The sequence below is a fragment of the Neovison vison genome, chromosome 4, assembly GCF_020171115.1.
Source record: "Neovison vison isolate M4711 chromosome 4, ASM_NN_V1, whole genome shotgun sequence".
Lineage (NCBI taxonomy): Eukaryota > Metazoa > Chordata > Mammalia > Carnivora > Mustelidae > Neogale > Neogale vison.
In genome coordinates, this window is record NC_058094.1 from 209,955,188 (window position 1) to 210,099,366 (window position 144,179).

Consider the following 144,179-nt stretch of genomic DNA (forward strand, 5'->3'; position numbering starts at 1 on the left):
ACTTCTGTGGCTCTAAATAAGATAAGACTGTGTTCTGTTTTGATGCATACCCCTACCACCCCACCATTTAATTTTTGAAAAATTACATCCTTGCCCCTATCTGCCTTGCTATTTTGATGGGTCAGTCCCAAACATAAAATGCCCTACTTTGAGGCTTTCCAAAGCTACAAAGGAGTGCATTCTGGTACAAAGCAGGCTGTTAATGAGTTTTTATGAGTGAACCCGCATTCTTTCCTGGCCTTGATTTGGATATAAATTATAAGGCTTCGTAGGCAAACAATAATGTAGTTTCTAGCCAGCCAGGTTTCTTCTTAAGGTGAAAACAAATTATAAAAGGCATAAACCTTGGTTCATAGATTAAGTATATACATAGACCCATGTATTTTATGAAACACAGGAGCCCAGAGGTGACTCTGCTATGCCATACCAATTTTTTTTATAAATAAAAAAAGAAAATTCACATTATTTACTATAGGTCTGCAGAAATCATCATACACATACACTTGCATGATTAAAGCCAAGATTATAAAGCAAAGTATTGAATGCTGCTTATGCTTGTATTTCTTGATCAAACTCATCAAAATTTACTATTTCTAAGAGGAAAAACAAGCTTATATAATGGTACTCATTACCATATCTAATTTCCAGTTATGAGAAGCAAAGGGAATGAGTTTTGAGGGGAAAAAAGAAAGGGACAGAGGTGCCTGGGTAGCTCAGTCATTAAGCATCTGCCTTCAGCTCAGGTCATGATCCCGGGGTCCTGGGATCCCGCATTGGGCTCCCTGCTCTGCGGAAGGCCTGCTTTTCCCTCTCCCACTCCCTCTCGCTGTCTTCTCTATCAAACAAATAAAATCTTTTTTAAAAAAGAGGGGGGACAAAATATAAATGTAAATAACACAGTTTGGGTTTACAAAGTGGTTTTCCATGTATCTCATTTGAAAAGAAAGGAGATGTGTTAGCTAGACAGGTGAGGAACCAAGGGGGTGTGTGTCTGTGACTGTGTGAGTGTGAGTGCACAGGTGAGTGTGAATGTATGTGGGTGGGTGTGAATGTGTGTGCATGAGTGTGAATGTGAGCGTCAGTGCACGTGTGAAAGACACAGGAGAGAGAGAGAGAGGGAGAGATCTAGAATAACTGGAAGAAACAGAGACCTTTAGGAATGTTCAAAAAACATGTAATTTGGTGTCTCCTTAAAAAGCACCAATATTATTTAGATACTGTCCTAGGTTGGTACAGAGTATAAGCTACGGAACAGTAGTTCTGAGTGCTGATGACAGGGGTGTACAGAATGTGATTTAGAGGTCTCTGGGGAGGGTGATTTACTGGTAGACCCCTGCCGTAGCTAACTGTAGGCCAGGCTGACACATTCATCCGGACACCCAGAGAAAACACCCTCCAACAGGCCCAGGAGGGCTCATTCATCAGAAATTCAGAGTACCCCCCGCAGGTCAGGGCTCCCTCCCTGGCCCACAGCAAAGGCTGGTGGTGATCACAGGAACAGAGTGGTCTGCATTAAGGACCTACTGTGTGTCAGGCAGTGCACTTGGAAGATGCTGAAATGTGGTGGTGAAGCCAATGAAGAAGAAGTTCCTGCCCTCAGGGAGCTTACACTTTAGCTGGGAAGCATGGCAAGTCCCAGTGAGGGACAGCAGGGACACTGACGGTGCTGGCTGGTGTCATTAAGACAGAGTATAAATCTTGCTCTGCTGCTGACCATGGAGACATTCTTGAACTCCATAATCATGGCTTTCTTTAAATGTGAAATGGGATGATCATGTTAGAAAGACCACGTGAGGTATGTCTGTCTGTCAAGCACTTGGGAGTTCTGGTGCACACGGAGCCCAGCAAGTGGCGGTTACACAACAAAGGACACACACAGAAGCTTGCTCTCTTTCCCCAGAACACTCCCCAAACTGTTGGACAAGGAGCTAAACCACATCATCCCTTCACCAAAGTTCTGTACGATTTTGGCAAATCAGATGGCCACCAGCGCTACTGGGCTAGACAGGCAAGTCTAGTTGCTAAAATAGACCCCAGCAAGAGGCCCAAAGTGCTGCTGTAATGGGTATGTTTTCGGTTTCTTCAGAAGGTAGCAAGCAGGTATTATCAGATGGCCTCTTGTAACTTCAATAACTTATAAGCATTTTCTCTTTTAAAACAAACCTAGGACTCTTCTTTCAATAAAGATACTTTAACAAAATTAAAAAAATAATAATAATAAAACAAACCCCCTAAGCCTGGGTGGCTCAGTCCTTTAAGCATCTGTCTGCTTTCGGCTCAGATCATGATCTCGGAGGTCCTGGGATCGAGCCCAGTGCTCAGCGGGGAGCCTGCTTCTCCCTCTGCCTCTGCTGCTCCCCATGCCTGTGCGCACATACGTGCTCCTCTCTCTTAAATACATAAAATATTTTTAAAAAACAAAGACAACAAACCCTATAAAAAGTACCACCACCACAGTGAATGTTCTGGATGATGACGCCACAAGGAAAGATGAACACCTCCACTCCGGACACCCATGCTGGGAAGCCGCAGAGGGGAACGGCTGGAGGAGTACTGCCTGGCCCCCCAGCGCCCCCTATCCTTCACTGCTGTACAGCAACGACCATGCTGCTCCCTGGGATGCAGCGCTTTAAATCTGTCACACGGGGTTTCTAGCTCACTGGGCAGTCGTACGGATTAAAACCACAAACATCTGCAGAGCAATCAGGTGAATACCCAACATACAGAAAACAGGACATAAATGTTAGCGACCATTACTCATGGCAAATCCAGTAATGTTATTATCTTGCTAATAAAAACACAGGAGCCAAGCATCAAGACAACAACTGAACCACGGCAGAGGACACCGAGTTCTTTCTTTGGTTCTCCCGCCAAGTTGATGCATCGCAGAGTGTACGCCCCATCCCTTCTGCAATCCACTTCCCTCACCTACACAAGTTACATACAAACAGAAACACAAATATGTCTATGCGCGTGAATGTCTATGCGCACACACCCCTGTGGAGAGACCTGGCGCCGTCTTGTTAAAATCCACCGCGGCTGAGCCACTGACACGTCGGTACTCTCCCATTAGGATGCTCAGGGTTCTTCAGAGAAACAGGAACAAACAAGGTGTGTGTGTGTTTTGTGTGTGTGTGTGTGTGTGAGAGAGAGAGAGAGAGAGAGAGAGAGAGAGAGAGAGACTGTCTCTGTGCAAGTATGGCAGAGAGAAAGATGGAGAATGATGGAGAGATTTTTCTTAAGGAACTAACTGGCTCAGGCGGTTACAGGGGTTGGCAAATCTGAAATCCGCAGTCAGGCTGGTGATCCAGGGAAGCGCTGGGTGGCAGTCCGAACTGGAAGGTCATCGGGAGACAGAATTCCTTGTTCAGGGGTGGTAGGAGGACCCATCTTTTTCTCTTAAGGCTGTCAACTGCATGAGGGTAATTATGGAGGGTAATTCGCTTTACTCAGATCTACTTTAAGTGTTTAACCTCATCTAAAAATACCTCCACTGTGACATCTACCTCAGTGTTTCACCAAGTATCTGGGTACCATGACCCAGCTAAGCCGACACATAAAATTAACCATCACGCTCCCCTTGCGAGAGAGGTGACATTTGGATGGTTCTCCACCACAGGAAAAGACCCTAGAATGCATAAACATTTCACTCTCTGCAATCAGATTAAACGCAAGATATTCGGGGCGTCTGGGTGGCTCAGTGGGTTAAAGCCTCTGCCTTCGGCTCAGGTCATGATCCCAGGGTCCTGGGTTCAAGCCCCACATCCGGCTCTCTGCTCAGCAGGGAGCCTGCTTCCTCCTCTCTCTCTGCCTGCCTCTCTGCCTGCTTGTGATCTCTATCTGTCAAATGAATAAATAAAATCTTTAAAAAAACAAAAAAAGGCAGGATATTCACACGAGGCACCCACTTCTCTCGGGGTGAAATCGAAACCTGAACACCACCTGTGAGGCAGATGCAGAAGACGACGGCGCAGGGACAGCAGGACAAGGAGGGGAATGAAGGCGCTCCAGTCCACAGAAGCGACGGGCCTCTTGAAGGAGGGCTGCGAACTCCGTGCCGGGCAGAGCCAGGCGTGTAACACAGAGGACTGACACAGACAGTGTCAGGGGTGCCTGGAGGGCACAGGACATCCACGAGCGCTGTCCCCTGCTGCTGGCCGAGGAAGCCTCCACGTCCACCATCCTTGTCCACCACCCTTTCTGGACCGGCCCCAAGAGGCAGCATGGCTCAGGGGCAGGGCCGCCGACCTCCACTGAGACAAGAGGGGTCCCCAGCTCCCGCCCGACAACCGGTCAGCAGCCCAACCTGGAGTGAGTTCCCGACAACAACGCCCGAAGCCTCTGTCTCCCTGGCGGTGCAGAGTGATGGGGAATACTCAGAGAATCTAACGCTTCTTAAAGCAGGATAGCATGGGTACGTTATATACTACATGTAATAAAGATAGTCTGTTATTTTAACGTAGATCTTAGTTTCTTTCTTGGTTTTGAGGTACCCTCATTCGTTTATCACTTACTGTGCCCAAGGCACTGCTTTACAACTCACGGGGCCCTCCCAACGACGCTGTGAGGCAGGCCCTCGTTTTACAGATGAAGCACAGAAAGGGTAAATAGTCTGACCGGCAACAGGACACACCATGGAGAATTCTAGAAGACTGCCAAGAAATACAAAAGAGCAAGATTCATTATTAGATGCCACTGCCGATTCACTCCTCAAGCTAACATAAGCCTCTCTTCTTCCAACTAAACATGCGTTGCAAGTGGGGGTTATACCTGCTGCTGTCCCTTGAGTCCCACACACCCCCTAGCTTCCTGCCTGCCCTTCACCCCCGCTGCTCTCTCACAGGTGCTGAGGGCTTGGGGGCTCAGCGGGTGCGGGTCCCTCCCGGTCCTTTCCTCCCGAGCCTTGTGTCAGTGGGGCCCTGCCGCACACCTCCATCCTCAGCACGGACCGGACCTTCCTAGGTCTTCTAGGACTCAACTTTTTGAAACCGCCTCCCTGACCTCCTCCCACCCCTAAACAACTCTCAGAGGTCACCCTGGGTCCTACTCACTTGGTCTTGGTGCCCCTGCTTTTCTTCACTTGCTAACGCTGTCACACAGTCCACGGAAATCCCATTTTCAGGGCACACCTCAGTGCCCAGCCTCTGCGCCCTCCTCAACAGGTGGGGCCTGACCTCCGCACGGACCCTCTCTGCTCCAAGTCCGGCCAACAACCTTGTGACCCCCCCCTCCACGTGAAAACCCCCTCATCTCCCACAGCAGCCTCCACCCTCCGCTTCACCCACCTGCTCTCACGACCTTGTTTGTTCTCTGATCACCCCCTGAACTGCTTCGCTTGTGCAGTAAGAAATCTGGACATCCAGCTCTCAGTTACCGTGGTCGCCCATTACTCGGGATACTCAGGATAACCAAACCTAACAATTCCAAACCCCAAGTCTGACCCTCCCACCGTGTCCTCTCGTTAAGTAGCAGCAACAGGTCAGCTGTCCGTCAGAAACCCTCACGTTGGGGCGCCTGGGTGGCTCAGTCAGCGAAGTGTCCGACTCTTGATTTCGGCTCAGGTCCTGATCTAATGGGTCATGCGAGCCCACGTCGGGCTCCCCTGTCAGCAGGCGACGGTTTGAGATCCTCTCCCTCTATGCCTCCCCCAACTTGGCGCACTCTCACTCTCTAATAAATAAACAGACCTTTAAAAAAACAAACCTGTATGTTGACTTTTATGCCTCTCCCTCATCTTCCAAATCCCCAAATCCCAGCACATCTCCCACCCTTAACTATCACTCAGCCTCTCTACACCGACTGCCGCCATTTCTCACCCAGACTCTTCTCCCCAACGGTTTCTTAACCTGTTTCCCTGCTTCCAGTACTTCCTTCCCTACAATCTCTTCTCCAGCAAACAAAACCGTCATCTCTTTATTTATTTACTTATTTACTTGTTTATTTTTATTTTACATAATCTCTACCCCCAACGTGGGGCACAAACTCACCACCCCAAAATCAAGAGTTATATGCTTTTCTGACTGAGCCAGCCCGATACCCCAACATGGTCTTTCTAAATAGGAGTTCTAACCATGTCACCCCAGGGCTAAAAATTAACCAACAGTTCCCCACTCTCCTCAGACAGTAACAGGTTGGGGACCAGGGTGCTTGGGTGGCTCAGTAGGTTAAGTATCTTGATTTTGGCTCAGGTCACAATCTCAGGGTCATGGGATCAAGCCCCATGTCAGGCTCTGCACTCAGTGTGGAGTCTGCTTGAGATGCTCTCCCTTTGCCCCTCCCCTCCTTAAAATAAACAAGTAATATCTTAAAAGAGAAAGGAAGGAAGGAAGGAACTGGATTCGTTAGCACAGTTTCTGGGGCATTTCCCGATCTAGTGACTGCTGCCTCTCTAGCCTTACCTGATGCACTCTTACCTCTTTCCAGTCACATATGTCCATTCTTCAGATGTGCTGTGATTCTCTCTTACCTCCGGGTCTGGTACATTCTATTTCCACTACCTCGAATACACCTTTTTTTTGCTTTATCCTGGCACTCATCCCTGGGTGTCATGTTAAGTACTACAACCTCTTCAGAGGCCTTCTGTGTCCCCAGACTCGGTTATGTCCCCTGGGTGGTTTTTCTATAGCAAATGTGCCCCTCCCCCACGTGGCACTCAACCCCCAGGGTGCCGTCTCCGTCCCTGGCCTGCAGCTCTGTGAATCAAGACTGAGGCTCGCTCCCTCCCCGCCGTACTCCTCTGCCACGGAGCGCTGGTCCGAAGGACACTCAACAAGTATTTACTGAATAAACAAACACACGGTTGATTCTTAAACTCTGCTCCTCCTGACTTGGTCCCCGAGATTCAGTGCCGCGTCTCCAGTCACCAGACATCTCACCTGCGCTTCAGCTGCGTGTGTACAAAGTGACAGAGAGAGATCACCTTCTCTCTCGTCTGCTGTCTCCCAAACCGAGTTGAGCGGAGAGAACATGAGCGTGGAAGTCAGGGACGCCTGCAATGCCCTGCTCTATACCCTGCAGCTGTACAACTTTGGACAAATCGTTGTCCGAGCCCTGGGTTTCTCCTCTCTGCAACAAAGACAGCAATGCCAATGGTTCAGCGCGAGGACACCACTGAATGAGAGAACGCAGGTGAAATGCCTGGCAAAGGGCAGAGACGTCATAAATGGCCCCTGTGTTCCAAAATATGAAATCGGGGGCACCTCGTGGCTCAGTTGTTCAGCGTCTGCCTTCGGCTCAGGTAATGATCCCAGGGTCCCTGCTCAGCAGGAGGCTTGCTTCTCCCTCGCTCACTCCCTGTTTGTATTCCCTCTCTCGCTGTCTCTTTCAAATAAATAAATTAAAAAAATCTTTTTTTTTTTTTTTTTTTTTAATTAAAATGTGTTTTGCTTCCATCTTTCCTCCCCACCAGCCGACTGTGGTTATCTGGGCAGTTCTTAAATCTAGTTTTCTCCATTCCAATTGTCCCCCGTCACCTGGGCCCTCTTCCCCTCCTTCCTGGACTGTCTCACCAGCTCGCGAGGCTTCACGCTCTGATTCTCTCACTGGCCGACTGCCCCACGCGCACGGACACCCGATGCGGCTTCCTCCAGGAAGAGTTCCCACTGTCACTCTCATGACCAGAACGCTGCCACTGCTCCCTGGTGGCTTAGGATTGAGTTTAAATCATTTAGTCGTCTGACATGCATGGCCTTCCCGGATCTGGCCTCAACAGACCTTGGCTGCCTTATCTTCTCATTAGTCACTTTTGCACACATGGTTGCCTGGCAACAACAAATCAGTTACTGCCCACTCTGTCCACTGGAATTTCACATCCCTCTCTCTGCCTCTGCTCAGCTTCCCTTGGATGTAGACACTCTCTCTCCAAGTCCTCAAGTCCAATGCTACCCTTCTGTCAACGTCCAGCTCAAATGCTCCTTAACCTGTAAAAGCATTTCTTGGTCGTCCTGGTCACAACAAAGCTTTCTTTTCTACAAATGTGTGGTGTATTTGGTTCGCTCTTTCTGTATCAGCACATTTATCTCTCTTCTTCTACATTCATTCTGTCCCCTGTGCACGGAACCTTTGTAGAAGCTCTTCGAGGGCAGCCTCTGGCCATCCCCACGTGGCCAGGTGCAGAAAAGCACCCAGGAAACGGGGTCTGGATGTACAACCCCTCAGAGTGAGCACAGCTGGGGAGCACCAGCATCTGTGGTCTACAGCCCATCAGCCCCCTTGATCAGCTCCCAGAACCGTGCCTGGCACGGTTTGGAGTGACACTCCAGAGCGGACTGTTAAATGAACTGATCCACAGGGAGATTGACGATTGTCTACAGGAGAGGAATACTGTCCCCACGGCATACAACATGAGAGAAGACGTGAAGCCTTTTCTCTCCCACCATGCTTAGAAATGCCAGCAAGCTTCATGCCCCCCCCGCGAGCTATACAGCCAATTCTCAGCAGTAACTATGACGTGTCACACTTTGATACATGAGTATTTCAGAAGTACCGACTTTTAACATGTAAATAAGAACCATTCTTCAAAATAGTCTCCTTTGGAGAAAAAAGTTATTCTAACAATGTCAAAAAGTTTTTTTAGGGGACACCTGGGTGGCTCAGTGGGTTAAGCCTCTGCCTTCGGCTCAGGTCATGATCTCAGGGTCCTGGGATCGAGCTCTGCATCAGGCTTTCTGCTCAGCAGGGAGCCTGCTCCCTCCTCTCTCTCTGCCTGCCTCTCTGCCTACTTGTGCTCACTCTCTCTCTGTCCAAAAAAAAAAAAAAGTTTTTTAGACCCTCCCCTTTTATGTAGGTACAACTTTTTTGAGGGGTGAGGGGCAGAGAGAGAGAACCTGAAACAGGCTCCATGCCCAGCTAGGAGCCCAAAGCGGGGCTTGAACTCATGGCCCTGACCACGATCTGAGCTGAAATCAAGGGTCAGATACTTAAGTGACTGAGCCACCCAGGTACCCCAGACGTCTCTTTTTTCTTAACCAAAAGAAACTGTGGCTATATGGGTGCCTGGGTGGCTCGGTCAGTTAAGTGTCCAACTCTCGACTCTGGGCTCAGGTCATGATCTCAGCGTCATGAGACTGAACCCTATGCTGGGCTCCACGCTGGGTTCTGAGTTGCCTCACACTGTTGCCCCCTCCCTCTCTCTCCCCCCTGCTCCTCCCCCTGCTCACGCTTTCTCTCTCTCAAATAAATAAATAAACAAAATCTTAAAAAAAAAAAAAAGATATCTATTACAGAAGGAACACCTTTTCTCATAAGGCTTTCAACTGGCTGAGAATTTATTTCAGAAATAAATTCCAATCTCCTCCTCCTCAAAATAGAAAAGGTTTTTTTTCAGGGCTTTCATTTTCAGAATTCTATTATGTAAGCCCCTTTATAAGTCATATGTACAATAATTTTCATTTTTCCATCACATTTTATTGTAAACCGCCCCCCACCCCCGGCCCTGGGCCCTAGCAACACTGTGTGGGTCTCTGCTGGGGTACCTGTCTGGATGTACTGTTACCTCTGTACAGGTCATTGATCCTGGCCACTGTGTCCTCCTGGAGGGCCTGGCCCCCGGCATGCTCACTTTGGAATCTGCAGTCCTTCGTACTGGAAGATAACAGGTGCCTCACTAAAGGTTTACATGAATCAATGACTCAGGTCAGTTATTTTTTTTTTTTTTTTAAAGATTTTATTTATTTATTTATTTATTTGATAGAGACAGATCACAAGGAGGCACAGAGGCAGGCAGAGAGAGAGAGGAGGAAGCAGGCTCCCTGCTGAGCAGAGAGTCCGATGCGGGACTCGATCCCAGGACCCTGAGATCATGACCTGAGCCGAAGGCAGCGGCTTAACCCACTGAGCCACCCAGGCGCCCATCAGGTCAGTTATTTGATTGTAAGTCTGTTCATCAGACCTAATTACTGGCTCCTTCCTATCCTCAGAGGACAGAGAATTTCTACCCCAGGGGGTAATAAATTAAAAAACAACAACAACAACAACAGAACAAAGGATGGAAGGCTCTTAAGGCAATAGCAAACAAAAACTTGTAAGTGTGTCTTTGGCAAAGACGGCACTGCCGCGCTAGCAGCCTAAATCCTTCCCAGCTGACGGGATACTTAAAGAAGGCAAAAGTCAATGGCATGTTCGTGTGTCCTTTGCTATGTGCCTTAAAATTTTAATCACATTACTTCAGAGTCACACTTTATAGATGTGTTCCATTCAATTCGTTTATTTAGTTCCCCTGAAATAAGTAAAAGACAGGTAGAACCAAGTAAGTTTTAAATCCTATCTTAGAAACGACAGTTACCGAAGCACCTTGCTGAGTATCTAAAATTGTTACATGAAGACGACGAAAAGACCTGCCTGTTCAGCACGGCACACCCTTTAGTGACTGGGAAACGGTCTACTTTTCATTATCCTCCAATCACCCAGACTGACATCAGTGTCTCCAGAACCTACACACTGCTCTCCCTGGACTCCACAACATAAGCACATCCACAAGAAAGCTCACTCAAGTTGATGGCAATGGGGCAGGGGAACTTCAAATAAAATTACAGACACGACTCTCTCATTTGGGCTTTCCAAACACTGAGGGCTTAACAGACATCACATTTCCTTGTCACAGAAGGTACTAACACCCAGAATATTCTGGAAAGTCCAAATCTACTGCCTGGGGAGTACTGCTTAGGTACATAAAAACTGAAAATGGAAACAACCAAAGATGTTAGGACTTTTTAGTTATAATAAAGCTTTTTTTTTTTAAAAGATTTTATTTATTTTGACAGAGATCACAAGTAGCTAGAGAGGCAGGTGGGGCGGGGGGAGGTGCAAGGGGGAAGCAGGCTCCCCATTGAGCAGAGAACCCGATATGGGGCTCAATCCCAGGACCCTGGGATCATGACCTGAGCCAAAAGCAGAGGCTTTAACCCACTGAGCCACCAGGTACCCCTATAATAAAGCTTTTATCAAAGACAAAACATTATTTCATAGTCTCTTAAATATTTCTCAAAGCAGCATATATTCCTTCTCTTTAAAGAGGTGGAAACTGAGGCAAGAAAGCTCAATCAGTTAGAGCACTTCACATTTCAAAAGCAATGAAAAGCCATGACCCCAAATTAAATTCTCCAATAAGCTAGTCTTATGATAAAGGGGCTAAAAGGCTTATTGCCTAATGAAAGGATAAACAATGTGAGCTGTTTCAGTGACCGGTCCAGTAAGCCTTGGTGAGCACTGAGTAATACAGGCATGGGTGAGTACCCTTGCCCACGGTTTCCCCTGCGATGACATGTGTGTATCACAGTTAACAGGTAGTCTTGATTTTGGTAAGAACAGCATTTCTGGACGTCCCCACTGGCTAGCTACATGCTGCCATCTTCTGATTATGCCCAGTGGAGTGTAAAAATTTTTTCATGAAAAAGTTAAATCAATACAACTAAAAATCCCTACTTTTCCTGTCAGTAGTGTCTTCAGGAACAAGAGGAGTAAAGACACCAACACAGAGATTACCAACACTCTCAGACATAATCCGAGCAGAATTCTAAATGGATAAGCACATGTTATAAACTTTTTTTTTTTTTTTTTTCCTGCAAGTGCCTTGCATGCTTATGTTACTATTCATTCTCAGATAGATCATCAATGACCTTCTGGGTCACTGACTAGGGAGAAAGCTGACTATGAAAAAGAGTGGGAGAAAAAATACGGGGGGGGGGGTGCTTCCTTCCACTCCAGGCCCCCTACTGCCTTGAATGAAAGAAGACAGATGGCAGCCACCTTCCCCTTTAATTAGGAGGGGCAGCTCAGAAGGGGACAGCCCTGTTCACTTGGCACCATCTTTTAACAAACCGTTTCGATGGTAATGCTCTGCTCATTCACCCTTGTTTCAAACGTTCTCTATCTTTAATTTACAAACCAAATCTCAGTAAATTTAATTGTGATTAAACTATAGCTCTGAGCACCGTTACATAAAGAAGATATTTAAAGAAGTTTGCTGAATTAATAATTCGTAGACATTCATTTAAGGAGCCTGGAATGTTTTAAATGAGAAACAGATACCCCAAGCCCTACCACCACCACTCCGAGTTAAAAATATGAGCTTCCCAGGGCAGAGAAGCCCAATTTAAATTCACAGTATTCCAGTATTCACAGCAGATTTAGAAATTTCTGTTTCCGGTGCCACACCACAGTTCCACTGCCTCCTTCTACCTTCTAGGTGTGACTGTTCGAGTTGAGAAAAGTCAAGAGAACTCTACGGTAAAAACAGTCCATTTCATGAGGAAGGATAACCTAGTTACAAATCGTAAACTACTCTGCATTTCCATTCGTGGGGCAGTTTCAAAACCACAGAAGTTGGGATTAAAACAGCACTGAGTCATGCAACCGCTCCGAAGCTAGGATCAGGTAAAACGCAAACAAACAAAAATGGAAGACGGGGGTCAAGTGTCAGAATTAGGCTTGCTGTCCTGAAGTCCTCTGCAGAGGTGATGATGCCTCTGAATTATTTTCTGAAAGCTCCACATTTTCTATAAATCTGTAAGTCTAAAGCCCCAGATTGTCTATAAATTCCATGACCCTTTCTAACATGAAGAAAAACTTCAGCTTCTGTTGACAGGTTTAGGTCTTTGTACATTGTTATCCCATTCTTATGAGAAGTCTGGTTTTTTGTTTTGTCTTGTTTTTCCAACATCATCAATAATTTATATTCCTCAGCCCCTTTCCATTTCTTGACAGGTTTTTAAATTCCAGCCTCTTGTCCAGGCACCATTCCCACCCAGTGCCTGTAGTTCCCACGGGGGGGACTCTCTGTTTTCACACACGTCTCAGACACACACCCCTTCTGCTTCCCAACACAAATAAGGACAGTGAGCTGGGGCTATTTTGCTAGATGTGCTCCTGGCTGCACCACGGAAAAAGCTTTGCCTGTGTCGTTGTCATTTAATTAGTGGCAAAGTTCTCAGACTGTTTAAAAAAAAAAAAAAGACCTTTTTGTTTTCTGATAATAAATTTCAATCTCTTGCTATCTCTAACAAGCAAGCCGGCAGGGCGCTAGATACAGGAAGAAGGACAGAAAAGATAAAAGAAGCAATTAGCTATTTAACAAACTTCATATCCTACTTCCCAATGAAGGGGGAAAACACCCTGGCGTTTGCCAGATACGGAGTGTCTAATATAATGTTAGCAAGAGAAAACATGTAGGAGCGATTGGCTAACAAAGAAACAAACAAAACTTACTTTGTTTTCCAGCACAGCACAGTGAGCAGGTCCGGAATGAGATGAGGGCAATTCCTTCCTCGAGGCCCCTGCTTTCACTTTGAAAGCTGTGTTTATGCTCACGTCCAGATTTGCTGTGGCACTCCGCGATGCCTGCACTTCACAGGACGCCCCAAGTTCACAAGTTCATCTCCAAAGCCCCGAGGACCAGGAGTCCCCGGGACAGATGGCAGCGACCTCTGGGCACCACGTGGCATCACAGTCGTTATTAGCACACACTCGCCCGGGACGCCCACTTGTTACCTCAGGAACCAGGCCACCAGCAGATAACTGCTCAGATGCATGTCCGGAGTCGCCAGCCTCTAGCAACGCTCAGGTTCGAGGCTGGAAAAGGCGCTGAGATGCGAACCACGAGGTCAGCAGGATTCTGCGCCATTAACTTTCTGGTACTTAACATGCCTGTCTGAAGAAGAGGGAAAGGTACACAGTTACGAGGAATATTTTACTAGTGACTGTGATTGGCAGTTACTGCGCACTGGGTCATCTCTTGCTCCCTGAAACTGCCTTTAAAAATCCCTCCAACAGGATTATGTTCATTTCCTCTGTGAAAACTACAGAAAGAAAACCAATAGAAAATAAAAACGGGGAAAGTATAATTCTGCTTAAAAATGTGACCCTTACTTAATCTCATCTGCTTAATTTTTTAAAGCCCCAGAAGTAAAACAAACAGAAAGCATATAAATTCGGTTTTGAAAAATTACCTCATCCACGTACTGTCCTGTTCGTAAAAACAAACCTCCTTCCAGCAAAATGGGACACTTTGACCTTGTTTACTGCAGTGTTTTGAAACCACCCGACACGTAACTCCTGACATCACCGGACACGCATTAGCACCTTTACTGCTGCTGGCTGCACATCGGCTACCCCGATGGTCTTCTACCGCCCCTGGTTGAACAGATCTTCCCCAGAACAGTCAGGATACTGGCCTTAGCCTTAAACCCCCGAACTCACGTGAGATCTTTTGCAAGTGTCCTTCCCTGGTCACTTTTATAAGCCTACAAAAGCATCGGACTACCTGATACCTTTGAAAGTTCCAGCATCCAGGACCTAGCACGGATCATTCTTTTTCTGACCCTCTGCCTACCCAAGAGAAGAGCTTCCTTTCTCACCAATCACCATATTGGCAAGAATTTCTGCCCCACGGCTTTATGAAGAGAAGATCCTGACCTACTTTCTCCCCAGAGAAGATTCCCACAAACTTTCCTAAAGGATAATTTATTTTACTATATTTTAGAGCTTCAAAGAGTATTGCATTTTAAATTTTGGCAGTCATATTATCCCATTTCTTAGAAAAAAAATTACGGAATATGCTTTTGGTGTTTTATCTGAGTGTTGCATTTCTAAAGAAGTAATTTTCTCCTGTAAGTCTGACACATTCCCTTCCATGTTCCTCAACTCTTGTTCTAGGTACATCCAGATCAAACCAAAGGATAGTTGTAATCCCTGGAGCAAGTCACCATTAAATTTTGGGGGACCATCTCCCACAATCCACCTCTTTAAATAAAATGAAATTCTGGTCCTACAAGGGCAGTGCAATTTGACAGAAAAGTAACCAAACCCCCAAGTTCAACCTATCTGAAAGCAATCGATTGCAGTCTTGCTCACTTTTCCTGAAACAACTTAACAAAACACCAAGTCCTCAAACGGTAGTCCCCAAACAATAAGGAACATGAAAGATACATATTTGAGCAATTATGGCCCTTGTGTGTCAGAGAAAAGCAGGAAAGAAAAACATCCAGAGTTAATGAAATTAATTAACTCTAGCGAAAGGACTACTTAAAAGCCCCTCCAAATGTCATGCTGTTACTATGACCACTTCAAAACTGCTTTGAGAAAACATGAAGGATTTTAAGATCCATGATAAAACAAGTGTCATCCGGCCTGCGAGAAATTACTTTCATTTAAGCAGGCAGCAGGAAGGCTAAATGGCCATTTAGAATTCTGATATCGGATCATTTGTTACCTTCTGACAGATGCTGCACTCTTCATTCACATCATGAAAAGAGTAGTAAGCACATGAACATCTCTTTCTCTCAGTCATCGGAACCATTTTGATTTCAGTCCGGCAACTCTACCACTCCCACGGTCTATCTAGTTGCTACATTATTTTTATAATGAAAGCAAAGTCTGATTCCATCTGAAAGGGAGGGGACAAAAAAAAAAAATCCCTAACCGTCTCTTGTTTCCAAGTACAAATAGGCAGGCACACACTCATTCTGTTTTTTTTCAAATGTCAGTAATGAAACAGAAAAAGAAAACAGCATTTTTCCCCCTTAAAATTCCTGCTTTTAGGTATTTAGACTGATTTACGTTTTACGTAATCTTGATGGCTCAATCAGGAAGTAAAAATTTTAAGTGCGTGTGTTACAGACGGGAGGAATCATGTGACCCACAGCCAAGAAAATTACGCAGTAGACAGCATACTAAGAAAAATCAGCTTCTAAGAGGGTTTTAAAAAGACTGTCTTTAGGATTCATTGAGTCATGAATATATAATGGATTTGAGAAATAATAATTTGTTTGGAAGCCTTGGAAATAAGCCCTCAGGACATTTAAAAAAAATATTATGAGATCAAAGCAGTCCGGAGTTAAGAAATGAAAGTTTAATTAATAAAGGAACAGTTTCTGTGAAGATCATATCCACCCAAGGTTTATTTTAAAGGCAATTTTTCAGTGTTATTTGAAGATCATTCATACCTAATTGGAATCAAACAAAACATCAATTGCAGCTCCGTATAAACACTTAAGCTTTATTTAATGTAGGGTACTGTGCGTTCCTGGAGCACAAGGAGAAAACTGCCTAGATTATCCAGCTCCCCCCAAGTTGTGTAGGTTTCAAGTGGTCACTGTATTTTATTACAGCAAATACACTCTCAAGAGGAAAATGTCAACACAGTGACATTTTCATCTGCGGATTCTAAACTCGTAAAAGATCATCATTAAATAGGATCTGAACTATCCTTATGTGTTAAATAAATTATGCCACAGACATCAGACCATGTTCACCTGCTCTGGAAATCAAAAAGTGGGAGATGAATGTTACAACATTCATGACTGTAATGGACTGACCGATAGAGGACTTAACGATTATACAAAAATTACTTAAGACCTATTCTTTGCGCTTCTTCTCTAAAATAAGAGTAGAAAATTCTCTAAAATAGAGTAGCTTTGAAATAACTTTCAAATACAGTTATTTGAAATTGGCGTGGTTTGGCCTGTGGTTGTCTGTTTCTCAATGCAATTTCCGTTACTGATACATTAACAAATAATTTATTAATATCCATAATAAATGACACGGTTGAGAGTACAAACTTGTACCTCCTAGACATTACTTGTATCACTTTAATGCTTCACAATTTTCAAAATGCTTTTTACACTTCTATTTCAGCTTTTTAGAAAAATGTATACCACAGCTCTGGGCAAGTGACGGACAAGATCTGGGTACTTTTGATCACTAGCTCATCTCTCTTTAATTCGTAAACATAAGTGATAGCTAGGTAAAAGAAGAAATTATTAGGAAAAACAAAAGTCTTCCAGAAGGGAAGCTTGAGGCAGATGAAGACAGTTAGGAAAAGTAAGAAGCACAAATTCTCCAAGGTTGGGTGTTAAATGACACGGGGATCACCTTACTGAACCGGCTGTCATACTGGCTGGCTGAATAAAGGAAAGATGAACTAGTTACCAAGAAATATCCCCCAATAGACTGACAGCATCGACTAGCTCTGTCACCTGCCTAGACCATAGCTTATGGAGAATAAACCTCAGGGAATATATATCTCACCTCCCTAATTCCCAATAAATGAAGAAATCAGAGGAAGTTGAGAGACTTTCTTACGTGGCACAGACTGGCCGCTGAAACTAGACCTAAGATTTCTGATTTTCCTAGGCTAGGGTTCTTTTTCACTGTGTGCTGCCTTCCACCTATAACGGGAGGCTCAAGTAAGTCTCCAATGAGCACAGACCTGGTTGCTTATCTTAGTGGTAGAGAAATGAAGTAGGGTCAAGACTTAGAGTGCCTCACTCTGGACCTCTCGGTGTATAACTCACAGGCCCCCAACCCTTGTCACTGCCGCCATCTCCGTCTTCCACCAGCCTGTGCTGAGCATTGTCCTTCCTGAGCTGGAAGGAGACCGGGTAAAGTCTGGGCTGAGGGGTAAAGCTTGGAAAGATGGTACCAGCCCCTCTTCCTGCAACCTCCCTTCCACACACATATCACAGTCTCCTCCTCTTTTTTTCCAGTGGGAAAATCAAGAACTAAAATAAGAAAAAGCACTCGTTTGGGTTCACGTCTCAGTTTCACTGGGATTTTGGACACACATGAATGAGAGAATATTCTAGAAAAACTAAAATTAGCTCCTACTTTATAACCTTCACCAAAATTAATTCTGTGAAGATTGAAAGAGTTAAATGTAAACAGGGGTGGGGGGGTGGAGAAGGAAACACTTCTGAATTAGAGATAGGAAAGGAATTAATTTAAAAAAGTAATACAAGGCTACAAAACTGGAATCAAGTGGACTACGTTCTCCTGTACATGTCCTGTATGTCCAAAAGCAGCTGAAGTAAAAGGTAAAGAAAAGAAGGAAATACCTGCAACAGGGTAGTAAACTTTGTATCATTTATCAATGCACAAGGTACAAGATATTAACACTAAGACTAGGCACTCCAAAGTATACAAGGCCAATTAATAAGAAAAAGTGTTGGATTTCACTAGCAAAAACCAAGATTTATTTTTTTTTTTTCAGCCACCAAATTCACAAAGATGGACAACAAAAAGAGTAAGCCAGCAGACTGAGATGAGCCCATCAGTTCAGGAAACCAAATCTTTTTATAAGCCTTAAAACTGTTCTGACTCATTAACAGTTCTATAAATACCACCTCAAGAAACAATCACAGATACACAGAAAGGTAACTGGACAAGGACATACTCACAGTGACCTAAAATTGCTACTAGGTATCTAAAAGTGGAGGGGAGCATAAGACTAAGTGTTTAATGGAGAATACTTCATAACAAGATACAGTGTTAGGTGAAAATGTGGGCTGTAAAGTTAACGTGTGGGTACGGTATAGGTGCTGGTGAGTAAGAAAGGAAAGGGGAGGGGGAGGGATGCACAGAAATGGAGAGTACAAAAGCTCATCTCAGAAAGATACTGGAAAAGAGTAATTTAAAAAGCTGAAGAAGGGGGCGCCTGGGTGGCTCAGTGGGTTAAAGATTCTGCCTTCGGCTCAGGTCATGCATGATTCCAGGATCCTGGGACTGAACCCCACTGTCAGGCTCCCTGCTCAGTGGGGAATCTGCTTCTCCTTCTCCCTCTGCCTCTCTCCTCACTTGCACTATCACGCTCTCAAATAAATAAATAAAATCTAAAAAAAAAAAAAAAAAAAAGAAGAAAAGAAAAGAAAAAGAGGAAAGAAAGAAACCTTGTTTTTATAACTGGGAAAAAGTTACTTAAACTAATAAACAGCCTATAAATATTTTTCAACCATATAAAATAATTAAAATATTTGCAAAGACCTTTTAACAAGAGAATGGTTATACTTTATTTTTTCTAAAGATTTATTTATTTATTTGAGAGCAAGAAAGCATGTGCATGTGCTGGGGAGGGGGGCAGACAGACAGGGAGAGAGGATATCAAGCAGACTCCATGCTGAGTACTGAGCCAATTCCAAGAGCCAAAAGCAAGAGTCAGACATTTACCCAACTGAGCCATCCAGGTGCCCAGAGAATGCTTATACTTTGTTAAGTGCAAAAAAGAAATACAAAACAATATGATCTTAAATATGCAAAAACTCACATTTTAAAAAAACAAGAAGAATATGCAACAAGATGATAAAAAGGACTGCCTTCAATAGTGCTACCAATGTGATATTCTCTCCATACTTTACATGTTTTCTACCATTATCATATAATGTTTCCATGACCATAAATATATCATAATTATAGGACTGATAGATCAAGAAGATGCTACTGTTAAAATTTAAATTTCAAAAATACAAAAGATCTGTAGTCACCAAAATCTGTCCTGTTACCTAAGGGATTTTCATCTTTTTCAAGTTAAGAACCAGTGGTACACCCTTCAGAAAACAGGCACTGTTGAGTGGGTACGAGGTGGAAACAAATCCTGCTTCGTAGCTGCCAAGCTGTTTTCTCCATGTAATAGCTCTGTGAGGGTCATACCAAAGCCTGAAGATCTCAGCAGCAAGACATTATTAGGAAAACAATGAACAAGGTTGATGGGAGAGGGCCAGTAAATGGCCAAAAGAGGAAGGCAGGAAAACAATAGAAACATCAAAACAGAAGGTTTAAAAAATCATTAGGTCCAAAATAATTCAAAGGGTCTTGAAGAGATACATGTATATCTATGTTCACAGCAACATTATTCACATTTAAAAGGTGGAAACAACCCCAGTGACCACTAATGAATGAATGGATAAACTAAACATGGCATATAAAATACAAAGGAATATTATTCAGCCCCCAAAAGTACAGAAATTCTGACACATGTCAACAAGGTCCAACCGTGAGGCCATTCTGCTAAGTGATACAAATCAGTCACAAAAAGACAAATACTGTATGAATCCAGTCACATGAGGTACTAGAGTGGTTAATCCCTAGAGGCAGGGCTGGGAAGAGGGGAAAGGAGGAGCTGGTGTTTAATGCATACGGCGTTTCAGTCGTGCAAGATCAGAGGGCTCTGGAGATGGACAGTGGTGACAGCTGTTCTACAGTGTGCATGTACTCAACGCCACCGACCTGTACACTTCTGAATGGTGAAGACTGTAAATTTTACATTGTCTTCTATACACACACACACACACACACTTGAAAGGAAGAAAGAAATCTCTAGAATGAGAAGTCCTGAAGAGGGCTTCTGATCTGGCATGTCAACAGTGCAGGTATCAAAGTAAAACAGATCTTATTTCTGATATCGGATTCTTTTAAGCATAATTACAGAAGTCAGCTCAGCAACACAGAAGATCAAAACTGAAAATAAGAAGGGACATCGTGTGTAACTTGAAGAGAACATACCAGACCTCTCTGTGGTTTTTGGGGACCCTCTCATTACAGCCAGCTTGAAAAACTCCCCACAACTAGGAAAGAACCTGCCAGCCCAAGCAATACAATGACGTCGCCTCCTCAGCTAACAGGAAAGAACACAGCTGGGAGGGAAACTCTGAGTGTCCTAGAAATGTACTCCGCCCTTACTGCAAACCTGCTATCACAGAACTGAAGACTGGGCGGAGTGGGGGGTTGGACAAAGGCCCTCAGGTAAAGCTGCTCCAGAGACAAAGACACCCAGAGAGCGTGGCCAGGCTCACTCAGTAACCCTGGATTTCAAGACAAACCCTCGAGCACAGTTACAGTTTGTTTGTTATGTCTTTTTTTTTTTTTTTTAAGATCTATTTCTTCATTTGAGAGAGAGAGAGAGACAGAGAGAGGAGCAGAGCGAGAAAGAGAGAGAATCCCAAGCAGACTCCACGTGGTGTGTGGAGCCTGACCCAGGGCTTGATCTCACGACCCTGAGGATCACGACCTGAGCTGAAGCCAACTGTCGGGACACTCAACTGACTGCACCACCCAGGCAGCGCTGCTGTCCTATTTTTCTAAAGGGTACCTTGTTACAGATAAGAAGAATAACATAACTGGAAGGAGCTTTCTGTATGTCTTTTTTTTTTTTTTTAAAGATTTTATTTATTTATTTGACAGAGAGAAATCACAAGTAGACGGAGAGGCAGGCAGAGAGAGAGAGAGGGAAGCAGGCTCCCCGCTGAGCAGAGAGCCCGATGCGGGACTCGATCCCAGGACCCTGAGATCATGACCTGAGCCGAAGGCAGCGGCTTAACCCACTGAGCCACCCAGGTGCCCTCTGTATGTCATTTTATTAAATCTGTTCAAAAAACAGAGTACAATACACACTGTGTACTATGTACAAGGCACTGAGCTCGGTGCTGGATGAGGAGCAGGATGGGCTCACCCTTCCCCCACCAGACTAGCAATTCTGATTTAAGGAGGCACAAGGTGCTACCGGTCCACACAGAGGGGCTCCGATCTGGTCCACAGGAATGGAACTCTGTAAGAGGTGACACTTCAACAGACGTTATCCTGTCACTGTAGCAAGCTGGACTGATTACTACGGGTCAGACAGTTTGAGGCACTTTCCATGAACAAATTAACTTTCACCGCAGTCTTACAGGGCAGGATTTTAAAGACGAGAAAACCGAGTCACGGATCAGTCACACAGCTCGCAGGGGGCCGGACCTGACTGTGCCCTTACTCAGAATCTGCTGTGAGGGAACCCAACCTAAGACGAGACAGTGATGCAACTCAGAGCAGAACATTCGGCAAAGAGGGGAGCTGCTCTGAGAAAGAGAAGAAGGGCACACAGAAGAGGAGAGCCCCAGGGGGGAGAGGCTGTGGCTGGGAAGCCCAGACAGGCGAGTGGGGGAAGAGCAGTAGCAAACCCGTCAGGAACTCCCGAGGGCGGAGGGGCCGTAGTCCAGCAGGGACGTTCATGAAGTTCTGCTGCGTGGAGTGGGATGTACTCTCGTCTCCATCTCCACCTGAATTCTAGTGCTCCGACGACTTCTTTACGCATGGGGTGAGAACAGAAACCCCACAGAGGCCCCAGAGGGATTACAGAAATGGGTCAGAGTTCAGGCAGAGAAGGGACACAACACGGATGCTTTTTAGAAGCGTCACTCTGAGTGCTGTCAGGGAGAGGCCCACATGCAGAGCAGACCGGGGCAGACCAGGGACAGCAGGGAGAGGGGTGCTAAGGCAGGAGCTGTGGGAGCAGGTGATGGAAACTGGCAGGGACACACACTGGAAACAAGGTGGAGTGGAGAAGGTGACTGGATGTGGTTTCTTTGTGGACCGGGGAGGGGAGGAGAGAGAAGGGTCAGTAAGTTATAGGTTTCAAGCCTGGGAAATCTGGGTCGGTTTGGAATCTACTGGATATGAGGTGCTGGCAACACAGCACCGTGGAGGGGCGCCTGGGGGGCTCAGTTGGTGAAGCGTCTGCCTTCGGTTCAGGTCATGATCCCAGGGTCCTGGGATGGACCCCTGCCCTCCCTGCTCAGCAGGGGAGCCTGCCTCTCCCTCTTCCACTGCCGCTGCCCTCCCCACATCCTGCTCACTTTGTCTCTCTCAAATAAATAAATAAAATCTTTATTAAAAAAAATCAACGTGGAAATGTCCGACGGACATCTGAATACAAAGCACGAAGCAGGAAGAACCTGCAAAGGGCAGGGGCAGGGCAGGGTCCAGGAGGCCAGAGGAGAGGACAGCAAACGCTGTCACTGCTGTGAGGTCAGGCACGGAAGCTGAGAGTCCAGACATACCTGATCCGCGGGGCAACAGCAGGACAGGAGGCAACCACTGGCTTTGGCCAGAGAGTACCAGTTTGGTCACAGGTCCAAACGCCAGACTGGAGTAGGGAGGAGGGGGCAGGAATGAGGAAGTGGAGGCAACCGACATGGGCCATTCTTCCAAGAAGGCTGGCCCTGGCACAAGTGAATGCAGAGTGGACCGAAAGGCAAGCGAACACTGAAAGTCTGTGTCGTATGTGTGTACACGTGTGTGTTTCATCTGTGAGACGTGCATAGGTTTAAATGCTCATCAGACGTGAACGGCAGGTATCAAGTCAGAGAGAATGTCTCTGAGAAGGTGCGGGCAGCCAGGGTTGGTATCCAGAGTGGGCATGAGGAAGGACCCCACTTCCACTGCGACAGGAGGCAAGCGGAACAAGGCAGGCGCAGATGGGAGTGTACGGACAGGGCAAGAACCCAAGGGAGCTCGCCTCCGGCTTCTCTCTTCTGTGACGCAGGAGGGGTTGCAGCTACAGGGCAGAGGAAGCGGGGTGAAGGAGTAAACAAGTATCGTGCGCAGGGGCTGGCAGGGAGGACAAGTGACCTTGTAGAATGTGCCCTCCCGCAGGTCGAATCATGAGAGCCACAGGCTCTGAGCACAGGTACTCAATGCACCTGTGGCATTTACCAAACACCAAGAACGTAAACAAAAACTCAAAACTTTGAGCAGACCTCATGAGAAGTCTCGCCTTCAATACCGTACGATCAGCTAAGTCAGCTGTAATAACATCAGTTCTCCTCAGGCCCGACCGCGTACCCACGACAAAGACAAATACTTCATAAAGACGAAGATGGAGGGGCGCCTGGGTGGCTCAGTGGGTTAAAGCCTCTGCCTTCAGCTCAGGTCATGATTCCAGGGTCCTGGGATCGAGGCCCGCATCGGGATCTCTGTTCAGCGGGGAGCCTGCTTCCTTCTCTCTCTCTCTCTGACTGTCTCTCTGCCTACTTGTGATCTCTCTCTCAGTCAAATAAATAAAAAAAAATAATAATAAAAAAAAAAGACGAAGATGGCCAACCCATGACAACGTGTGGGAAGCTCCCAGCTCGTGCTAGGGGTAAACCTGGTCTGTATGAGTAACCAAAACATCGTATTTCACTGGGAATGACATCATCAACGGTGCGTTAGCAACTTCTGCGTTTGGCCTGAGCTGGATTTTGCTTGTGGGTTGGTGCACAGGGGATTGCAGTTAGGGTCAGACACTTCCCTCCCTCCAAAGTCCTGTGGGAGAGATGAGTGGGCAAAAAGGCCTGTCATGGCCACTTCTCCCAGACTTGCCTCTAGTTCCGGCTCTGGCCAGGAAATCGCTAGAGAAAGCAAAACAGGGGCCAGGAGCTGAGCACAACTGTGCAAGTCCAAACACAGACTACAGAAGGTGGTAGGTATTTCAGGTGAGTGGATTTTTTTTTTTTTTTTACTTGAGTAACTGAGCAAAGCAGGAGAGGAAGACATGAGCTTAAAAGAATATCTTTCCTTGTAAAATCTTTTTACAGAGACAGAAGTAGTTCTGGAAATTAGCATGAAGTGCCTCTTGTTATTTTCAGGCAAATATCTCCCAAGGAGCTCAAAATAAAATCCTTTAGTTCTACACCCTTTTGGGGGAGAATGGGAATTAACAGTAAAATCTGACCAATTCAACCAACTGGGAAGTCTCCTGTGAACAGTGAGGTGCTTGAATCACAGGCAGAGTGTAATATAGTTTTGCTTTCTGGTTTTCCTTTCTAAAAGAATTTCCTGTTTGCGTATGTTTGTATATAATGTTACTACTGGCCAAAAGTTACATAGTGCTCACTGTGACCCAGCTCTAAATCTTCAGACACTCTTATTCTCTGGGTTTTAGGGCAAAGCACAGCGGCATATATCATTAGTCTGTCAGGGACGAGGAGAGCTGGTGTCCCAAACCAGACGGGCCAGCATCAGAGCTGTGCTCAACCACTGAACTACACTGCCACACCACGAAAACATGAAGTTAAAATTCTAAAATTCAGGGTATCAAAAAGAGATGATCACCATTTACTCTATCTTCCTAACAGAATAACTTTGGTATGTTTCCTACTCTAGTCATCCTCTGGTTTTCAGATTAAGGAATCTTTAAAAAGAAAGTTGTTTTTTTACTGAAGTCAAGTAAAAATACTATGCAAAACTGTGTCCCAAAACCTTTCTAAGTAGAGATTCCACTGATAGGCAAGATTTGTTTCAAGTCAGCAAATCTATAATTTTTCATACAAGTTATTATAACAGATTTTTTTTCACAAGCTTCTTTACGTTATGAACAATTTCCATCTTAAGAGTAATATTTTTGGGGGGTACCTGGGTGGCTCAGTTAACCATCTGCCTTCAGCTCAGGTCATGATTCCAGAGTCCTGGATTGAGACCCACACTGGGTTCCCTGCTCAGTGGAGAGTCTGCTTTTCCCTCTCCATCTGCCCCTCCCCCTGCTTCTGCTCTTTCTCTCTAATAAAATATTTTTTTAAAAAGACTAATATTTTTAAAAAAATATTTTTATTTGACAGAGAGACAGAGATAAAGAGAGGGAGAGCACTAGCAGGAGGAGCATTAGAGGGAGAGGGAAAAGCAGGCTCTCCACTGAGCAGGGAGCCTGACACAGGGTTCAATCCCAGAACTCTGAGATCATGACCCAAGCCGATGGCACAGGTAACCAACTGTGCCACCCAGGTGCCCAAAGAGTAATATTTTTTAGTCTGAACCACACTTAATTACAATGAGTTCCAAATCAGTCATGTTGAATCCATGCATATCAAGATTGCTTTTTTTTTTTTTTTAGATTGTATTTACCTGCAAGAGAGAGAATGAGAGAGAGAGAGAGAGCATGAGAGGGGGAAGGGTCAGAGGGAGAAGCAGACTCCCTGCTCAGCAGCAAGCCTGAAGCAGGACTTAATCCCAGGACTCCTGAGCCAACGGCAGTCGCTTAACCAACAGAGTCACCCAGGTGCCCAATATATCCAGTTTTCAAATAAGAAAAATTACTGTTTAGATCTCTGTGAAGATGGCCACAGGCTGAGGCTGGATCTCACAGATTTAACAGTATTATTTCTTCGCACATAAGAGATTATACTTAATGTGGGAACGCTGGAACTTCTGGAAGCCTCAGGTGGGTTAGCAAGCATCTGTCAGTGACTTTTGACACAAGTGTTCCATTATATAGAAGTCTAAGACTGCCAGCCACTTGAGGCTTATTAAAGTTGACCAATGTGAACTCATTTCCTAGACTTAAGTGCATGCCACATGTGGTCTATACAAACATTCTTCAGTTTCCTCTGAAATAGCCCAAAACATATATGGGGAACTAATTTCAACAAAAGTGCCAAAACAATTCAATGAGGAAAGGAAAGTCTTTTTGGCAAATCACACTGCAACAATGGGGGAAACATGCAAAAAAACAAAACAAAACAAAACAAAACAAAAAGCACCTTTCACCTCTACTTTATCTCATACACAAATATTAATTTGTAATGGTTCATAGACCAAAGCACAAAGTTTAAAATAAAAGATCTCTAAAAGAAAACACAGAAGGATATCTTCACAACCTTGGGAAAGCAGATTACTTCAAACACAGTAAGTACTGATAATATAGAGGGTTACTTTGTTAATTGACTAGATTTAAAATCATCTGCTCATCAGCGGCACTGGGTAGGTTCAGTGGTTAAGCATCTGACTCTTGATTTTGGCTCAGGTCAGGATCTCAGGGTCCTGGGATTAAGCCCTGCATTGAGCTCCCCACTCTCCCTCTGCCTCTGCCCCTCCCCTGCTCACTTTCTCTCTTAAATAGATGTCTTAAAAAAAAAAAAACTGCCCATCAAAAGACATTTTTTAAGAAAATGAAAAATAAATCACAGACTAGAATATATGTGCACCACAATTTTCTGAGGTATGTATACCTATATAATACAAGTACAGATTTTCTATATATATAAAATGTTACTTAGGAATCAGTAACAGTAAGAGAAACAATGCAATATAAAAATGACCCCCTCAAAAATTAAAAATGGGTAAAATGTGAAACAGATGCTCCAAAAATGAAGATCTACAAATGCCCAATAAAAACATATTAGTCATCAAAGAAATATAAATTAAACATCACAATGCAAAACCACTTCATATTCCCAAGAAAGGCTAAAATCAGAAAAACCAACAATACAGAAAAGCTGAGAAGGAATTGGAGCACCTGGAATGCTCATCCACTGCTGGCTAGGGCGTAAAATGGTGTAATTACTTTGGAAAACTGCTTAGAAGTTTCTCATGAAGATAAATACAGACGTCTGGCATGGCCCAGCAATTAAGCCTAAATCTCAAATGAGATGTGAGTGAGCGAGAAGGTGCTCACAGCGGCTTAACACCTACAACAGCCAAAAAAAGATGAAGGCAACCCAAAACTCTGTTGAGAGGAAAATGGGAGTGCCAAGAGGAAATTGGGTCTATTCATGTAAACAGAATGCCACCCAGCAATAAAGGAAGAATGAACACCTGATACACAACACAGAACTGGGGTGAGAGGCCGGAGGGGAAAGAGTACATGCTCTATGATCCCATCTACATGATGGTCAAGAGCAGGGAAAAACAATTCTATAGGGACAGAAATCAGAAAGCATTTGCCAATGGGGTTGGTGAGTGCCTGGATGTCAAGGGTGGGGGGGGCATGGGAGAACTTGGATGGTAGAAATGCTCGTTTTGTTAATTGTGGTTTGGTTACTTGAGTATATTTGACACTGATGTGTTTCACATGTGAAATTTTCATCTATTAAAAAGGATAGCTGGGGGCACCTGTGTGGTACAGTCGGTTAAGCATCCAACTGTTGATTTCAGCTCAGGTCATGATCTTGAGGTCATGAAACTGTGCCCCACATTTGGGGCACATTGGAGCATGGAGCCTCCTTAAGATTCATTCATTCTCTCTCTCTCTCCTCCTTCCTCTGTCCTACCACCACTCCCTCTCTCACTCAAAAAAAAAAAAAAAAAAAAATGGCGGGGGGCGTGGAGGTAGGCCTTCTTATGTCTTCTTATCCCCAAGACCTCCTGAAAAATATGATTTGATTTGCACCCCTTGGCCCCACCAAAGGGAAACTCTATCTGAACTACTTTCAGTAACAGACAACCAGTTTGACAACCATCATGGCGGTCTTATTTCTTTGACCACCTATACAAGATACTGTCTCCAAAGGAAAAGAAGGAACTTGCTGGGTTTCCTCTCCTCTAACAGTAACAGTCAGTTAATCAATAGTCCAGGTTCCAGAACCAGTGTAAGACTGTTCTAAAAGCTCATTCTAAAAGCTCACAGAATGTTCTTTTTAGGCTCATTATTTTTCAGTATACAGCTGATAACCTGCATTCAACACATTCCTCACCTCCATCAGGTTATGGGGGATGGATGGAAGAAAGTAAACTTGGGAAGAAAAGTACCTAGAAGAGGCTGATGATACTTGTTCTAGCCCATACCAGAAATAAAATTATCAGCATGTCCTGCCGGCCTGAGAGCTCAGGACATTTCAGCATTCTCCATATCCGCTTCTAGGGGCATGGCCTCCGAGGGCGTGCCTGTTGGAACCCCAACTGTCCAAAGGCTCTAAGCTGGTAAACAATGTAAAGGATACAGAATTTAGATACCAGAGGACATTTACAACCTTCAGTTGCCTCTATGCCCCTACACACAAAAAATAATACCCAATTGTCTTACTCTGCAAATTCTAGAGACGGATTTGGGGCTCCTGGTACTATGCCACAGATCAGAAAGGCCTGAGAAGATTCTTCTGGGATCCCTAACTATGGAGGACCTCTGGGGAAGATCTCCAGGAATTTTTCTAAGAAAATGACTACTTTTTTCCCAAGTGAAATGACGGAATGATAACACTGGAAACATCAATTCAGAGTTTCTTCTAAGACAAGAAAGGATACCACTTGTGTCAGGGAAGTTGAAAGACTAATTAGCTAACATCTAATTTTTCCCATCTATATCTACTATGCATTTTCAGGAACTACACAACAAGTACAAGAAAGGAATCAGTAAGAATTTGGAGTTTTTTCACAAAGGGAATAAGAAGGAAGAATAGGAGATGCTTCTTACAAGAAAGGGGAGAATTAAGTGTGGGGATCCATCCCTTAAGGAATATGAGTTCTAGAAATGAAGGAATAGGAGATTCTCTCCGGAACTCTAATGCCAAAGGGCAGAGAAGAAATTTAAAAGTAAGCATACCTATATTTATACTTGTCTTAAGATCAGAAACAACTACCACTACTTGTATAGATTTTTTTTTTAATGACCAAGTTGGACATTTTACAAGATGCATCTTTTCTTCTAGCAGCAAAGCCAGAAGACCGTGAGAGGGCTCCGTGATTAATGGTGATTGCCTCCACAGCGGGAAAGCATTATCTGTACAATAACATCAGCTCACTGTTCCTTCTGGGCCAAGTTCTTCAGAGGATTAGCCTCCCCAAACCCCAATACCCATGCAGTTCTTGTGCCCCCAACACAGCTTTTCCCAGGCTGATACAATTCTTCAGATATGCTTCTGACAAATCCACAAATGCCAGAACTTCCCATTTATTAGAAACGGAATGTGTGGGTCTGCCCCCAAATCTGTAAGTTGAAATACTGATCTGATAGTATGAGGCGGTGGGGCCTCTGGGAGGTGATTAGGCCGGGAGGGCAGAGCCCTGAGGAATGGGGTGGGTGACTGTGCTCATGAAGGAAACTCCAGAGCTCCCTCGACCCTTCCACATGTGAGGACACAGCAAGAGCAAGGCTCTCTATGAACCAGCCTCCAGAGCTATAAAAGAAGGAATACATTTCTGTTGTCTATAAAGCCACCCATTACATGGTACTTTGTTACAGTAACCTAAACTAAGATGCCATTTCAAAATGGTGGTGTTCACAGCACATGAAAGATCCCACTGCTGTTACTTAAAAAAAAAAAAAAAAAAAAAAAGCACATACTCCCACAACAATAAAAACACTATCAGGCCTCAGAGAGTTCAACAGATGTCTTGGAAACCAGAAGTACTGACTGACAAAGTACTGACAAAGCTGAGGAGAGGCAGCTTATAGCCCCGAAACTTCTCTGAGAGTGTTGCTGCTGAGCGGAGGGATAACTGACTTCCCCACTGAAACCCCAAAGAGGCTCTAGACTCAGAAAAGCAAATACAGTGTGGGACAGAAATGACAAGAACGGCAGAAAAGGAAAAGATTAACTAAGAAGTCCAGTATCAACAATCGTTCCTTCCATGAGTCAACTCCTGTCTTTATCAGAAACAACAAAATTTGCCCCCACGCAAAAACTAAAAAAATCACCAATGAATTCTCTGAAGAAACTAAACAAAATGTTGGGTGAGGACTAAACAGTTAGTGTGGTTCTGAGAACCCCAAAGTCAAGCCCTCTGCACCCAGATACTTGGTGGCTCCCCCGTGGGAGGTGTCCTCCCACGAGGCCATGCCTCCCGTGGCAAGGCGCACCCACACGCACAGAGCCCAGTGAGCCTTCATGTTACCTCAGCTTGACACGCAGGAGAGGCAAGGACAGAACTACAGCTAAAGCGGCATGGAAGTGGAAAACTACGATAAACAACAGAAGGACCCTGGAAAAAACACAAAATTCCAGGGAGCAAAGATACTTTAGAAAAAACTAAAAAAAAAAAAAAAAAAAACAAGTTTTGTTAGTGTCCCTATTTAAGAAGCAATCATTTAGGAAGCAATAATTACATCCATAAAACAAGAAAAACACCACCACAAAATACAAGAAACAACCATCCAAGAGAAAGATCGATCAAATTAAAATTCCGGCCCCGCAAAGCCAGAGTGAACGCCACGGGCACGTGCCTGGGTACCATAACCTCACAGTCGTGACTCCAAGGATTTAATTCTACCACACTGACAACGCCTTGCCTAAGATGGGCGGTACTCACGGCATAGTCAGAAGTTCGCACTGCAGACGGGGAACATGTCCATGGTAAGGAGACAGGGAAACCGAGACCCACTGTTCAAGAACACCGGAGTCTGTTTTTCTTTCCTCTGCTAGGCTGCAGGATGACCCACCAGCTTCTCTCAGTACCCGTCTGTCCTTTCCTACAGAAAGAAGGAAACCAAAGGTTGTGTTCTTATAGTGCCATAATGAAGACTCCCAGAAAGTATTACGAAGGAAGAACTAGCTTCGTATAAAGACTTCAAGATACTAAAACATATTCACGGGTAACATGTGCGATTTTTTTCTGTGGAACTTCACAGAGAAGATAAACGCTTCTCCCATCTGGGTGACTCGCATACTGTCCTTCCTGAAAGTAGAGAGAGGGAATGGGATATTCCCAAAGCCCTGTTTTTAGAACCAAAAATTCTGTAATGCCCTGTTTACTATTCTGAAATAAAATTCATTGGTAAATAGTAACTATTTATTTTATTTTTTATTTTATTATTTATTTATTTTCGTTATTTATTTATTTATTTATTTTATTATTTGAAAATAATATACATATTTTTAATAATGTATTAATTTTTTAGCGTACATATTATTTTAAGAACATCAATATAATACTCTAAACGTAACATAAAGGAGAAAGTAAAAGAAATCCAATTTATAATAAAATACTGCATATTCAATACATAAACAATTTTTTAGGTTCGATGAACTGTGTAATGAAATAGATGCTTTTTAACTTGCTTATAAGGAATAAGCTTGGAGTGCTCGCTTCGGCAGCACATATACTAAAAAAAAAAAATAAAAAAAGGAATAAGCTTGGATTATGAGAAGCCAAATCAGAAGTCTTCCATCTTAAAAGTACTGGAAAACAAAACAGGAGCAGTATGGGTGGACAACAGGATGAAAAGGAGTATATTTTGTGTATATTAAAAGTATGCAAAAGTTTCTTGTGTTCTTATTTAAATGGAGATAGGTCTAGGCTCAAGTAATTATGATATGATTTTTATATCCAAGATGGCAGCTGAAAGTCATGTGAGATGCAGGACAATTCTTTCTGTCTCTTCCACCATGAACATCTTAATTCTCTTCCACCCATTTAAAAAAAGCCTTCACTGTGGAACCAAACAGCATCTCATTCCTACTAAGTCCTCTAGGAGGCGGTACTGTTCCCATGAGAATCCCTGGCTAGATGAGCTATGGGAGACTGCTTCTAGCTTTTATGTTCCATCACTAAGACTCTAGTCCTGAAGGACAAATCAGCAGTATACTTTAGAAATGTATTAATTTACTATGGAAAATGACTGAAAAAATTAATTTAGGTTAGGCGTATGCCATTAACTGGAGCCACAGTCATTATTATTTCCTCTTCCTAAATTCAAGATAATTGCTTACTCCATATAGACTACGGAGTGACAAACTCTCTCTCTGCCATTTATTTACACAGCACAAAGTGATCCGGATTTTAGAATTTTTAACATTCAAATCTGGTTAATTAATAATAAAAAGGGAGTTTTTCATAGAACTCTACAACTCTCATTTCCTCAAACAAGAATTAATGCATTCTTTCACATGTGGTCATTACAGGAAGGCGGGGGGGGGGGGAGCCATTTACTGTAAATGCTTTTCTGATGCAATTCTACCACCTCTTTCAAAGAGAGAATTCATCCAAGAAGCCTTAGTCACTTTTTCAAGAGAAATGCCACTGCACTGAATGTACACAGACTAAACCACATGCCCGAGCAAAGAAGCGGAGCAGATCCCACCACCAGAAAACATGGAGAGAGGAGAGGTGGGGCGGGGGGTGGGGGGAGCAGCGGGGGAAGGGAATCTCATGTCAGAACAGATTAAGGAGTACGTCTCAAAATCTGGCTTTTAGTACAGGGAAAAGTCTGACACACATATAACATCACTGTTTCACAAATCAAATGCAAGCATCGATATCCCCCCTGCCCAACTTTTAAAGCTACTTCCTAAAAATATAAGACTTCAGCTCTAAACCAGGAAGCTATGTGTAATTAGTATCTTAGCAACTATAGTTATTTCATTTTCAAAAAATTTCATGCACGGAGAGAAAAATGGAATCCTCACTTTAATATCTGAAAATGAAACTACATTTTGAAGAAGGTCGATTTCATATTAAAAGGATGATATACAGAGGGGGATAAACTTAAGACAAGTAAGTTCTGAACTCTTCTCAAAGACAGGACTAATTCTTCTAAAATCTCATATCCACCCAAAGAAAAGAAAGGAAGGATTTCTCCAATTTATCCTTACCTGAATCACCATTAATTCTTCTAAGAGCCAGATGCACCGACTTGTTTCTATAGCAGAGTCAATGCTAAGCCCAAAACCAAGCAATCGCCCAAAACGCAAAGCATTTGCTGCTGGAGCCTGAAAATCCCCTTGATGAATGAAACTGCCCCCGTAATATCCACATTCTGAGCTGGCTATTGGCTACGAGAAGGCAGCACGTGTGGAAGTCTGATTTGCCCGCTCCCGGGCATGCCTCGCTTATACCCCATCTCAGAAAGACTACAAGACACACAGCTCCTGAGTGAGTCAAAACTAGAAAGGGTTCGTTTCTCAGTAGCATTCTCTCTAACGCTACGGAAACCACGGGGAGAACAAACCACAGTGAGACTCTCCTTCGCTAGGCAATGCCAACGAAAGAAAGAATTATTATGTCAACACTGGCAATGTACAAATGAATCTCAACCCACTGCCAAGTTTTTCCTGTTATATGACCGCCTGTGAGTTATACATAGGTATAGGCTTGGTGCACATTATTTTTAAGTCAAGAATTCTGAGCCATGGTTTGGAAGCTCAAAACAACCAAGAAGTAATGAAAATTCTCAAAAGAAATGTAATCTTTGGGCTACACTAATAATGATCAAGAAATTAAAACCAAGAATAACACAGCAATGGTGTAAACTGATCTTTTTAGAATTAGGGGTTTTCTTTTCTTTTTTTTTGTTACAAAAAATATTCTACTTATTTGACAGAGAGAGAGAGAGAGCACAAGCAGGCAGAGCAGCAGGCAGAGAGAGAGGGAGAAGTAGGCTCCCAGCTGAGCAAGGAGCCTGATGTGGGACTCGATCCCAGGACCCTGGAAGGTTATTTCTTGTATTTTGTGGTGACCTGAGCCGAAGCTGAGACCATGCTCAGTGGGAAGTTTGCTTGGAACTACCTCTCACCTTCTACCCCTCTCCACACCCCCCCCCCTAATGAATAAATCAATCTTTAAAAAAAAATAAAAAAGAACCTCTGGGGTAGAGCTCAGTTATCCCCATGTTAACTAGACTCATCTTATATACTTTGAAGTTTGAGGACTATTCTTCCTGTCAATGCAACTGAACAGCTGATTATAGCTGCTGTCACTTTCCTTTCTCATTCAGTTATTTTGTCTTCGATTACTGTTGAAATCAGAAGCAATAAGAACTATTTGTGGCTTTAACTCCCCGGGGGCAGGGGGTGAGCAGAGCTGGTCTGGGTTCACCTGACCTTCCCTTCCCCCCACCGCCTCTCTATCCCTCCAGACTCGAGCTGCAGAACGTGAAAAATGCAGTACTCGAGGTTGAGATGAACATTACATTAAAAGATGCTACCACTGGAAAATAAGCAAAATTTACAACTGCTAACAGCAAGGGGAAGAAAATGAAGGAGAGCGGACACTCAGATTACTGACTGATGACCACGTTCCAGGTATCAGGTCAAGAACTTTCTATCAGTTTGTTGCCTCAGAAGTCCCACCAAAAAATACCTTCTTCAGAAGTGTACAAAGACACAAGTTCAGGAGTCTACACCTAATAGCAGGGACAGGGCAGCAATGCATTCCCTAAGCTGGCCTTAACACTGGCCTCCTGTGCCCACCTCCACCTCCATCATCCCCTGCACATAAAGGATTTTTTTTCTTTTTACAACTGATTGATTGGATGGACTGATTGATTTGTGTGTGAGCGAGCGAGTACTCTCTGGCATGTGGGTGTGAGAGGCAGAGGACAGGAACTCAAGCAGACTCCTCACTGAGCACTGGGAGCCCGACATGGGACTCAATCCCACAACGTGAGATCATGACCTGAAATCAACCAACTGGCTCAACCAACTGAGCCACCCAGACGCCCCACATAAAAGATTTTTTAAAAAGGAAACTGAGAAATGTATCTGAAATGATGCCATACTCCCATAGCTCTTGTCTGCCGTACCTTCTTTATCCAACTGAACACTGTGGTACCTTTCAGAATATTTACAATAGTTTCCAATCAGAGAACAATCCCCTGTTCTCTACTTTGACCAAATTTACTTCAGTCTGAAGTGCTGATGGGGTCGCCCCATCATTATAACATGAGCAGTAGAATCAGTGTTTTTTTGAGTATCATCAGCAAGTATGAATACTATGTTTCACTTTAACACAAAGGATTTTACCTTCTTCCTCCAATACACACGAAGTTTCTAAGGCAATTTTCTGGATACGGGGAGGACCCCAACCAGCACATTTAGAAATAAGTTCTCCAGTGCTCCCCTCTGTGTTTCAGGACGACTAGGCACTCGGACATCTGACAGTAAGGAAACCCACTGTATACCTTCAACTTTTTACCATGAGCTGCTGCAGAGTGTATCTGGTGTTCCGACTATTTTGTCTAACAGGAAAATTTGGATCTGTCAGGACAGCAGTTCTCACAACTACACGTTAGCATGGAACCAATCTGAACCCCAAATGAAATCATAGGAGAAAGTCCAATACGGAAACCGGATGGAAGTGCAGCAACGTGTTGTGGCAGACTAGAGGAGGGACAGTCCCCCTCTGGGGGTTTATCTGGGCTGACTTACTCATCATCCCCCAAGGTGGATACTGAGCCAACACCGCCAAGCCCCAAGGGCTCTATTGTTTTTAAAAGATTCTTTGTTTATTTATTTGGTGGGGGGAGGGAGAGAAAGCAGGGGGAGAAGAAGAGGGAGAGGGACAAGCAGACTCCCCACCAAGCACAGAGTGTGATGTGGGGCCTGATCCTTGACCCTGAGATCATGACTTGCGCCGAAACCAAGAGTCAGACCCTCAACCAACTGAGACACCCAGGTGCCACCCAAGGGCTCTATTTTATCCCTTCTCATACCCTGGTGACTTTTTAAAACTTGTGTTTTATTTTATACCGTGTATGCCTTTGCATCTCAAAGTTGGGAATATATTAAGAAATTTTCAAATGTTAAATCATATTTCAAGTGTGCTTACACTACATTCAACTTGGGAATCCTATTTCGTATTTGGCTAATGTGGACCCTAACCCAAAAAAGCATGGTTTCTATTTGTATCTCTTTGGCAACAATATCCTTAGCATATTTGCAAGTTCAACTTTTTTTTTTCTTTCTTTCTTTCTTTCTTTTTTTTTTTTTGAGAGGGAGGGTGGTGGAGGGACAAAGGAAGAGAGAGAGAGAGAATCAAGCAGGCTCCACGCCCAGCACAAAGCCTGACATGAGGGCTGATCCCTCCACCTGGAAATCATGACCTGAGTCAAAATCAAGAGTCATCTACCGAGAAGCCCCCCAGGTCATGGTATAAACACAAAATTTTGTCAGGATAATGCATTTTAAATGAAGAAGAACATCACTGGAACTCCTGGATGCCCTGCTGTGATTCTACTTTTCACCGGTGGCTGTTAGCTTGCTACAGATGGTACAGTAAGTTTCAGACTATACATGAAAATACAGACAAACAAACAAAAATTACCTTGAGATTTAATATGAGGAATGAATTTGAAGTGTTGCCAGGTTATCGTTATTTTACTTTATTTTTTTAAAGATTTTACTTATTTATTTGACAGAGATCACAAGTAGACAGAGAGGCAGGCAGAGAGAGAGAGAGAGAGGAGGAAGCAGGCTCCCTGCTGAGCAGAGAGCCCGATGCGGGGCTCGATCCCAGGACCTGGGATCATGACCCAAGCCGAAGGCAGAGGCTTTAACCCACTGAGTCACCCCGGCGCCCCAATCGTTATTTTAAAAAATGGAATACTAGATCAGCACACAGAACAAAGACTGAAATGCCTTCATGAAGAATGAATACCTCTAATATCCTGCTCACAGAACATGTAACAGCCTTTTCTTCCCAAGTATTTTCTGACTGGCTTTTCCCCAGTTTTATTTATTCCAGTTTTATTAAAATAAATGCTATTTATTTTAAAAGGTTAACATGTCTCCTCCGGGAAAGACATATATATATAACATTTCCAGTGTTCTTGCAAGACAATGGTCAGAGTGGAGGGGCTGTCCTGAGTCACTTGGGACCACCAACTTGAATCAGGGAAAGGCCTCGATGTTCTGTCCCTCAGAATAAACATAGTGTTTAAAAGTAGCAAAATCTATGTCCAAGACAGTGTCATAAACATTCACATCCATAGACGGGATAACAGTGACTTGTCGTTTCACAATTCATGATTAACTATATTTCTCATTTCAAAGTACTGTGAATTCTCTCATGATTTTCATTTTAACTTATTATTAAAAATAATTATGGGAGCACTCTAGTAGTACGTGGATAATTTTAAAGCAGTGAACCTCATTCCAAGAACCAAAAGCATGGTTAAGAGAAATAAGTGGTTATGTTCCCCAAATGTATCTGTGTTGGTGCTTAAGACTGGAGCTACCTTTCCCTTAGGAATGATGCTGCCAGTGACAGTAGCCAGATCAAGCCACAGAAACAGATTTCACTTATAATGTACCTGTAATACGATATTCCTGAAAGAAATGTATATTTTAACTGTACTGCAATATCAATAATTATATAAGGAATAAACTAATAGAACTAAGAATTATTTTTATTTTTCTGTGTGCAAATGTGTAAGAAAATTTAATCAGAAGAGGATGGCCTTCCCTAAGACACTCATGATTACTTAAAAGTTGATGACACTGGGGTGCCTGGGTGGCTCAGTGGGTTGAAGCCTCTGCCTTTGGCTCAGGTCGTGATCCCGGGATCCTGGGATCGAGCCCCACATCAGGCTCTCTGCTCAGTGGAGAGCCTACTTCCCTTCCTCTCTCTCTGCCTGCCTCTCTGCCTGCTTGTGATCTCTGTCTGTCAAGTAAATAAATAAAATCTTAAAAAAAAAAAAAAACTTGATGACACTGGTTATTATGCCTTATTTTACTTCCAATATACTACATTCTTTGATAATGATAATATCCTTACCCTTGGGCTTAAAGCTGTGACTGGCATCCCTGGCGGGGGAGCTCTCCAAGACGGAAGAAGGAAAAAAGCTTAGAAAAAGAGAGATTTACTTGAAATATAGAAAAAAATGTGGCAATATGTTGGGTGAAATTCACGAAGACTAAAACCTGAAGAAGGGGTTGGACAAAGAAGAGGATTGAAGAGAATTCCACCAGGTGAATGGTGAAGTGTGGGATTAGACCTCTTAGCTGAGCCGGACAGCCTGGCTGTTTTACGGAGTGGGGGAGTCTGGGAGGCCAACCAGAGGCGATGTGCGACCGGTCATGGGAGTAACCAGAATGTGCGCGAAGCGAGTGTTTATAACGTGGGAAGGCTTTGTGTGGTGAACCTGGTAAGAATTCGGTTGTCAGTCTTTCAAAAGAAGCAATTGATCTGGCCTGGCTGGTGACTCAGTGGATGAGAACAGAGTTGAGGCTCAGCAGGGGGCAGCGAGTGGTATGTGCTTAGCTTCATGGTCACGGGGCATGAATAGCTCTAAGCAGGAGGCTCCCACGCTGGCCAAAAGGAACAGACCGAGCCTATAGACAGCACAGTGTAACAACTCTCTAGCTGTTACGGCAACTCTGTTCTAACAATCGAATCATTTTTTGGTGGTAAACTGGGGACTCCTTATTTAATTGGGAAGGGATGGGATGGAATAGAAGTTAGGGATCACAATCTGAAAAACGGGTTCCTATTATCATACCTAACCTCATGCTGTTTCCTGAAAGTGATCACTGGACCCTACCTTATAGTGGTAGGAGCTCCACGCGGTTTTTCTTAAGTAAGGTCTATACCCAAAGCAGGCCTCAAAGTCACGACCGAGATCAAGAGTTGCACACTCCATAGACTGAACCAGCCAAGAGCCTGAGCTACGTGCATTTTTAACGTCACAAACGTGCTAAAAGTAAATCTGAAATACAGTATTTAAAGGCCTTATATTAATTTAATTTATTTATTTGACAGACCGAGATCACAAGTAGGCAGAGCAGCAGGCAGAGAGAGAGGGGGAACTAGGCTCCCCACTGAGCAGAGAGCCCAATGTGGGGCTCGATCCCAGGACCCTGAGATCATGACCTGGGCCGAAGGCAGAGGCTTAATTCACTGAGCCACCCAGGCGCCCCACTTAAAGGCCTTATAGATCACAACACAAACTAAATAGACGGACTGCACTTCTGAATGGAGTGTGAGCATGAGTGTGACTGTGCGTTTCTAAAGCTGTGGAACTCCCTTTCTATTAACGGGCGCCTATGGAAAGAAAAGGAGAATATTGGTTATAGTCAAAGGTATCCCCTCCCATCTGGTTCTGGACAAAAGTCAAACCCGTCTTAACGTGGTGTTTTTCAAACTGTAGGGTGGGTTGTAAAATAAATATGATGCATTACAAGCAGCATTTTTACAAAAACAAAACAACAGAATAAAATAGAAGAGTTTCTCATGCTCAGTGTAACTATTAGTTTATAAAATAGTTGTTCCTTTAATGGTGTGTGTGTTATGTGTACTTTTCCATGCTATAAAACATAATCGTTTCTGGGAGTCCCAAGAAAGAAAATGGTTTATTAGGAAAGAAGATTAAAGATCATGTTTGAAACGAGGGGGAAGGGTTTGTGTGTGGATTTAACTGAACCGGCGCCGTGCCTAGGTGGCCTCATCTCGGAAACTGACCCACAAACCAAGATGTATTTTCATTACTAACTGACAACGGTAAAGATACCACGCAAGTCATTATTCACTCATTCACCAGTTTCGTGTGTATTCTCCCTAGTCAGAGGTTATGGGGGGAGGATAAAATTACTAAAAAAAAATTAAATAGGCTCGTATAATATAGTAATTGCTAAGACATGCTGAGTGCTGAGTGACCGTGTTCTCACTGACTCATTTGCATGTCATTAACTCCCAAGAACCCCACAAAGGTAAATACTAATACCTATCTACATTTTACCGAGAACCAGAGAAATTCAATCAGTGGCCTCTGAAGCAGTCACCTCTGAACCCAGGAAGTCTGGGTCCAGAAATGTCACCCTTAATTGCTGTAGAGCATCTTTAGCAGTTCAGTCCATGATCATCCCTGACTGAGAGGAGGGCTGTGGCGCAGGGCTGGAGCAGGAAAGAAGTACACCCCAGGGGCTGGAGCAGGAAAGAAGTACACCCCAGAGGCTGGAGCAGGAAAGAAGTACACCCCAGGGGCTGGAGCAGGAAAGAAGTACACCCCAGGGGCACACTCCTGCTGCTAACGCTCTCTGGCCTCGGCTCTGCCATCCTCCTCCCTTCTCCCGCGGTTAAAGCCCTTTGCGCGGATGCCACACACAGTTAGCCTCCTTTACACTCTGATACCCTGATGCATTCTGAACACGCTTCCCAGCACATTAGTTCAAACTCCATCTCTTCTTCTCCTCCCTCGAAAACATGCAGAAGGAGAACTGAGCACGTCCCTACTTTTCGGTAATGAATCGAACTCTTATTCATTTAAAGTTAAAAAGAATTCGTTCTCTGGTCCTTAAACGTTCCTAGTAGCCAGTCATTTCCAACACACCTTTGTGTCCTGCCTCCTCAAACCAGTGACCAGGCAGCCCTCGTGTTCACTGTTGGTCGGGCACTTCTTTCTCTCTATCACTTGTGTTGCTCTCATCGGTTTCAAACAAGATCCAAAGATATCGCAGATACGATATACACTGTGAAAGGTGCACCTTTGTGTTTCAGGAAAAATATGAAAGAATCGTGTACCAAAGCTTTCTCTTTTTTGTCCAATCTACCCACCCTTGCCTTCAAGATATATAGTAAGCCCTACACACCGAGCATAGACAGGCAGTAAGGGAGGTAAAAATCAACACGATTCTTGGTAGCATAGTTACCTTTCCTAGCTACTAGGTCCACACATAAGAAACTAACACAGTGTTGTATAAGTGCCAAGCAAACACTATGTGCTTCTCCATGCTGAAAGGAGAAGGAAGTACTATTGCTCTTCTTATACCATCTAAATTAAAATGGCCAGTGCAAGAGAATCCTGGGACCAAAGGGAAACCATGTTGAGATCTTGGTCTGACCCCCCCACCTTGGCCACGTAATTTGAAACTCTTCCTCCTAAGAGCACCGTGTGGCCAAACCCAACTCCCTTTCAAGTTTAAAACTGTAAAGAATTAACGCCTATTGATGCACTGTATGTGGAGAATTAAATGATGAGAATAATTCAGGATTCTTTCAAAATGTAATGCAATACTCATATAATTAAGACAAAATCTGAGGCTTACGCATATTGTGACAATGCTTTCCCAGCCTTGGCTTGAATATACATTTTCCAAGAAACCTATTTAAAGTAAGGCAGTGGTAGGGGCACCTGGCTGTCAGAAGAGCATGCGACTCGCTCTTTGAGCCCCATACTGGGTGCAGAGACTGCTCAGAAAGTGAAAAAGTAAATTTAAAAAAAAAAAATAAGGCAATGGTTTAACACTTTCAAAAAATACATATCATATAGAGTTCCGTCAAAATAAAATTTTAACTGAGTAATGACTGTGTACGTGCCAGGGTCAATGTCATAACCCAAGTCAGAAATATGATTTTACTATTTACCACTACAATAATTTTTAGGTTATTTTTAAGTATATTTAAAGTTACTTCTCTGCTAGGTCAGATTATCCTGTTTATTTCTAACACATAGTCATCAGGTCTAAAAGCAATACTTCTCACAGGGGCTACAATCCTTTTTTTTATAGTTTAAAAAAAAAGGTGATTCAAGCATATACCAATTTAGTGGATCAGTTTCTAAGAAAGATGAGGACCAAGGATAAAATATGACACTTTTTACTAGTCGTACTACATAGTGGGACTTTTCTGGGGTGACAGCATTCATTTTCCTGCCCATTTACCCGGGTTCACTGCTTGGGACCAAGGGCATTCCGGTCGAAGCCAGCCATCCAGATGAGCATAGTGCCTGGCCATGGGAATCAGATTCTCTTAACGTGGGAAGCTGAATGATTTCTGGGGAAGGGGGAAGGGAGCCAATGTAAAACTGCAGCCTCCAAAACTGAGACTGCATCTATACCTGCAGAAAATAATATGGGTAGTAACCTCCTGCACGGACCTGTTCTTAGAAACTTTGCTAAAACCAAGGGAAGCAAGGGCAAAAATTAACTACTGGGGGGGGGGGGCGCCTGGGTGGCTCAGTGGGTTAAGCTTCTGCCTTTGGCTCGGGTCATGATCCCAGGGTCCTGGGATCGAGCCCCGTATCGGGCTCTCTGCTCAGCGGGGAGCCTGCTTCCTCCTCTCTCTCTGCCTGCTTGTGATCTCTCTCTCTCTCTCTGTGTCAAATAAATAAATAAAAATTTTAAAAAAATTAAAATAAAATTAACTACTGGGACTCACCAAGATCAAAAGCTTTTGCACAGCAAAGGAAACCGTCAACAAAACCAAAAGAAAAGTGACAGAATGGGAGAAGATATTTGCAAATGCATATTAGATAAAGGGTTAGTGTCCAAAATCTATAAAGAGCTTATGAAACTCAACACCCAAAAAACAAATAATCCAATCAAGAAATAGGCAGAAGACATGAACAGACATTTCAATAGGCAGAAGACATGAACAGACATTTTGGCAAAGAAAACATCCAGATGGCCAACAAACACACGAAAATGTGCTCCACATCACTCGGCATCAGGGAAATACAAATCAAAACCACAATGAGATACCACCCCCACACCAGTCAGAATGGCTAAAATTAACAAGTCAGGAAACGACAGATGCTGGTGAGGATGTGGAGAAAGGGGAACCCTTCTACACTGCTGGTGGGAATGCAAGCTGGTGCAACCACTCTGGAAAACAGCATGGAGGTTCCTCAAAAAAATAGAGCTATCCTACAACCCAGCAATTGCACTACTGGGTATTTACCCTAAGGATACAAATGTAGTGATCCAAAGGGCCACATGTACCTGAATGTTTATAGCAGAAATATCCACGATAGCCAAACTATGTTAAGAGCCTAGATGTCCATCAACAGATGAATGGATAAAGAAGATGTGGAATATATATACAATGGAATACTATGCAGCCATCAAAAAAGAAATCTTGCCATTTGCAACGACGAGGATGGAACTAAAGGGTATTATGCTAAGCAAAATAAGTCAATCAGAGAAAGACAATTATCGTACGATCTCTCTGATATGAGGAATCTGAGAGATAGATTGGGGATTGTGGGGAGTAGAGAGGGGAAAAAAAAGAAACAAGAAGAGATCAGAAGGGAGAAAAACCGTAAGAGACTCTTAATCTCACGAAAAAAACTGAGGGTTGCTGGGGGGTGGGGAGGGAAGGACAGGGTGGCTGGACATTGGGGAGGATATGTGCTATGGTGAATGCTGTGAAGTGTGTAAGCCTGATGATTCACATACCTGTACCCCTGGGTCAAATAATACATTATATGTTAATAAATAAATAATAGTAAAAATAATAACCATATGCACAGGAACATTTTGTTTGCTGAGGGGAGCTACCCCATGCCTGAGAATGCACGAATTAAAGGTGTTGTTCTCTAGGTTGTGAAGGGGTGCACACAGAAACACCTGGAACTTCCCAGGGAGCCGCTGTTAGGAAAGGAAGCCGGTCCAGGTGGAAAAGTTATCACACACAGGCTTCGTGCTCATGGAGGCACAGACAGGGTCTTTCTTCCTTTCCCACCTGTGCACACATAAGGCTGCCCCCCCAGTCTAGCAGAGGGGAGAAACAGAGCACCAGGTACAGGACTAGGCTGTGATCTCTGGGACACTTATGCTGAGACACGTGCTTTCCAAGGAGTGTGTTAAAAAACAAAAGACAAAGAAGACTGAGGTTTAATACCTATTTTTGAAAATTATTCAAGTGAAAGCAACCCTATGACCAGTTATGTGTGTGTGTGTGTATCCATCCATCCCAGTACCCTTTATATATATATATATCCACCCCAGTACCCTTTATTTTGCCATATTATTTGTCAATTATACCTTAATAAAAGTAAAAAAAAAATCCCATTAAAACTTCTGGTGGAGTAAGTACTATCTCCATGTCAGGATCAGTTCTGCCTCTTAATAGCTCTGTGGCCTTGTGTAAGCCACAGGGAACTCACTTTCCTTATCTGTAAATGGAAAAGGTTAAGGTAAATGTCCTCTAAACTACCTTTCACTTACAAATTCACAAGCTTAAATTTATTTTCCAACTTATTTTCCCCTTCCAAGATCTCTGATCTTAATCCTACACTAATTTTGCCTTAAAAGGAAAAAAAAAAATGGGAATAGGTGGGGAGGGGAGCCGGGAAGGCTTGTCAAGACAGATTCTCTCATTAACTTCCTGCTTTGCCCTGGACATTCACAGTTTTAAGAATAAGCAAGAAACAGGGGTGCCTGGGTGGATCAGTGGGTTAAAACCTCTACCTTCGGCTTGGGTCGTGATCCCAGGGTCCTGGGATCGAGCCTCACATTGGGGGGGGGTGTCTCTGCTCAGCAGGGAGCCTGCTTCCCCCCCTCTCTCTGCCTGCCTCTCTGCCTACTTATGATCTCTATCAAATAAATAAATTAAAAACTTTAAAAACTTTAAAAAATTTTAAAAATTTAAAAAAAGAATAAGCAAGAAACATAATGAACTCCCCATGCATTAATTCTAAACACTTGGCAATATCTGCAACATATTTTAAATTATAGAGATATTCCTCTTTTCATAATTACATACTCGGCCACTTCTAAATCCAACGACAGCTCTTTGTGCGCCAGAAAACAAAGAACCCTAAAGCAAAAACTAAACAAGAAAATAAGTTATGATTAACTATGGTATTGCTTCTTCCCCAATAAGGTGGTCAATGAAAAACTGGGTGCAGATATGTATTTATTTGCCCTTCAATGAGAGGTGCTGGATTTACCTTCTTCCAATTATTGGTGTAGACACACCCCAAATCCTAAAATCCTCTGGAATCTGTCTGCCTTAAATTTCCTACTGCACTAGCAAGATATACCACGTCATCAGGATACTTGGGAAATATATTCAGATATTCACACTGAGAGAGTGGTGCAGGGGAGGGAGAATCTCAAGCAGACTCCCTGGGGAGCAGGGAGCCTGATGTGGGGGGCTCTGGCTCACGACCCTGAGACCAGGACCCACGCTGAAACCAAGAGTGGGAGGCTCAACCGACCGAGCCACCCAGGAGCCCCGGAGTTACACTTTCTAATTCTATTAAATCCCCTTTTCTTTCAGTAAGTGGTATTTTCCTTTCTGGCTATCCCAGCTCATCAACAACATAAAACAAAAAGCTTTTTCTGAAGCTTCATGTAAGCAACATCATTCCGAGCCAACTAGCATTCAGGGACTGGCGAGGGCTCATTCCCGACGGCGGTTAGGGAACTGCGGTCTTTCACACACGAGCCTCCCTGAGCTTCCTTAGAACATGCACATTCTGCAGAACGGAGAGGATGGGGTGGGGGGGGTTGTCGCTGGGTGATGGGCATTAAGGAAGGCACATGACGGAATGAGCACCGGGGGTTACACAAGACTGATGAGTCACGGACCTTCACCTCTGAAACTAATAATACATTATGTATATAACATAGAAATTAACTGAATTTAAAGAAAAAAGAAGAAGACTGGGATGACAGTACTATTTATCTACCCTCACGTTCCACACCCAATGCCTGGCACACAGGGAACACTGAATGCTAGAAACGTTGTTGTTTTCTTTGTCATATAAACAGTTCCCAAAAATACAGACTAGACTGAAACAAATCCATCCCTGACTGGAATAAGCACAGGAAAAGAATGTCCTGAGAGGGCCACCGAGTAGCTCCAAAGGTGGCAACGACAGGGGCAAGTAGGTACCATGCACTTACAGGAGGCCACGCAGTTCATGTCCCCTGTTTCAGGACACGGCCACAGAACTGGACCGAAGCCCTGAACTTCAAACCTCGCAAACCCATACCACCCTCTGTTCCCTCTCTTACTGTTCACGTCTTCTGTTTCTTCTATTCGTGCTTTTGGAAGAAGTGCCTGGCTACCAGACGTGACTTCTCGCACTCTTCCTGATCATTCTAGGTGCCCTGATAAAATGAGTAATGGTTTCTATTTTCACTTCAGGTTCCCCTCTCCGAATAGGAATAAAGGAAGATGGCCAGAAAAACTGGGTGCATAGGAAATTTTTTTTTAAAATTTGTGCTATTCTTCTGGCTTGGGGTTTTAAACTCAAGAGTATTTTATGTTCCCAAACACTGTTTCTGTATTTGCCATAATTTGTGCCCTGAACCATTAATAACATTCTTTTCGGCCATTCCCTGCAGCCAGTACGATCTTGCTCAGAACAGTCCATCTTCTACAATGGAGGGGAGAAGAGAACAGAGTGGGCGGACCGGGCTTTAGCTCCCTCTCGGCACACGCTCACAGCTCTTGTTTAAAAGGGACGGATGTACACATTTTGGTGTTTTTTACCAGCTTCCAGGCATGCACGGTGTACTAGAAGTAGAGACGGAGAGAAAACTAGAGTACGTTGCTCTCCTTTATTATCTACAACCTTAGAAAGACTCCTCAAAAATAGGTGGATCTTAGATTTGCTTAAAAGAACCACACTAGGGGCGTCTGGGTGGCTCGGTTGGTTAAGTCTCTGCCTTCAGCTCAGGTCATGATCTCAGGGTCCTGAGATCAAGTCCTGCATCGGGCTCTCTGCTCAGCAGGGAGCCTGTTTCCCCTTCTCTCTGCCTGCCTCTCTGCCTACTTGTGATCTCTGTCTGTCAAATAAATAAATAAATAAAATCTTTAAAAAAAATAAATAAAAGAACCACACTTTGTGGGGTGCCTGGGTGGCTCATAGGTTAAGCGTCCAACTCCTGATTTTGGCTCAGGTCATGATCTCAGTATCGTGATCTCATTATCATGAGATCAAGCCCCACATCAAGCCCCACGTCCAGCCCAGAGAGCTCTGCACTGGGTGTGGAGACTGCTGAAGATTCACTCTCTCCCTCACCCCCTGCCCAGCTCGTGTGCACACTTTCCCTCTCTCTCTAAAAAAATTAAAAAGTAAAAAAGTGAAGAACCACTTTGCACATTAAAATCTTTATGATTTCTTTATAAATAAACTTGCCTCTGATATCAACAATAAAAATTTTGCTAAAATAAGCATTGCACAGAAGTCACTATGATATTCCAATTTGGACTTCAAAATAAAGCAGCAACAGATTTTAGATTCCTGTTTTTTCCAGCACTAGATTTATAACTACAACCAAATGTATTGCCCATTTAACAAACCAAGCTGCAAACCTAAACCATTTAAAACTTAAGTTCTTAACTATCCTGGAAGAGTGCATTATCATTTCCAAAAGTTTTAAATGGATGTTGGCTTACTGGGAGTTTTACTAAACTATCAATTTGTGGTCCCGTTAGGAACCCATGAAGGGAAGGAATCTAGTTCTACCATGAAGTCCTTTTCCCCATGAGGCATCAGCTTCTGACTGGGTGATGGGCTATTAATACTTTTCAGTTCATTAGACGTGGAGCTGGAGAGTCTAAGAATGCTGACGGGGGCTAGGGGAGTGACTTCGGTGCGTTCCAACATACCTGTGCACAGGTATGCATGGCTTACCTGTGCATCAGGAAAGCTTAAGGTCCTAAAAATGACAACTTGATAGACTTCAGAATGGAAAAATGCTGCAACTCTACATCTGAGCCAGCAGGTGTCTCTCTGCAGCCCATGACACCAACCAAAAAGAACAGGACACAGAAGACCCCCGCCCCACTATAATTCTGTGATCCTGCGAACCACAGAAGAGCATGAACTGTGAGAGGAGACTGCCAGAAAAGGCAGGTTTCTGAGAAACTCGATATGGGGATCTAAGCAGATACAGGAGTGTTACCTTTTGAAAATTACATTTACTAGGCAGGATCTAATAGCATTGAGCGATCTGTTTCAGTCAAAACGGTAAAATGATTCTCGGCTCTTGGTCAGGAGAGGAAGGTCCAAGTTCAAACAAAGAGCACTGAGAAGTGAATGGTACGTGAAAAACAGAAACACAGGCTTAGTTACAAAAGGAAGCAGAGGGGCGCGCCTGGGAGGCTCAGCGGGTTGAGCGCCCGACTTGAATTTTGGTTCAGGTCACAATCTCGCGGTCCTGGGATCGCTGACCCTGACCTGGAGTCGGGCTCAGCACTGACTCTGAGTTTATTCCCCGCTACACTCACACACTCTCTCTTGCTCTAAAAATAAATTATGAATTTAATAATTTTTTTAAAAGAACAAAAATTATTTAATAATTTTTTAAAAAAAGAACAAAAGTAAGGAGAGAGTTTTGCATATAAGAACTAAAATAAGGCAAGTCTGAGGGAGTATTTAGGGATAACGGAGACCTATGCAAGTTACTACAGAACATGGAAAAGGAGAAACACGTGCCTGTGCCGCTGGTCAAAGTACCCCTTACCAGTAGTATATGGAACCTATTCTGTAAGTAATCAGGAGCAGCAGAGACGAAAGCAGCAAGAAAAAAGAGAAAAAAGGAAATTGTATCACAGCTCCCAACAGTACAGGTATTATTTTGGGAAACCACAGATCCGCAGATACAAATGTGTGTGCTGGGTCCTCACGTGACACCCAACTCCTTCCTGGGGGTTCCAGCACAGAGGTCTGGGAGCCACGACCTATGGAGTGCAGCACCAGTGCCCACCTCTCTCAAGGTGACAATGCCATCTGTAACACCTCCAAACAGAAAAGCAACTTCCAGGGGCACCTGGGTGGCAGAGTTGGCTAAGCACCTGACTCTCAATTTCCGGCCAGGTCATGATCTCGGGCTCAGGTCAGACACTGAGCCCCACGTCGGGCTCCGCCTCAGCTCAGAGTCTACTTAAGATTCTCCCTCGCTCTGCCCCTCCCCACCTCATAAATAAATCAATCTTAAAAAAAAAAAAAAAAAAAAAAAAAACCAAAACCTCCCAAAGGTAATATCCCAAAATCCCAGAAGGGAAATGTGACAAAACATAAATGACAGAGTACTGCAAGTCAACTACGTAAGTTGGGGGGGAGGGGGTGCAGTGTGAACGCCATTTAGAGAAACATCCAACTTGACCTAATCAGACTGGGGGCCCCGCTCCCGACGTGTCCTCTGGGTCCCGAACCAAGCTGACATGTTAAGGGAGCGGAGCCGGGAGGAGACAGAAGAGCTGAACTGAGAGGGAAGGTGAGATACAGATCAGGAAACCCAAGCCTCCCCAGAACAAGGCAGAAAGGCAGAAATTGTGCGGCTCCAGAAAGCTGGACACAGGGGAGGTCAAAGGTGAGAGATGAACTTTGCAATCTCATTCCCCAAATGACAAGGAGCTGTTTCTTTTAAGAATTTTTTTAAAAGCTTGTTTTGCTTGAAACAGAAATGGAGCTGACACTGAAAGGGTCACCATCAAAATCAAAGATGAACAGGTGCTCAAACACTCTGGGTGCTGCTCCAAGATGAAGACAGCAAGTTTCTCAGGCCAGCGTTCACAGGTCCCAGCGTTCACAGGTCCCACAGAATTTACCAGTGATGGAAAAAAGAAGAAAACAATCTGCCAGTGATGTTCCCAACGGCTTCAAGAGCAGAGGGTTTGTTTTTGTGGGGGTACTTTCTGGTTGGATGCCTAGTCTGTTTGGGGCTCAGGCACATTTAAAAGAACTTCCCAAGAGCAAACACATGTTTCACAATGTGCCAGGTACTCTTGTAAGGACTTCACAAATACGACGGGTGGCTGAATACACAACCCCTGCTCATTTCAGTTACGTACCTGCTCAGTGGCTCACTCTGTTCCATGGGAACGTGCCGCTGTTTCTTCCACTTTTCTCCTGAGAAAAATGAGGAAAACACAGTGAGAAGTCATATAAGCACACGTGTGTTGCATATCATTGTCTGACATCTTTCAAACTCAGGAGCACCCAAAGGGCTTCCTGACACCTTAGTCAATTACTTCAGCTGCGTAGTTTCAGGAGTCCCCAGGTAGAACCATTAAGACGGTATCACGGTACATTTAGATAATAGATTTGGAAAACAGATAAGGTTTATGGTTTCAAAGAAAATCAACAAGCCGTATTAAAAAGTTAGATGCAGGGGCACCTGGGTGGCTCAGTGGGTTAAGCCTCTGCCTTCGGCTTAGGTCATGATCTCAGGGTCCCGGGATCGAGCCCCACATCGGGCTTTCTGCTCTGCAGGGAGCCTGCTTCCTCCTCTCTCTCTCTCTACCTGCCTCTCTGCCTACTTGCGATCTCTGTTGTCAGATAAATAAATAAAATCTTAAAAAAAAAAAAAAAAAGATGCGTTGGGAAACAATTTAGAACAAGGTTCTCCTTGACTCTGAATCCTTCTACATATATTATGCCTTTTCAAACTACATTCCCTCTCAAGTTCTTTTTTTCAGGTGGGCAGTACCTTTCTGTGGGCAGGGTGGGGTGGGTGGATAATTGCAGTTCTAAGGGCAGAAATGACCAGTGATATAGCGATCAGAAATTTACTTTTTTTTTTTTTTATTTTACTTATTTACTTGACACAGAGAGAATGCACAAGCAGGGGCAGCAGCGGCAGACTGAGCCAAAGACTGTGCCCCATATCACAGATTTACTTAATTGTTTTAAAAATGACAATGGGAAAGCAATCATCAAAAAAGAGGGTACAGCCTAGGGAAGGTGGCTACTCAGAGCACTGTCACCAGATGACACTGGCCTCTGGGAATTCAGAACTGTCTTTCTAATCTCTTGCATCCAAAAGTCTATCTCACTAAATTTCCAGAAATGTAATCCAGTACTGATTCAAGCTAACAAAGCTCATAAAAGACTGATGTATAAGGCTATAATACCTTTATATTCACATACAATGAAGACCGTCATTACCAGTCTGGACACTTGCTCCATCCAGCTTGACCAATATATTTACATTTCTCTAGTCAACAGGTATTTCCTGAAATCCCAGGTCCAGGCAACTTCTAGGCAGGTGAAAGGTCAAGCCAAATCAACTGAAGCTTGTTCAGCAAACATATCAGAGCAATCATAACCTCGAAGCTAATGGCCTCCAAAACTCTCCCCTCCAGATAAGTGTTCTCCTATCTCCTGTACCACATCACCCTAGTCCAGGCTCCGTCAACCGTCTCCTGGACAAACTCAAGATACTCCCAGCTTCCACACTTTCCCTTCCAGACCATTAACCACAGTGTGTCCCACGTATACATCCAAAGATAGAAAACAGCTCGTGGCCCAGCCTGACTCAAACCCCTTCAGTGCTGTACCCTGGGCTCATGATTAAGGCCCAAAAAGCTTCCCGGAAGGCCTCCCTCTGGCCCCGCGCACCTGCCCAGCTTCCTTCAGCACCACTCGCCTTGCCACCTTCATTCACTGTAGCCACACTGGTACTTTCACTCTCTTAAATGTGCACAATCCCTCGGCACCTCAGAGATTTTGCATACCTCATTTCCTCTGCCGGCAAATTAATACACAATATTCTGCCCCTTCCCCCCTCAAAGCACACACTTGCCTAGTAACTGGCAGATCCTACTTTGAATGACCTGACCTCAAGACTGGGACAAATTCTTCTACTTTTTTAAGGTTTTATTATTTATTTGACAGAGATCACAGGTAGGCAGAGAGGCAGGCAGAGAGGCAGGCAGAGAGGGAGAGGGAAGTAGGCTCCCTGTTGAGCTGGGACTCGATCCCAGGACCCTGAGATCATGACCCCAGCTGAAGGCAGAGGCTTAACCCACTGAGCCACCCAGGTGCTCCCAAATTCTTCTATTTAAAGCTCCCACTCCATCTTGATCTCCTTAGTAGCACTTACCGATAACAGCTTATAATTTCACATGTATGTGATTATTTATGCGTATTTCTCCCATTAGAGTAGTAAGAAGCCCCATGCAGGTGGATGCTGGGCTCAGTTGACGAGCACATTCCACAAGAGTGGACACGCAAGAGAGATTTTATCAAAGACAAGAAGAATGGCTTTGGGCTGTAAGAACCTGCTGCATCCATCACCGAAACAGGAACCATTCTGCCAGGTAGACCATATGGCTTCCCCGACTGGCCCCACCCTCCCCAGCGCGTCCTCCCACCCCTGCAACAGCAGTAATCACATGGGCACTGTCTACACTCACTTCGGTAACACTACTGCTACCTTGAATTCCATGGCCACAATAAATCTTGCGATACTAAAAGACAACTAGCACAAAGTTCGAGATACATTTGGGTAGCAACTCCGCACAGAGGACCTGTGGCAGTGGGTTACTAAGAAACGCTATAAACAAAAGTGAAAACATAAACTGTGGCTAAAGGAAGCCCTCGATGAGACAACATCGGCAAACAAAATGTACAGGCACACACGCGTGCACACGAACACCCAAAGCGCAGCCCTTGGAGGAGGGGGGCACCAAGGCTGAGTGTGCGTGGGATCCTGCCACGAGGGCTGGTAGCAAGAAAGTGTGAAGACTCCCGAAGAAGGCCCCAGATAACTTTTCTTCTCTTCCTCCCCGGGCCCTGGCGCACAGGGGACCTGCTGTGTACCGTGTGAGTCTCCCATTTGCCTTACAAATCAACAATTAGCCGGCATTTCCTAACATACTACATACAATGCTTTCAATGGCTCACAGCTGGGCTTAATATTTTAAAGATGTTCTCCTAACATTTCAGTCCTCTTATGTGATGTGAATGAGAACAGTACTGGTGGGAAGAAGTCCCACAATGCCCTTGGATCTAAATTCACGTCTAGTCATGGCGCTGGAAAGGGGGGACTTCACTCAGTCATTTCACAAACACGATGCTCCTCGAATAAGCCAGGCACTGTTCTAGGTGCTGTGAACACAAGACGAACAAGACAAAATCCATTCTTCTCAAGGAAGTAATATTCTAGGAGGAACCAAACAATGAACACATACTAAGTAAAACATAAAATATGTCCAGTGGGGAAGGGTGGGAAGGGGAGGTTAAATTTTAAATAGGGGAGTCAAGGAATGAACGAAGTCCTAAAGAAAGTTTGGGAAGCAGTTATATAGATAAATTGAGAGACAATTTATCTATATAACAGAGAAATCAGCAAGTACAAAGGCCCTGAGGCAGAAGTGTGGCCGGTGTGAACTGGGATATGCAACAGAGATGGTAACAGGATAGGGGGTCAGAGAGGTAAGCAATGGGACTCTTAAGGCCCTATAGGCCTTGGACTTTTATTCTGAGAGCCCTAGAACACAACTGAGATGTCTGGGGCAGAGGCGAATATGATCTGGATATGTGGTGAAGACAGAATGAAGAGAAAGCAAGAGGGAGACAGCAAGACCAGTTAGTGGGCTCCTGAAATAATCCAGGCAAGAGTGCAGCCAGCCTCTAATCTAGAACAGAGCAGCTTCTAAAAAAAATCTGATGGATTCTCCAGGGTCCTTGAAGGAAATGCCCTGGGATTTAACTTTAACTCCTGCAAGGACTGATTCTAGTCTTAATCCTTTTCTCACAAAGAGGGTTTTTTGGTTTTAATTCTTCCTTTCATAAAAGGAAACTCAGTGGATGTTTATCTATATACAATTAACATACGATAATCTCAGACAGTGGGGAAGAAAACCAAATGCAAAAAAAGAATCTTTGCATCACTTGATGAAAGAACACCAAACAGACATACATTTAAAAACCAGACTTGGGTCAGTATGATCTAATCCTGACATTTGTCAGCTGTACCAGTCTGAGTTCAAACCAGAAAAAAAAAAAATGCTTGGCACATCACTGAGGAAACCACACTTTTTTTTTTTTTTTTGCAGACTTTTTCCCCAACAAACCCATGATGATAACGTGATGTAAAGTAAAAAGTGGACATGATGAATTCCTAAAATTTTTTTTGAAAATTTTAAGTAAGTACTCTTTTTATTCTCTCCTCTTTGGTTAAGGGTACCGTGGGGTAGGAGGGAGCAAGGCCCAGCTGTTTCCATGGAAACCATTCTGCCCCGGGGCAGAGAAGCAGCGCTAAGCTGGAAGTCAGCAAGCCAGGGGCCCGGGCCAGCGCCTGTGCAGTAAACAAACCCCTGCAAATCCCTAAACAGGGCGCCGAGGTTTGGTCAAACGCTGTCAGCGGGCCTGGTCTCTAGCTGCAAACAAAATTAAACTGACTGCCAGCATTTAACACCTGCAGCTCATATGCCTCATCTGTTCAGCTTTTCTCCAAGTGTGCAGGTGAATCTCTCACCGCCAATCCACTACTGTCAGGGCCCCTCTAAAGCAGCCCCCCTCCGCCGGTGGGGCACACACGGATTGCCTGGGGTTCTGTTCACTTGCAGATTCAGTCTTGCTACCTCAGGGTGGGGGCTGGAGATGCTGCATGTGCTTCTAGTAGGCTCTCCGGTGGTGATGCCCCTGCGGCTGGTCTGTGGACCACAGGCTGAAATTGCAGCGGTCCAGTCTTTACCGTCCTGTCTCCATCCCCACTGCCTTCTATTTCCTTTGTAAGTACCAGTGACAGAGCCTGAGACACATGGCCATTTACGACTCTGCCCTTCATCATGGGGGATAATGAAATCTCAGCAACAAGCAGCCTTCCCGAGGCATCATTTGGTAACGGATCTGATCGGAAACTCCCGTCTGACCAACCGTGTAAGGTTCTCTTTCTCTTCTACCTCCCCTTCACTCATCCCCTTTCCACGCGGAGAAAGGGTCCCCACAAAGGACCACGGCTGTAGGTAGGCTACAGGCTTCGGTGTGAGGTGAGGGTGTGAAAGAACCGAAATTGCTCAACATTTTCTAACACATCCGTTTTCAGTGAAGAAACTAATCCACAGACAATTGTGGCATTGGCTGAGAATGCACGGAATTCTCCTCACGAGAGGCGGGGAGGAGCGGGTGGCCTGGGCTGCTTCAGGTACCAGCAATACTGGTTTCTAGAACAAGCCCTAGAGGGCGCTTCCACAGGACCTGATCCCTCCACAGCAGGTGGAGGGGTCTCCTGGGGTGTACACAGGGGTAACACACACGGCCGGATTGCTCCTTCGGAAGATAACTGATATTTCCTAATCACAGATAATTCATGTGAAAGTATAACCCGAGCCAGAGCACGCCCCTCTCAGCCCTGAGACCTGAGCTAATATTTGAGTGCGTCCTCTGATTTTTATTACCCTTTCACAGGTATGTATTTCTTTATTAGTCTGTTTCTAAATCAGAAGATCATAGTGGTGAGACTGTTTAAAAAAAAAAAAAAAGACACTTTCTGTAGGGTAAGGATCCCCTGTACATATGTGAAAAAGGCCTACTTGTTTCTCTGAAACCTGAAGATGACCAAAAGGAGACAAGGCTGTGGGAAAAAGGAGACCACAGGGACCAGGGATAAAGAGGAGAGGGGGCCCCACAGCCCCGAGTGCACCCCCCTCCACCGTCAGGGATCCTGTAAAAAGCCCCGGGGGAAGGAACCGGGCAGAAAGGGGTCACCGGACAGGAGGGTACAGGGACAGTGACCACCCGGAGATCTATCCCATCAGTCCAGAAGATGGCAGTCACCGGTCTGCAGACTCTGAAAGGATGCACTGGAATTGTCGTTGCTTATATTAAGGAAACAAACTAGTCCCCAAAATCTCTTAGAAGGGATAAATGAAGGTATACACAGCGTGGAGCAAGATTTAAAGCAGCAAAATATCACTTACATACAAAGGCGTGTGGCAAAGAGCAGACAGGCTCATTCCACGCTGCTGCTGCGGCTTAAACCCAACGTGAGAGAGAAAAAGAGATCAGACTTGGCACAATATAAGGCAGAACTTCCTAACACAACACACTTCTCGGCCACGTTTCTGTTTTGGCCAAGTAGTGAGCTCCTGTCGAGAGGGAGACAGCCTCATCCTGCCACCCAGCCGCTCCCCACCTTTGTAGACCACGACGGAGCCAGGCGGCAGGTGCTCCCCAAACCCAGCTTCAGGATTTGAGGCCTCACAAGGGCTGTGCCTAGAATGGCTCCTGGTTTCTGGGCCACCCGGACTGGAAACCTCGGCTGCCACGTAGCCTCCGTGAGTCCTGCGCTGCCTCTCTTCTAAGGGCAGATGCACAGCCTGCCCATGTCCAGGGAACTTCCTGCAAACGCACTCTGCTGTGCACGCCCAGACCAGGCGGCCTCTGCGGGCAGCATCCCAGGGACTTACCTGTGTACCTGCAGCGCCGACCACAGTGGCCACACCCGGTGTGCAGGAGAAAACTGGAGGAAGGCAGAGGACAGGGGAGGAGGTGAAGAGAAGCCACTGCCCAAATTATTTTCTGTTAGGTTTATCATAGAAGGACTTCTCATAGTGAGAGGAAAGGCAGTCTGCATGAACCTATTCTATGGAGAAAGGCGTGAATTACTGTGTCATTCCTAAGGCATATCATTTTATGTATTTTTTAAAAAGATTTAATTTATTTATTTGAAAGAGAGAGAGGGAGGGAGGGAGAGCAAGAGGGAAAACCAGGCTCCCCACTGAGCAGAATGTCCAACACACGGCTTGATCCCAGGATCCGAAGATCATGACCCGAGCCAAAGGCAGACGCTTAACCGACCAACTACGCCACCCAGGTGCCCCTACGTTTTAATCTAATTATTCTTTAATCTAGTAATTGTCTGGAAATAGTCTTCAAAATTTGTGTTTGCTTATGTAGGTAAGTGCACATATGTACTTGTTATTCAATAATACAAATAATTTCCTTACAAGTTGGCACATAAAAAAAGAATCTTTCATAGTTACTCAGAAACCCACAAAAAAAGGTCCAGGGTATTTCCCTAAAGTTTGGAATAAATCTATCATTAAAGCAGGTACAGAGGCCAGGACTGGCAAAACACCTCGGCAATACTTTATAGGTGTTTCTGTTAAGATTCTGCATACCAGAAAGCAGATGATGTCTTCAAACTTTCCCTAATTCATGCAAGCCTTTACCTTAATTACCAATAAATACAAAAAAGGAATTTCTTCCCCCCCTCTTTTTTTTAAAGATTTACTTACTCACCTAAGAGAGAGAGCAAGAGAGCACACAGGCATACGCAGGAAGTTAGAGAGAGAATCCCTAGCAGGCTCCACATCCAGCATGAAGCCTGATACAAGGCTCAATCCCATGACCCTGAGATCATGACTAGAACCAAAACCGAGAGTCAGACACCCAACCAAGCCACCCAGGCACCCCACAGACAAAGGAAATTTCACTGCACCTCTTGTTCTCGTTTTCTTAGGAATCTTCACCCAAGGGACGCCTGGGTGGCTTGGCTGGTTAAGCCTCTGCCTTTGGCTCAGGTCATGATCCCAGGATCCTGGAACCAAGCCCCGCATCGAGCTCCTTGTTCAGTGGGGGAGCCTGCTTCCTCTGCCTGCTGCTCCCCCCGCTTATGCACTTTCTCTCTCTCTGACAAATAAATAAAACATTAAAAAAAAAAAAAAAAGAATCTTCACCCAAGTTAACTGACTTCTTACCCTACCACTGGCAATACTCAAAAACACGACAAGTCCATGCTCTGTGGCCATGCTCTGTGGCCATTCTGACTGGGACTTCTCAGCGGAGTGACAGACAGGTGAATAAATCTGGGAACTAAGGAAGGGTTGCTAATAACAATTATTACCATCCGGAAAGATTTCCATAACCTGCACCACACCTTTCTCAAAAGAAGACATGACAACAGGTAAACGCACACCTGAGACCAGAAAACTGTCCCACAAAGCCTGGCTCTGCATCAACACGGCCCCCGGGTCGAGTGTCCTCTCCCTCCTCTTCCTCCCTCACAGAGAGCCACAAACACATCCCCACAAACACATCCCCCCCTCACCTCCCCGGCATCCGGCTGCCTTCAGTCCCACTGTGCTTCCTGTGGTGCCGCCCTGGGTGGGGAGAGGATGGTTTTCAGACTCCGCAGGTGCCACACGGGCAACCCAGGCGGCTCTGGGACCAAGGCCTGACCAACTGGCCGCAGCCTCCTCCCTGGGGGTGGGGGGCCGCCCTGTGTCCTATACTACGGAGAGAAGCACCGTGGACCTTCTCCGTAACGAGAACCTTAGAAGCTGGTGAAGGTCTTTAGTTCAACTCATGAGGCTGAAAAAAAGAGTTCTGAGATACAGATTTCAGAGGCATTCGCCCAAGTTTTCTGGCCTGACATGGAGTCACATGATAGGATCAAGTTCTTCCGCCGGTTCTTTTTTTTTTTTTACGGAATGTCCTAGATTTTGAAGTGGAAAAGGGCAGGGTGGCGCGGCAAGCGGGCCAAATGCTGATTTCATCATATCGGCTCTCCAGTGGCAGTGAGAGGCGGCTGGTGCCAGGTGACGGGGGACGCGGGTCTGTCCCCAGGCCAGGGTGTCCGTGCAGAGCCCCGGGGACCGCAGCGCCTGACCAGCACACGGGCTGAGCGATAGGATGTCTGGTGGTTACTCTTGATCTGGGGCCGTTCGCAGATAGGGTGTCATTTTCAAAATAAGACTGTTTTACTTTTAATGTTGCCAGTTCTGCCTTATAACTTGAGCAAACGAGAGGGGAAATAAGCAGCAGCATCGCACACGGCTTTCTGCGGCCTCGGCCGTTCCTCGGCCAGCCACGGCGGAGGAGGGCGCTTCTCCTTTGGTGGGCTCATCAGGAGTCTGGCTACAGGGCAAAGCCCCCCAAGCGCCAGTCCTCCGTGTGGAAGTCCGGTTAGGTAACTAGAAAGAACTGACCCAGGACCTACCTAACCCTACAAGAGGCCTGCATTCCATAAGCCGAGACAGAAACAGGGGAAAAGGAAGGACTCATTCCTGAGAGTTCTCCAAGTCCCGCATGGTTTCTCTCGCAGGTGCTGCTGGGCACAGTGTGACTATTCTGGTCAAGTCACTTTCTGAGCTCAGCTCTGCCCCGGGAGACTTCCCCGAGCCTAAGAAGCCCTCCTTCCACGCATCCCGGACTGCCTCCCACAGGAGAGGGCCTGATGCACGCCTGTTCTCATACTCAGGAACTCAGAGCAGACCTGCTCTACTAACAGCACTTCACCAGGACAAGGGATGAAGTGCCACGTAGAAGGAAAAGAAAATCCAAACAAGACAGGAACCAGTAACTGAAGGTCACACAGACCCCATGTCACAGGCACTGGCCTCGCCCACGTCCCCAGGATGCAGACAGCAGGCGCCCGAAGGTAGAAGCACCCGCAATAGGTCCCCGTGCATAGAGGGGGTCTCTATCCCTGCCTACAAGAACCAACAGAACATTCCAGGGCACTTCCAGGAGGGCCCTGCTGCAGACCCTGAAACTGGGGCACCACACAGGGAGCCTACAGTTCATCAGCAAGACGTTGTACACTGTGTCCCTGGGCTTGGGAGAAATGAGCTCCAGTGTGATACCAGAGGACGACTATGAAGCCAAACTTGAGAAAACACACCAACGGGGCTGGGGGTGGGGCGGGTGCTCCACTAGAGTTGGGAAAGAGAAGAACATGAAAGACGAAAATGTTTGTTTCTCTGTTTCTCCCCACGGAGAATGGAAAGCAGTGACCAGGAAGCACTGGTAAGGCCGAGGGAGGGGGATGACCCCAGTCTCAAGTAGGAACAGAGAGTTCACATAAGCCTGGGTGTGTACTTGCTTCCACGCCCGCCCACCCACGGTTCCTGGGGCAAACAAATTCTTGGCTGAGCAGGTATGTGTGGGAGGCCTGATTTATTTTCCAACCAGTAGAGCTTTGCCCAGAATTACTTAATCAGAAAATTTCAAGGTCATACATTCAAATATGATGCTATATGGCCTTACAAAAGAAGGAACTCGGGGGTTTGTGGAGCAGGAGGGTGGGAATGTGAATATGGGGAAGGAGGGCGCACTCTTCTCGTTCTGATTTAGCTTCTTAACCACTCTTCCTTCATAGCTACTCTGTATTCTCAGAAAATAGAAAAACTGGAAAAATGCAGAGCTGAAAGAAGTAACAGCTGATCTGCACCTAATGCTTCCTCTGTGGCAGGCCCAATTCTAAATGTTCTGTATGCATTCACTTATTTGACTTTTGGCAATCCTTTGAAGTGAGTACTAGTTATCATTAAATTCTGTATTTACAGATGCATACAGAGGTTAAATGACTTGCCCAAGGACCGACAGTCACCAATAGTCACGCTGGGCACTGGGGTGCTCTGTACGATACCCCCCCCCCCGCACCGTGTTCTGTTCTTCTGGCCCTCAAAAAGGCAAAATTATATCAAGAACTCTTTCCGTTATGGTATATCTAATTAACCACCCCCTTCCTGTAGAGTTTTCTTTAAGCGACTTTCCTGAGAGGAACATTAGAGTATTATCAGAGCCAGTCCCCACCTTCAAGTACAGTTAGGACAATAGTAACCCTGCTTGCTTAGAAAGCCATATAAGCTGGAAAAGTCCCAAGGCTCGAACCACAGTTCCCTTTACACACTGCCTGATTAGAAAGTAGTTCTAGGCGAAGCTTTGATCCTTGTTAAAATGTGAAAGTTCTGGGATGTGCACACTTTAGGCTGTTACCAGTTTGTGGGAAAAGTTGCACTGTTATCTTTTTAAGTGTAGTTCAACGATAAGAAGGAAGGTGGTTTCCAGGCATCCAAGTCCCCGCACCAGGGCTGACTGGTTCAAATGCTGGGAGCCTAGAACTCTCCAGGACCTGCACTTTGTAAAGGTGCTGGATAGCACCAGTGGGGGTGAATGAACGGATGCATGAATGGCTGTCACTGGTTCAGAGGCCAGGTGTCTGGCAAATGTGTGGGGCGGGCCAGCCCAAGTTGAGCAGAGTTATCACTGGGAAGGTGTAAAAGGGAATGAGTGAATCACTGACTGTAACCACTTTCAAGGAAACCTCAGGCATGTTTAAATCTACAAAAATAGTTCTTTTTTGAGATTATGAATGGTTTACACTTTTAAATGCACACAGAGCTCATTTACTAGTGAAGAAGGCTGTTTAAGACAATAATGGTACCTACACTATTTTTTTTACACTATTTTTGCATAAAGTTATCCTCTCCGAAAAAGGTGAAGTGCCCTAGAATATCATTTCTCCTCCCTAATGTTCTCATATCCGAGTCCTAAACATTCTCAAAGGCCTCCTCAAATGTCTTCTCTTCCAGGAAGCCTTCCCTAATTTTCTGGCCAGAAGAGGTTCCTTCCCCACGTGTGCACGACAGTACTTTGTTCTTTGTGTACGCAAACTCGCCTTCTCAACTGGAGTATTTTTTCTCATCGGTGACGACCTAGTTGTCCCCAACTTTCTCTGTCTTCCGCAGGAAACCGTTTTTCCTAGCATAAATCAGTATGAGACGAACGTTTCTAAAAAGGGCATTTCTGTGGAAGTGCTTCGCGGATACCACCATCTGTGTCTCCTGTTTGAACGGATTTTAGGTATTTCTAAAAAGCTGTAGTTGTTTTCAATGACATGGTAACAGTTAAATGACACGGTAACCTTTCATGTATGGCAGGTCACACCTAATGGCCCCCGTGTGGGGGACCACATGGCCCCCACAGTAGGCTCCTGGGCCGCCCATCCGGGCACACATGGACTTCTTGAAGTGTGACATGAATATGGGAAGTCTCAGTCCTGCCTTGGTCTCCTGTGGTCTCCCGTGCACTCGGCCAGGGAACACGCCAGTAAAACCACACCCAGTGCAGGCCTCCGTTGCATGCCGGGCGGGGCTCAGGGGCGTCCTCATGGCCTTGCTTTCACCGCAGTCAAAAAGTCCTTTGTGATAATATCCTACTTGAGAGAGGGTAAATATTTATTCTCAGAATTAGAGGTTTCCTGTATGACTTCTGATTTATGATAAGGAATGTACGCAATTGTTTCCATAGGTTTCGGTACAGGGTCAGGGCTCTGAGACAAATATTCCCTACCTCAGGCTGGTGCAAGTGAAAAGCATCCTGGGATTTCCAAGGCAAGTTATTTAAAAACAAAACACACACATACACACAAACCCTGTTAAAATTTATGAGCAATTACCTGGTAAGAGCAGATTTCTTAAATATTATGCGTTTAAAGCAAAGGGTACAATTTTATTAAACACAGAAGCTGATGTGAATACAGCTATTACCAGTTACTATCAACACCGGATTTAAAGGTTTCTTTTTTTCTTTCTTTTTTTTTTCATTAAGAGCCTCACTCTTCTGACTCTTTAAGTAAAAAATTATACATGCAGGGGCACCTGGGTGACTCAGTTGGTTAAGTGACCTGCCTTCAGCTTGGGTCATGATTCTCAAGTCCCAAGATCGAGTCCCACATACGGATCCCTGCTCTGCAGGGTGCCTGCTTCTCCTTCTGAACCTCTCCCTTCTAAGGCTTGCTCTCACACTCTTTCTCTCTCAAATAAAACAAAATCTTTAAAAAAAATTATATATGTAGACTTCAAAAAATTTATACTAGTGCTGTATCACTTTATCTGTTTTACATGGTAGAGTTTCATATAAAATTTTATTTGAACAGGGGATTCCCTGCCCCCACCAAAATCTGGAAACTTCTGTCAAATGTGTTTCTCCAACAGCAGTCCATGGAATGGCTATGGTGGACCTGGATAAGCTTTTTTAACATACGGATTCCTGGGCCCTTTTCTCAATAATTCTAATAGATAGAGAACAGACATGAAAATTCTGGTCTAAGGGGGAAGAAAAAAAAAAGAAGAAGAAGAGGAAGCTGCTGATCTAATCAACGTATCACCATCTTCATAGAATTCTCAGTCAAATGCCTTAGTAAAATTAAGACAAAACATGTCAACAACATACCCTTTATATGTGGACTCCTTCAAAACAGGAAATAAAGTCAGTATAGTATTTGTCCTTTTGTGAAGTGCTAGACCTACTAATACCACATGATTTTCTAAAGGTTGAGAAATCATCTCTTTGACTCTGTTTCACTGGGGAACGGAAAGTCAAAGCATCTGGTGAAGCTTCTGGATTCTCTTGCTTTATTTAAAATTTGGACAAAGGTGGTTTTCCTTCTCTACTGGACCCCTTTCGAGTCTGCTGTGATTCTTCAAAGGTAGTCAACACTGGGGCCTTTCGAGTTTCTCTGCCATCCTCCAGCAAACTAGAGGCTGAGAGCTACTGATTTCCACAAGGAGTCACTGGATGTCTCCCCCCTTGAGCTAAACTTCCCAGGGGACCGCTGCAGCTCTTTACAGGGTCAAAGTTGTTCCTTTTGCTGACAAACACGGGCAGTAAGACAGCGGTGATGCACCGTCACAGACTTTCAGGTGCAACTACCCTGCACCGGCGTTTTCAGAGAAGGGAAACACATTTAGCAAAGATACATTGCAACCTCAAAGGGTCACGGGCAATGGGAGAACCCAACCCAGCAAGCATGTTTCCAGGGTTCAGTAACCAAACATCTCTGTTCCCCAAGAGCTTCTCCCATGCACGGGCTGCAGGCACTTGGTTAAAACCAACCCCCCAACCGGAGGCCACAATCTCCTTACATGTAAACGTGGGAAGAACAGCACCCAGAATTGTTATGTAAAGTTAATAATAAGTAAACATTAGTTAATAATAAAGATACTTAATGGTCTTCTAGGATAGCATCTGGCTCCATGTCAACACACAATCATGCCAGCAGTAGCTGAAAACAGGTCTGGGGGCTGTTTTGGAGGGAAGATGGTGTTTTAGAATAAACCTATGGAAACAATTTAGAGTAAAAAGAGAAGCCTCTAGGTGGGTGAACTGACCTAAGGGCTCTGAATTTTAAAGGTGGAGGCCAAAGGAATTCGAGCACTAAAATCCCCCCAAAGTGATGGGGATGAAGGCTGGGGGCTTGTGGGACTGCAAAAGTGAGTTATTCAACCCGCAGAACTGATTCTCCCCAAACTGGGAGGGGAAAAGATTAGGGTCCCATGAAGAGCAAAACCCTGACCCATCTACACATCTGCTGGAAGTAAGACCTCAGATAAAGATGTGGTCACAGTTCTTATGGAGACTGTAGTAAACACAAGGTTTGGGGTGTTCTGCAAAGACCCCTTTAGTGGGCTGGCTGGGGGGAAGCAAAGCTACTAGCGAGCCCCCCTTCTGAGTGATGTCAGGGGTCCCCAGAAGGTGCACGAACCGTGGCAACCAGGAACAGATGAGGACCAGAAGTCCTGCTCTCCTTCTAGGAAGTAAGGGATCCCAACAGCAGCCGAGACTGGGTTTCCCACACACCCCAAGAAGTGGGAACCTTCACCAAACATAATTAATTCCATGTAGAAAAATGTCTTAGATCAGACTAGTAACAGTGGAGCTAGGACGCAAACCCAAGATCGCCTGACTCCAAAGCCCTCACTCCTGTTACCCACACTGCCTTTGTTCAAAGCAGGAGTTCCACTGGTAGTATGTTCCAAGGTGAAGGTTAGTACATAATTTTCCAATTTAAAAATTTTTTTAACTGGAAAATAATTTTTTTGGTAGGACTATTTGGATGGACTAGATCTATGAGGCCGCACTGCTTCCCTCTGTAAAGAGGAAGGTCAGAAGAAAGAACGTCCTGTGAAAACTGCTCAAAAAGAGCTTTGGCATCTCCAAAGAGATCTTTAAGCCCAGTGTAAGAAACAGAGTTCTAGAGAAATGAAGGCACCACAGTAAGGGACCACAGCCATACCTCTAGGTTCCCTGGTTCAGAGGAAGTCTTGGGAGTGTTGGTAAATAACACTTTAATTCCATTTCTACCAGCTAGTACCTGACAAAAGCTGGCAAACCAGACTGTTTGGCCTTCTATCTGCATTGGCATTGAAGAAGAATCTGATACAAGCACAAGTCTTGTTGATAGCCAGATATGAGAGTTTTGATAAGAAATCCCTGAGGGACTCATCAATTCAACTTAAACCAAAGAATTTTCTGTTTTCCAGTTACAGCCATTAACTAAGACCAGATTTATATAATGACTTAGTGCCATATGCCACAGGAAATAAAACTGAGCCTTAAACAACCTGGGGGTTAAACACCTCCCCCACCTCAAACAGTAGAAAATCCATACAGAACAGTATATAAGTTCTGACTCTACCAAAACTTAACTACTAAAATAGCCTACTGCCAATCACAAGCCTTCCTGATAGCATAACACGTATCAATTAACACATATTTTGTAGCTTGTATTTATCACATACTATATTCTTACCATAAAATGAGGTACAGAAAAGAAAATGTTATTAGGAAAGTCATAAAGGAGAGTGGGCACCTGGGTGGCTCAGTCGGAAAAGCGTGAGACTCCTGATCTTAGGACGGGAGTTCGAACCCCACATTGGGTGGAAAGGTTACTTACAAATAAAATCTTTTTTTAAAAACAGAAAGAAAATCATTAAGAATGAGGAAATATATTTACATGACTGCACTGTATTTGCTGGAGAAAAAAAAAAAATCCACCATAAGTGGACCTGCAAAGTTCAAACCCATGTTGTTCCAGGGCCAATACTAGTTTTAAATTTTTTAGTTTAGTTTTTTTTTTTTTTTAAGAATTTGTATTTATTTATTTGACAGAGAGGGAGAGAACATACAAGCAGGTGGTGTAGCAGTAGGTGGAGAGAGAGGGAGACGCAGATGTCCTACTGAGCAAGGAGCCAGATGTGGGGCTTGAGCCCAGGATCCTGGGATCGTGATCTGAGCCAAAGGCAGAGGCTTAACTAACTGGGCCACCCAGGTGCCCCTGTAGTTTTCAATTAATACCTGTTTCCCCATTGTGAGAAACATGACTTGAGCCTGTAAGAGGCGAAAAGGACTTCTGTTTGTCCTGCCAGAGGTCAATGTCACACACGTGTGTGTGGGAATGAAGTGGGTTTAGCTTGGAGCCTTGGCCAGGAGAGGAACCTCAGAAGGGTTAGGTCCACAAACGCCAGCACTCTTGAATCACTTGGAAGCTCATCAGACATGAATACCCAGAGCTACCGAATCAGAATCTGCATTTTGTTACGCTCCCCAAGACTCGCATGCACATGGGAGCTTGAGAAGTGCTACACATAAATAAGTACTTCATTTTCAGAAATGCTGTCATTTGGTACCATCAGCTTTCTGTTCTGGATCTGTCACCAAATTTTCTCCTCATCTGCCAGGTCTTTCTCATGAATTAAAAATGTTCCTCAGAGGGGCACCTGGTGGCACAGTCAGTTGAGCGTCAAATTCTTGGTTTCAGCTTAGGTTGTGATCTCAGGGTCACGAAGTCAAAACCCGCATTGGCCCCCTTGCTCCGTGCGGGGTCTGCTTGAGATTCTCTCTCCCTCTGCCCCTCCCACTCATGCGCTCTCTCTCTCTAAACTAAATGAAGACATCTTTCTAAAAAATTATTTTAAAAATGTTCCTCAGATGTTCCAAAGGAAGAGAAAGGCTATTACTCTCCTTGAAAAAAATGGCCTGACATTCATCGTATCTTTCAGATGGACTCCAGACAGCCATGTCACATCGTTTTCCTTGATATATTTTAATACCATAGATGCTTTGTTTTTAATTTTTGATAGGATTGTCCTGAAATGACAGCAACACCTAGAACTTAAAAAAAAAACAAACCTGTAAACGTAAAAAAAAAAATTTAAGACTTCCTCTTTCCCTCTTACTTCTGTTACCAAGTAATGGTGTATTATAATGAATTCTTAAAATATATTAATGGGGAGTTTTAGAGGAAAACAATTTGCAAAAGAGAAACATTTATAACAAAGTCTCATCCTCTACTGAACTTCCTCAGCCTCTTCCAATTGATTCGTTTCTTAGTTTAGATTTCTAAATCTGAGCTTCCTCAGAGCAAAGGGCAAACTTCATTCTCACTGCTGTCACATACCCAGAGTGCCTATAAATAAAGGGGAAGGACACTTACGGTTCACCATTTAGGTAAGACTTATAAACACAGAGACAATTTGTAAAAAATAATCATATCCAAACAAAAGACGGGGTGGGGGGCACACAGAATTACAGGAGAATTCTGTACTTCCAAATTTAAAACAAATTTTAACTTATGTTTGGGTGTGTGTATGGATGGGGGAGACCACAGAAGAACAGATGAATCATCAAAATAAATACATAAATAAGTAAATAAGCAAAGATTACAAAGGGGATCATCTACATGCAAATTAACCTTAAAAAGAGATGAGTTGTGAACTATCCTGCATTGAAAACTTAGATCACTCCTTTCATAAAGAATATTAAATGAGCTACTCCCCTATGCTAGTGTAGCATGTTATCTTAGCGCCCTGCTCCCCTCCCCCGGCCCATGAACCATGACTTCTGGAATTCACATCCTGCGTGGCAGCGCTCTCCCACACCAACTCTGGGCTGGACTAAAGGGATGTCAGCAAGCACAAGGCAAGCAGAAACTTGACAAGTATTTGCACAGCAGGGCTTGTCCTCTCAAATAACTACTGAATGCAGCTATCAGATATAGAAGACCAAGCAAGCTGTGTAGAAAGAGAGATCAAAACCTCCCAAATGACCAGATGCACATGAGTGAAGCTGTCTTGGATACTCTAGCCCCAGCCACCATCTTGCCACAACCACTGCAGGTCATCAGGGAGACCGCAGAAGAACCCCCCCGCTGAGCCCCAGCCAACTCACGGAGGCAGGAGCAGATAAAACAATTGTGTTAATCCAGTAAGTTTGGGGATGGTTTATTATATAATAACAGATAACTCAAAGAACTAGGAACTACATCTGGTTTAGAATATAAGAGTCTCATGAAAGAAACCTAGGGTGATTTTCCCCCCCTGTTTCTGACTGACAAAAGATAAGCTTGTACTTAAGAGAGTATTTTGTAAGTTCAAATGGGGTAAGGGGCTGAAGGTGTCTCCTTCAAAGGATTAGATAAAAGAAGATTCATCTTTTCTCTATAAGATGTGGAGTTGAAATACAGGGAATGCAAAAGCAACCAGAAGAATATTTTGGAACTCAAAGACCCTAAAGTCAGTTTTAAATACCCAAAGCCCTGGTAGAAGTTGGAACACAGCACCATCAGGGGGAGAAGAAGCCTAGAGCTGAAGCAGAGATTGGACAACTGCTTAAATCTGGAAAACTGTACTCATGTTTCTATTCTAGATCTTCTGCAACTAGAAGAAGGAGGAAGAGATGGGGAGGAGGGAAGGAGGGAGATACTACAAAAAATTCAATGTGTTTTTTGAGGAATTCCAAAAGAGACAAAATACAAACTCAGTGATCTAAGCAGAGAGTGATTATAAGCTATTTGGAACAATGATGTTTTTCACATTGCTAAAGCACTCTGTATCTATTATGTTTTACCAAATTCACAATAACTTCCAAGGCAGAGAGAGATTCTTAATTTGGAGGAAGGGAGATCAAAGACTCCTCTGAGGATCCAAGAAAAAGGAAGGGTAAGGGCCCCAGACATATGTAACTACGTATGTGGTTTTAAGGAAGACCATCTACGGATTCCAGGTTACAAATCTATGTTCTCTAATGAAATAGGTATCCTTAGCCTCATTTCACTGATGAGTAAACACAAGTGTTCAGAAACTGTTACCTGAGATCATACAGCAGGTGACTGCCAGGACCTGCAACAGAACCCCAGAGCTTCTACCACTAGGCTTCTTGTTTCTGACTTCGCTTGACAACCAAAACAGGATTGCTGAGCCTGAGGAAAAATAAATTCTTCCCAATTTCCAATTTAAACAGTACACAAAATGGCGAGGCAACTGGAGGTAGGGAAAAGAAGGTGAACAGCCAGGAGAGACCGGCCCTTTCCTGGCTACAGGATCAGTAGTGGGGTCAGTGGAACCGCATTCCTGTAAGATACACCAGGCACCCCCCCCCAACACCAAAGAAGTGCCTGTCCTCAAAAGCAGTTTCTGCTACGCACATTTCTACAGAGCAGTGTGTCACTGGTTTTCTAGCTCTAGGGCATGTGGGTTTAGATCTTCTCCTTGTCCCCACTGGCTGAGCGAGACCCTCTCCAGCTCCTGTGGACTCTCCTCAGAGAAGCAGGGCCCAGCTGAGTGCTTCACCCAGCATCCATGCCGAGGGAAGCAGAGGGCGAGGACATCATGCAACCGTGCTCAGACCATTCCCAAAGGCCTTCCGAGGAGACTGCAGTCCCCGCACCCTTCTGCGAGGACTCTGATACCCTGTTTCGAACACACTACTATCACTGGCTCTCCTCGTTGTTTCGAGTTTTAACCTCTGAGGGGAGCGTATAAACCTGATTCCATTACTTAACGGACTCAGCAGTCTGGGCGGTAGAGCTCTGTGCCCCCCCAGGAGCAGTAAAGTCAACTTGGTAGACTGGAGACTACACATTAAGGTCCACACTGGAGTCCGGGTGATCCAATACCCAATAAACGTAACACATGTCATCTCTTTCTTGGATGATCTACAATTACATGCTTCTTTTACCCCCTGCCTACTTCAAAGCATTTAGAAAAATCTGTACACAGAAAGGACTAGGGTCTACCCTGTATTGTGTGTGATTATGTCACTGTTAAGCTGAAAAGCCTCTTGCTGACGCATCTTTAGAGACAGTCATCAAGTTGATTTTCCCCTTCTCTGTACCCACGGGAAAAGCACCCAATACTGTGCTATCACCTGCCGGACCCAGAGTACTGGTAATGTTGCTACCAATCTGTTTAACCACTTCCAACAGGCCTGGTGGCAGCTACCATACTCAGACCAAGAACAGCAGGCCATCCAAACACACGTGTGGGCAGATCCGGCAGCTTTCGGAGAAAACTACTGGCAGATCAGGAGGTATTCATCTCCAATTTCAGTCTTTCACTGCAAAGTTCTACCGCACAACAATTATTTTTTTAAAAGATAAATCTCTTAAAGTATTTATCTACCTCTCTAGCCTCCAGTAACTGATTTGAGCCCAACCCACAATTGCCACCTTTTATATTAAAACTCTCCACAAATTAGATCCATTCTTTCTCTGGGAGAAAGACAGGCACTCCTGAGGCGCTGTTCCCCACCGTGTAACCCTGTATTGTTTTATTTCTTCTTTATGCAACACGAGCCTCAGACCTGTGCGGTGTTGCCTTCGAACGCCTCGCATCTCGCACATGCACCGTGTGTGTGTTTGAGTGCGTGTGTGCGCATGTGCGAGAGAGGGAGAGACGTTGAGATCACTGAGCACCCACTGTGCCCCACGCACTATGTTTTCCCTGCTCCGATGCTTTTTATTTCTACAGCATCTTGATCAAGTATTCGTTCTGCAGATTAGGAAACTGAAATGCAGAGAGGCTTAGGCTTGGCCAAAATCGCAGAGCTGGCCAACAGCAGAGCGGAGTTTCAAACCTGGGTCTGACTGATTCTAGGGCCCATGGCACGCAATGCATGTTCAATAAAGGATTTAGCAGGCAGCGGTACTGTTCAGGGCTTTGTACGGAGAACTACTGGGAACCAGGAACGCTTTTAAGTTCAACTGTAAAGAACTGCCCTATCAAGTAGTAAGTGACAAGGCCAAACCCGGGCTTGCACAAATGCGAAGGATGTTCAGGGGACCACGAAGTCACGTGTTCTGGAGGCAGGTGGGCAAGTGAAGAGAGCTGGGAGGAGAATTAAAGATGGTCACAGAGAAGAGGGTGCTGTGTCGCAGCCTGCATTTACACAAGCATCAGAGGAGTCAGTAGTAATGGGACGTGAACGATGAACTGGCCTCCCTCTACCATTCTTCCTAAGGCGGGAGAGTGGACCAACGGGAGACTATGTATCCTCGGCAGCACCATTTCACACACCTGCTCTTTATGCAGTATCCACCCTGGAAAGATTCGGTAGATACGGATGGCAGAAAGGACAGCAAAAGGGTGAAGGGAATAGGGGGTTCATTTGTAGGCCTCTTCAGAATGTTTCATTAGCTCACTCACGCGTTCCGCGTGCAGTCTGGTTTTCCAATGCATTATGAATAAGCCCTGCCCTGGTCATTCCCAGCCTCTCATTAGGTTGTCCGCGCTCTGCACCCAAGCACGCCTCCACGTGGGCTCTACCCTTGCGTCCGCAGCCCTGCTGCCGTCACAGAAGCAGTCTTACTCCCCAAACTAAGTACAAAGGTGTTGTAATCTACTTACCTGTACATTTAGGGCTTCTGTTTGGAAAAAGCTTTGTTTAAAAACAGGTAAAATTAACAAAAGGAAGCCCACCTCCCCTGAAAGGGAAAAGGGGAGCCATCCACATGCAAAACAACGTGATAGAAATATAAAGGCAAACTGTTACAGTAAAATGTCAGATTCGCTTCCAAAGGGAAACAAGGGCTCCTTGAATAAATAAACGTGGTTAGCAGAGAAAATCAGCCAGCTGTATTATGCCTGAAGCAATGAAAACCTGTTTCCTCCTTTCCTTCTTGTCCTTTTGAAAAGACAATATGTCACAGTCAGACTTTTTTTTTTTTTTTTTAACGCCATTCATTCTCGTGACAAATGTTTACTAAGGTGAGGGGGGCTGGGGGAAGGAGGAGGGAGGAGGACAGGGATAAAAAGGCGAAGAAAGCAGAAGAGAGGAAACTGCAAGACGCCATCTGCTGACAAAAGGGAGGCAAGAAAGAGGAGGAGAAATCTGAGAGCCCTGCTTCCAGACCAGCGTCTCGGGAAACGCACCACCATCAACTTGCAATTCATCTTTGCGAAGCAGAAAAATTTTTTACTGGGAAAACAAGTGAAATAAAGTTTTTTCACTTTTGTAGATTTCATGTCCTGGGAAGTATTATTGCTACTGAATCAAATGATAAAAAGACCACCACTGCGGGCGCCTGGGTGGCTCAGTGGGTTAAAGCCTCTGCTTTGGCTCAGGTCATGATCCCAGGGTCCTGGGATCGAGCCCCTGCATCGGGCTCTCTGCTCAGCGGGGAGCCTGCTTTCCCTTCTCTCTCTCTGCTTGCTGCTCTGACTACTTGTGATCTCTCTCTCTCTCTGTGTCAAATAAATAGGTAAAATCTTTAAAAAAAAAAAAAAAAGACCACCACCGCTCCCCAAGTGCAGAGAGAATCACATCCAAACTATTTTAAGCATCTGAGTAGTATCAATGGAACCGAAACATCCCAATGATACTTCAGTTCTCCAGGCAGAACAAGCTGAGGGATGAGTTCTTTGGCTCGAAGAAGTCACCGGTGTTTAAAAAACAAACCCAGGACAGGAGAAGACTATAGGCTACTAAAGGAGTATCATTATTTATAAATAGGATGTTGGACATTCCTCACCACTGATTACAAGCTGGCCAAGACAATCTGTCAGTCCCTCACTCTATGCTACAAAAAGGCATAAAAGCTTATGAGAAGAAAAAGCCCTCCATGACTCAATGAAATCAAACTAAATGATAAACCGCAGACTTTGGAAAAAGGCAGGAAAAGGGAAAAGGGGTTTCTCTGCATGCACATCTTCAAGAAGTTGAAACACACTGTGGTTTTTTTCTCTTTTCATCAATCCAACCATACCACACATACACACAAACTCACACACACACTCACCACGCATACACATGCACGCACAGCTGTTTCCATTTCTAACACATCTATCTTTTCACTTGAGTTAAGACATCTCTGCTTTGCAGGCAGCTTCTAATAACCCCGTTTTCCATATACGGCACTTCTCAACATTTAAGAACCATCTGTGCATGCAGCACCTGAGGGCCTATGCAGTGGGGGACAGGGGGTACTAGTGGACATCGCCGTGGTTTTAGAGCTGAGTGTGTTGTATGGAAGTTCTCATTCCACACCACTTGGGGCTCGTAAATTTATGCACTAGTATCGCCATTTAACCTACACTTAACCCACAGAACAATGTTTTCATTGATTTGTCTACAGACTATTTGAGTGTTTTGCATTAAACAGATTTTTAAAAAGGTTGATATCTTGTTACCAAATTATGTTTTGCTTTTTTATTGTGGTCTTGGACTCTTGGTGAGCAACAGCTCAAGAAAAGTGGACAGAAAGCCGTATTATAGAGAACATATAACGTCTTTTTAGGTCATGTTGTGGTAACTATGCTAGTCCTTCAAGCAATTATGTCAATTTCTCACTGGACTTAATGCTGTGTTACCACAAATGAATGTCAGCTTGAGGAATGAAAGTCACTTACATTTTTCCTGTTGCAATTAACTGAATTATTGACAAGTTTTAAGAATTTGTTCTACAAAGGTTTTTCAGAACAAAGAATCCATATAAAGCTAGGGCTTTATAAGTGTTTTTTTTTTCTTTAATTGCAAAGTTGTTTGTTTTTTCACTTAAAAGACTTATAAAACATCTTGGAGGGAAAAAAGAAATGTGGACAGATGCTAATACATTTTCACAGAAGAAAAATGCACCCGGGGCTTGGTGATCGATGCAGTTAAAGTGCCCGAATCCACTAACAGGCTCTCATGGAGAACCACAAAGAGTTAGGGGCACGGAACCAGCTACATTAGTTACCAGAAAAAATCCCTCATTAAGAGAGCACACATGCTGTATGCTGAAAGGCCTGGAGTGGCGGTCAGAAAAGCATGGCTCTCGTTCCTGGTCGTACCCCTAGCAACTTGGAATCTTCATTCCTGCCGGTCTTCTCTCGGAGTCCTTCCTGCCCTGTTACCATCAGCCTCACTGGCTAAGAAAACACACACACACACAAAACACCTATCCACTAACTGAGCTTCCAGACAGAGCTGTTATAACTTAGGACTGACGCATCGTACATTAAGAAAAAAACGGGCTCTGCTCAGACCGCTATCCTGAATTTAGTGCTTATCCCGCCCGCGGGTATCTTCATATACTTATCTCTACGCCAAGAGAAGTTACAGGGTGGGGTCTTCCTGAACTTGTCTCTCTATGCACGTGTCCCACGGTCTCTCTAGGGTATATTCCTGGAAGGAGAAAGGCTAGATGTGGGGGGGGGTCTGCTCACATTAAGCCCATCTATACATCCTCAGTCCTAAGTTACTCACACAGAATGGCTTCTTACAATGGAAATCTACTCTGAATTCCAATTCTCACTGGTTTCTGACCCACATGGAGCTTTGCCCTTCGTAATTGACACTCAACCCAGCTTTTACCAAATGGCTTTGCCTCCCCCCACCCCCGGGGTCCCTCCTGCTTAGGGATCAATCCTACCCAACCTCAGGACCGACTGAGGACCACGCAGGCTGTGCACGGTATGTGAACGGCATTCCCACAGATACCACGACTCCCAATTTCAAAGGCTGCCACTTGATATTACAAAAATCGGCAAGTTATTTATTGAGAGACCCAGCATGTATGTGCAGCGTTGGACCTTCCTACACAGACTCACTGAGTGCTACACATCAAAGGCTTCAGTTAACAGATTTCAATGAACCAGCTGCCATGAGAAGCCCCCACCTGAGGTCTGGGGACATTTCCAGGTAAGGGGATAAAGGAAAGAGGTGTGCATGGGATAGGCAGGCAGTATTCCAGCCCCTACCGTCCACCCTATTTCAAGGCATATGTTGGATTTGAGGGGGTGAAGACATTCTCTGCATGATGATGAGGATCCTGAACCTCGTTCCAACAAGTACCATCCTGCCTCCTCCTCATGCTGAGGGGTCACGATGGACAGGCAGCTGCCCGGCACGCCTGTTACGTCATGCCCCTGGCCAATCACTTGGTCTCTAAAATCATTCAGAATCTTCTGTCTCTGAATCTCAATTGCCTTACCTGCCGGACTTGTTATGGAGATTAAATGAGAATGTGTAGAACATACATATGCAGTGGGTTTTTCTACTTTGTTCCCCGAATGGGGCTAGAGGGCAAAACCAGGAACACAGGCCAACGTCACCACATGGCAGATGTCCACTCAATACAAGAATGAACCTAACTGCTCTAATGATTAGAGCAATCCTAAGACAAAGGAGCAGTTATGTACCAAAGTTCAAGCAGAGGCTGTAAGGCCTGCTCAGTCAAAATTATCCTGGGGAGCCTGGGTGGCTCCGTTGGTTACGCATCAGCGTTTGGTTCAGGTCATGATCTAGAGGTCCTGGGATCGAGCTCTGCGCTGGGCTCCCTGCTCAGTGGGGGTCTGCTTCTCCCTCTCTGTCTGCCCCCTCCTTCCCTCCTCCCCAATGCGCACACTCTCTCCCCCAAAAAACTAAAAATCTCTAAGGGAAAAAAAAAAATCAAAATGATCCTTATTAACCTTCTCCCTTCTGAAGGAAGAATCACTGTAGTTCGACTAGGAAAAAACACTGCGGCTTTATTCTTTTTCTCTGAATTTTAAGACTGTAGACAGTATTTCATGAAAACATACGATGAATACAAAAAACCGATGCCACAAGAATTGATGACAGATGAAATCATGACACTCAGACCAAAAAAGAACCTCTCCTAAGAGAAAACTCCAGTTGCAAGAGCCTACTGATTTCACCACGGAAAAAAAGAAAATTCTAAATTAAAGCGAAATTATAATTTGGACCCTAATGACGTCAACGCTCTTGACCTTGCAAAAACCAATTTCAGAAATCCTTCTTTCCAAACCCTTCACTTCATGAAAACCAGACGAGGGGCATCTCTGGCAGGTAATGAGCACTGCCTGATGGGCTCATGGCAGCTGCCAGTCTACAAAGTGTGGTGACAGCTACAATACGGTGTGTTCTGTTGTTAACCTGGTCACTGCATGGGAGCGCCCCACCCTCGAGCACTGCCCGAAGTAACACAATTTCTGCATTCTCCTCCACAGAGAGCTTAAGTCATTCTTAGCCACAAAAATTAAAAAAAAATTTTTTTTTGGATTTTGGGGTTTCCCCTGTGGCCCTTTTTATGTAGCAGCATCTACGCCTCCCTGGGCACTCCCCTCTTCTCTCATTTTGTACCAATCCCAAACGCTGGCAGGAAATCAAACATCAGTTCTTTTGCTCTTATCTATCCCAAGCGGGAGGAAGCACTAAAAACGAACTACTGAAAGTCAGGAACTAACTCAAGTGATTTCCACTAGGAACCGAGGAACGGCATATGCGGAGACCCTGGCCCCTCACTTACTAGCTGTGTGGACTCTGGCAAACGACTTCGCTTTTCTGGGTCTTAGTTTCCTCAACCAGCACGTGAAGGGGCACAATTTAGATGACCTAAACGGCCATTCAAGCAGGAAGTGTTGCTGCTCTCAACTATACACAGAGACGCATTACAATCTGGAGAATAAGGCCCGGCAAATAAGGACAAACAGGATGCAGGGGCGCCTGGGTGGCTCAGTAGGTTGGGCCTCTGTCTTCGGCTCGGGTCATGATCTCAGGGTCCTGGGATCGAGCTCCGCATCGGGCTCTCAGCTCAGCGGGGAGCCTGCTTCCCCCTCTTTCCCTGCCTGCTGCTCTGCCTACTTGTGATCTCTCTTTCTCTATCAAATAAATAAACAAATAATCTTTGAAAAAAAAAAAAAAAAAGAACAACAAACATGATGCGGAAAAAGTCCCATGTTGTTAGATGCAAATCTTACATCTTCTCAGGAATCCAACCTATTCACATGGCAACTTCCAATGCCGTTATTAACAGCTTATTGAAAGAATCATGAAGGAGTTTCCGTAAGAGGTCAAATTTTTAAAAAATACAATTTTTATTTTCAAGTATGTTTCAGAAACTGGGTTAAATGAGGTGCAATAGATTTCTTACTTTAGGCTTTTTTTTTTTTTTTAAGGATTTTGTTTATTTATTTGAGAGAGCACATGCACGCACACAAGAGCTGGGAGAAGGAGAAGCAGGCTCCCCGCTGAGCAGGGAGCTGGACATGGGCTCAATGCCAGGACCCCGACATCATGACCTGAGCCGAAGGCAGACACTTAACCCAATGAGCCACCCAGGTGCCCCTCACCTTAGACTTTTAAAATGGTAAATGTGCAGTGTGTATTTCCGAGACAGGTATTAGAACACAGCATTTCCCCAAACCTGTTTGCCATAGAATTCTTTTTTATACAGCAAACCCTGCAGATCCAGTGTTCTCAGGAACACACTCAAGAGACTGCTGTTCCAACCAATTAAGTGTCCACTGTGAGATTATAAAAATGAATGGACTTGAAGCATCGCCCAGGGCACCACCAGGAGCCCTGGCAGCAGGTCAAGAGCCCCTGCTCGATTACGGGTCTGCTGCCAACTAGTTGTTTGCACTGGCCCCAGTTCACCAGCCTCCCCAGACCTGCTGCATCCCACCTGTGCTCCAGGCATCAGCTGCCAGTCTGCCCACTCCGCCCCAGCCCCAAGCAGCATGGCACACGGCCACCTCATGTCTCTGTTCTCCTGTCTACATGTTGTAGAAATGCTGGCTGCCAAGGCTGCCCCATGTGACAATCGAAATAACACATACCCTTCACCCCACTGTCATCCTAATTTCTACATCATCATACAACAGACATGGGAAGGGAGGGATGTTCTGGAGTTGTGGCACAGTAAGGAGAATTCTGAAAGAATCTAGATTTTCTTGAAATATCCTCCGTGTACATATAACTAAAGAAAATGAACCACGCGGTCTCTCTTCGAACTATCTTCTTTTCACAGAAACGTCCTAATTAGAAGATGACAATTAAGCAAACACTGGAAACTAGAGGAACAACACAGCTTTCTTTGAAATTTGGAAAAAAAAAAAAAGTTTTCCTGATAAGTATTATTGACTGAAAAACAGTTAACACGTTTGCCACTTTCAAAAAGCCACAAATGAATTTCTCTGAAAAGCCCAACGTCTTTTTTTTTTAAAAATCCACAAAACTGGGGCTCTGCCAAAGCATGAATGTTACAAAAACCATGTGCCACATGGCCTTTATGTTTAACATTAATTACTAAAGCAAGAATTAAGCTCCAGGTGATTTGAAGTCAGAAAGATCTGACATGGATTCAAATGCTGGCTCTGGTATTTGGGAAAGCTCCTTCATTTTTTATTCAACCTCCTAACCCATTAAATAGGAACCTGAAGACCTAGTTCACAGGAGGGTGAAGAGTTTAAATAGAATAGAATTTGCCTAGCGCACTAGGGACCTACAATTGCTAGATTTAGGTTTGGCTGGGAGTGTCTGCAAGCCCAAAGTGTCTGTGGTTTAAACAAGAGAAGTTTCTTTCTTCCTCAGGTAAGAGTCCAGAAGTTGAGTACGGCACTCTACCCATACTGTTACTCTACCATGAGTTGAGGTCAACGTCATGGTTCACCATGGTGGCAGCCACATTCCAGGCAGCAGAACAGGAAAGGCATAAATAGAGAGAGGGCAGGGGGGACACATATTGTCCCTTGAGGAAGGTTCTAGAAACAGCCATGTAATGATATACCTCCCATTAACCAGAATTTAGTCACAGGGCCACAAAGCTACCAGCTATGAAGTCGGGCTGCAATGACTCTACAAGATGGCTATTATGGACACTGAGAGGACAACCCACAGGTTCCGCCACAAGACCCAACAGCAGAACGATGGCTCACTTCTGGTCTCAAATGGACCTTGTTGCTCCACAGGAGTGACACTCAGCCCGTACACACAGGTACAGCCACACCAGTAAGTGAGGCTGTCATTTATGTTCAGTGTGTGAATTCCTACACTGGGCTGGTTGTTAAATATTATGAAAATTAGCCTTGCCTTTGGGAAGTCCTTGCCTTAAACTTCCACAACAAACAAGATCTCCTTTGTAATGCATGTGGTTTAGGGCATCGTTTTTCCCTAACTGATTTTCCCTTACTTTTCTTTGCTGAAAAAGTACAAATCCCACCATTTGCTTTAATAGAAAACGATCGAGTCTGCTGAACTCCAGGGTTCTGTAACACTTCCCTTTGGCTCTCTGGGCACTCCATGCTTGATGTCATGGTTTCCTGGAAGCTGGGATACACAGACATGCTGTGGAAGCAAGCAGTTCTGTCCTGGTCGCCCACACCTCCCCCCTGCTGGACCCTCCCACCCCACGGTCCCTGATAGTGGTTGTAGGCAAAGGGTTGGGGAGGAGATGGGGCAGTGCGGGCTTCCAAGTCCATACTCGGCATACACGGGACTTTTATGTGAGCAGTACACGTCGAGCAAAGCTGTGGTATATCACTGTTCAAATTAAACTCAAGTTAACACCAATATTCATCTTCTTGAAAAACTGGTGCTAAAGCAGGGTGTCCCAGAACGAAAATAATTTCCTTTCAACCTCTTCTTTCTGGGATAACGATTTCCAAGAGTTTAAATCAGCATTTCCTAAGCTGTGTTCCACAGCTAAGAATGGTAGCATGAAAAAAAAAAAACAAAAAAACTCAGTACTGGGAGTGTATTTTTTCTGCTAAAATGTATTAACGCTGAGGTACCAAGACAGTTGTATATAGTTTTAATTACTGCAAAATATCCAGCCTGTAAGAAACAGTCTGCCAAGCCTGGGACCTGGCAGGCCACGAGGCCTCACGAGGTTTCATCTGATGGTCACATGAAACGTCAGAGCAGCCCTCTGCTCCTGCTGAATGAGAGAATTCTTTCTGTTCTAAGTGACCCTTACCCCCTAAGCCATCTTTTCTGCATCTCGCACGTTTTTAATGATGTGTGTTATTTTGTCCTTCACTGTTTTATTTATTTGTTTTTTACTAAGGAACATAGCACATAGTTACAAGGTACATAAAGAAAAGGGTAGAGTGATGAAGTCATTCTCTTACACCTCCCCTCTTCTACAATCTCCAGTCCCAGAGGGAATGCGTCCTGTGAATCCACCCAGATTACACATTTTCTAACATAAATGCAGCATTTTTCACAAAAGGGTGCCTTTCCAATATCCTTTTCTCACTTTAAAAAGTTTAAACCTGGGGCTCCTGGGTGGCTCAGTGGCTTAAGCCTCTGCCTTTGGCTCAGGTCGTGATCCCAGGGTCCTGGGATCGAGCCCCACATCGGGCTCTCTGCTCGGCAGGGAACCTGCTTCCTCCTCTTTCCCTGCCTGCCTCTCTGACAACTTGTAATCTCTGTCTATCAAATAAATAATTAAAAAAAAAAAAAGTTTAAACCTAATCTATTGTCAGCACTCACTGTAACTAATGAGTCTAAATACTTTCTATTTTTTTTTTTTAAGATTTTATTTATTCATCTGATAGAGAGCGAGCGCACAAGCAGGGCAAGAATAGAGTATTCAGTTCAGAACAGAAAGTGCAGGGGCACCTGGGTGGCTCAGTCAGTTAAGCATCTGCCTTCAACTCAGGTCAAGATCCCAGGGTCCTGGAATTGAGTCCGGCACTGGGCTCCTTGCTCAGTGGGGAGCCTGCTTCTCCCTCTGCTTGTGCTCTCTCCCCCGTTCTCTCTCTCTGACAAATAAACTACATCTTAAAAAAATACTGAACGGTAACATTTAGTGGATATATAGGTGTTATGTAACAGCATATATACATTACCAATGATCAAAGTAACATTCTAACCTTGAAATGCCATTGGTACCAATTTTCTTTCCCAGAATTAACTTACTATGGAACACTAATTCTCAGCAGATAGTCGGAGGACAGACACCTTCAAAGGGGATCGGAATCTTGAGAGGAAAGGGCATGGGGTGAAAGCTCTCCACTCACTCCCATAAATTCTGAGATATCCTCCTTGACAGAGTCCCCATTCCTCAACCGTGGGGAAATCACTGCAGTGAATGAACAGTGTATTCGAAGGAAGCTTCCGGTCTAGGGCTGTCCTACAGTACCTTGTGCAACATGGCAATGGTGCAGATTCACGGTGTGCACCAGCGACACACAGTTAATGAACGTGGACTAGTACAACTGAGGAACTAAATGTAATTTCCATTTAAATAACCACCCATGCCTCATGGCTATCATTTTGGACAGCGCTGGCCTTCTGAACAGTGAAATACTAAACAGGAGAAGGTTACTATACCTGCTACAAAACAGGAATAAGAGGAAATGAGTGTGTGCGCGCCTGTGTGAGTGTTGAGCAGAGTAGACTAAACTCAAGCTACAGCTTCTGAATCGTCTTTCTTCACATACCCAAGGCTGACTGGACGATCTCCAAAAATAATTTATTTAGTTGAAGTTGGGACAAGCATTAAGGATGTGTTGCAATTACCTCTAAAATCTGGAATTAAAATACTTTTAATTTACTAAAACTCTACGTTTGATTATGCGCTCGGTTTTAAATTTTTCCTGGCATGATGTTGCGTGTGGATCACACCAAATTAACAGTTTCTCTGTTAGGTGGAAAAAACAAATTACAGAAGAGTATGTACAATATTATGCCAACTGCACAGATATATGTGTGTGTGTATGCGCATATACCCACATATACACACACATTTGTATATGAATAGAATTCATCTAGAACCATGCTACTTGACAGCCCGTTCTGCGATGATGGAAATGCCATCCGGTCTGTCCAACACGGAAGCAGCTAGTCAGAGAGGGCCACTGAACACCTGAAATAGGGCTGGAACGACAGAGAACTCAACGGTTAATTGTATTCAATTTTATTTCATTTAAATTCGAATAGCCCCAAGTGCCAAATGGCTACTGCTTCAGACAGCACAGGTCTAGCAGAAGAAGCGCTGCTCAAAGGGCCACTTCAAAGGGGTTAAAACTGGTGGGAGAAAATAAACTTTCACTTAAATTTTATATACCGCTGTAGTGTTTGAATTCAGTTACTCAGGTCTATCCACCTGGCATGTAATAGCTCATTCAACCAGTAACTAGGAAGGGAAGGTGTTTTAGCTTGGGCTGCTGTAACAGAACACCACAGGCTGGGTGGCTTACACAGAAATTATTTCCCTCAGTCCCGGAGGCCTTAAGTCCAAGATCAGGTGGCAGGAGGGTGGGGCTCTGGGGAGGGCTCTTCCTGCTTGCCCATGGTGGCCTTCGCGCTGTGTCCGCGCATGGGGGGAGGGGCGGGAGCTCCGGTCACTCTTCCTCTTCTTACAAGGACACCAATCCCACCGTGAGGACCCCGCACTTACGACCCTTAGATGTAAACCTAGGGCACCTGGGTGGCTCAGTGCGTTAAGCCACTGCCTTCGGCCCAGGTCATGATCTCAGGGTCCTGGGATCGAGCCCCACATCAGGCTCTCTGCTCAGCAGGGAGCCTGCTTCCCCCTCTCTCTCTGCCTGCTGCTCTGCCTACCTGTGATCTCTCTCTCTCTTTCTCTGTCAAATAAATAAATAAATAAATCTTTAAAAAAAAAGAAAAAAAAGATGTAAACCTAATCACCCCAAAAGTCCACTCCCTAATACCGTAACACTGGGGGGGGGGTTCGGTCACACCCCACAACTGATGTATCAGCAACGATACCAACTCTACCATCGGAGTCTCCACTCCAACCACCTCTCACAACCCCCACTACTACCAACCCAGTCTCATCCAGAGCACACCACGCTTCCACTCTTCGTCCCCACCCCCAGGCCCACAGCGTCCCAAGTGACCTTTTAAAATGAAAAGTCCTAGCACATCTGTCCCTGCTCAGCAAGGCTCCCCAAGCCACTGGGAATCAAATCCGAGTTGCCCACCACTAGGGCCTTACACGGACCGGCCCCTGGACCTCTCCCAACTTCATTTCCAAATGCTCTCGCCTTTGCTGCCCGATCTGCCCCAGCAAAAACACTGCAGCCCATAGGGCTGTTCCTCTGGTGCGTCTCATCTTAGGTCTTGGAACCCGCAATCCCCAGGGCCTGGAAAGCTCTTCTTACTTCACTTAGTGCTAGAAGACTGAATGCTTGTGTTCCCCCATGACTTCTCCAATGAACTCCTAACTGCCCGTGGGGCTATTTGCAGATGGCCTAAGCCATGCGGGTGGAGGACCAGGGCCCTTCTAAGAGGGAGAAACGACCCCTCTCTCCCCCTGCCGCAAGAAGGCAGTTGTCTGAAGCCGGGAAGAGTGGGCTCACCGGAACCCGGCCCTGCCGGCACCCCGTTCTCAGACGTCCGGGCTCCAGAACTGTGAGAAATGAATGTCCGTTGTGAGGCCACCCAGTTTATGGTTATCTTGTTACAGCAGCCCAAACTAAGACACTCCGGTCTCCGGGTACATGTCACCTCCTCAGAAAGCTGAGGACTTCGCTCAATGGAACAGCAGCGCGTCCTGCCACCCCCACGTCTCCTCGTCCCTGTACTCGGCTTTACTTTTCTTCACAGCATGTATCAGCATCGGGCACTTATCATGTTCCTGGTTTCCTGGGTGCCTCCCACACCAGAACGAAAGCTTGGAGAGGGCAGGGAGCGCGTGCCCTCACCAAGATGGCGACCGAGGCCACTGGGAATCAAATCCAAGTTGCCCACCACTAGTGCCTTTCTTGTTCCTGACTTCACACCCTTCACCACCACAACAAACATCTGTTGGAGAACAAGGCACCACTGAGAGAATCCTAGAACACAGGGGTGAGGCCAAAGCATCCCCTGCACCTTGGGGACCAAGAAAGACCACATGAGAAGGGTAAGGGTAAGAGAAGCAGCTACCTGTTGACCACGCTGCCCCACCCCCAGGCTAGTGCCACACACGGAGAGGTCTCCAGTGGGAAAGGAGAACTCAGGAGGGACAAAGAGCAACCAGCATTGTGGGTCACTCTGTAGGAGCCCCCCCACTCTAATCCCCTACCACGGGGATTGCAGGGGAATGTGAGGGCTCCATCACCGGGGCTGAAACTCTGAGGGAGGGTGGGGGAGGGGCTTACAACAACCAGCACAAGGCTCTTGGCAGATGAAGACCCTCCCGGCAGCGCCCTCAGAGTCATCCCAACCAGTGGGCCTTGCTCATCTACAGAACCAGGCTGGGGGCGCACCCTGACCAGGGAACCTGGCAGGGTGCAGATCTGCCAGATTTGGGTCCCCAAATGAGGAGTTTTTCCAGTGCCTGGTTGGCAGTAACACTCAGCAAACATTTATTGGATACATTAACTAAGCAGTTCTCACAGAACCAGCTCCTAGAATAATCTGTGAATTGGCAGCTTGGAGGGAAGTGATAAGGGCTCACAGTGGGGGAGAGGGTAGGAACCCCTAGGGTCAGAACAGAGGAAACAGAAGCCCCTCCCACCCCCCCACCCGAAGCCCCGCCCCCATCAGGACTCCAGGCCCAGACCAGGACCCGAGCAGGTCTGGCTCCTCGAGGCGATGCCAGGGGCTAGTTTGCTGCTAACCGGAAGGGACAGAAGTGGACCATTAACGTTAACACCGTTCTCTTCAGTGATCCAGAAAGCAGTTCCTTTATACCCCCTGTGACAAATAACCCCATTTTTTTTCTCTTCCAGCTGTAAGCCACTTAACATTTAAACCTATAGTGAAGTAGAAATTCGAATCTGGCTCTTAAGAGGGTAACAGATGGGCAAATAAGATGTTTTTATATAGAACATGTTACACACAAGAAGCCTAGTGATAACAAATGCATTATTAATTGAGTAACGGCGGTATCATTTCCAGGCAATTCCACAGAAACAGCCCAAGAATAAAAACACACCAACCAAGGACTTCTAGCCAGTTATAGTTCTCCCGCTCCTCACTAATATTCAGGTCAAGAGTCTATTTCGAGATTCTACTGTTCACGGTCAGCCCTCGGAGACTGGGAGGCAGGACACGGGATTCACAGTGGCAAAAACCATGAGCTGGGCAGCTCAAATGGGGGACTGTATTTCCCACGGGGTGACCTGCTGTTTAGGTGACCCTGACCAAATGACTACATTCCTCAGAGCCTCCGTGTTCTGCTCTGTAAAACAAGGACCAAAAAAACCAGCAACCTCACAGGAATTTTTTTAGGATGATATGAAGGGATGTAAATAAAATACTCAGCCCAACAGTCTTTACTAAAATATACGGGAACACTGCATATCGATGCTTCTCTCTTACGGTCACCAGAAGGGCAGCACTGTCATTCTCTTAATGTTTGCATCCTCCCCCAGGTGCCCAGCTCTGGAACTGGACAGTTAATAAATCAATGAATTGTGTCTACTACAGGTTTGTATTTTTTTAATGTTTTATTTATTGATTTACAGAGAGAGGGAGAGAGTACAAGTAGGGGGAGCAGCAGGCAGAGGGAGAGGGAGAAGCAGGCTTCCCGCTGAACAGAGACTTGATCCCAGGACCCTGAGATCATGACCTGCGCCAAAGACAGATGCTTAACCGACTGAGCCACCCAGGCACTTCCAAATGTTTGTATTTTTATGTGAAAGCCAACAAAGAGCTGACACAAAGAAAGAGAAGCCTGGGGGGAGGCTGTTGGATGACAGGAGTAAGGAGCTGCACAGCAGCAGGCGGGAGAGGCAGCGATTACAAGAACCAACAGGGACGTGGGCAGCAACCCTCCAGAACAGGTCAGAGAATCGGCACAAGGAAGTGTAGGAAAGAAGATCTAAGGTCTCCTTGGCAGAAGTGGGGGGCAAAACACCCACCTCACTGCACCCCAATAACTTGCAAAGGCATCGGTGAACCACACCAAAGACAACACATACAGAGCACTGTGATAATGATCAAACTGATCTGTCTAGGAGATTCCTGCCCATCGCTAATCTGAAAGATGCCCATTGCCCTTTCCCCCGTATGTATGCAGAATAAAGCCCAGGGGACTATTTCTGCAGGGTGCAGAGCCCCTGAGCAGGCGAGAGAGACGGTTCTCGTCTAGGGCTCAACGCAGCAGCGAGCTAGATCACAGAGTGAAGTCCTCTGGCCATGCGAGCACCCACACGCGCACCAGGAACATGCAAGGGGCCTGCCACCCGACAGTAAATCCCGGTTCTCTCCAGCAGAAGGCAAAAGACAGTAGTGCGAAAATGTGTGACTGTACTTGAAAGAGGAAACAGACATCTTGTACTTGCCTTCTGACAGAAGTCAGTCTGACAAGAGATGAAACAACAAAGATGACTACGATGGTATGAAAAGGAGAAGAAAAACCAGGTTGCCGTCAGCTCATGGACGCCAAGGGACAGGAGGCAGCTCAGTGGCGGGGAGGACAGAGAGCCCTGTGGCAGGAGGGCGTCCTCTGACCAGAGGAAGCAGGGAGGAGGAGCAGTCCTAAGGATTAGGGAGAGTCCGCATGAAGAATCAGCAAAGCAGACAGCTAGCCAAAAGAGCAAGAACTGTGCACTGGGCTGAGCAAATCACCTGAACTGATGTGACCGGGCACCAACCTGCCCAGTTGCCGGACTTTCTCCAGCATGGCTCAGAGGTAGGTGCAAGCCAGAGGACAAAACGATCAGGATGTGTAGAGCTTGGGCAAGAGACTGATTTTGCACCGGGACTATGGATTCTAAGATGAATCAGGATGAAAATAAAGATGGAAAGGTATGGAGCAAAGGAGGCAGCCAATGAGAGGTCTCAGAGGGATGGAAAGAGAAGTGGGGTACCCGATGGCTGGGCCAGGCAGGGTGTGGTCAAACAGGAGACTTCTGACCAACTAATCTGAGCCATGAGTAGCCGTGGCCTCGAGAGAGGGGGGAGATGGAGGAAGTTGGGGAGAAGACCCCTGGTGATGAGAAGCCCCCACACCCACACAGCTGGGGAAGTAAGTGGGCCACCCAGTGTAGCTGAGACAGGGTGGGGGGACAGTAAGGCGGTCACGAGTGAGGGCGGGAGTAACAAGAGAGAGTCAGCAGGTCACGGTTACGGGGACAACAGAAGGTTACCCATGTGGCTTGATGCTTGGAAAAAGCAGGGGTTGTTACCAGAAGGGGGAAAAGCAAAAATCTAGTACCACCACGCCACCTCCCGAGTAGTCTTGTCTCTCCACAACGATAACATTAATCTACCTAATTGAGCAGTTCCTGCCAATTTTTATTCTGAAGGAAACCCATCTTTCCCCAGCCTTTATTCAAGATAAATACCAACAGACTATCATTTCTCCAGGTGAGCAGAGCTTTCCTAAGGGGAAATCTTCAGTGATTGGGAAATTCATCTCAGAATGCAAAAGGGGGTCACACATTCACCCCCATGCTGACAAAGTATAAATAAATTAATGGTTTTATTAGATTTTTTTTTAAAGGCCAAGTTTTTGTTTTGTTTTGTTTTTAAAGGTCAAGTTTTTGTCCTATCTTCCGCTAACTGGAAGCAAAGGTTTACCTCAACACTGGAAATCTACGTCCTTGTCATCTATGCTGAAGATTGTGGAGACTGAGTGTTATTCTTTACTATCTTTCTGTCACCAATACTCTTGTCACCGACTGGTTCAACCGATGAGCCCATTTATGAGGTAGTACTTCAGGTCACTAGAGAAGGATTTCGGGGCTCTCCCACTGCTCTGATTAGATCTGCTCGGGGACTGTCTTGCTTCGGGAAAATTTCACGGATTCCCATGCATCTAGTCCCTGTTCTCCCAAAGAGATGCTACGCCGTTCTGCCAGGCCTCCCCGGGCAGGTCTGTTATTGCACTTGACACACCCGACAGTTAAGGAAGACAAGCCTTATGATGGAGGACAAGAACCTAACCTCAGAACGTATGCACGTGTGAGAGAGTAAGAACTTCACGGCGCTTTTGTATCCCTTCATGAGTTGAAGTTCATGCCTAGAAAGTGCCTGGCATATGGTAAGAGCCACAGAAGTGTTTGCTATTCTTATGAGGATATGTGCTTGCATGTCTCCCTTTGTGGACTTACTAGCACCTTTTTTTTTTTTTTTTTAAACTAGCATCTTTAAAATAGAGACTAAGTCTTAATCACTATCCCCAGAGCCTAGTACAGTGACTGGCTACTTAGAGACATTCAGGGAATGAATGCATCAATCCACAAACAGGCCAATTTTTATCTCACAAGAAATGTGGAGACGTAGATATTTAAAAATAAACAAAGGATTACCTCATTTGTAACTGCCTCGTTTAAAAATAAATTTAGGCAGTTCATAAACTACGGTCTGACCTTTCAAATAAGTAATTAAATGAAATAAGTTAAAATTAAAATCACTGGAAAGTCAGTGAACTTAAGAATTAAGTACACCTACATACATTTTTTACTCCAAGGATTAGAAAATTTTCACTTTTGTTGTAGGAGGGTGGAAAAAAAAAAAAAAAAAAAGCCTAAGACCTCGGCTCCCCACCAGGATTTGCTATCCTGGTTTCTTCCACAGGTCTAGGAACTAGGAAGAGAGACCGTAAGAACAAAGTTCACCTACTTCCTGTCACATGTCTGCAAGAGGAGAGTCTCAGAGCTTCTGGTGATCGAAGGGAACCAACGGAGGCATCCAAAAGAAAATTCAAATTACTGAGACTAAAATCTCAAAATGTTCATAAAGCCCACAGGTGCTCAGAGCGGACAGTCTCCAGCAGAAGAGAGCCATTCTGTAGACTTTATCTCATTTCCAACACTTAACACCTGATCTAGGATCACAGCATAGCCATACTTAAAATAAACACTGCTAATATGTTAATATTCTGGTCCACCTCGGAGGATCTCTAACACTACAGAAAACGAGTCTGTCACCTAACGAGCAGGACTTTCCTCTTCCACGGGTGCGTGAGAAACACCACCATATGCATGAAAATGGAGTTCTATCAAAGTCCCTGGGAAATACAGTCTGGGAGTGCCTGTGTTTCCCAGTGGAAGAGAAATGTTTATCTTAGCCTTACAGTCATCGAGGAAGAAACCTGTGCAGCAAGGAGGAGAACGAGGAGTGAGAGGGACATCTTCCCAAGTCGAGGCTGTGTCTCCTTGATGGAACAGCCCCCCGGTTTCTGTTCAGGGATGGCCCTTCCGCTCCTGCCCTCATGCCGAGGGCACGAGCCCCATCAAAGGCAGACGGACATGATGAATACAAGTTCAAGCACGTGTACTCAAAGCAGCAGCAAATGATGAATAAACTCCTCTTTCCCTGCCGAAGTTCTCCTGATGGCTACAAACTCAGATACAGGCACGTCCAAGGAACGCCTGCTTTTCCAGTAACTTCCCAGTTAACTGAAATCACTCTGACCAGTGACTTCTCTCGTGCTTTTCCGAGAAAGCCAGCATTTACACCTACACACATTCCCATCAGAAAAAGAGTGTTTAGAAGGTAAGGATAAAACACAACACAACACACAACACACACACACGTCTTAATAATAGTGCATTTTTCCGTAATTGTTAAGCTTTTTTCACTTCTTTTTAATAAACGAAACAAAAACCGAGGTCTCAATCCAACAGGGAGTATATCTGAGGATTAAAATTTCCAAGTACAGGGCGCCTGGGTGGCTCAGTGGGTTAAGCTGCTGCTTTTGGCTCAAGTCATGATCTCAGGGTCCTGGGATCGAGTCCCGCATAGGGCTCTCTGCTCAGCAGGGAGCCTGCTTCCCTCTCTCTCTCTCTGCCTGCCTCTCTGTCTACTGTGAACTCTCTCTGTCAAATAAATAAATAAAATCTTAAAAAAAAAAAATTTCCAAGTACGTACCCTCCTAGTTCCGCATCCTTCCATGACTGCATAAACAGGGAACCTGGGAACCTTCCTCGAAGAGGTGCAGATGAACTCCTTTCCGTGCTCGCAGGCATGACTCACTCACTACCTTTGCGCCCACAAAGTCAGTCCTCCTGAGTTCTCACAGGCAGATATTTTTGCAATCTGGAGAACATTTAAAAAAAAAAAAAGGAGAACAATTACATATTGTGAATGTGGATTTCTAATAGCTAAAAAAAAAAGTCCCCGTTCCCATGAAGTTCAGAAGATGATCGTAGATTCTCCAATATGCCCACTCCATCTCCGCCACCTAAGCATAGAGTGTTATTTTCATGGCAGTATGTTGACATGACAATGATCAATGTCACAACAAAGGACGCTGGAACAATAAGGCCACGGACACAACAAAGGGGAGTACAGTTGGAGGGGCATGCTAGCCTGGCCCCCCAAAACACTGCACACCTACCCCCAAGGTCAGGTTCCCTGATGTTTCTTGCCATCTGTCTACACTGCTGCCCACAAAGACACCACAACCTTGTGAACCAGCGACAACAAAACACATCATCGACCCCCAACCCTGCCACCTCATCCCCCCCAACCTGCGCCAGTGGAGCAGCCGCCCAGGGGAAGGGCACCTCTGAAGGCTCTATTTTAACCCCCTCAGATGCACTGAAGGAGGTTCTGCCTGCAGACTCCGGGGAAGGGCAGCAACTTCCATAATCACAGCAAACCCGGGTGGGAATACCGCTAACAGCCTCGAGGCCAAGGCCAGGTGACAGCAAGGTTCTGAGGCTGCTTCTGGGGCCTCAGGACAGAGATGGGACCCGGACCAGTGAAGGAGAGGGGCAAGGTGATGGAGCCCAGGGCTGGACGCTGAGTACTTCCATCAGAAGGGCCTTGGTCTCCCTCCTCTGAGCTCTTACCCCAGCCTGGGTGCTGCTTCCAACATCTCAGAATTGTCTTAATATTACCGTATTTTCTTTCATTGTTGTGAGAACAATCACCACTTAAAACTGAGTAAGTTAAAACCAACCCTGCTGGAGGAAAAGCCAACTACCAACTTCCATCTCTACTGCCTGGCTCGTGGCTCTCAGAGCTGCACCGGGCCCCAAGGTGGGACAAGGGGCAAGCGAAGAGACACACTTCAAGTCAAGGCCCTCGGCAGTGTTTCCTTGGAAAACAAAAATAGTCGGCTCACTTCCATCCAGCTGCGGCCGACTCACCCCACGTGGATGTCTGGGGGGGTTCAGCTAAGCTCAGTGGCAAGGGCCCTCGGGATAACAATCCAAACTGAAAACTGGACTGCCCACCACCGTGACCTTGGACTTCTTCAAGAAAAAGGCCCTAAACCTGGTTGCTTACTCTTCACTGACAACACCCTAGTGGGAGGAAATCAATAGCATTCCAGAAGAAGTATTTTTTTCTGATGCAATTTTTTAGTGAACTTTAAAGAAGATTAAGCCTTGCTCTGGGGAACTCATTACCATTCACCCAGATGACTGTCAGTTATCAACTAGACTAATTAGAGTCTAAAGATTTTTAACCAGAAATTCTTTTCAGTGATGATTCACTCATTCTTTCTTCCGGTGACAGAGCCCCGCGAAGAGTGCGTCTTCGGAGTACAGCTACCGGGACGCGCTTCCCTTGCACTGCAAAATGGTAATGAAATGCTGGCATGTGTTCATAACTCAACTGTCTCAGAGGTTTTCTTTAACCAGCCCTGACCTCAGGCAGGTCCTCATGCTCTGCCGTTTTCAGCATGCGCCTCGTCTCCAACCTCTACAGGCCTTTGAATACAGGAGCACCCACGGAGCCTAACACTCCTGCTGGCTCTCTGTCTCCGCCCAGCTTATCACAACCCCCATCTTCTCTCCATTTACTGGTATGCTTCGTTCCAGGGCTGGGTCTTAGGGCGGTTTCTCCAGAAGGATGTCTGGAGCATCTGGCCCGCAGGCCCTCCCCAGTGCTTCTGTATCAGAGCTGCCCCCCACACAGCCCTCCATTTCCCTCGCTGTCCTGGAGGCTCACTGAAGTCAGCACTGGGACTTCTCATTTCCATACCCCCACCTCATCACCGAGCCTGGCTCAGAATGAGCATATCATAAATGTCTGTCAGATGAACGAACGTTAACCGCCTCGGGCCGGAGTCAACCTTCCAGGCATAGGGGTCCCATTCGCCCAGGCAACCCGCTCATAGATGCTCTGCTTTGGATCGAGTCAAAATCAGACAGATACGTCGACATAAAGAGGGATGCTTTTGCATCTTAGTGTTAAGGAGAAAGATAAAGGTGCAAAAAAAAAAAAAAAAAAAAGAAAAAAAAAAAGGGGGTACAGCAAGAGGGACTCCTGGTGCAGCTTAGAAAGCAGGCCTGGGATGCACTATGGTTCTGAAAACAGTCTCTGTCTTCAGATGACGCCTCTGCACCGAGGCAGCCCACGCGGCACACTCCGGCAGGCCTGGCAGCGGGCGCCACGCACAGACACACTCGAATCCACCGAAACACAGGAGGGTCAATGAGGGCTGATTCAAATGGAAAATCTCCTGAATGCTCACAACTAGAGGAAAAACGCAGGGCATTTTAGAGGAGAAGGAAAATTTATTAGGAGGGAACTGAAGACGGATAACTATTTTAAGGCAGCCTTACAGATCTGAATTTCTGGGCACAAGAACATGAATAGTTAGTTTTCCCTGGAAACATGTTAGGTAGGTGTTGGGGATGTAAAGGCCTGAGGAAGAATCAGGATCATTCAAGAGGAACTCTTTTTCTCTGTCTGTTGGCTTTTGAATCCGGGCGGGAGGACCTTCCCGAGGCCTGAGGGGAAAGGGAGCCTCTGCTCGCCGCCCATTCCCCCTGATCCTTCTAACATCTGGGGCCCTGTCCCTGAGAACAAACACACTGAGGCCCCGGCAGCTGAGGGACAGGGCAGGGGGCTGTCCTTGCCCAGGGGCTGCTGTCTGTGCCCAGATATGAGTCTTCCTCTCCGGCAGGAAAACCTGCACTTGGCACTAAGTTTTCCAAGTGGGCTTATAGAGTCAGAGGATGGATGCGAGGCTCCTGTCTCCTGCTGGGGACTTTCACCCGTTCCTAGCGGGTCAGGGTGACTGAACAGACAGGGGGTGTCCCTACAGAAGCCACTGCATCCCCCCACACGAGCTCAGGAAAGTGCAAGCCCAGCACAGGTGGTCCACACACTTCCGCCTTACTCCCAGCAGACCAATGACGCAGGAGAGGTCCTGACTCTTCGTGCCACATCTCCCCAAAATGGCTCAATACTCATGGTCTTTTTGAAGATCACTTCCAGCCCTATACTGGGCATTGAGCTTACTAGTATTCAGGGCATTGACCTGAATAGTAACAGCGGGCAGCAGACTGGACAGATCTGAGTAGTGGAAATATGCCTGAGTCCGAGCACAAAGGACAGGAGGGCCCCCGGCTAACCAGAGAGGACGCGGTGAGCCCAGTTAGTGCGGGGAAAGGCAGGGAAAGAGCACCCGTGTCCCGCGCTCCGCAGAGTTCTCTTTGCTCTCTATGGACGAAGAGAGTCGGTATATACCCAAAGATTTTATATGTAGCAGATCTTTAACTGACCTGAGAACACACTGATTCTTTGTATTTCACTTTGTAACGCTCAGCCTTTCTCACTCTTGCACATCCGTCCTCAGAAAAAAAGAATGAGTAATATTAAAACACAGGAACGATACGCAGAACAGTCCTCACACCACTGAGAGGCGAAACGTGTGCAGTATTATTCTCCCTCCTACACACATATAAAAACCTTAAAAGAGGCTTAGAATAGAACACGTGGGAATCCCCCACATGAATTTAAGACTCTTTTGACAGACTGAAAGCAGCCTTGAGGGGCCAGGGAAAGGATTTCCCGTGTGGCTGATTCAAAGTGGTATTCTGTTTCTGAGCTGTCATGCCAAGTGGTCCTCAAGTGAGCAAGAACTCTTAAAATGGATTTTTGAACTTCTCTCCCTAGTGCTGAGCTCCAAGACTGACTGAAAGACCTAATATACTCCAAACGATTTCTTAGAGAAGTTCACAGTAAGAAGGAACCATGAAGTTTTAATGTTCTGAAAACACGCTCTAGCCAGTCCCGCTCAATGAAACATTCACACCTCTCTATGAAATTAAGTGTCTACAGATGTGGGTTTGCAGATATGATCATTTTGGGGCATCACAAATTTCTCACAAGATTTTTTGAAACAGAAGTTCCTAAGAGCACATAAAATGTGGATTCAGTGAATACAAACCTGATTTATATACCATTTCAAGAACATTTCCTGTTCAATGCTAAAATAATGATATGTTATCCTTTTTAAATTTTTTTTTTAAAATTCTGATTCAGAAACTGACTTGAAGTGGAAATGTAAATAAAGTCATTTGAGTGCAAAAGGAGTAATCAGACCAAAAAAAAAAAAAAAAATCAAAGTCACTGAAAAATTCACCCCACAAACAACAGGACAACAGGTGCGGCGACTTTCCAGACAGAGGCGAGGGGTAGGCTTGCCTATTATGGTATCAAGAGAGGTGTCCAGGAGCATTAAAACTCATAAATCTTTAACATAATTTTATACAGAGAAAAGATTTCCATCACATTAAGTAGAATAAATATACTGTAGTGTTTACTAGATAAGCTTCTATATGGATAAACATGTTCTTATACTGAACTTTTTCCCCAACAGCCAGAGCGAAATGAAGCTCTCTTGGGCTAGAAATGCGGTATAAGCTTTATATACAACCATCTGAGCAGAAGAGAGCAGCCTATGTGGTATGAGGATGCGGTGTACAAGGCATACAAATTTTTAAAAACATTTTATTAAGTAAGCTCAATGCCCAGTGTAAGGCTGGAACTCACAACGAGAGATTAAGAGTCTTGTGCTCCACCGACTGAGCCAGCCAGGACAGAGCACCTGGGGTATTAAGATTTTTTTTTTTAAGATTTATTTATTTGACAGAGAGAGAGAGATCACAAAGAAGCACAGAGGCAGGCAGAGAGAGAGGGAAAGCAGGCTCTCTGCTGAGCAGAGAGCCTGATGTGGGACTGGATCCCAGGACCCTGAGATCATGACCTGAGCCAAAGGCAGAGGCTTAACCCATTGAGCCACCCAGGTATCCCGGGTACAAATAGTTTTAAATAAAACCAATAAACCAAACGTAAGAGGAATAGAATAAAGATTCAACAGAGCTACTAACTACTTCAAACCCTTCTTAAGCAAAGGCAACTTTAATTTTTTTCTTAGGGCTTTCAACACAAAATCTACTCACGCAGAATACCAAAAAGTAACAGGCACAGTTTAAACATAACACGGTGCAGACGGGTGAGACAATTAGCAAAACTAAATTGAGTCTACACTGTGCTCAGTGATTTGCTTCTGTACAGCAGAGTCTGGAAGAGGGTGGGGAATAAATTTACAGGAAGAAACCTACCAACACTACTCTGGCCAGGGGATCAAGGTCAACGTCATGAGAGCTAAGTCATGAAGATGGCATGTTCCCTCCATACAACATGGTAGGAACAGCATGTCACTTTGTGGTTTTCCTCTCAAAAACCCATAAACCCTCATGTAATCAGGAAAAATATGAGAAAAACCTAGACCGAGGGACATCCTACAAAATATCTGACTGGTTCTCCCCCAAAAGGACAGGGTCATCAAAAACAAGGAACGTCTGAGAAACAGACACGGACCAGAAGAAATTAAGGAGACATGAGGACAAAATGTAATGTGATATCCTGGGTGGATCCTAGAACAGGAAGAAGACATTAGGGAAAAACTAGTGAAATCGGAATAAAGTGTGGGTTTGAGTTAATAGTAATGTACCAGTTCCTTGTTCCTGAATTGAGCCAAACGCAGTACGATAATGGAAGAGTCAGCAACTGGGGTAACTGGGTGAGGGACATACGGGAACGCTCTGTCCTATCTTCGTCATGCTGCCCCAAATCTAAACTCATTCTAAATCAAGAATTTACTTAAACTTTTCAAAACTGAGTCCCCGGCCCCAATGGAGGGCACCGCAGGTGTGTACGGCCGCACGGACCACATGGGCCAACATGGACCAGGACCCCGAGCACCGCCGACGCTGACCATCACTTCAGCCAATCTGGGAGCCCGTCTAAGGTGCCAGGAGATCACAGATGGTGTGCAGGCGACAAGAACAAACATCTCTGGAGTGCCTAACACACCCCATGTGAAGTGAAAAAGAGGCAGTTTTATGCAAGAAAAAAGACAAAGGCTAAATGGGCTGGCCCGGTGCCATCAGTGCTCTGTGAAAACACATGACAAACCAGCCTTCGTCCTTCACTTAGCGAGTACCACTGCCAGAATCCAAGCAGGTGCGAGAGAGTTATGCAGACTCCCCTCCTGCCCGACACGTTTTGCATCTTATTTTCTTACCATAAAAAAGGTGAATCAGAGAAGTAAGGGCACAGAATTCCTTTTAAGGATCTGTGGGAGAAAGGGAGCCATATTAAAACAAAAACAAAAACAAAACACTTCTCTAACCAAACAGCACACAAATTATTACCCGTTTTCAAGAATCTGTCTGGACGGGGAACATGGGGTGCCATGTGAGCCATGTTTTGTAAGAAGGAGGCAAACCCTTCCAAGTGCTGCTCAATATAGAAAAACATTTTGTCTTTACAGAATAAACATGTGGCATGATTCTGTTTGCTGCAATGAATTTCTTTAATTGCCTTGAATTTTAATTGAAAAAGAAATCTGGGGATTTATCCTCTCTAACCAAAAAGTTCCAGAATTTGCAAACTAGATGAATATGCAGTACTTATTAGGCCAGAAAATTTAAATATAAATGTCTTTAAATTTTTCAGAAAACTAATATACTGTCAATCAAAACCGTTAACAGTTTTAAAGGAACAGTGACCGATTATTTCAAGTTCATGTGGGGGCGCTTGGGTGGCTCAGTCAGTTAGGCGTCTGACGCTTGATTTTGGCTCCGGTCACGATCTCAGGGTCGTGGGATCGAGCCCCGTGAAGGGCATCCTCTCAACAAGGAGTCTGCTTGAGATTCTCCCTCTCCCTATCCCCTTCCCCGGGCGCATATACACATGAACACTCTCTCCAATAAATAAATAAAATCTTAACAGAAAATTTTAAAGTTCATGTGAAAGAAAAGTAAGGCAGAAATCACCCAGGAAAATCTGAAAAATAGTAATAACAATGACGATGATGGTGAAGATGAAGGCAGTCCTGTTCTAACGGCTCTAATAATTCAAACTGTGTGGTACAGGCTTAGGAATGACAGATCAGTGTGAACAATAACTAACACATCTGAAAATAAACCAAGTATTAAAAACTGGTTCAGTTATTCGAACATTTATCAAATGCACTGTTGATGGTTGCTGGATGGTGAAACATAACAGGCTAGGTCAGTCAAACCAAAAGGACGAAGTACGCAAAAACCAGTTAACCACATGGGGAGAAAATAAGTTAGAATCTTTCTCATCTCTTACACACTTGACATCTCAGATAAATAACTAATTACACAGAATATCCTAGAATTACTAGAATAAAACATAGCTGCAAATATGATTTTGTGATGGGGAAAGATGGGGTTCCAGAAAAATCACTGTGAAATATGTTCCTCTAAATGTCAATGGGGGCATCGTTAAATAAATGACTGTGTAGCCAAGGAATGGATTGTTACACAGTCATTAAACTGTTAGTGAAGATATTTATTAACATGAAAGAGTGTCAGTATCTAGTAAAAAGGTGAAGTTATAAAAATGCTGTGCACAGTAAGAAGACCAATATACAGGTATTAAGTAAGACATCGACAGGACTCATCCAGTGTTCCATAAAGATGTCAAGTCTCCTCAAACTAATCTATAAATTCAGTGCAGGAACTCCATCAAAGGAAGGTTTTCATGGAAGGAACTCTAAGATGCATATGGGAGAGTGAAAGACACCAAAGCAGGGACCATTTTAAAGAGTAAGAAGGGAGGAGGATTTGCTCTACCGGACAACAAGACCAAGAAATAAAGAAAATAAAGACGGTGTGAAATTGGAGCAGGGAAAAAAGCAGCGGACCAGTGCAACAAGAGTCCCCAGAAGATCTTCATCGATGGAAACACCACGACAGGAAGGCTGCGAGGAAAACCGGCGCCCAGAGTAAAGTAAAATGAGGTTTCTGCTCCTAACGATATACACACAACTCCAGGTTAGACGGACTGCAGGTGAGACGGTGCAAAGCAAAACTTTCAAACTTTCAGGAGAAAACGGGGAGTATTTTTATATGACCTCGCCTGAGGAAGAATTTTAAAAATAAGATACAAAGACACACTGCCACACAAAAAAAGGACTGACCGCATTGAAGGGAAATTCCTATTCAGCAAAAGAGATTATTGAACAATCAAGCCCCAAATCAGGAGAAGATGTCTGTGCACATACAGACAACAAAGAATGAGTAAGAAAAATATATAAAGCTTGCCTACAAATTAACTTTAAAAAAACAATAATGCACATAATTGGAATATACACTAGAATACACAGTAGAAACCCAAGGAGCTAACAAAAACATAAATTCTCAATCTCCCTAGAATTCAACGAAATTCTAATTAAAACCACAATGAGATACCATTTCATACCCATGAAAACTGGCAGAAATCAGGCAGACAATGACAAGTGCTTTGAGGGTATAAAGGCACAACCACTGTGGAGAGCAGTCTCATTACACTGTAGTTAACTAAATTTGAAGTTGTCCATATCTTAAGACCCAGGAATTTTCTGGTTACATAACCCACTAAGTGCATGCAGTAAGGAGATAAAATTCATAGCCACATTTTTTTCAAGAGTGAAAACTTACAACACTTCAACATCTGTCAACAGGGAAATGTGTTTAAAAACTGTGAGGTATTGGGGCACCTGGGTGGCTCAGTGGGTTAAAGGCTCTGCTCTCGGCTCGGGTCATGATCCCATGATCCCAGGGTCCTGGGATCGAGCCCCACATCGGGCTCTCTGCTCGGTGGGGAGCCTGCTTCCTCCTCTGTCTACCTGCCTCTCTGCCTACTTGTGATCTGTCAAATAAATTTAAAAACAAAACAAAAAAAAAAACCCACAAAAAACTGTGAAGTATTTCGGTGCTCCAGGGTGCCTCAGTCAGTTGAGCCTCCAAGCTCAAGTCCTGATCTCAGGGTCATGAGATCGAGCCCCGCATAGGGCTCAGTGGGGAGTCTGCCTGAGAGTCTCTCTCTCCCTCTCCCCTCCCCCCACTTATGCCTACGCACTCTCTCTCTCTCTCAAATAAATAAATCTCTAAAAAAATCTGTGAGATATTTATAAAACTGTATACTATGAGACTATTAAAATGAGCAACTACAGCTATAGACATTAATATGAATAAATCTCAAAAACCTACCACTGGGCCAAAGAGGCAAGTGGAGTACACACAACATGCACTGTAGTGATCGGAGATCTTCGTGCCGCCAGGCCTCCTGTAGCACTGCCGGGTTTCCTCCCCCAGCTACTAGGAGTGCTGTAGGCCGTGGGCTCTCAGCTGAGAAGGGTCACCTCACCCAACTGATAGCCCCTCTCAGGGGCAGCCTGCATCCAATTACTGTTCCATGTGTGGCCCCTCACCCCAACCTGGGATGATTCTGAAGAGCAATCCCTCCTCCCGTGCTCCCCTCAGGATCAGTGAGGCCTTCCTTGTGACGACACTGCTGCCCAGTCTCTCTCTCTCTCTGCCCGGTCCTGCTTCCGTCTCTTTCATGGTGTTAATCCTAAAATTTCCTTAGTAAACTTCTGCATGTTAATCTCCTTCTACAGAGTCTGCTTTCCTTGGAACTCTACTTGCTTTCAACAGATACAATTTATATCTTGTTTGAAAACATGTACCACTCAAATTTAGGAAGACGGAAATCATACCAAGTGTATTTTCTGACCACAGTGGAATGAGACCAGAAATGAAAAGCAGAAGGAAGACCAGAAAATTCACAAGCATGTGAAAATTGAAATAACATGCCCTTGAACAACCAATGGATCATAGACAAAATAAAAAGGCAAATTCAAAAATACCTTGAGAAAAAACAAAAATGAAAACACAACATATTAAAACTTATGGGATGCAGCACAATCTTCAGAGAGAAGTTCATAGTGAGGAACACCCACATTAAGAAAGAGGTAAAGAGGTAAGACCCCCCCAAAAATAAGCCAACTTTATACCTCAAGGACTAAAAAAAAGAGCAAACTAAGCCCAAAGTTAGCAGGAAGAAGGAAACAAGATTAGAGCATAAACAAACAAAAAAGAAAGTAGACAAATAGGAAAAAAAAAACAAAACTTAGAGCTCGTTTTTTGAAAAGAGCAACAAAACTGACAAGCCTTTAACTAGACTAAAAGAAAAGAAAAAGAACATTCAAATAAAATCAGAAATAAAAGAAGAGACATTCCTGATGTCACGGAAATAAGGGATCATAAGAGACTACTGTGAACTATCCACCAACAAACTGAACAACCTAGAAGAAATGGGAAAAATCATAGCAATACACAAGCTACATCAAGCCTGAATTAAGAAGAAATAGAAAATGTGAACAGATTTGTAACTCGTACGGAGGCTGAATCAGTAATTCAAAGCTTCCCAACAAAGGAAAGCACAGGACCAACAGCTTCACTGGTGAATTCTACCAAAAATTTAAAGAAGTAGTAAAGTGACTTCTTTTCAAACTGATGCCAGCCTTAAGACACACATGTGGCCCAATGGAACAGAAGAGAGAGCCCAGAAGTAACTGGTCACGTTTATGGTCAACTGATCTTCAGCAGAGGCACCAAGACGGAAAGGACACTGAAGGGAAACGATGGTGTCTTCAATAAATAACCTTGGGAAAACGGGATCTCCTCATGCAAAAGAACAAAACTGGATCCTTACACTACACACAAGAGTCAACTTGAAATGGATGAGAGACAAGCCTAAGGCCTGAAGCTAGACAACTCCTAGAAAAAAAGCAGGAAGAGGAGGCCACAAAACAGCACCTCTGTCCATCTGTCCTGCCCTTAGTTCCTGCACTCCGAATCCACCCACGGAGGCCCCGGAGCCTATCCACCCAGGAGAAGTGTGACCTTCCAGCTGGGTACCCTTGATCTTGGCCAACAGTGCACCTCCCAACAACCTTGGCGTGATGGCTCACACAGTCAGTGGGTGCGGAGTCTGACCCCTTGGGGCTGCTCCTCAGTGGGCCACCTGGCCACCACCACCCCACCCCTTGAGACAGCGTCAGGAGAGGATGATGTTCACCCAGGTGCAGCTAGACGTGCTGCTGAAAACCTGCTTGCCCAGGGGCCAGGGCACTGGCATGGATTAAGAATCAAAGAGCGAAGGGCCATCATCGAGCTGAAACAACTACAACACGGAGGTCAAAACAAAATCAGAGCTGCCAAGAAAAGGGTATCTCCAGCTCAGGAAGTGAGTTCACAGAGGGGAACCAGTGGCCCTCCCTAGCCCCTCGGTCCCAGCTGTTTCCAGCAACAGGGCTCCTAGGTCTGTCTGGACCCCAAATTGTCTCCCCACTGTCCGATCCCTTGTCCTCCTCCTCTTCCTGCACACAGAGGCCCTACCCGGGGACCCATACTCAGGCTTCAGGTTACAGTCAAGAAAATGCTGCTCAGTGTCCTACTCTGGAGACATGGACTATGGATCTTACCTGACCCCTGAGATCCCCAGCTTCCTGGGCCAGGGACGCTCGACCCCATGGGTACCAGTGTAGGCACCAGCCGTCTCAACCAGTCCGAGCTTCTCTTTCGACCCAGGGAGTGGAGCTTCAAGCTTGTGTTCTAACTCAACCACTGACTGCCTGGATTATAAGGCCCGAACTGCTTCCCAGCAGCTTAACTTCAACGCTGAGCACTCAGATTATAAAGATCAGGCAAGCTCGTCGTGGCAACTCCAGGTCTTGTGAAGGCCTGCAGAACCTCTTCTCGTGGGTGATTTTTTAATATACTGGGCTGGACATTCCAGTTTGAGAGAGGCACTGGTTCCAAGAGTTAACACGGTATGATACTCATCTTCTGATTGATGTTCCAGGAGTCACAGAAGGATGAAGGAAGGGCCTTAGAGGGGCCACCGACCAGCAGCCTGAAATGGACAAACCGGTTTACTCAAGACCCCGGCATTGTTTTAGGTCACTGGCATCGTTTTAGCCAAACTGGCTTTCCTGATGTGCAAAGTGATCAAAGCATTCCAGCCACGTGCAACCCAACACCCCAAACTGAAGTGTGAGGGAAAGGGGAGACTAGAGGTGTTCGAAGGCTTCAGCAGTGCCTCAAGCTCACTCGTGTTTCATCACCAACTGGAAGTGGACACTGAGACTTCTCAAGGCTGTGCGAATCGGGGCACTGATTGTCCTAGATGCACTATTTAAAAAATTATGTTCTCATGGAGTCCGTACGTAGTTTAAGAGATAATCAGCGCGTCTGGTAGAAATGCTACACCTGCGGTTTTTAATCTGCGTGAACTTTAAAACTGGGATGACGTCTTAGTGCTGTACGCAACCGTGAACTCCACGTCTTCAGGGTTTCTGTGACTGAATAGGCTATAATTATAAGCAAATTCGGAGCAACGGAACTTAGCTAAAAGATGATCTTTGGCTGGAGGTGAGCTGCACTGAATCTTTACAACAAAATGTCTCTGGACAAGGAGAGTGAAAGAAGAGGAAAGAGGACACTAATGCGTCTGTCGTTTCCTGCTGGTAAGCCCAGCAGTAGACCCACTGCTCAACTGCTCAGACGCTGATGAATGTACAAACTGAGATTACGGTATGTGTGCTTGCAGATGTTAACTGGAAAAGTTATACAGACAGAAACCTTTTCTTCCTCAATATGACAGATAGGTATAACTATATTAAAATTCTAGCATCCCCCCCCAAATAGGGGAAAAGCTTCATGACATTGGTCTTGCAACAAGAGCAAAAATAGACAAGGAAGACTACATCAAACTAAAAAGATTTTGCACAGCAAGGGACACACAACCCACAGAGTAAAAAGGAAACCTAGAGAATGGGAGAAAATATGTGGAAACCACATATCAGGTAGGAAGTTAGTATCTGTAATTATCTAAGGACCTCTGTAACTCCACAGCAAATACAGATTAAGATAGATGGATAAACACTACCAAAATGGGCAAACAACATGGACAGACCTTTCTCTAAAGAAGACATACAAACGGCCAACAGGTGCTCAGCATCACTCATCACCAGGGAAATGTAAGTTAAACCACAATGAGGTATCACTTCATACCTGTTAAAATGGCAATTATAGAAAGAGAGAGAGAGAGAAGGAAGGAAGGAAAAAAGAAAAAGAAAAAAAAGAAGAAAAAGAAAGAGGAAGGAAGCCAGCCCGCCAGCCCAGAGGGACAGCTGGGTGGCTCAATCAGCAGAACATGTGACACTTATTTAGGGGTTGTGAGTCCAAGATACATGTTGGGTGGACAGACTACTTTAAAAGAGTAACACAATAAAATGACATCTTTTTAAAAAAGAAAAAAAATGGGGTGCCTAGGTGGCTCAGTGGGTTAAAGCCTCTGCCTTCGGCTCAGGTCAGGATCCCAGGTTCCTCGGATCGAGCCCCGCAATCGGGCTCTCGGCTTTGCAGGAAGCCGGCTTCCTCTTCCCTCTCTCTGCTTGCCTCTCTGCCTACTTGTGATCTCTGTCTGTCAAATAAATGAAAATTTTTTTAAAAAAATAAATAAATAAAAAGAAAAAAAAATAACAAGTGTTGGCAAGGATGGGAAAAAATAGGAACCTCGGTGCCCTGTTGCTGGGAATTTAAAATGGTTCAGCTACTATGGAAAACATTAGGGAGGGACCTTAAAACATTAAAAACAGAACTAGCATATGCTCACGAAAATTCCACCCCTGGATAGTTATCTCAAACACAGGGTACCCGGAGTTCAACGAGATACACGCACTTCCCTGTTTACTGCGGCACAATTCACAGCAGCAGAGAGGGGAAACAACCTCAATGTCCACCGACAGACGAATGAATAAAGAAGATGTGATACAAACATAAAATGGAATATTAGGGACGCATGGGTGGCTCAGTTGGTTAAGCGGCTGACTTTGGCTCAGTTCATGATCCCAGCATACTGGGATTGAGTCCCACATGGGGCTCCTTGATCAGCAGGGAACCTGCTTCTCCCTCTGCTTCTGCCTGCCATTCTGTCTGCCTATGCTTGCTCTCTTTCTCTCTGACAAATAAATAAATAAAATCTTTTTTTTTTTTAAAGAATTCACAAATACTTAAAAAAAAACAAATAAAATGGAATATTAATTAACCTTAAAAAAGGAGGAAATCCTGCTGTACAACATGGAAGGACCCCGAGGACATTATGCTGAGGGAAAGAAGTCCGTCACAGAGGGGCAAACACTGCACGATTTTCTTTTTTTTTTTTTTAAGTTTTTGTTGTTTTTTTTTTTTTAAGGCTTTATTTATTTGACAGACAGAGATCATAAGTAGGCAGAGAAGCAGGCCGGGTGGATGGGGGGACGGGGCGGGGGGGTGCGCGGGGGTGGGTAAGCAGGCTCCCTGCTGAGCAGAGAGCCTGATGCGGGGCTCGATCCCACCACCCTGGGATCATGACCTGAGCCGAAGGCAGAAGCTTTAACCCACTGAGCCCCAGAGGCCCCACGATTCTCATTTATATGAGGTATCCCAAATCGTCAAACTCATAAAAGCTCGAAGGAGAATGACAGTTATTAGGGGCAATGAGGCGACGCTGTTCAGTGGATATAAAGTTTTAGGGCTGCTAGATGAGAATTTCCAGAGACACACTGTCCAACATTGTGCTTACAGTGAATAATGTACTATATAGCCAGAAACTGGTTAAGAGGGTAAAAAACACGGACTGCAATTTTATTTATGTTTAGGAATACATCTGTATTTAGTGAAGCATAAAAACATGAGTGAGGAGAAACACCAAATTCGGGACATGACACCTGGCAGAAAGAGGGTCAGGCTTGTGGACGAATGCACATGATGTTCTAATAACCACATAACACTGTAATTCTTTAGTATTCCTTATGTTTTCTTTATATGCCTGAAATAGCCCATATTTTTAAAAAGTAACTTTAAAAGAAAAGGGTCAGCTTGCCCCTGTATCAACTGTTCTCTACCTTCTTTTTACAAAAACAAGAAGGATGACATTCATATGAACAACAGATTACCATGGGCGTTCCCCCATTTTGAAACAAGAACAAATTTTGCAGTAGAAGCAAAGAAAATAGAGCCAGTGCTTTTTTTTTTTTTTTCTTTTATATTCTTTCTTTGGGGTATGTTGCAATCTCAAAAGTATTTACAAGTTTGTAACTCCTTATAGTGTCCCAGCAGCCATCATATTAAAACGGCGGCTCCACAGATAAAATGATGCGTAACATCTAGAGTTATTCCTCCTCTGTTTTTCCTGCTCAAGAAATTACCAGATTTCAAGCAACTGAAAATGAAATTAATTATAGGAATAACTCTGCTTTTGTCAAGTTTCAAACACAGTGGTGCCGTAACATGAACCAGGACAGTCTAACCCCAAACTTGGACAAGTTTATTACTAGGAACAACCCCCAGAGAATTCTAAAAGTAGGGTTCGAAGTAAGGCGATGCCTAGGAGTGTTGTTTTTCTAAATTCAGAACATTTTCCAATACAAAAAGCATTAACAGTATAATTACTGTTACATAAAAAAATTATGTGCTCCTGGTTTTTCATAAAGGGACTGCCTTTATTATAAAAGGATAATTTAAATAAAAAAAAACAACATTCACATGAAATAGTCACACAGTTGAGATAAAAACTAAATACTGCCCTAAATTTACTGGAGTAATTCTACAATTACCAACTTCGCTCTTTCTGTTTTGCTTTGATCCTGGTTTCAAATTTTTAAATTTCACTGCATAATGTAATTACTTCCATGTCCCTAGGGTTCATCCACAGAACAATGTTTTTCCTTGTCCACACCCAACCTTCTGAGCTATGTATGACAGAAAAACATCACATAAAAGAATTCAGAAGCATAAACAAAGGGGAAAAAGTATACAGAGTGAGAATGGCAGGATGAAAAAAATTCACGTTTTTTCCAATTTCCTAACTGAAGGCCAACACATTTCGTACATAGCCAAGGCTTGAAGCACAAACAATCTAATTTATCTTTAACCAATATTAATTGTTCAGAACCGCTACTGAAAAACTAAACTACATTTGTTTGATACAAAAGATTTATAGACACAGTTGCAGAGAAGAAGGAAAACAAAATAAATACATCAAAATTCTCAGATACAGACAAAGAAGAAAGGTTGCTGACTGGGAATGGAAATCCATAATAATGCATGTCAGCAAAAGCTTTCGTATTTTAAAATTCAAGCCCTTCCTTTTCTTCACTGTGTTTTGAGTATCTCTTTCTCGTGACACTGTCAAAACAGTCTTTGCCTTTCAGATTTTCCCAGCAATCCACTCATTCTGAACTTCACCACATTTTAGAAAGGCGTTCAGAGAGCAGCTCAGGTTAGCAACGACACAGGAGCTCCCTCTTGTGGTACACAAGGGAAGTGCCTGTGGACGCAGGCACTTAAGACCAAGAAGTTATTTTTCTATCATTGGAGGAGGTATTTCATTATCCTCATTTTATAAGCAAGGGAACAGCCTGAGGTCCAGCAACTTACTCCCTCAAGGTACTTCAACCAGGAATACATTCAAAGCAGGACTGACCACTTATTACTAAAAGATCAATCTTAAGTAATAGGTAGAACCTAATTTTAACTTTACTGTTTTGATGTGGTCTCAAAGCAACTGTTTACATAGTATCTTTGGTTTAACGTATATTCGTGATCACTTAAAAAAAACCAGAAAAGCAAATAATGGGCAAAGTTTTTCATGAGAAAGGAGTTATTTTCCAAATTATTCTTCAATCTTCTTGAAAAGTATAAAATATGGTACTATTTTGTGTATCACGAATCTACTTTCAAAAGAAGCACAAGGCAGAAATAAATAGAATCTCTAAAATAATAAACTGTCATCCTTGTTTACATGGTAAATTCAATGGACATGACTAAGAATATATATTTTGTGTTAATGCCATGTCAAAAAAAATTTAAATCTGTTGATGTCTAAATCCCTTTACAATGAATCTTTAACATGAATTAATATGATTAAAAGTACCTCCTTCACAAGGTTGTTTTAAAAGTTAAAATGAGCCAATACACATAAAGGATTGAGCAGTCTTTTCTAAAATTTATCTGTTTTCATCTTCTTTATAGAGTATACCTTATAAATGACAAAAAAATAAACTAAAGGAACAATTAAATTTTTTAATGTGATAGGTTTTCATGGGCAAGGATTTGTGCTCTCTGTAATTACCCTGTTTTCAAGAATGATTCTACCTGTAAACATGAGACAGACTATAGCCCGTGCTAACTGCACGCACACACAGCCGGCCAAGACCTTGTCAGTTTCCACTTTCCTCCCTAATTCTCCAAGCATGTCCTACCAAAGCTGAACAATGGGTCAGAGCATCATTTTTAAAGTTCAATCAAGTATGTGCAAACAGCCGCATTCCTCTGACAAAACCTCCAAAGTGAAATCTTGTTTTCCCAAATCAACAAGGGAAACAAATACAAGCCCCAGGGGTCTTACATTCCCACCTCAAGAAATGATACACCATCACCTGCTGAGATAGGGGAAGTTGAACCAATCCCCGGCTCTTTTTTTCTCCCATATCCTTCAAAATTCAGCTAGTCTCAAAGTCAAAAGTCAGTCACTGAATATCTTCACTCTTCTCTCTTCTTTAAAGCCAATAAATCCAGCAAACTTCCCCCCACCTGGTTAATAGCTAAGTCCTATTCATCCTTCAAACCTTAGCTCTCCACATGCCTTTTTCCGGAGCCTTCCCAGCCCCTCGCCATAAGTGCCCCTCATCGCTACTGAGGCAGGTTAGGTTATCTGCCTCCCACCTCTTCCCCCTCTCCATACTTGTGTTATCTTTGTAGTTGTATCTCATCTTCAGAGTCTCTGACTCATATGAGTGTCCCCTAAATCTCTGTTGAATAAAGGGCTTACTTGCAGGGAGGGAAAAGGAGGAAAAGTAGCATTTGGTTTAATAATTAGTACTTTATTTGGGAAAATGAATGAATGACTTCCCGTTAAAGCACTGGTTGTTTCCAAAATAAATTTTTCTTTTTTTTTTTTTTTAAAAGATTTTATTTATTTATTTGACAGAGAGAGATCACAAGTAGGCAGAGAGGCAGGCAGAGAGAGAGAGAGGAGGAAGCAGGCTCCCCGCTGAGCAGAAAGCCCGATGCGGGACTCGATCCCGGGAGCCGAGATCATGACCTGAGCCGAAGGCAGCGGCTTAACCCACTGAGCCACCCAGGCGCCCCCAAAATAAATTTTTCAAATTTGCACAGCATGAAGCAGAATCATGGACAAAACATTCCAGGGTTGTTGATTTTTCATCAAAATTTGGCAACTTTGTACCAGAAAGAGATACACTTTGACCTAAAGAAGTAAAATTCAGTTTCCTGCTTTATATATGAAGATATGCAGGAGGTGAAGGCATGAAGGCACTAGCCCCTGAGATTCTGGTCCCTAGTCTGGTATAGAACATGGCCAGACCCAGCCAGAGAAGTGCTCCAGAAGGACTTCTCTTGGTTGCACTCTATTACCCCCATTCCCCACATCCACGGGATCTTAACGTCCAGAGGACCTGCTATGTCCACCTGTACGGGGCTGGGGACAGGTGGACACCTACAAGGGTATGCCTTTCTGTATCTAGAACATGCAAAGGTGTTAGGCTGCCATAAATTTCCTTCCTGATAACCTACCTCCACACATTTGAACCACTTTACACGACTAAAACATTAATCTAAGAAACTACCATTTCTTCCAGTGGGGGAGGTGGGTGTTAATAGTTATTAAACATAAACCAATGTTTACATGCTAGGGAAATACAGTTGTTAATGGTCACTAAATTCTGTGAAAGACAACTAATGATGATTTGTTTTACAGTGAGAACCCAAAGAGTACTTGACATAGAACATGAATTTAATGGGTCTCACCAGAGAATTCCAAACCAATATATTACAATGAAATCAGCCTATCTAGTCCAACTTCTTGAATGGTCACCTTACGAGAATTTAAAATTCTGAGTGGCTACTTACTTTTTTAATGGCTTTACTGAGGTATAATCTACATGCCATAGACATCGTTCATTTTATGTGTACAATCAGATATGCTCTGGTACATTTCTACAGCTGCACAAACTGTCACCAAGAATGGTTCGATCACCCCAACAGTTCCCTTGTACTTCTTTGGAGCCGGTCTCTGCTCTCACTGTGGCCCTCTAGGCAACTGCTAATCTGACCTATAGCTTTGCCTTTCCTAAAATTCTCAGAAAAATGGTATCATACAATATGCGGTCCTTTGTTTCCAGTTTCTTTCACTTGGCGTAAAGTTTCTGGGATTTACCCATGTCGCAGCATGTCTCGGTAGCACGAATTAGTGCTTCATTCTTTCTCACGGCTACATAATACTCCGTTGTAGGAACCCAACACACTTTTGCTTATCCATTCACTGGGTGATGAACTGGATTGTTTCCAGTTTTTGTCTATCACAAACAACGCTGCTATGAACATGTCTTTGGTTTCTGAACGGCACAATTTTTACAACCTTATTCGGATAGAATTCATGTATCATAAACTGCACATATTTGAAATGTACAATTCGGTGAATTTTGACATACATATACAGCCACAAAGCTACTGTGCATAATCAAGATGATGAACCTATAATCACCTCCGATGGCTCGTGTGCTCCCCCCTTTAGAATCCTTTTCTCCCTCCTCCCCTAAGCCATCCACTGATCTGCCACCGATGGCCTGCTCTGTCATAATGAACCAGTTTGCCTTTTGTAGAGTTTCACCTGAATGGAATCAGACTGCATTGGTACTTGCAGGGCTGGGGGTGGGGGCGGATATTGGTTTTATTCATGCAGAATACTCTGAGATCCATACATGCTGTTTGTGTGTATCAAGAGTCCATTCCTTTTCATTACCGAGGAGCGTGCCACCGAACGGACGTGCCAAGCTGCTCACCCATTCTTCTACTGATGGACACTTACAATTTTCAGTGTCCGACAGTCACAGATAAAGCTGTTAGGAATACTGCATGTAAGTTTTTGTCTAGATACAGGCTGTTACTTCTGAGGGCCCAGGTGGGGAAGGACCTGCTGGGTCATACATCAAGTGTGTGATGAACCTTTTAACAAACTGTTTTCCAACAATGGCTGTACCATTTTATAGTCCCACCAGCAATGTGTGAGCTTCCTGGATTTTTGTTTTGTTGTTTTGTTTTTCTTACATCCTTGCCAAAACATGGACTGTCTTTTTAATTTTAGCCATTAGAGAGCATGTATAGCAATATCTCATTATAGGTCTAATTTGCCCTTCCCTAATGATTAATGATGCTGAAAATTTTTTCATGTGTGCATTTACCATTCATGTACCTTCTCTGGTGATGTATCTCTCCAAATCTTTTGTACATGTTTTCAAAATTATGATTAAATTATGATTAAGTTAATCAATCTTATGACTGAGTTTTAAGAAAGTTCTTTATGTATCTTCAAGATACAAATCCTTCATCAGACATCTGCTTTGTAAATATTTTCTCTAAATTTGTAGCGTGACTTCTCATTTTAACAGTGGTGTCTTCTGAAAAGCAAAACTTTCATTTTGATGAAGTCCAGTTTATCCTTTTTTCTTTTATCTACTTCATGCTTTTTATATCTTATTAACTAAGTCTTTGTCTAACACAAGACACGAAAATGTCCTGCTATCTTTTCTTCTTTACATTTCCTATGATCTGCCTTAAGTTCATTTCTGCGTGTGTCGTAAAGATCTGGGCACACTTTAGTTCACATGGGTGTCCCAACTGTGGCAGAACTCTTTGCTGAAAAGATGATGTTGTCCCTACTGAATCACATCAGCACCTCTGTTTAAAAGTCATGGGTAGGGGGGCACCCGGGAGGCCCGGTGGGTTAAGCCTCTGCCTTCAGCTCGGGTCATGATCTCAGGGTCCTGGGATCAAGCCCCGAGTCGGGCTCTCTGCTCAGCAGGGAGCCTGCTTCCTCTCTCTCTGCCTGCCTCTCTGCCTACTTGTGATATCTCTCTGTCAAATAAATAAATAAAATCTTAAAAAAAAAAAAGTCATGGGTGGGGTGGCTCAGTTAAGCTTCTGACTCTTCATTTCAGCTCAGGTCATCTCATCAGGGTCGTGAGATTGAGCCCCACATCGGGCTCCATGCTCAGCAGGGAGTCTGCTTGAAGATTCTCTCCCTCTGCCCCTCCCCCCACCTGCTCAGGCATACACCTCTCTCAAATAAATAAATCTTAAAAAAAAAAAAAGAAAGAAGAAAAAGGAAAGTAGTGGATCACACAGGATCTATATCTGCTTCTAGATATTCCATTCCACTGATCTCTATGCCCATCCCTATGCAATCACCATGCTGTCTTTATTACTTTCTTTTTTAAAGTTATTTTGATTATTCTCTCTTCTCTGCATTTCCATGTGAATTTTATTATTTTTTATTTTTTCTTAAGATTTTATTTATTTATTTGAGAGAGAGAGAGACAGTGAGAGAGGGAACACAAGCAGGGGGAGTGGGAGAGGGAGAAGCAGGCTTCCCACAGAGCAGGGAGCCCGATGTGGGCCTTGATGCCAGGACCCTGGGATCCTGACATGAGCCAAAAGCAGACACTTAACAACTGAGCCACCCAGGCACCCCGTAAGAATTTTAGACTCTGTTTCTTCTACAAATACTTTCAAAATTCTAACGATAACTCTGTTGAATCTACAGAACAATTTGGGGGCAACTGCCACATTAACTATATTGTCTTCCAGCCCATAAACACAGGTATTAAACGTAAGACCAACGGTCATGTGCTAGGGAAATACAGCTATCACTGGTTATTAAATTCTGTGAAAGACAGCTAATAACGATATTCCTACTTATTTGGGTATTCTTACTAAATATTGTTCTCTTAGTAACATCTCTCATTAAATTTATTCCTCTGTATTTTGGCCTTTTTGATACTATTACGAATGGATTTGTCTATTCTTGACATTTCCTATAAATGGAACTCTCTTCTTTCACTTGGTATAACGTTAAGGTTCAGCCACGACATAGCATGTGTCAGTACATCCCTCCTTTTTTTTTACCACCAAATAGTATTCCACTGCCTGGATACTCCACATTTTAGTTATCCACTTATCCGCTGAGAGTCCTGAGTTTTCTAAGGGATGATGGTTCCTTAATAATCTGCTTGCAGTTAAACTGTAGAATCTGTCTCTTCCATGAATATAGCTCGTTATCTTTACTTACTTTTTTTTTTAAAGTAATTTCTACACCCACCATGGGGCTCAAATTTACAACCCTGAAATCAACAGTCGCACACTCCATCAACTGAGCCAGTCAGGTGCCCCCAACTTAGTTTTTAAAATTCATATTTCTGGAGGCACATGGGTGGCTCAGTGAGCTAAAGCCTCTGCTCTCGGCCCGGGTTGTGATCCCAGGGTCCTGGGATCGAGTCCTGCATCAGGCTCTCTGCCTAGCAGGCAGCTTGCTTTCCTTTCTCTCTCTCTGCCTGCCTCTCTGACTCCTTGTGATCTCTGTCTGTCAAATAAATAAAACAAAATCTTTTAAAAATAAAATAAAATTTGTATTTCTGTCCTCTGGTATGGTTCCCTATGAGTTACTCCTGCATCTGCCTAGGGTACTGGTCAGCCACAGTGATTTGGGCAGAGTCTGTGTTCGAATACTCTGTACCTGGAAAGACTTCCGCCCTCCACTGAGGAAGCTGCATGTGCGTTGTAAAAGCATTCAGAGTTGTCCCCAGCGCTCAAGAAACTCCCCTGACTTTGGCTCTTTGCTGGGTTCTCTTAAGTATCGATCCCCTAGGCATGCAAACTTAGCAGCCGGCCGCAATTGTGTGGAGAGCTGATGTCAGCCCTTCCATGGCTCTCCCATTTCTGGGATTGCCCTGTTAAATTTCTGGATGGTGGCTCCAAACCAGGACCGCAACGTTGAGGCAGTGAAGCTGTAAGTCTTTCCCCGTCCGTTACGAATCGGGTATGCCACTCTTGGCCAACAAAGCTGTGGGTTTCTATCGCCAACCCCCATCAAATTGCATTGATCACTTCTGGTAAAAAGTACAAATTGGTAAAACTGTAATTCTCACCGAGTGAGATAAGAGGTAGGAGAGGGGCCCAGGCAAGAGAGCCACGAACTCCCACTCTTTCTAGCCAAGGCTGCAGCCTGTTTATTGTCTGCCTTCCCAGTCTACTTCCAGTGCCCAGAAATGACTGGTTTTGTCAATCCTGTCCCATTCCAGACTTGCTTTATTGAGAAAGAACCATCCATCCTCTTCACATCATCATAAATGGAAGGGACCATGACAACCATTTTTAATTTCTCACCATCCCATAACATAATCTCTTTGAAAAATAAAGCAGGACAATAATTCCATGTCAAGTATCAAATACAGAACTGCTCTCCAAGTCTGACATAAAATTTATCATCAGAGCCTGAATATTTTCCATTAAGAGCCCTTCCACACAGCACCAGCAAACCAACATTATATGAGAAGTACCAAAACAGTCAGATGTTCAGTAATTCTGAGGTTCCCAGGGGATTCGCTGAATGATTACTTGGATCTCAGCCATAGCCCTTAACCACAAAAACTCCTCGATGGCCCAAAGACAAGGGGTTCTGTGATGTTGTCAGCAGAGCTGGACTTAGGCAAAAAGGAAATTCTTGCAGGTGCCATTAGTATTATTATATGAGTATTCTCAATCCAGATTTTGTAATCCAATGTTTTCTCCTGTTATTCCAGATACTATCACAAAACCCTCAGGCCTAACTTGCCTTCAGCACTGGGACACTGTATTTATGGAATGCTTTGAACCTGACAAAGCTCTTTCATCTCCCGTCTCATGTGATCCTATGAAAACCTCACATAGTAGGTAGGACAAATACCATCCTCATTTTATACCTGTCAGAACGGAAATACACAGGGATTAAGTGTTCCGTGTAGCTGGTGAATCAGATCTAAGATCCAGTTACTCTGGCAACATTTCGTCTTGTGACCTTGTACATGTCTATGCTTCCATTTCTTCCAACGTTTTGGTAACTTCCTTAAACGTAAGGAGAAGAGGGGCGCCTAGGTGGCTCAGTTGGCTGAAGGTCCACCTATGGGTCAGGTCATGATCCCAGGGTCCTGGTATCGAGCCCCACATCGGGCTCCCTGCTGAGTGGGGAGCCTGCTTCTCCCTCTCCTTCAGCTGTTCCCCCTGCTAGTGCTCTCTCTCTCTCTGTCAAATAAGTAAAATCTTTCCAAAAAAAAAAAAAAGGTAAGGAGAAGAGATTATTCCCCAAACAATCGCTTTCTCAACACTTTCAATTGAGAACAGGCTTAACACTTATTTCCTTGAAAATTCTAAAATTCTAATTATAGCAGTGTGAATGCACTCCCTAAGCAAGAAGAAATAAGGCCAACTTTTCTAACAACTGCACAAAAGCAACCTTTAACATACTGCCAACCTCTCCACACCTGTGCACATATGCACGCGCGCACACACACGGTGATAGTCTTAAGTGTCACAAACCTGGTGGGTCACTTCAGAAGAGTATCTTGAAATTTTTCTTAATACACGCATCGGGAAAAAAGTAATTTCTCCCAGCAGGTAAACAAACACCAAACACTTCCTTGACTGCCCCCCCCTTGCCTCCACAGTTCCTCAGAAGAGGGTCTACACTCACCCTCTTCGGGGCACCTCCTCCAACTCTCCCTTGAACCAGTTTCATTCGGGCTTTTTTCTCCACCACTTCACGAAAACCTTTTGTCGACCTTGCTCATAACCTCCCCGCTGCTGAATCCCATGCTCGATTCTCACCTCACAGCGCACCTAACGCCCCGGCAGCATTTGACAAGGCCGGTTATCCGTGCTTGTCACAACACTTCCACCCTTGGTGACTAGAATATCCCAATGTCTACCTTCTCATCTGTTCTTCAGGCTCTCGTGTTGAGACTCCAGTTGGTGCCGTGGTCCCTGGCTCAGGTCCTAGACCTCTCTCTGTCCTTTCTTTCCTTTTTTTTTTTTTTTCCTAATGATTGAAACCAAAGTACAAAGATGCAGTTTCCAGATCTGGCTCTGCTGCGACACGGGCACGTGACCCTGTGCACGTCACTTCACTTCCTTGAACTTCATTTTATTAATCCCTAGCGCGGCTGAGGCAGGCTGAGCGGTGCTCCAAGGTAAATTCCAGCCCTCAGACTCAACGGCCATATTTAAAAAGTACTAAGTTCCAAAGAACTGATTTGGTTATTAGGTAACATTTCCCAAAGAAACCACATTTCCCCTACCAGCTCTGACTTATTTTATTGTTTTCTATTCTTACCCAGTCAAACATGTACGGAGTGTGCAGCGTCAAACACTCAGCGAGGCTTGTGAAACCAGCAGCCCACCACCCTCTCACTTGTCCCTCTTCAGAGGTGCTTTTAAAAACAACTCTGAACCTGCAGAAAAGTTCAAAGTATTCAGGTATTCGGCTGAAGGCCTACACGCTGACATTTTAGCACCCTGCTTCCAGTTTTTTCTACAGTTCTTTTGTGTCAGGCCATCCAAAAGGGGCAGAGAGACACAGGACACTTCCCCCCTGAATACGTCAGTGTGCAGCTTCCAGAGATAAAAGCATCTCCCACGTGGCTACCGCATCACGGCCGCCCTGGAGAAGACAGACATTAATTCGACAACACGGGTCCAGTGGGCCTCTCTGAGCGCGGACGGTGCTCCTGAACTACCGCCCACTCCCTCTCCCCTTTTCCGTCTCTTCTCACTCCTTTGGGGGCTTCAACTGTTCTTAGGGCTTTAAAGTAGTGGTAATCGCTTATGATTTCAAACTCGCCTCTTCAGCCCGGACCTCTCGCTGAACTCCAGATTCTGCCTACTTGACCTTCCCACTCAGAGGGCTGAAGAGGAATCTCAAACTGAACGTGTCCAAAACCGAGCAGCCCCCTGGTCATTCTGTTCACTCCAAGCCAACCCAAAAGGCAACTCCATTCTTCAGCGGTTCAAGCTGCAAATGGAGTCATTCTTGACACGTCTCTTTCTCTCTCACTCTACATCCAGCTCCACAGTAAGGGGTACCTAGAATTCCCTCCCTTCTCTTCACTTTCCTTGTTTATGGGCTCCGGGACCACTATCTCTCACGCGGGTCATGGCAGCAGCCTTGGGGCTCTCTGCCGCCACCCTTGGAAATGCTCCCACCCTCTCCTCAGAGAAGTCTAGTCGAAACAGCTTCCCCAGAAAGATCCGGTCACTTCTCTTCTCAAAACCCACCAAGTGAGCTCCATCTTACTCGAGGCTGACGTCCTTGCAAACGCGCACCTGCTGTGCCCAGGCGTTACCTCTCATCTCCTCTCCCCTCACTCACTCCACTCCGAACCATCACCACACCGCCTTCCACCACCGCTTGAACAAGCCAAGCACGCTCCTGCCACAAAGGCTTTGTGTTTCTACTCCCCGTGCCTGGAACACTCTTCCCTAAGATCTCCACAGGGTCCTTCTCTCACCTTCCTCAGTGAGGCTTTCCCTGAACACCCTACATTGTCTCCAGAGTGCTTATGGCTTTCTTTCTTTTTTTTTTTTTTTTTTAAGATTTTATTTGTTTATTTGACAGACAGAGATCACAAGTAGACAGAGAGGCAGGCAGAGAGAGAGAGAGAGAGGGAAGCAGGCTCCCTGCTGAGCAGAGAGCCCGATGCGGGACTCGATCCCAGGACCCTGAGATCATGACCTGAGCCAAAGGCAGCAGCTTAACCCACTGAGCCACCCAGGCGCCCTGCTTATGGCTTTCTAATAGATTATATATTTTTTTTCCTTCTTTGTTTTTAGTCGGTGTTTAGTCTCCACTGCTAACTCCATGAAAAGGAGGGCTTTTTTTTTTTTTTTAAGTAGGCTCCACACCCAGTATGGAGCCCAGCATGAGGCTTGAACTCACGGTGCTGAAATCAAGCGCTGGGCTGAAATCAAAAGTTGGACACTTAATGGAATGAGCCACCCAGGTGCCCCAGGATGGTTTATTTTGTTCTGTACTGTATGGCCAGTGCCTAGAATACTGTCTGGCACATGGTAGGTATTAGGAACTATATGATGAATCAAAGAACCATATATATAGATTTATATATATATATACATTTATAATATAGATTTATACTGACTGATCCATACACACACCAGAAGACTCAAGCCTACAGAATGGTGAGTAATGGATCACTAAGAATGTTGATCACATATGATTACTTCTGTCCATTAGAAATAAAATGGAATCCGCAAGTAATTTAGAATTTTCCAATAGTCACATAAAAACGCAAAAGAAAGCAAGTGAAATTTTTAAAGAGGTTTGTTGAACCTCATATAGCCAAAATATTGTCATTTCAATATGTGATTCATACAAAAATTATTAATAAAATATTTTACAAGGTTTTCTTTCATGTAGGTCTTTGAATATGGTGTGTTATGTTATGCACAACACATCCCAGTGGTGCTAGCCACATTTCAAATGTCAGTGGCTACATGAAGCCAGTAGCTATCATATGGGACAGCACAGATAGCGACCAAATTTAACCCATCGTAGAGGGAAACACCTGTATATTTATTAATCATTTTTAACTTCACAATTCAAGACCACGATACAACCTCATGGTTTCCTAGTGTTGTTAAAACAGGTTCAACTGCTATAAGAAGAGGAGAAATAGCTTTCATTCTGAGAAACAATTTCTATCAAGATCAAGATTACTGGCTCAACTCTTTAAATTTCATCCATGTATTTTGATTAGAAAGTATGGATGCCCTTCCTTCTTAGTCTCCTCAATTAAAAAAGAAAGTTAAATCCAGAGGGATTCTGTGTTTTTATCTCTATTAGCAGAGGAGAAAAATCGTTATTTTCAAATAGAAAGAGCTATTAAAATTCTACTTCTACAAAACAAACCAGTATTTATTTCAAGTTAACCAAAATACAGTCTATGTTAAAAGACAACTTCGGTACAGATATAGCTGTATTTTTAAAATTTATGAGTTGCCTTACCAGTAATTTTGCATTTCATAACATAAAAGTAAAATAAAGCACCAGGGAGAACGCTTTTAAGTTTCTAATACATGCACTTAGGTCTTCACTAGATTTCTTACAAGCTCAAGTATTATTCATGGAAAATATTTTCACAAACTTTTCTTTTTATCATCAGGGGATTAATTTCTTCTGGAATCCCATTACTTACAAATACTCACTTGTTGGAATTACAATAATTGCCATCATTACTTAACAACAAAACTTAAAGGATCCAATTAAAATGCATAATACTTTAAACTTTTAACGTTACGAAATTTTACTTTCTTCTTAAGCAGTTAAACACAGCGCACAGCAGCATCTCTACTCACTTGGATGTTACAGGGGCTTACTGATCATCTCCCCTAACCGGGCAGCCCTCCGCTCAGATCATCAGCAGCGAGTCAGAGAAACTCCAGAAGGCAAAATATCTTCTAATCTTCAAAAGCATTAATAAAATGCCTGTGTGAGAGGGAAAAAAAGGGGGGGGGGGAGTTAGAACCAAGAGAGAACTTCTCTCAAGTGTACTGTCTAGATAGTAACTTCTGTTTCTTCTTTCCTCTCTCTTCAAGTGAGGGCTCAGAACACGTTCACATTCATGGTCCTGTGGATGTGGGCGAGTTGAACTGGCAATACTTGGTATTACAACTACCCTCTGTTTTCAGAACTCTCTCTGGGGAGAAGCCCAACTTCGTTTAATAATATAAGTATATTCTGAACTATAACCTGATCACCCTTTTACGGCTCTGATCCTTCAACCAGCAGACATCCTTGTTCCCTAACCATACAAAGGAAGACACTTTTGAGAGTGAAAAGAGGAACTTTGGAAATATTTATTTGTTAAGCTGATCAACTGTCTTTATTGTATTAATTTATATTCTAAAAAGCAAAAATAATGTACGTCCACCACGTCAAAGCAAAATTTAAGATTTATGTGCATTACACGAACACTTAAGATATCCTAAACAGGGCGCCTGGGTGGCTCAGTGGGTTAAGCCGCTGCCTTCGGCTCAGGTCATGATCTCAGGGTCCTGGGATCGAGTCCCGCATCGGGCTCTCTGCTCAGCAGGGAGCCTGCTTCCCTCTCTCTCTCTCTGCCTGCCTCTCTGCCTACTTGTGATTTCTCTCTGTCAAATAAATAAATAAAATCTTAAAAAAAAATTAAAAAAAAAAAAAGATATCCTAAACAGATTAATTATTCTTGGTACATATCCTTGTACTTCAATCTGTTTTCTTAATAGATTCCATCTGTAATACTATGTCACTTGTACTATGGGAAAAAAAGGCTGACATGATCTTATTATTTTTAATTTTTCACAAAGTTGCCAGTCTTTTTCGAAGTTTCTTTTTATGTTAAATAATCTGAAATCACTGACATAATCTGGACCTTCTGTATTGATGTCGTTTTCTTTTTTTTTTTTTTTTAAGATTTTATTTATTTATTTGACAGACAGAGATAGTGAGAGAGGGAACACAAGCAGGAGAAATGGAAGAGGGAGAAGACGACTTTATGCTGAGCAGGGAGCCTGATTCGGGGCTCGATCCCAGGACCCTGGGATCATGACCCGAGCCAAAGGCAGATGCTTAACAACTGAGCCACCCAGGCGCCCCTGATGTTATTTTCAACAAGAAATGCTCTTTTCACAGCTGCTGAAAAACTTGGTAAGCTCAAAGCAAAGTCTGCTAAACAGAGGATATTCTCAATTCTACCTTTTTCATACCAAAATTGTTAAGTATTTCAGGCTTAAGATTTTAAAGACAGTATCTTTTTTTGCCCAATTTGGTGTTCCTTCTTCCACACTCACCCCCCTCCAATCCCCTCACCAGGACGCACACTCCCACACACAGTTTTCTTCCCCAATGAAAATTCTGTCACACCACTTCCCAATTACCAAATTCCCCATGGCTTCCCACTGCTCCTTGAATACAATCCAAAACCTTAATAGGGCCTCCAAAGCTCTGAGAGACCTGGTCCCTCCCTACCTCTCAAACCCTCAATAGTAGCAGGTCCTCCCCTGCCCCAGGGCCTCTGTGTGCTCCTTCTGCTCTTCTAGTCATCTGAGAGATTTCTAACACCCCCAATCCAAGTTACCCCATGGTATCCTCTCCCCCAAAAAGTACTCTGTATTTTTACATTCATCAAAATCTGTACTGACCTGTGTTCTTTTAGAAAGCCTATCTCCACCAGGCGGTAAAAACTTCAAGAGAGTGTAGTGATCACTCCTGGGTTTTTGTTGTTGTTGTTTTTTTAAGATTCCATTTATTCATTTGACACAGAGCATGGGATCACAAGTAGGCAGAGAGGCAGGCAGAGAGAGAGGGAGAAGCAGGCTCCCCGCTGAGCAGAGAGCCTGATGCAGGGCTAGATCCCAAGACCCGGAGATCAGGACCCAAGCTGAAGGCAGAGGCCTCACCCACTGAGCCACCCAGGTGCCCCATCCCTTCTGTTTGATTTACCTCTTAATCACCAATCTTTTTACCCAGCACCTGGCACGGTCCTTGCCACCTTGCGAACCTTTAGTAAATATTTGGTGAATGAGTGAATGAATGACTGAGGAGGAGAAAGCAAGGAGACAAAGGGCAATCTAGTTATTTCAGTCAACTCATGATGTGACCAAAACACCTCTCAATCCTAAATCCAACTACATCACCAATGGTCCCCTCTACACAGGCCAGCTCTCACCAGCACACAAACAGGCTGTACTTCCTCCCAACCTGAGGGAAAGGGAGAGAGAAAAAGCTCTCTCTCAACCCCATATTCCTGTGAACTCCCCATTCCTCTAATCCAATTTTATAGGAATACTCAGAGCTGACAGTATCTGCTGTCTCCAATTCTTTCCCCCCAACCTCACTTAAACCCATTCCCGTCAGGCTTTGTCCCCGCTGCTGTCCTGAAACTGCTCTTGTTAAAGACCCAACAACCTCCATCCTGAACTAGGCATCCTGAACTATCTATCCAACCATCCAACTATCCAACCATCTTGAACTAGCCAGGTACTGCGACACGCACTTAAAACGAATTACCCTTTTTAAACTGTTCATCACGACCACTCCCTGAGGCAGGTAGCATAGTTCCCTCCAGATAGAGCCACCCTCAATTCATTCAAGGGCACCTGGGGGGGGGGATGGAACAGATCAGGAGAGGCATTTTTTACTGAAATTAAATAGTCAGTTTTCATCCTTAACAGGACCTCGTCTTACTGAACCTGTCTGGTACTTAACCGACCTGATCACTCCCTTCTTTCTTTGCTTGGTTTCTAGGACACCACACTCTTCCCTGACTCTCCTCCCCCTTCACTGGCCATTCCTTCTTAGACTTCTCATTATGCCAACATTTTAGGTTAAAGCAGGGCTTTTGGGTCTCAAATTTCTTCTCTATCTCTATCCCCTCCTCTTCCTCATATCAATAGGTCTCAGACCACTTTACTTTTTTTTTTAAGATTTTATTTATTTATTTGACAGAGAGAGAGAGATCACAAGTAGGCAGAGAGAGAGGAGGAAGCAGGCTCCCTGCTGAGTAGAGAGCCCTATGCGGGGCTTGATCCCAGGACCCTGAGATCATGACCTGAGCGGTAGGCAGAGGCTTAACCCACTGAGCCACCTAGGTGCCCCTCAGACCACTTTAAATACCACCCATAAGAGTCTGAACCTCTTCCTTTACCTCACTCATATTTTCAGCTCCCTACCTGACATCTCCTCTTGGACATCAAACAGACATTTCACACTTAACATCACCCCACACCAAACTCCTGATGTTCCGCCCCAATAAGACTGATGCTCCTACAGGATTCCCCATGTCGGTAAATGGTAATTCAATCTTCCATGTCATCCCTGACTTTTCCCTTTCCTGCACACCACATATCCAATCCATCAGCAAATTCTGTTAGCACCATCTTAGCAATGTTATCTAAATTCTACTTCTCCCTACTTCCACCACCACAACTGCTACCTGAGACTCCTTTGCCTCCATCTGGATTCCTGCAACAGCCTCCCAACTAATTCTTCCCCGGCCTCACTGCAGTTTTCAAAACAAAAGGCCAGAGTTACCTTGATTTATTTTTTCCAGTCATATTGATTTTTTAAAAATCAGATCATGTCACTTCTCTGCTCAAAACCCACCAAAAGTTTCCCTTCTCATTCAGAGTAAAAGTCACCGTAGCAGCCTTCAAGGTCCGTAACTGGCCCCAAGTAACTACTCTTGCTTCATCGCTGCCACTCTCTCTTCCTCATTCATCCCTCTCTTGTCCTACTGCCTTGGCTCCTGCTTGAGGATGTGAACACACTCATGCCAGGGTCTTTGCAGTAGACTGCTATTCCCCTCTCCAGAATGCACTTCTTCAGAGACCTCTACATGGCACTCTTGCTCACAGACCCTTACTCCACAGCAGACCCTTACTCCAAGTATCAACCCTCCAGGCGGGACTTCTAGGCCACTCTGTTTCATGTCACACCTCATCGCCACCATTACAACTATCTATCTAGCCACCCTGATTCACTTATATTTGTTTATATTCATTCATTCATTCATCTCAGCCCACTGGGTACCCCTCCCCTCTTTCTTCTCTTCCCCTTGTAGACTTTAACTTTCTTAAGGGAAGAAATTTTTGTTTTGTCTAATACTGTATGCCAATATGAATGCATGGAATAAATGGTTGAAAATAAGATTCTGAGAAGGCAAATGAACTAAACCTACTATTCTTAAGAGAATCTCTTAGGGAACAAGGACCATGCGGTTACAATCAAATTTTGCAGAGTAACTTGTATACAGTCTCCAGGTAATTTCATCACGGATCATATTTTGCACTGAAATTTTAGTTTTCCCGCATTACGAACACGTTACGTGTTACCAACTTTAAGAGTTAAGTAGGACATTTTAAAATATGACTTTTGGGTCTCAGTTATCAATGCCAAATTCCCTCCCTTTATACCGCAGCCATCTAACTGTGTCCTCATTTGGGGTGGGGGGAGCATTTATTTTTAATGCCTTGCCTGTGAGCACAGTCCTGATGGGAGTCCCTCTCAAGCCCTCACCGTTACATTATTTGCCATAGTATATGTAAGATGAACTTGTAGTTTTGCAAATACCTAAACTGGGTGATAGGAAGAACTGTGACTAGAGCCTAGGTATGGCTGCTTTCTTTCACAAGGTGGTTCTTTAAACTTCTCTGGTACAGCTACCAATTGCTTTAAGACTTCCAAAGGCACTTCTCAGCCTACAGCTAAATGACTTCAAGGTTCTTTTCATGAGTAAGTCTGTCTTCCAAGAATCCCAAGACTTTCACTGGCTACCCCAGCACATCTCCATCTCTAATCCCCAGACTCCCAAGTCTCCACTTAGTGGAGGTCCTAATGGACACTACATAAAGAGCGTTTTATCAAAGCAATTTGTGTGTGCGTAACTAAGTCTCACAAATAAAACTGGACCAGGTTGGATTCTGATACCATTACTCTACTCCTGAACACTGTTCAACCTTGTCTCATACCATCTAGAAATTCAAAAATCATTTGCATTATTTCCTGAATCACCATCAACCTATAATTTAATGAGAAACGATACACTTTCACTATGTTATTCCCACTTTTTCTTACGTGTCCCTGTAAAACAACACTGCTAACATCAGGATAGATCCCAACACGCCCAAATATATATATTTATACCCATCTAGTATAAAAACAATTTGAGAAGAACCACAGAATGTGGTCATCACCAGTAATGCAAGAGAATGAAGAACTAATATTTATTAAGAACCTACAATATGCCAGGCATTTTATCCACATTATCACAAGTAATCCCTATAATGGCCTCATATAGGAGGTATACAACACCAGACTTCAAAACCCCTCAAGATGCCTCCTTAAAATCCCAGTACCACATCCTCCTACCTACGTCAGTGTGATTCAGTCTTAGGAAGCAGCCATTACCAGTCAGGTTTTATCAAAATGAGCAGCTAATAATTAACACCCATATTCAAACCGTTTTATGTGGCAAACACATAAAGATCAATCTTAAACCGACAGGATAGGCTAACACGTTTTAAAATTTTTTCAGTGAACTCACTCTGTTAGGCCCAAGGGATACAAACCTTCTTAAAAGAAATTGCGCTACAATGAGCATTCTGAGGCTTCTCATGGGAAAGGTGAATAGTTGGTTGTATTTGACCATTAAATATTTCAGGCAAAACTTTTTTCTTCCATGTCACAAAAGTCGTGAAGTCTTAAATAACTGTCTGGCACAGAAACATGTTAATGAATGCAAGCTCCTTGGGGAAAAGAAGATTCCACTGCTGTCCCTTACTCTGACGTGAACTAGACTTCAGAGTGGGCAAAAAATACAGACCCAGCTCTTAAAACTCCATAAAAGGTGTTATTTGCTTCCTTCGGTGCTTAAAAGCGTCACATTAATGTGCAAAAATAAAATGTGTCCAATGCAGATATTTGTTAAGGGACATGAAGACAGAATAAAATCAGCACCTGTACAAAGACCGCACTGACAACACCTAATATTTTAGAGGAAAAAAAGCTAACGGTCCTACTGGCAATCGTGATTTTTTTTTTCCTTCCTTCCTTCCTAAGATTTATTTACTTAGAGAGAGAGTGAAAGAGGGCAGGGGAAGGGGCAGAGAGAGACTCTCAGGCAGACTCCCCCACTAAGTCAGTCCCCCCCAAGTGGGATTCGATCCCACGACCCTGAGATCATGACCTGAGCCGAAATCAAGAGTCCGACGCTCAGCTGGCAGAGTCACCCAGGCGCCCTGTGATGCTGATTTTCTAAGCTCCTTCCTTCAGTACAGTTTCAAAAGAGCGGAGGTGCTGGATTCTGTGCTCCGAGGGACCTTGTGCACCCCCAGCCCCAGGCTGGCACACACACCTCTCGGGCGGTGGCCGGGCAGCCTCCTGCCTTCGGGAACCCGATCTGCAGGAGCTGCACTCCTGGACCTTTGACGTCACTGTGGTTGAAGATATTTTTCACCAGGTTCTTTAAACAAAGATTCACGTGATATATTTCTGTTCGAGTTTAGTTCCAGGAAATGTTTGGTTTCTGCAGATGTTTACAGGCTTCCGGTTGTCGGCACACGAAAATTATATAATCCTGTGTTTCTTTTTCTCACTTGAGCAAGCAGAAAACGTAAAATCCAGTATCTCGCCCGAATTTGCTCACCGTGGACCTCGGGGAATACTTAATCCTCAACTTCTTTTAGTTGGGGTTGGTTTTATTTTTTGAAAGGCTACACTGCCTTTTGACCTAAACTGCCTTAAGTGCTTTTTAGGAGCAAGAAAAGCTGCAAAACGTAAGATGTAAAAGACCTAGTGGTGACCTGCTTGTAAGCTCCAGGTGAAAATGGAAAACCGAGAAAAACACAGTGGTGTGTATACACTGAGAAGGTATAAATGGCCCAGAATAAACGCCCAGAATTAAATTCCCTGCTCTCCAAAAGATACAAAAGATTCCATAAGGAGACAAAACAGGACTCTACCTTCTTTGCTGAAACCCAGCTCCCTGGTTTGTGAACCACCAAATATGCTCTTGGTTGAATTTCCCTAGCAATATTAAAAGCCTGAAATTTTTACAAATTACTGTAGTAGGAGAGTTCTTCAACATTATTTTGAAAATTTAAAACGTCGCAGAGAAAGTAAATTAAACTGGCTTTATGACAGGGGTTACATTCTAAGCCCCTTCATTTGGAGAGCCGTCCAGATGACATGTCTGGGCACTGCCATCGTCATCGGCCAAGAATTGTTTTTAGGTCCCTCACTCCTCAAAACATGTTCTGTTGTAAGTGACTCCTAACTTATTACTGTATTTATATTCCATCTCCTTTGACAACACATTTGAGATAGTCTATCAAAATGCAGACATTATAACAAAATTTTATTTTATAAATATAAAAATCTGGACAAGAGAAAAAGGCCATGCAATTATGCAGGCCTGAAGGTTACTTAAATTAAACCATAAATTTGGCCCTATACTGCCTGGTCGATAAGACAAAAGAAAAAAAAAATTTTGCAAAATTCATACTGGCCAAGATGGGATGCTGTCTGGAGAAACAGAATTTGTCCTGGTATGCAAACCTAAGAAAATTTTCTCTACTGTATTATTACATAAATAATACACTGGAGTCTTTAGTACTGTCCTTGACAAATAATCTGACTAGTTCAACCAGCAGTTTCTTATAGTATATAACGTAGACAATAAAAATATAGAGCTCTCGGATAATCTGGATATATTCAGATGATAAAAAATAAGACCTAAGAAGTATGTCCAGTAGAACTTTCTGTGATGCTGAAAATGCTCTACACCTCTACCCTGTCCAAGATGGTAGCCCACTAGCTACAAGGGGTTGGTAAACACTTGAAATAAGGCTAGTGCAATCAAAAGCTACATTTTTAATTATACATAATATTAATTTTAATAGCCATATATCAGAAAAGCAAATATCTACCCACTGGACTGCACAGGTCTAAACCATTACTTATCAAACTTTTCTTAGTAGCAGAACCATTTGGGGGTCAGCAAACCCAGATGGAATCTAACACGTAAGAAAATAAAGATAGTGCATTGTATGTATTTATTTTTAGAAGTTCCAATTTGTAATATTAACTTATAGGCAACATGAGTTATGAGTTTTCTAATGGGTAAAAATTAAAAACTGAAGATTGCGAGAGTTCTAAACTCAGATCAGCCCCAGTGAACTTGCTGTATTTCGTTTGGATGCACGAGCAGTGCCCATGTGGGACTTCTAACTGCACAGTCTGAGCTACCCAGTTAGCAAAGACCACACACACCGCCATCATCTACCCAGAAAGCATGAAGAAAAGAACAGCACGCCAGCAGGGCCATTTCAAGCATTTCTCTTCATGGGAGGAGTCTTCCCAGGAACCCACACGGCCATCCCAGAGCTTTGCATTCAGACCACAGCTCGGGCGCAAGGAAATGAGAATCAAGAGAGTGAGTGCAGAGTCACACTGGCTTAGAAGCCTTCCTCACAAACAGAAACCAGTACCTCACCTGACAGTCGCAGCCACAGCTTCCAGGGACCCCACGAAGGACAGACCCGTATCTGTAAAGTACTCCCAGGGAAGCTGGAAACTACTGCTTCTAACCAAGAATTCAGAGTTCATGTATAGTTCCTCCCAGGCCAAACACATCTACCAATTAAAGGTCACTTTAATCATAAGCAATGTTGCCTAGTAACACAGTTAACTTTCCATTTTTATCAGGATTCAGAGGAACTTAGTAGAAAGTTCATCCAAGGTCAGATCTGTCTTGAGAGATTGAGAAATGATTCTGTTCATTCTTGACCCACCTTCATGATCTAAAATCATACCCGTGTGCATGCGCCCACACACACACATCCTAGCATATAAAAAATAGAAAAGAACTTTATCAAAACCCTACAGCACAATCATACCTAATGATTAAATAATAGAAGAATTTCCTTTAAAAAGCCAGGAAATGAGACAAAGATGACTACAACTGTTACTTCTATTCAATAGTGTAGAGGTCCTAGTCCATGTAATTAAAAAATAGAGGGGCATGTGGCTGGCCTAGTTAGTAGAGCATGTGACTCTTGAACTCAGGGTTGTGAGTTCAAGCCCCACATCAGGCATGGAGAAGAAAGAAAGAGAGGGAGAGAGTGAGGGAGGAAGAAGTGAGAAGGGAGAAGGGAGAAGGGAGAAGGGAAGGGAAGGGAAGAAAAGAAAAGAGAAGAAGAAAAGAAAAGAAAAAAAAAGAAAACAAAACAAAACAAACAGAAATGAGGTAAAAACTTAGAATTTATGTAAGGTGACCAAACTGTCCCTATCCCTGTGTGATCATTTTTTATACAGAGAATTATGAAGGAAAGCTATTAAAGCTAATAAAAAATAAGTTTATCAATGTTTCTGGATAGAAGAATCAATATGCAAAAATGAATATAATTCCCATAAGCCAAAAAACAGCACTTTGTAACGTAAATAAGAAAAACTACCATTTAAAATGCTAACTACAGCTATAAGCTCTCTAATAATAAATCTAACAAAAAACTTCAAGAGCTTTATGGAGATAATTACACAGCTGAGTAAATGGAGAAATATTTGTGGGTGAAAACCCAATAAATACTCCTAAATTGAACTGGAATTCAATATAATTCTAATAAAACTTCCTAAGGGTCTTTCGTGAACCATAGTAAGTCGATCCTAAAATCCGTAAGAAAAAAGAGCCAAGAACAGCTTTGACAAATTTGAAGAAGAAAACAAGTAGGCAATTTCCCCTCCACAATGTTAAGAGATACAGTCTGGGGGCGCCTGGGTGGCTCAGTGGGTTAAGCCTCTGCCTTCGGCTCAGGTCATGATCCCAGGGTTCTGGGAACTAGCCCTGTATCCCCCCGCTTCCCCCTCCCTCTGCCTGCCTCTCTGCCTACTTGTGATCTCTCTCTGTCAAATAAATAAACAAAATCTTTAAAAAAAAAAAAAAGCGTTACAGTCTGCCACAGTAAATAAAATGGTATAGGCGAAAGAAAGGCAACAGAACACCGGGAAAAGGACTCCTATCGTGTTTAAAAATCTGACATAAAATAGCAGAAGTACTGCAGATCAGAGGGGCGAGGATGGACTACGGAATGGCGCTGAGACACAGGTCACTGTTAGGGAAACAAAATTAGATCCATGTTGCATATCACTGAGAAACATTTTCAGGATAATTAAAGGCTTAAATGAGAAAATAAAACTTTGGAAACTTTTAGAAAAAAAATACCCATGAGGTAATGCAGGATTTTAAAGATAAGACTTAAAAAAGCAGATAAATATGGGATGCCTGGGTGGCGCAGTTGGTTGGACGACTGCCTTCAGCTCAGGGCCTGATCCTGGAGTCCCGGGATCGAGTCCCACATCAGGCTCCCAGCTCCACGGGGAGTCTGCTTCGCTCTCTGACCTTCTCCTCGCTCATGCTCTCTCTCAAATAAATAAAATAAAATCTTTAAAAAAAAAATAAATAAAATAAAAAGCAGATAAATATTACTACATTAAGTTTTTTTTTTTTTTTAAATTCTAAACAACCAAAGATTCTTTAAAAACAAAATGAAAATCCAAGCCATGGACCTAGAGAAGATACTGATAACCAGCAAAGTGTTTCTCTGCAGAATACAGGAGAACTCTCAAAAACCAATAAGCAAACACAAATAACTGAGTTGAAGGGAAAAAAAAAAAAAAACCTGGACAACCTATTAACAGAACAGAAAATCTGAGGGGAAAATAAACATAAGATGTCCAATCTCAGTACAATGCCATTTAACACTACAGTAAGATACCATTTCACACCAGACTGGCAAAATAGGATATGATAATGAAAGAAAATTGAACTGATTGAACCACTTCAGAGAGCAATTTGGCAAGAATAAAGGTGAAGCTGCTTATGCCACAAGCAAGCAGCTCCCCTCATGTTCGGTAGAGAAACGGGCAAATGTATATCAGGAGGCACATATAAGAATGTCTGTTACCTGTGCCTGTAATAGCAACAAACCGCAAACAACTCAAACATGAATTAATGGGAGAATGGATAAGCATATGGTGATATTGTTTTATAATGAAATACTACATGTATTTAAAAGAATTAAAGACAGCCACATTATCAAAGATGGATAGCTGTTAAAAAAAAAAAAAAAATTAGTGGGGTGCCTGACTGGCTCAGTTGGTTAGGCATCTACCTTCAGCTCAGGTCGTATGAACCCAGGGTCCTGGGGTCCAGCCTGTAGCTGGGCTTCCTGCTCCATGAGCAGTGTTTCTGTTTCTCTGGCTCCCTCTGCCCCTACCACCTCTCCCTAACCCCTTCTCATGCTCTCTAATAAATACATAAAACCTTAAAAAAAAAAAAGAAAGATGAGTTAGGGTGTAAAACTCTTAAAAAAAAAAAGTTAGCTTCTGCAAAGAACAAAGTAAAAGGCAACCCAAAGAATGGGAGAAAATATTTGCAAATACGGAAATGATAAAGGGTTAATATCAAAATATATAAGGAACTTCCACAACTCAATAGCAAAATATCAAGTAACACTTGATTAAAAAATGGGGAAAGGACTTGAATAGACTTCTCCCCAGAGAAGACCTACAAATGGCCAACAGGTATATAAACAGATGCTCAACATCATTAGTCACGAGGGAAATGTAAATAAAACCACAATGTGGTACCACCTCACCCCTGTTAGGATAGCCATTAACAAAACAACCGAAAACAGCAAGTGCTGGCAAGTACCTGGAAAAACTGAACCCTCCCGCGCTGCTGGTGGGAATGGAAAATGGTACAGCCGCCATGGAAAACAGCATGGTAGTCCCTCAAAAAGATTATAAAAATAGAACTACCACGCGATCCAGCAATCCCCACACCTGGATATTTATTCAAAAGAATTAAATGAGAATGTGGTACAGACACCTGCACTCCCATGTCCACTGAAGCATTATTCCTAATAGCCAAGAGAGGGAGACAACCCCAGTGTCCATCAGTGGACGAACAGATGAAGAAAATGTGGTCTGTCCCCACAATGGAGTATTAGTCAGCCACAAAAAGGGAATCCTCTCATATGCAGCACGGATGAACCTTGAGGACATTCTGCTAAGGGAAACAAGCCAGTCGCAAGAGGACGAACACTGCACGACACCACTTACATAAAAGCAGTGGAACACACAGGAGCAGAAAGGAGAAGGGTGGCTGGCAGGGGCTGGGAGCAGGGAGTTGCTGCTGATAAATACAGAGACTAAGTCACCCAAGATGAAGACATTCTAGACACCCCCTGCACAACACTGTCTTACAGGTAACAATAATGCATTGTGCACTCCAAAATTTGTTAAGAGGGCAGAGTTCATGTTATGTGACTTTTACCACAATAAAAAAAAGTTAGATGAAAAAAGCTACATAAGACTATAGACAGTGAAATGTTTAATAAGTCTGAAATCATTGAAAATATGAAAACATACAAGTCTGTTTATATTATATATGTCACATATATTATATATATGCTAGCTATATATAAAAGGTAACATTTCATTATATATGTTCATATATATTATATAATATATATTATATTATATATGTTCATTTAATTTATATATTATACATTATATATATATATATGTTTTTAAAGATTTTATTATTTATTTGACAGAGAGAGACCACAAGTAGGCAGAGAGGCAGGCAGAGAGAGAGAGAGAGAGAGAGGCCCCGCCAAGCAGAGAGCCCGACTTGGGGATTGATCCCAGGACCCTGAGATCATGACCCGAGCTGAAGGCAGCGGCTTAACCCACTGAGTCACCCAGGTGCCCCTATACATTATATATTATACAAAATATATATATTATATATAATACAAAAAAGGTAACATTTCATTATATATGTTCACATATATGAACATATATGTGAATATATTCATATATGTGTTCATATGTGTGAACATATATATGAATATATGAATATATAAAATATAAACATGAACATGTTCATTTTTATATGAACATATAAAAATATAATACAATATATTATTTTTATTTTTATATATTACATGTTATATATAATACATATTTATATATAATTATTATAACATGATAAATATAATATAAATATATAATGTAATAAATAAAATGTATCATATATTATATATAATAAATAAAATATTAAAGTATATATATATATATGAAATGCCACAGACTTCTATGAAGGTACTAAAAGCATAAAATATATGTTGAAATGTTGCACACGAAATTCAGGATAGTGGTTTCTACTAAGGACAAAGACAAGAGAATGAGACCAAAAAAAAATGCTAAACAGAAAACGTCTATCTTGTCTACGATATTTTATTACCTAGGGAACAAAAACTAAAGCAAGTATTACTAACCTGATGGTGAGAGTTTAGTCTATTTTTCTATATGCTTAAAATATTTTATTACAGAAACAGTCTTTTTTAGAACCTAATACTAAGAACATTTTCTTCCTTTCTAAGAAATGAATATGTTTCGTCTCCGATAACACAAGGTTCCTAGGCCCTCAGTGGGGGAAGATGGGCCCCAAGTTACAGCAAAGTTGCATCTGTGAGTGTGTTCACTCTTCTCAGAAAAAGATCCACAGATTTCGTCAGAAGGGTCTGTGACTTAAACAAAAATGCTAAGGGTCATAAATATGATAGATATTGGCCATTTTGCACTAGGCAACAAATAAAAAAACAGAATCCAATCTGAATTAAAGTAAGTCAACACACATGTACAACCTTTTTCTTAGTTCTGATTTTCTGTTGATATGCTATTTCATTTTATTTATTTTTGTCCAAGAATTGACTCAACTCCTCTCTTAAAAAAAAAAAGGTAAGATACTCATTTTAAAAAAAAGAAGAAAAGAAACCCCGGTTAACAGATCCCACCAAATCCATGTAAGTGAGCACAGAAGAGAGGAATCGGCAGGACTGAATGTAAACAATGACACAGCAGCTTCAGGATGAAATGTCGAGACAAAATGGTTCCATCACTGACTTTAACAGTAAAGGCTACAGACGGGACTCAAACACAGGGCAGGCACTCACCTTTTGGGCCTCAAAAAAACGAACCCCTAAGGAACAGGACAGTAACAGGAGGAGGTCAGAATCTGGGGGTGAGAGCTGTGTAATTCATTTAAGAAATTCCCCCAGATCGTTCTGAAACACTTCCCCCCAGTCTGGCCACCAAAGTCCCCGATCCCTGCCCCAGCTGAGATCATCAGTGGGTTAGAGATACACTTTCCATTTGTTAAACATTCAACGGATAGTTTGCTGAGCACCCACTGTGTGTCGCTGTCAGGAAGTGAGTATTTATATACCTCTGCACACTTAGAGCTTTCTGGGCAAATTTCACGGAGATCCGGATTAAGGTAAAAGCCTCAAAACTTAAAACTTAAAGGATAACTGTATAGATTGTAAGAAAAGTATCTCCCTTGAGGTATGTGTGCACATTTCAGAGGGTGATGAAACCAGGGCTGTAGAGATATTCCAGGGGTTATAAACTCAGTCTCCCATCCTACAATACTGCTGTTAGGTAACGATCTGTCCCTATCTCCCATGTCTACTTTCAGGATAATACAAATAAATACAGACACTAAAAACGATCAGTCCCCAGGCACTAGGCTAGTTCCTAAGGACATCACTGGCAACAAGAGAAAGTTCCCGCCCTCATGGACCTTGCAGTCAAGTGTGATACTGACACACGAGTAACCTATCACACAATATGGCAAGTCGGTGACAGATTCCAGGCCAGTCGTGAGAGGTTAGATAGACGCAACTGAGACCTAAAGGATGAGTAGTCAGCCAGATGCCTTCATCTGAAAAGGAGAGAAAATACTGAACCAACCTTTATATAACAAGAAATCCCAAGGAAGGAAAGGCCCAGCCATGCCAGACAGGGGCAACAGTGTCGCACCGCCTTTGTACTCCTTCATCCTTCCTGCGACCGCTGGTGCTCACTTGGGGCCTGAAAGATGGCTGAAGTGTGGCCCACGGTGGGCAAGATCTTCCCAGAGAGAAACCCTTTGCCTAAAGCTCTCATGGGCCAGAACCAGGTTCCACGCTCACACTGAAACTAACCGCCTGGTAGGAATGGAGCTTTCCGACAGCCGGAGGCTGGGGCCCAAGCCCACCTTCCCCAGGACACATGGACATGCAAAGATTTCTGAACAAAGTCAAAGTTCCATTAGAAAAGAACAGAAGAGGAAAGCAACCAGTAGGATGTGCTACAGTCATTAATGGAGTATTTTCCCTTCTGTAGAATACTATGTTCTCACTAACAGGAAATACAAAGAAATAAAAGATCACCTTTTTCTTATACAACTGCATATGCCTATTTAAATATTTTAATACATGCAAAAAAAAAACCCACTAAAAATTAATGCAACTGGCACAGAATAAACCAAGTACCACAAGGCTGGGACATCAGAGCCATGGAGAGGGATCAGGTTTTGAATACGAAGAGCGGTCCTCAGAGAAGAGAATTAGGAAATGACAGGCCGATTCATGTTTAAAGGCACAAAGGTAAAAGTATGGGCGAGAAAAGCCACCTCTGTTTGGCTGTCAGAGAGACTCTGTGGAGAACACACAGAAGAAAAACGCGTGGGCAAACACAAAGCCCAGGAGGGCCAAACCGCTGAGGCGCTGTCTTGTTGTAACAAAGGCACTCAAAGGTATTTGCTGAATGGACAAGCGAACGAACAGGCTTGGATCTGAAATACTGTGTGACCGTGAACTACCAGAGGTTTCTCATCAGAGAACACAACGGGCCAAAACTATTTTTGATACAAACTCTCGTTTTCAATGAGCAGAATGGGCTGGAGGAAAACCAAGACAGAAAGGGTGATCGATTAGGAAGCTATTGCACTCATTTGTGCATAAGGGAATTGGGGGCAGAGATCCAGAGGTCCAAGAACTAACACCTAGAAGCAGTTTTTAGAAGTGGTGGTTATACCTGAGTATACAGACTTTATTTCATTTACAAACCATTTCCCAAGTACATAAAGAAGCACTGTTGCATATGTTAGATTCATTAATTACTGCATTATGAAAAACAGAATAAGCAACTTTTAATCTAGTTTGATCCTGAATTTTAAGTTTTGACAGCATTTCAAGAGGACTTTTTACCCTTGGTTTCTTTCTCAACTGACGGGAAAGTCAGATGCATGACTCAAGCTCATCTATCAGAATCAAAGGCTCTGTGGCCTCCTAGTGGTAGCTGTCTGGATTGACAGCTTCCGTGGCAAATTATTAAAATAGTATAAACTTGCTTATACTCTCCTCTAGTTTTTCTTCCACATTTATATATGGTAATAAGGACATTCCTAAAAGAACACCTCAACACTATTCACAACCATACCAAGTCCACGACTGAGGTGAACAAAATCCCTACCAAGCTAAGAGTAATGTCATTAGATCGTTCATGCTTATGTGTCCAGCATTATTTTCTAGAACAATCCGTGAGGAGCTATACTGCCAGGGTTTGTTTTCTTTTTGTTTGGTCCAAACAAGATTTGACTTTTTTTTTTTTTTTTTGCTCATATCTTATCTACCATTTAGTCTTATTTCACCCCTGGGAACTTTATGTATCCACTATGCTTCTCCACAACTATTCCCTATAAAAAATAACCAGTGCTCCCACCTGTCAAAAGACTCAAGTAAGTCTCCCTAATCAAAGAGTCTCTGATCTTCTGACTGAGTACTTCTAAGCTTATAATACATACTTGAGGAGCTCCTGCCAATAATTAGTCTTGGTCACACACAAATGGGGGTTTCACTTCCAGGAATACCCTGAGTCCCAGGGCCCCTCGGGGCGGCAGGAGAAATGCTCCAACTAACCTAAGGAAAAACCACCAGCACGGGGGAAGGCTGTGTATTGGCTGGCAATGCTGCCCACCAATGATGTGACCTGCACAGAATACCCACAGGTCTCTTTCATGGAACCAAATGTTACAGAGATGGGAGTAAGGCAAGTCTTCATGTCATGTGGACACTTCTTCTATGAATTACAAAGTATTTCATCAGAAGAACTAAACAACTGGCTCAAGGTCACATAGCCTAACTATATTTAGACACCTGGAGAAGAGTTTAGAAATGAGTAAGTGATAGATACATAAACATTAAGCAAACGAACATCACTCTCCTCTCCAAAATACACAATTTTTAACACCAGGGAAAACTTTCACAGGTTATATGCCTCAGCAGCAAGTAACGTCTCCATAGTCATAATTTATGTAAACACTGATTATTATTCAAAATTTAACTATGTAATGAGAAGGGAGGAGGGCTCCCTACCAACAGTGAGGTTTAAAATAAAGATAAGTTCTCTTTTTTTTTTTTTTTAAGATTTTATTTGTCAGAAAGACAGAGAGAGAGAGAGCGCAAGAGAGAGAAAAAGAGCAAGCACAAGCAGGGAGGACAACAGGCAGCGGAAAAATGAGGAACCCCGCGGAGGGACTCAATGCCAGGACCCTGAGATCATGACCTGAGCCAAAGGCAGACGCTTAATGGACTGAGCCACCCAGGCATCCCAACTTCTCTATCATGAGAAGTCAAAGGTAATGCCTAAGACTGAAAAATTTAAAAACTGGGAAAGCAACATGCATTTAGAGATTTGGAGGCAAATATCAGCAAAATCAGGTCTCAGAGCTGAACTCCCAGGGGCAGGGACCTGGGCTGTAGTTTTGTAACAAGTCCTGTAGAGCTCCTGGACTCCCTGAATTCCAGGCACACAGAACTGAGATTAAAATTAAATGAAAAACTGGCCAAGGGCAGACACAGAGCTAGGGTTTCCAACTGTGTAATATCTGTTCTAAATAATAATGTAATATCTAAATGTAATACTTGTTCAACATAAAATATCTTGTTTTCCATCTGAATAAAATGTAGAGAAGACACATGTTTTATTTGAACAACTTAATTTTCTATTGCTTTCATTGTGGCTATTGTGTTTTCATTCATGGAAGAAAAAAAAAATCAAATATTCACCCGCTGAACACATATAGACACGTTCTTAGGGCTGGGAAATCACACAGGACTAAGTGCTTCCCCTGCAAAGGGTCACTCTCTACTAGAGAAACACACAAGTAACCAAAAAAGCAATGAGAGAGGTACCCTAAACTTAACTATTCTGTGAGCCAGGTTTCCTCACCTGTGAAACGCCTCCTCCGTTGTTTGTGAATATTCAGTAATTCAGTGCATATAAAGTTATAAGCACCCTGCCTGCCGTATCGTAAGAAAAACAAGACCAAGATGACAAATCCTTGCCTGCCTGATTTTAAAACCCATGTTCGTTCCGCTTCATCAAGTTTCTAAAATAACTCTATTTTTTTCATACACTAAAAATTTATTTCCCTCCGGGATCCAAACAGTAGCCAGTAAATGAGCAAACTGTGAGTCACTACATATGTAGATGCAGCATAAACTCTAAGGATAAAAAAATCTTTTCCAGCTCTTCCCCCCCCTTTTCTAGTTCTTTTAAATTATTTATGAATATTTAACTTATTTAGAAATAGTCCCCTCTAATATGTCTTAAGAGTTGGACATAATTAAAAGTGAAGTTCTTGTTCTCGATTGTATTAAGAAGCAAAACGCGGCAGAGGACTCTTTCTCAATAACCAGGAAGTAAACGGTTTATCACTAGATGGCACTGTATTGGATAATTAAACAAAAAAGAAAAAACATTTAGTATGAGATCCACTTTATTTGTCAAGTCAAAAGAATGCTTTCTTTCAACAGAAGGTGAGATTATATTACTCCTGTTCTATTTCATGGCTTTAAAAATAAAGACATGGTTTAATGGAAAAGAAAACAATGACAGGATCAAGTTAAATTTCATTTTTACACTACTGCGATGTCTTAAATAACTATTCTGGTATTTTCTAGGCAGAAATAATCGTGAATGTCTCTCTTGTGCACCAGAACGTGTGGTTTATACCGTAGCAAGCTGGTTAAGGTGGGATCCCCTTCCATGAATGTCAGTAGGTCAGAGTAACTGAAAGGGGGATTTATTGAGATCTGGAAGGAAGAACTAACTACACAGCAGTCACCATGTGAAGCCCTGACTCTCTTCTTGGTTAGATGAGGTGACAGACATGGACACTGGCAGGTTCCAGCTTGTCCTCATATCCCGCTGGTTCATGGTTCAACTCTTTTTCCCAAATACTGGGCCTACTGACCAACAAAGGCCCCAGGCCCAATACCAGACACTTGGAGGGAGACACAGAGGTGGCATTCAAGAAATATGTAATGACTGACTGATGTACCTTCAGTAAGCTGGGAACAGTGCAATAAATGATTTAAGCTCCTCTTCACACACTAGCTTCAATGTGTTGATAATGTTCGATTAATTGACAGAATTATATAACCTTTCGCATGTATCAAGTATTATGTAACCTTTTTTTTTTTAAGATTTTATTTATGTATTTGACAGAGATCACAAGTAGGCAGAGAGGCAGGCAGAGAGAGAGGACGAAGCAGACTCTTCTGAGCAGAGAGCCCGATATGGGGCTCGATCCCAGGACCCTGGGATCATGACCTGAGCTGAAGGCAGAGGTTTAACCTACTGAGCCACCCAGGCGCCCCTACGTAACCTTTTTTTTCACATCACAGGGCAATCAGTGATATTGAATATTTAGAGATATTAACGAAGTTGAGACCACAATGTCTGAGCAAAATAGTTACCTAAGAAATCCAACACCGGGGTGCCTGGGTGGCTCAATAGGTTAAAGCCTCTGCCTTCGGCTCAGGTCACGATCCCAGGGTCCTGGGATCAAGCCCAACATCAGGCTCTCTGCTCAGCAGGGAGCCTCCTTCCCTTCCTCTCTCTGCCTGCCTCTCTGCCTACTGGTGATCCCTGCCAAATTAAATAAAAATTTAAAAAAAAAGAAAGAAATCCAACTCCACCTTCAGTAGCTTCACTCATTTTGCCTGAAAACCCTCAAACATTCAAAACCCCTATCTTAAACAGTCAGCTAAACTCCTGAGTATGAGAGCCAACCTCCAAGACGGCTCCTTAGCTGTTTCATTTTCGGCACCGATAAACTAGGTCTAGCGCTAGGATCCGTGATAGGAGTACCTAACACACTCAGTAACTGTATATTTAAAAACTTGGTAAGTTATCTTCATATTGCTAGCAGTTGGACTCAACACCTTTAACATCTGAGTTATCGCAAAGTAATACAAACAGAACATCAAAGAAAATAAGAAATATAATCACCAGTCCACTTTTGCAGATAAAAAGAGTAAGATTCTGTGTTCCATCCCATCATTTCTTGTGTTTGCCTGTGGCAATGCCTTTCGGTGTCACAAAGCCTTAGTGACTGCTTCCATACGTGCAATTCCCCAAGTCGTATCTTTAACACTGACCCTCCAGCGAAGTCATAATGCCCTGGGCTCATGGGGCAGCATCCTGTTCATCCGTGTGTGCTCCAATGTTTACAGAGGACTTCTGACGTTCTAAATCCCATACAGCTACTCTCTCTGTAGGCCTACAGGACTCCAATGAGATAGGGGCCATTATACTGATCCTGTTGCTGATATATACTAGCTGTTTAACCTTGGAAGCCTTAGAGTGACTGAGTAGCTTTTTCTTTATGTCTAGTACCTGTCAGCACCAGGATCTGAACCTACGCCAGGTCCAACTACGGAATCCATCATTTGTCCCATTAGATCAGACAACTTGAGGAGAAGGTCTGCCTCTGATGCACCTTAGTATCTACCTAAAGCATGCAACACACGTGTATTTAGCATGTGCCTATAGTCATCTGTTGACTATACTTTGAGTGAGAAAGCGGATATGTTGCCTGAGAGCAAAGAAGAATTTTTGCTCCAATTTAAACTAGAGAACACTCTAAGTTCTAAGTATGAAACTAAGTTCTAAGTATGAAACACTAAATCTCATAAAATTTAACAACAGTGCAGACAATCAAGACAAAAATCAGACGGTAATTAAACTAAAGCCATGTAACTAACCGCTGTACCCCAAACCTGCCCTGGTCTTTAGGATTCCAACCACACAACAGGGCAATCACAGAAAATGTCATAGTGGGTCTAGAAGATTTTTTTTTTTTTTAAGATTTTATTTATTTGAGAAAGAGACAGAGACAAAGAGAGCACAAATATTAAAAGGAATCTCTTCGGCACCTGGCTCAGTCAGTTAAGTGTCCAACTCTTGGTTTCAGCTCAGGTCATGGTCTCGGGGTTGTGAGGTCAAGCCCCGCGTCCGGCTCAGCTCTCAGCACAGAGTCTGTCTGAGATTCTCCCTCTGGTGCTCCCCCTACACGCTTGCGCACTCTCTCTCTCAAACACATAAATAATCTTTAAAAAAAAAAAAAAAGGATTCTTCTAGGCCTTCCATGATTTTATTTTCCTTCTGGCCAGCAACTCTTTGGAATCAGCCCTCTCTGTTAGGCCACTCTACCTCTGTCCCAGGCACAGGCTGAATACTCAAGCCCCGTGGTACAGAGAGCAAGTCCATTAGCCTCTGGGCCCCAGATCTAGTCCTTTTGGGTCAAAGCTTTCTCCTCAGCCAATGGACCCACCAGCTGACCATCCAGGGGTCCCCCTTCCAGAGAATTCCTTCTCCTTGAGCATATCCTGGGCCCCATGCCTGCTCTGGGTGGCATGGGCTCTCAGTCCTTGCTGGAAATCAGTTTTCACTACAACTCTGCCCAGCATCACCCACTCACCTGACTCAGCAAGAGTCACACACAAATTGCATACTTTAAAAATACCTTTGCTCTATATCTGGAGCATTGTTCTTTCCTTTACATCTGAATAAAACGATACGGCGTGAACACTTGATTATAGTTTAAGTTCCTGACTTGAGGCAGGCAAAATGCGCTCTTTGTCCCTGACTTTTTAAAATAAGAAATTTTTCACTATACACTTTAATTAGCTGCTTTTAAATTTTATGCAGAGCTTTGATATAACAGAAGAGATTCTGCAATTCCTTATCACCTGGATACAAAAACACTTGAATGTTAACCACCACCGGGGGTGGTGAAATTTCTAATTCTGTCAATCCTCAAGGAAAAATAAAAAACAAAACGGAGAGAAACACTGATCTATCCTGGACGATTTGGTTTTATTTGCCTGAAGGCAAATAGGGCGTCTTCGAGTTCTTCCAATTTACTCCTTGTTTTTGTCATTAGTTCAGAAGGTAGTATCTACTCCAATGGTTCCAGAGAACCACTTACCCTTTTCCAAGCTTCCACTGTAGGACTGAACCTGACTTTTGATACTCTTCCTTCTTTAAACTCATTCCAAAAAGGGGCTTCAGAGAATGACTTTCTAAACTCAACACAAACTCCAGACTTTGGATCTCTCTAACAATCACTCTGTCGCAGAATGCAGAAGAGACTCAAAAACTCAGGGATGCTCCCAAAGCTTTCAAAGCAAAACAGTTAACAAAGATGCAGAGGTTAAGTCCAGCCTTCTAACAACACCAAAGCCCACTGGCTTACTTCCACGAAGGTTCCCAGTTCTGGAAATAATTGTTCTATCAATGACTTTTTTGTTGTTGTTGTTACTTAGGACCATCCACTCCAACAACCTTGATATGTCACTGTCATTGCTTTGATCTTTAAAGAAAAATGTTTTTCACTGGTACAGGGTTGAAGATTCAAGAATTCAGAGAAACATTAATAGGTTTAAAAAAAAAAAAAAACCTTCAGCAAGGCAAGTATCAGATTGTAGCTTTTGGCTTTAAATACCGCAGTCAGATTACTTGAATAATATTTTGCTCTTTGAGATCCTTGAAAATGAACAGTTACATATTTCTCATTTTTAAATTCTTCTCCTCTCCTATTTGTGATTAGGACTGAAACATAATTCGGTCAATAAAAGTATTTTTCCTTCAGAAACCTATACTATAAATCTATGAACTTAGTGCTATAAACTGCCTCAGATAAATTCCAACTTGGACAAACACACCAGAACAACATTAAATAAATCACCATTGAACTCAATCAGTTACACAAGTAATTCTTCACTTTTGGCAAATGCTTGATTCTTTTCTTAAAAGCTTAAAAACAAAACAGGAACACTGGAGTGTTCCTGAGGGGACTTGTACATTTGCTGAACACAGGAAAACCTTAAAAAACACATCTTCATTAAGTTCAAAGCAAAGAGAATGGGACTCCTTCAGAAGAGTGTACTTAGCAATAGCACTACACCGAGAGCTGAAGGGCTGTAAGAGTGTGGAGTCTGGTACCAGGATGACCCGGATTTGAATCCCAGCTCAGCTGGTTGCCCAACAGCAGTGGGACCTTCCACAAGCTCCTTCAAGCTTTCTGAAAATGCATTCCCTCAGCTGTAGGATGAGAGGAACAGTAACATCTACCTCGCAGAGTTGCCGTGAAGGCTGAATGAGTCAAATGAAGCATGTGCAACCCGTGCAGCTCCTGACACCTGGTAAGTGGGAAGGAGGTAATGAACGGGAACTCCCTTCTTCTGCCTCCCTGTCCCGTGAAAAACTAACGTGGCACAGTCTGACACTTGACAATGGTTGCGGAAGAGTTACGATCTAGAAAACATGGTGTTTTCAAATCTTATTTTAAGAACAGTGAAGGAAGTTCTGACCTAGGCAACAACACAGATGAAGTTTGAAGACATGCTGCGAAGTGAATTAGAAAATCACAAAAGGGCAAATATTGTAGGATTCCTCTTGTGCAGGTTCGTAGAGCAAAGTCAGACAAAGTAGAATGGTGTTTGCCAAAGGCTGGGGTGGGGAAGGGGAGCAAATAGGGATTTCTGTTTATTTGTTTTTTAATATTTTGTTTATTTATTCGACAGAAAGAGAGAGAGCACAGGCAGGGGGAGCGGCAGGGAGAGGGAGAGGGAGAAGCAGGACCCCTGCAGAGCAGAGAGCCCGGATTGGTCTCCATCCCAGGACCCTGAGATCACGACCTGGCCGAAGGCAGACACATTAACTAAAGAGCCACCCAGGCTCACCAAGGCATTTGGTACTTAATGGGCACAGAGTTGCAGCTCGGGATGATGCAAAGGTTCTGGAAACAGACGGTAGTGATGGATACACAAAAAGGGAAGGTACTTAAATGTTAACAGAATTGCAGGTTTACAAGTGGTAAATTTTTTAATGTTTAAAACAGTAGGTCTTATATGTATTTGACCACACACAAATAAAGAATACCAGAAAGTACTTATTTTAAAAAAAAAAAAAACCTTAACAGGGGCACCTGGGTGCCTCAGTCATTAAGTGTCTGCCTTCAGCTCAGGTCATGATCCCAGGATCCTGGGATGGAGCCCTGCATCAGGCTCCTTGCTCAGCAGTGAGCCTGCTTCTCCCTCTGCCTGCGACTCCCCCTGCTAGGGCTCTCCCGCAATTTCTCTCTAAAAAATAAATAAAATCTTCAAAAACAAAGAAAACATTACAATAAATTCTTTTGGAAAAAAAAAAAACATTATTTCGCAAAATAAATAATCACATTGTAGTTTATTTGTTCCAGCTCCCAGGCTAAAGAGAGTGCCATGGAAGAAAAATCTGGTAACTCTACCATTTGGTAGAACAACTTGCTTTCCACTCCAGGCAGGCCCTCACTGCTGGATAATACGCCATGACCTGTCCCTGGTCAGCTTTTTCTCCATTCCTGCAATGGCTGTTCCAAGCATGTGTGAATACTACCTGATCCTAATATAAAGACATTCCTCACTGTCCTTTATCTGTAATCTACCTCCTATTTTAAATTGCTTAAAAAAAAAAAAAAGGGTGGCCTATATTCATTTTCCCTATCCATTAAGACCCACTGAACTTAGTTGTTGAAATGAAGCTTCTAATGCTAGCATTGCAATTTTTCTCATTGAGAGCCCCTGACTTGGTCAAACCCAATGGCCTCATTTTACTTCTCATCCCAACGTAACCTCTCGGTGGCATCTGATGTTGGTGACTTCCCTCTCTGAATCTGTTCTCAGATGGCCTTCTCCTGAGTATGCCCTTTAAATGCAGGGGTGTCCCAGGTCCTTTGCTTGGCCTTCCTTCACCACTCAGCTAGCTCTCCCTCTGTAATCATACCCTTTCACATGTGTGATACCACACTCCGTATTTTTCGCTCTGGATCTGGAGAGTCACATTTCTAAGAGTCTGCCAGTTACCACTATTCAGATGCCCATTCTCAAATGTCCAAACCCAAGCCCAAGGCTTGATCTCAGGATTGTGAGTTCAAGCCCTATGTTGGGCTCCAAACTAGTAATGCAGCCTACTTAAAAAAATAAATACAATACAATAAGCACCTGTGCCATTCTTCTGATTTTTAAAACCTTCACTGGCTCTCCACAGCTACACTAGCATTACACACACAGTTCCTCCTGATCCCACTTCCCACCATGTTCCCATTCCCCAGCAAACAAGGACTTCAAGGTTCCCCTGAACAACTCAGAAAATGATCCTTGCCCCTCTACAGCTTGGCCCACGCTCCTCCTTTTCCACACGGTGAGCAACCACATACTCAAAGACTCGAGTCAAACTCCAGTCTCCCCATGACGTCCCCAAGCTGAATTGATGACGCGCTTCTAGAACAGCCGTACCTGAAGCCTCTCCCGGAACACCCACCACACAGCATCGCAGAATCTGTTTCCTGCTCTCAGCCATCCCTGAGACCTTCTCGGCAGAGCAGCCCTACATCAGGACCTCCGCCTACTTACTTGTCAGTCCACCCTGATTTAAGGCTCGGGTGGTCTATCTCTACGGTCAGGCAGCCATCAGAGCTCAGCGATGTCCCTGCCACACAGCCGGACGGTGGTGAGTGTGTATACCACAAGGCACGGGAAAATCATTCCTCTGTTGGTTTAACCGACATGTATTAGATACAGGGATACACAGACAAGTGAGACTTGACCCCTCCCACTGAGGAGCTCCCAGTCTAGTAAAGAAAACGAACACATCGACAGGCTGTTCGTACATGTAACGTTCTGGAGGATGTTCTGGAGATGGGAGTGCACAGAGGAGGAGAACTAGCCCAGCCAAGTGTGGGGCGTGGGGAATGGAAGCAGCCACTGAAGGAAGCTTCTAGGACTGAAGGGAGGTATCTTTCATGGCATCTCCTCAGAAAAGATAAGAGAAAGAGGAGGGGATAGGACATGTGGGAGACAGGAAAAGGAAACTAGACCAATTAACCACATTAACTTTTTGACAACTGCCCAACCACAAATAGTTAAGAGTTATGACATATGCAATTATATCCAGGCCTTTAATTTTAATTTAATTGTTTGTGAAGACAAACAACACAGTCTTTGATCCTGTTATCCCCTTCGCACTCCCCCTTTTTTCTTCTGACCTTCTCTCTCACACCCACTGACACACAGGAAAAGCTAAAACAGGTATAATAAAATTCACAATGGGTGCCTGGCCACCTCCATCGGTGGAGCATGCAACTCTTGACTTTGGGGTTGGGAGTTCAAGCCTTACGTTGAGTATAGAGATTGCTTTTAAAAATCTGGATTTTATTTATTTGAGAGAGAGAGAGAGAAAGTGAAAGCACAGAAGGAATGTGAGAGGGAGAAGCAGGGCTCCCCAAAAATAAAATCGTAAAAAAAAAAAAGTCACGAAAGAACTTTCACACCACCGTTTCTCTGTCTGTGCCTCCAAGAGCCTCTTGTTACCCATGCTGTGCACAGCAGCCTCTCTCAGACTCCCCTCACTCCTATGACTCAGGCTCACTTTCCCCAGCCCTGCTTCACCTCCCCCATGCTCACCCTCTCTGCATTCTGCAGAACGAGCCTGCCTTACTCGTGCTGCCCGACTTAGTCAAAGATGCTGCGACTAAGAGCAATCTTATCTTTTTTGCTAAATAGAACTTATCAAA

At 43.9% G+C, this 144,179-nt stretch overlaps 1 long non-coding RNA gene and 1 pseudogene across 1 annotated transcript; one reads left to right on the forward strand and one right to left on the reverse strand.

Moving 5' to 3' along the window:
* Positions 1 to 12,942: 12,942 nt before the first annotated feature.
* Positions 12,943 to 89,393, reverse strand: LOC122905077. The gene is made up of 4 exons (XR_006384312.1): positions 88,721 to 89,393; positions 49,456 to 49,513; positions 30,520 to 30,679; positions 12,943 to 13,645 (listed from the first exon to the last, which is right to left on the reverse strand). It is a non-coding gene; the product is annotated as an uncharacterized LOC122905077 (long non-coding RNA).
* A 5,338-nt stretch (positions 89,394 to 94,731) lies between these two features.
* Positions 94,732 to 100,637, forward strand: LOC122905446 (annotated as a pseudogene).
* The last annotated feature ends 43,542 nt before the right edge of the window (positions 100,638 to 144,179 follow it).